The sequence below is a fragment of the Balaenoptera physalus genome, assembly GCF_965194825.1.
Source record: "Balaenoptera physalus genome assembly, chromosome: 3".
Taxonomy (NCBI): Eukaryota; Metazoa; Chordata; class Mammalia; order Artiodactyla; family Balaenopteridae; genus Balaenoptera; species Balaenoptera physalus.
The window spans coordinates 176681000-176821398 of record NC_138890.1 but is presented as its reverse complement, the minus strand read 5'-3'; the positions used below and the strand labels follow the sequence as shown (position 1 = coordinate 176821398).

The 140399-nt window shown below is 56.6% G+C and overlaps 2 protein-coding genes and 1 long non-coding RNA gene across 10 annotated transcripts; 1 reads left to right on the top strand and 2 right to left on the bottom strand.

Moving 5' to 3' along the window:
• Positions 1-18723: 18723 nt before the first annotated feature.
• On the bottom strand, positions 18724-55613 carry SLC6A3 (solute carrier family 6 member 3). The gene is made up of 14 exons (XM_082456359.1): positions 54741-55613; positions 53333-53464; positions 47376-47601; positions 43018-43156; positions 41109-41243; positions 37369-37472; positions 35796-35920; positions 32061-32173; positions 30775-30903; positions 30036-30135; positions 27531-27631; positions 26203-26370; positions 25362-25433; positions 18724-20044 (listed from the first exon to the last, which is right to left on the bottom strand). The coding sequence occupies exons 1-14, from the start codon at positions 55024-55026 to the stop codon at positions 20021-20023; spliced, it is 1854 nt and encodes a 617-aa protein (XP_082312485.1). The 5' UTR covers positions 55027-55613; the 3' UTR covers positions 18724-20020.
• Positions 55614-70568: 14955 nt separating this feature from the next.
• LPCAT1 (lysophosphatidylcholine acyltransferase 1) lies at positions 70569-111722 on the bottom strand. 8 transcript variants are annotated; one of them, XM_082456362.1, is made up of 15 exons: positions 111436-111718; positions 94413-94555; positions 88393-88607; positions 86004-86116; positions 84628-84688; positions 84276-84334; positions 82657-82691; positions 81636-81690; positions 79817-79899; positions 77355-77480; positions 76606-76759; positions 76193-76291; positions 73858-73999; positions 72512-72699; positions 70572-70776 (listed from the first exon to the last, which is right to left on the bottom strand). In XM_082456362.1, the coding sequence occupies exons 1-14, from the start codon at positions 111568-111570 to the stop codon at positions 72515-72517; spliced, it is 1605 nt and encodes a 534-aa protein (XP_082312488.1). In that variant the 5' UTR covers positions 111571-111718; the 3' UTR covers positions 70572-70776; positions 72512-72514. The 8 variants fall into 8 exon arrangements, 7 of the variants coding, with proteins under 7 accessions (XP_082312486.1, XP_082312489.1, XP_082312492.1 ...); XM_082456360.1 differs by lacking the exon at positions 73858-73999 and having other exon boundaries at positions 70569-70776; positions 111436-111722; XM_082456363.1 differs by lacking the exons at positions 73858-73999; positions 111436-111718 and adding an exon at positions 95116-95209 and having other exon boundaries at positions 70569-70776.
• Positions 111723-130779: 19057 nt separating this feature from the next.
• LOC309657772 lies at positions 130780-138476 on the top strand. Its single transcript, XR_014261889.1, has 3 exons — positions 130780-133860; positions 134197-137331; positions 137973-138476. It is a non-coding gene; the product is annotated as an uncharacterized lncRNA (long non-coding RNA).
• The last annotated feature ends 1923 nt before the right edge of the window (positions 138477-140399 follow it).

Sequence of the window (140399 nt, the reverse complement as noted above, 5' to 3'; positions counted from 1 at the left end):
ACAGCTGGTGCTCTGCGCTGTTTCCTCATGGGGTGGGGTCACCTGGAGAAAGAGGGAAAGCTGCTGCTGCGCCCAGGGCTGCAGAGAGCCCCCCCCCCGCCCCGCCCAAGGGCCTTTCTTTACTTCATTCATGGTAATTCCCAAGTCGAGCGGACTCCCGGTATGACCCCAAGTTTTTATCTTATTTTTTGGCCCCAAGAACTACTCACCACGTCCCCGAGGATGAATAACTGTGGAAAGCCCTGGATGGAGGCCACAGACCCAGGTTCCTGGGATAAGGGAGGGGGCTGCCATCAGGGGGAGAAACCTCCTCTGTACCCCCTCACTTCCAGGTACGCCATCAAGTCCATTGTTATTTTTGCTTTAAACAGTCAACTGTATTTTAAGTAAATTTAAAATGAGCAAAGATACAGTTTGTTTCTGTACATACACCTGTGCTCTTGGCTCTTGTGTACGTGTCCTGGCTTCTAGCTGGTGTTTATTCCTTTAGCCTCAGTAGCTTCCATTAGCATTTCTTGTTCTGCCAATCCGCTGATGGTAAATTCTCTCAACTATTGCTTGTATGAGACTCTTTTTAATTTGCCTTCACTTTTTTGAAAGATTTTCACTAAGTGTATAACTCTAGGTTGATGGGCATTTTTTCTTCCAGCATGTTAAAGAATATTGTTTTATTATCTTCCAGTTTGCATTGTTTCTGATGAGAAGTTAGCGGTTATAGCTATATTATCCTTGTTTCACTTTATGTAGGCTATTTTCTCTGGCTGCTTTTAGAATTTTTATATAATGTCACTGGTTTTCGGCAGTTTGCTGTAGTGGTTTCCCTTGTTTGTCCTGTGTGAAGCCTGTTGAACTTATTCAATTTGTGAGTTTCATCAAACTTTAAAATGTTGCAGCCAGGATTTCTTCAAATACTTTTAGTCTGCCTCTTCTTTGGGGTATGTATGTTGACGTGTATATTAGACAGCTTGCTCTCCCGATGTCAGTGAGGCTGTTTACTTTTTCAGCTTTTATCTCCTCTTCTTGCTTAGGTTTGAGTACTTTCTAAAGCTATTTATTCAAGCTCCCTGGTATATTTTTGCAGTTTCCAAACTGCTATTAAGCTTATCCTGTGAATTTTTCATTTTAGATGTTATATTTTTCATCTCTAGACGTTCCACTGAGTTTAAAAAAAATTTATTTTATTTATTTATTTATTTTTGGCTGCGTTGGGTCTTTGTTGCTGTGTGCGGGTTTTCTCTAGTTGCAGTGAGCAGGCTTCTCACTGCAGTGGCTTGTCTTGCTGTGGAGCATGGGCTCTAGGAGTGCGGGCTTCAGTAGTTGTGGCACACAGGCTTCAGTAGTTGTGGCTCGCGAGCTCTAGAGCACAGGCTCAGTAGTTGTGGTGCACGGGCTTAGTTGCTCCGTGGCATGTGGGATCTTCCTGGACCAGGGATCGAACCCATGTCCCCTGCATTGGCAGGCAGAGTCTCAACCACTGCGCCACCAGGGAAGCCCCTCCGTTGAGTTTTTTATTCTTTTTTTTCCCTGCATCTGGAGTAAATGCCCTATAGTAAATAGTGGTATTCCTTGTATCTCTTTACAGCCACACACGTTTCTGTTTTGTGGATGTACCACAGTTTATTCAATGGTCTCCATGTTGATCGACAACTGGGTTGTTTCCAGCCTTTAGTTATTAAAACTAGGGCTGTAACGCATACCCTTGAATATACAGTTTCTCATAGTGTTTGACGGTGTGTCTGAGATAGGTTCTAAGAGGTGGAGGCGTAGATTCAGATGGTAAGTGCAGGTGTTCTCACCAGGTGCAGCCACGTTCCTTCCCCGGCCGGCACACTGCTCAGATTCTCACCGCCAGTGTGAGTGTGCCTGCCTTTCTGGTGCTCTGCCTTCAGGGTCCAGCGTCAAACAGTCCGACAGGTGAGCTGCTGTTACGTGGTGGGCGTCTTCGTGGGCGTCCCTCTGTAGACGAGAGACGCCTGGCTGTGCTGGAGCAGAGCTGTCGCCGTCCTGAGCCCCCTTCTGTGCTGAACTTGGGGTGTTTCCTGAGCCCACTCATCTTGGCGCGTCGGAGGTGACTCGGCAGGGTTTCTTTATCAGTAAAAATAAAACCCTGTGAAGACAAACTGTGAGAACTGCAGTGGAGGTGCTGCTACGTGGAAACAGCAGGAACAGCTCGGAGGCGCCGAATGGGGTGCGCGCCGGCCTCTGGGCCGCTCTCCCCTGGGGCGGGTTGGCTTGTATTCCTAGGTGTGGTCACAGCTAGCGGAGTGAAGTTGGCCGTGACCAGTCAGTCCTGGACACTGGACCCAGCTTTCAGGTGAGACGTGTAACTCCTCCTAGAGTTACCTTTGGTGAAATCGGGATAATCGCCTACTGGCGGAGAGTTGAGGAGAGCGGATGTTGGAAACCCACGGCCCAGAGCCCAGCACAAAGGAGCAGCCGGGTCCAACTAGGTTGTCCTGGCCGCCGGACTATCGTTTGTTGGACGTCTGCCCTGTGAGGCATTGGCCGGCCTGGAGGGAGGGTCCGAAGGGTCTGGCTCTGGGCCCGTGTGGGTTTGCCGTGGCGGCTTCAGCATCTGACATCCCTTGTCTGAGTTCTGGAGGTTGGGGGCCCAAGATCACGGTGTCTTTGAGGGCCATCTCCTCACTGTGCCCTCATATCTGTCCCTGTCTGTGTCCTAATCTCTTCTTCTTACAATGACAGCGCTCGAATTGGATTAGCACCCTCCCAGGTGACCCCTTTCAGCTTGATTACCTCTTTAAAGACCTTATGTCTGAATTCAGTGACATTCTGGGGTCCTGGGGGTTAGAGTGTCAACATGTAAGTTTGGAGGGAAACAGTTCATCCCATGCAGCCCCTCCTCCAATTCCATTGCGAATCCTCCCGGAATGTCACCAAAATCTGCTGTTCTGAGGCTTAGAGGGGATGGCGGGGAGGCGCGTGAGGTCATGGGAGGGGAGGGGTGCAGACAAGCGGGTGCAGCAGCTCTCACCCCCACAGGAATTGGACGCCCTCTGCTTCTCTGACAGCTGGATTGGCCCTGGCTCCAGGGGACGGTCCCCACCCCGGGGGGCAGCATGCGCCATCCTTGCCCGAGCTGGGGGCTGGTATGGGTCGTGTCCTGAGGGGCTTGGGAGGTAGACCCGTAGATCCCTCTGCCCCCAGCGAGGTGCTGTACCCTCATCGACGGACCAACTTTCCAGGAGGAAAATCATTGTGATGACAGGTTTCAGCCTTAGAGCACTCAGCCCTGTTATTATCTCACAAAAAGCCGGGCTAGCCTTCCTGCAGCGCCTCTAATATGACTCCGTGTCAGTATTGGAAACGTGTTTTTGAACAAATAATAGATTCTCTTCTCTGAAACATGCAGGGAGCCAAACGGCTTTTGAAGGCCAAAAACCTTCAGGAGATAGCGCTTCATGGCAGGAAGAGGCCAGTTTGACGTGGCCATGTCTGGAGCTCTGTCCTGCTTCCCTTGTGCTCTGATGCTTCTGTCTGAGCTCCAGCCCTGGGCCCTGATTGTTGCTATAACTACCCCCTGGACCGAGAGCAAAATTGACAGCCCTGGATAGTCCACGTGCAGACCCCACTGCGAGGGAGCGGATCCCTCCCAGGAGACGGCACAGAGGCTCTGCACACCTGCCGCAGGTGCAGGTGACACCCACCACCAGGTGCACACGGGGAGCCGGGGCTGAGTCCAGAGAGGCTGCCCCAACGCAGGGCGAGGGCCAGGCGGGAGCGAGGGAGCCTTTCAGCAGGGGGAGCGGGGTGGGCACAGAGAGGCCGGGCCCCGCGCTCAAGACCTGGACGGCTGGGGCCGGGCTCCCGGGGGCGGGTGGCGTCCGCACGGTGTCCCCGCCCGGCCCCTCCCGCTGACCCGTCTCGGGCCGGGCCTTGCTCACACTGAGCTCGTTAGAGCTGTGAGCAGGGCTTTCTTCCAGGCCGGACTGGTCAGCTCAGCGTTCACATCTCATTGCAGGGGGAGCGCAGCCCTCGCTCAGTGACCTTTGGGTTCCAAATGTCTCCAGTGACGTCAGCTGCTCAGGCAAACTCCGTGCGGTTCACCGTGGCAGGGGGTTGGGCAGAAACGTTAACTGCGAGCCCTCCGTACGGCGTCCAGAACTCGGAGAACAGGAGACAATCTGCTCGTGAAATAACCACATTTCTCTCCGAACAGAGTGCGTCTGTGTGATGCTGTCCCCGGGAGAGGCACCCCCGTCACACCTCCCCCCGAGCTGGTGCACAGCCATGTGACCTCAGGTGGGCCCTGGGCCTCCAGAATCGCCCGTTCTGTCTGGGGCACGTGGGTGAGGAGGGATCCCGCGACTCAGGGAGCCTTCCTTGCTGTCTGCAGCCATACATCTCCTGATGGGCTTCCGAGGCCACTCTCTTCAGCTGCTCACAGCTGGACACGTCCCCAGGGAGCTCCAGGTCATGCTCCTCTGGCCACCAGGTCGTCTTGTTCCAAACGGTTAGCTTTCTCTTCCTTCACATCTTTTCTCAACGTCTCTCTTTCCAGCCTGAGTTAAGATCTGAGGTTTTCCAGTTCTTCACTGGTGGCCTCCAGTTTTCACGTCTCTGTTAATTTGATCTCGAGTTTTGCTTCCCTTTAAGCTGACTCAAGGCCCCTCCTTCTCGTGTGAAGCTAAGTGTCTCAGAATTTGCTGTCTTTTCTCCAGAAGAGCAGAAGCTCCATTGGCCAGTCCCTTGTCCCCACTTGAATTAACTAAAAGTCTGACCGGGACCGTACACACCACCATCTCCATGGTGCAGCTTCTCCGGGACCCGCATGGTGCGGGCACTGAGGCTGTCAGCCGCCGTCCACGGCCGGCCTGTGCAGCGGAGGGTTTGCCCTGCCCAGGTGGGGTCTGGCCCTTTGCCCCCAACTCCGAGGCCCTGGGATGTCTGGCCTGATGAGAGCATCCTTGCTTCCCTGACCACGTGACTCAGGTCAGCCCTGCCATGTGGTCACACCAAGTGGAACCCTGGACTCAAGGGCTCAGGCCGGGCTCCCTGGCCGTCGGCACCCCGGGCCTGTTGCCACCGTCCGGGACTCCTCGGAGGGAGGGTGCCTGGGCTCCCCTGGGCCCTGCCTCTGTGTCTTCCCCCTGCACACCCCTCCCCCCCGGCTGGTTGTAATCTGGACGCTTTGGCTGTCATAAGTCACGAGTCGGTTTTGCTGAGCTGAGTCCTAGTGCGTCACTGAACCTCAGGGCGGTCTTGGGATCCTCGCACTGCACAGCCAACAGCTGCAGAACATCACCCGGAACTGCCGGTGCCTGGACACGGAGCAGACCTGGCGCGGGGCCGGTGGGGGGGGACTTGCAGCAAGACGGTGCCTCCTGCCTCCCTCCCCCCTCCCCCTCCCCCCCCCGGGATGATGTCATATGACCTGGGGGCAGGGTGGGCTGCCGGGAGCCAAGACTGTCACAGATGTGGTGCCCTGGACGTCGAATGCCCCGCAGCTCAGGGTTCACCTGCGGAGAGAGGTGCTGCGAAGGACGGGGGGATGGCCTCAGGGGTCACTGGGGAGGCCCTACAGTCCCTTGGAGGGGGGCACAGCCCTGGCCATGGCTGCATCCTCCCGGGCCCCTGGCGACGGTGGGTGTGCTGTCACCCCAGGCTGCCACGCGGTCCCCGACGTGCACACCCGAAGGAGGAGGAGACCAGCACTGGCGAGTCCCAGGGCTGGGGGAGCGGAGCAGGAGGGGCGGGCGGTCAGTGGGGCAACTGCAGGTGCCACTTCGGGGCTGGCGGGGTGCCCCCATAGAGGGAGACGCAGAGGCCAAAGCTCCGGGGATCCACCGAGCAGGGCTGCAGAGCACAGGGCGCTGAGGCCTCTGCAGAGCAGGACCGCGCATCTGCAGCAGATGGAGAGGGCAGGGCGCCCCCCCAGGACCCCATTCGCACCAGGCATGGGGGCTCGGGGGCCCGCGGTCTGAGGTGGCAATAGGAGCGGGCAGATGGGAGCTCCTTACGGGTTCAGGAGGTGGGTGACATCGGGGGCACAAATGCCGCCAGGCTTGGGCACGTTTGGAGCCTTGAGTGCAGTGTGGCTGGGCTGTCAGGTGAGGGAGGGCCGGCTGCATGGAAGGAGGGGCTCAGGCCCAGAATGCGGGGTCTGCATTGGGGAAAGGGGGGCGTGACACCAGCCCGACCAATGGCTGGGGTGGCAGTGATGGGATGAATGACCCCAGAGGTCTGGAAGGACAGCCAGAGAGAGGAGGCAACGTGGGGCGAGGTGGGTGGAAGGTGACGGCTCCAGGGACAGGAGTCGAGAGCAAGCAGTCAGGACGTGGAGGGTCCTGAGGCCGAGGGAGGAGAGCAGAGGGAAGAGAAGGACACGGGGGGTCGGCGGAGAAGGCCGGCCGCTCAGCGCCGTGAGGAGACCACCACCCTGGGGTGCAACGCGGCCAGGACCCCCAGTCACCCCACAGGGGATCGGGGGGGAGTCAGGGAGGGGGGGGCGGGAGGCACCTGGGGGGCGGAGGCTGGCAGGGTAGGGGCTGGGATTATCTACCCAGGGGAAGGCAAGGTCCGTTCATCGCCCTTCAGGGTGGAAGTCCGACTTGCTCAGCCGTCCTGGTCGTCATCTCGGTGAGGAGAGGCCTGAGGAAGACAGACCCTGGGCAAGAATTAACACGCCCAGCCAGCTCTTTCCGCCTCTGTCCAGCGTCAAAGCTGGTGTTGGATGGGCAAGTTGGTGACGACCACGGCCTCTGACGGGGGCCGAGAGCTGAAGGAGGCAGCTGGGCCTCGCGCACAGGCAGCTTCTGGATGGTGGTGCCGCGTGGCCATGGGTCCAGGCGGCCAGTTACGTAGATTCCCCCACTGCCTTTGTCATTTTCCTCCCTCTGTCTTCACCTGTGACCCGGTGCCCCCTGCCGGGAGGGACCAGGCCCAAGGGCTGCTCTGGACACTGTGGGCCTTTGGCTGGTCGCCCCGTGCCTGGGCGTTAGGATGCCCTGGCCCTGTGTGAGAAGTTTGCAAGGTCTTGCCGGACGCCCGGTGGAAAGCTTGAGCCCAGATTCTGATTATTTACATATAAACACATAATTTTTGCATGATTTTAACAAGTCTGATCTTTTTAGGAATTTGCAATAAGGTGGTCGGGGTGGATGGTGCTCGGCTCTGTGGAGAACAAGCAGGTAGTGGCCGTCACTCTGGACAACAGGGCACTCGTGTCACCTGCCTTTCCCGCGGCTGCAGCCCCACAGCACCACGATGGGGACGCTGGTTTCAATACCTTGCCTTCCAGGGGAGGCATCTGTGCGTCTAGGTACCAAAGTACCTGTTTGCATGTGCAAACTTAGTCACCCTCTGCTCCTTTATGACAGGCCGTTACATTGATTTTTTCCAAAATGATACGTGACAAGTAGGTAACACTGACCTAACTTTCATTTCCGCAGAGCAAGAGGGGACGGGAAAATGTTTGTTATAAAAGGCAGGCACCGAGGTCGGCAAGATTGGGACCCATGGACACCCAGTGAACATCCTCTACGACAGCCGAGGGAAGGGTGAGCACGGAACGTGTGCCACCTGAGGGGCGACAGCAGCCCGAGAATGCCCTGGAGGCAACTCTTGGCTCCTTCTCGTGCCCAGGTGGATGGAGGTGAGGGTTTTCGTCATTAATTCTTGAAAATTCTTCTATTGGTCTGAATATTTGGAATTTCAGTTTTTGGACAGCAGACCAGTGGAATAGAAGGGATAGAATCAGATGCACATAGACACTTGGCCTATGGTAAAGGTGGGAGAAGATGGACTTTTGAAAATAATATTTTTTGGACAACTGGGCAGCCATTAGAAAAGGATAAAACTGAATCCTTAGCTCATACTCTACACCAGAGTAACCCCCAAACGACCAGAGATATAAATATAAAAAAATGAAACGTTAAGTTCTAGAGGAAAACACGGGGGAGAAAAGCCCTTCTAGTTACAGTTCACAATTCAGAAGAACAAATAAAAGATCAGTAAGTGCAACCAATTAAAATGAAATGTACCCAGTCAAAATCCCAGCAAGTTACTGTAAGTGAATATCAAGAAATTGATTCTCAAATTTACATGGAGAGGAGGTAAAAGACCCAGAACAGTCAAGGCAACATTGAAGGAGAAGGACCAAGTTGGAGGACGGACACCACCCGACTCCAGGACTTACTGTGAAGCTACAGTAACCGAGACAGTGCGGTGTCGGGGACAGAATAGACACATAGATCAACAGACAGAACAGAGCCCAGAAACAGACCCTATAAATGTGGTCACTGATCTTTGACAAAGGAGCAAAGACAATGCAACGGAGTGGAGACAGTCTGACAAATGGTGCTGGAACAACTGACGTCCACACGCAAGATGAATCGAGACCTCACACCCTTCACAAAAACCAACTCAAAATGGATCAGGGACCTAAAATGAAACTGCAAAACTATGAAACTCCCAGAGGATAAGATGGGAGAAACCTAGATGACCTCAGGTTTGGAGATGAGTTTTTAGACCCAACACCAAAAGTATGATCTATGAAAGAAAGAATTGATAAGTTGGGGTTCCTTCAAATTAATGAAGTGTCTGTGAAAGCTAAGAGAACGAAGAAAGTCACAGATGGGGAGGAAATATTTGCAAAACACGCATCTGATAAAGGACTTATTATCCAACATATACAAAGAACCCTTTACACTCAGTAATAACGAAACCAGCAACCCCATTTTAAAAATTGGAAAAGATCTGAATATACACTTTGCCAAAGAGGATACACAGATGGCCGATTCACATATGAAAAGCTGCTTCACATCCTATGTGCAAGTTAAAGCAACAATGAGACACCATCATGTACCTATTAGGATGGCAGACATCCAGAACACTGACAGCACCAAAGGCTGACAAGGGTGTGGAGCAATAGGAACTCTCATTCACTGCTGGTGGGAACGCAACATGGTACGGACACTTTGGAAGACAGTTGGGCAGCTTTTTACAAACTTAAAGCTACTCTTACCATACGATCCAGCAATCATACTTTGTGCTATTTACCCAAAGGAGGTGAAAACTGATGTCCACACAAAAATGTGCAAATGGATGTTTATAGCAGCTTTATTCATAACTGCCAAAACTTGGAAACCACCAAGGTGTCCTTTAGTAGGTTACGGGATAAATAAACTGTGGTACATCAGACACTGAAAAGAAGTGAGCTCTCAAGCTGTGAAGAGACACTGGGGAACCTTAAATACATATTATCAAGTGAAGGAAGCCAATCTGAAAAGGCTACAGACTGTGTGATTCCAAATGTATGATATTCTGGAAAAGATAAAACTATAGATACAGTAAAAGAATCAGTGGTCTCCAGGGGTTGTGGGGAGGGATGAACAGACAGCACAGAGGACTTCTAGGCCGGTGGATACTCTGTATGACACTATAATGATGGAAGCACTGATGTAGCCGTCGGGGGTGAGGATGGCCAGCCTCGGGTGAATCGGCTTCGTCTTCTCACTTGAGGGCGTGGAGTTCCCACACACGGAATAATATCATGACGTTAGAAAGAAAGAAACAGGCAACCGCTGGGAATTCCCTGGCGGTCCAGTGGTTAGGACTGCGTGCTTCCACTGCAGGACTGCAGGGGACACGGGTTCGATCCCTGGCCAGGGAGCTAAGATCCCGCATGCCGCGCGCTGTGGCCCAAAAAAAAAAGAAAAGAAAAGAAACAGGCGACGGGAACAAGCGCCTGGGGCTGTCCAGCGAGCTCGCAAACTGCAGGGCCTAAAACGACAGGGGTTTACTGTCTCTTGTCTGGGAGCAGGTGCCAGACGGCGGTTCCCGCCGAGGCCCGGGGAGAACCTGCCCCGCTCTGGCAGCTCGGGGCCGGGTCCCTGGGCGGGGCCACCCTCCTGTTCCCGCGGCTCCCCTCTGCGTGCCCGCCCTCTTCTTACGGGACGCCTGTGCTGGACTGGGCCCGCGCCACCCGGTACAGCCTCGTCCTGACCACCCACGTCTGCGGAGACCCTACGTCAAATAAGGGCCTGTTCTGGGTCTGGGTGGACGTGAACTTGGGGAGGCGCCATTCCACGCAGGCACAGCCGTAGGTCAAAGCGGCGGTGACGTAACCACGCAAATCGAAGGATTTTTCCAAACCGCCTTCGAGCACAGCACTCACACTGTATGTCAGTGAGGTATACGCCAAGGACAAAGGAACATCGTTTACTTTAGGGTCACATCCTAACTGTTTGTTTGGAAATGACTTTGGACTCATAAAAAAGGGACCAAAACCGCACAGGGCGTTCCGGCGTGTCCTGCAGCTGCACCCCCGGAGCCAACGACCCCATCGCCACCACGCCCTGCTCACGGCGGGGAAGGGAACACTGACCCAGCTCCGTGAGCACTGTTGACACCGGTGCAGCATGGCCTCATCTGAACGTGTTTTCCTGAGCAGGACCTGCTGCAGGACACGCACGGCGTTTAGTCGCCATGTCTCCTGGGTCCCCTCCAAGGGCACAGCGCCTCATTCTTGGCACGTTTGGGGAACACTGGCCCTGGCTAGGCCTCTCAGCTGGGGCTCGTCTGCTGCTGCCTCGCGGCCACGCTGAGGACGCGCCCCTGGGCAGGAACCCACGGGGGTGGCACTGGGCCCTTCTGGGGGCCTCTTGTCCGCGTGTGCACGGCAGGTGGTCTGCTCCACTGTGAACTTGCTTCTTCTCCGTTCACTGTCTCATGGGGAGACTATCTCACTTCTCATCATAATTTTCCCACCAATTTTTACATCCCTTGATGCTTCTGGCCTAAATCAGCGATCACTGTGGTTTTTGCTGGGGGGCCGTTCTGAGTCCATTGGTCCTTCTGCGTTTATGAACCATAATTCGGCTTCTCCTCCTTACCTGGGCATTTGTTTTCCTAGCTGGTGTGATGGACTGCACATCTGTGCGCCCCAAATCCGTATGTTGAAGCCCCAACCCCCAGTGGGAAGTACGGGGAGGTGGGCCTTGGAGGTGCTTAGGTTCAGACGAGCGCATGCAGGTGGGGCCCATGGTGGGACTGGTGACTCTGTCCACTGCGTGAGGACCCTGCCAGCCCGGTGGCCTGGGGCCTCCAGCCTCCGGGGCCGTGAGAAATCCGCCTGTTGTTTAAACACCCGTCTGTGCTGTTTGTCGGGGCAGCCTGGGCTGAGGCAGGAGTCTGTAACCCGTCACTGTCATTATTGTTATTCTTTGGTCACCTTGTCCCAGGTTTGGCCTTCGGGAGCCCTTCGGGGTGGCTCTGTCCTTCCCATGGGCCCCCCTTTGTGTCCTCCCTTTGTGGCCCCAAAGGACACTCCAGGCTCGCTGGCGCCTTCTGGGCCTGAGCTCTGGAATCAGCGGTTTCTCCAGGGCGCCCTGATGCCTCTGGCGGGAGAAGGATCTTCGGAACCGCGGTCTGGGCTCAGAGCGGGCTCCATGCCCACCTGGGCGCTGCGGCCTCTGAGACCAGAGCTCAGAACATGCTTCCACACACACCTGTGCCCAGGTCTCCGCCCACCTGCCTGGCCGTGCGTGTCCACACCCGCGTCTGTGTTACAGTCCTGAGCGTGTGCAGACTGCCACGTGGGGCGGCAGCCCCTCTCCCCGCTTCCCCTGCTGACCCGCGGCTCCTTCCTCCAGCCCAGACTCGCGTTATCCAGGGCCTCGCGCTTGGAGGGGCTTGGCTCACGGCTCTGCTGTTGCCGTCCTGAAATTCTGAACGAGTTTTGAACGAGGGCCCCGCGTTCTCATTTTGAACAGAACTTGCCAATTGTGCAGCCGTTCTGATTACCTACGCGTTTGCCTGCTTGCCCAATTCTAGAATAAATACAGAGCAATTTCAGGATGGCTCACTCATCTCTGTGCAAAACAAACGCCCTAACTAGGGCACAGTTCTACGTCTTACACTTCTCAGTCAAAACACCGTCTTCCAGTGACCCGGGCTGGGCTGGGGTCAGGTGTCCGTCTGTCCACCCACACAGGCTGGGCTGACACACCCTAGGTCCAGTGGACGGTTGGCCAGCCCAGTGGGGAGGGGCTGAGGGAGGAGGGGCACGCAGGGCTGGAGAGGGAGGGGCGTGGGGACACTCAGGCCTGGGCCAGGGGAGTGCTGGCCCCCGTCTGGCTGGACGGGAGCAGGAGCTGGGCACCAGGCCGGTGGCCGGGCCTGGCATGTGTTTGTGCTTTATCTGCACCTGGTCACCCAGGTCATTCAGGTTTAATTAAACTAACATCACGAGTGAGGCAACGGCTTAGCGTCACTCCCATGAGGACCAGAGGGAGGATGGCGGGGGTAGTGCCCAACGGCAGAGCAGCCCCTCCTGTGCGGGACGAGCGGTCAGCAGCCTGGCCAGCGGTCAGAAGTGGCCATCTGGACGGCCAGCCCTGGTGGGCAGCTCTGCAGAGGTACTCGTGGTCCGCTGTGGCTGCTGAACCTGGCTGGCGCCGTGGGTGGGGTCTGTAGAAGCTTCGTGGTCCCCCGTCCTAGTTAGCGCATCCTGTGCAAACTCACATTTCGGGACGCAGCTACTTCGTGGAGCACGTGGACATGCGACTGGTCCTCCAGCTTCCAGGGGGGCACGGGGCGCGGAGGGGAGCCCCTCGCAGGGTGGCAGAAAGGGAGGTGCAGAGCACGGTCCAGATGCGGCCTCAGGTGAGCCCTGGCTGGACTGGGTGAGAGGGCAGCGCCTTGGGTGCTGCCAGCACCCGCTTCTCGGCTCCCCACCTCCCGGGCCCAGATTGCTGTGATACCTGGAGGGCTGGCCACGCCTCCGTCGCCTTCAGCGACCCCTGCTTCCCCCAGATTTCACCGTCCAGTGACTGTTGAGTCACTTGGGGAAGAGATCCAGGCACCTTGCAGCCCTAGCCCGGCACCACGATGGTGTGTGTGGGTGAGTGCACACACACACCCCACACGCGTGCACATGCTCACATGAGCACACATCTACACACATGTGCACACTCATGCGTGCAGTGGCATGAGCACACCTACATCACGCCCTTGACCACGTGACGTGCTTTCTCGACCACGACACCAGTGACGTTGGTGGGAATCCTCTTTTCCCTGGGCCATCCTGCGCTTTCCAGGATGGGCAGCGGGTGGGACTTGGGGTCCCGTGCAGCATCAGATGGGGACCGCCAGCACAGGGCACGCACAGCTGGCATCCGTCGGCACGTGAGGTTTTGGGATCCGGCACCCAGGGTCTGTCCTGCGGCCGTCGCTCAGGAAGAGGATGGCGGTGTGGCTCCAGAACCCTGGCTCTGCCCACTGTGAAAGGCACTGGGGCCGTCTCGGCACCCGGGTGCCTCCTCCGTCCTAGGATGGACATCGAGGTGTGGATCAATCGTGTCCATCTGGCTCCTGGTGGGCACTCGCGGCGTCAGACAGGAAGCAGTCTACTCCTCAGCCCAGCGCACGCGCAACCTGCGTATAAGTAGCTGAACAAAAAGTCTCCGGAAATAATTCTTACCCTTGTAACGTACAGCACACGTGGCGTTTCTAATTTATTCAAAGAAAGAGTTGCTACCTTGTGTTGGATCCTCCAGACGCTGACGGTTACGACCTGCAGGCCGGGAAGCACGGCCCTCGGCCCTCCCGCCCCTGTCTGTGTGTTTCTGGTGGGGCTCACAGTGCGGCAGGGAGAGGCTGTGCCGGCCACACGCGCCCCACGGCAGCCCCCGCGCGGGGCCTCGGCGCTCTCCTCTCCCGCGTCCCCGTGAGCTCATCGAATCATTGCAGCTGCCACTGAAGCATCTCTTCTGCATCCCGCCTGCTGTGCTGGGACCCTGGGGCTCTGGGGCCTCTTTGCGCAACAGCATAAGTGCATTTGCCATGTTTATTAGGCTGAGAGTCTCCCCGGTGAGCTGTGGACCCCAGGACATGGCCAGGCCTGTCTGGGGCCCCGTTGTCTCTGCAGCACCTCCCAGGTGCCTGGCACCAGTAGGATGTCATGTGTGTTCACTGGACAGAAAGATGAGGGAGGAGCGGTGTGAGTGTCCCGGGGCTGCCATAACCCCTGTTCAGCGGCCGGAAGTCTGAGGTCAAGGTGTCAGTGGGGCTGGTTTCTTCTAAGGCCGAGGGAGAATCTGGTCCAGGCCCCCTTCAGCTTCTCTGCTCTGCTGGCGTCCTTGGCGCCCTGGACCTGTAGAAGCATCACCCCGTCTCTGCCCCATCTTCACATGGCGTCTCCCGTGAATGTGTCTATCTCCGAATGTCCTGTTTCTTCAAGGACACCAGTCCTACTGGATCAGGGCCTGGCCTCCTGCAGTGCGACCTCATCTTAACCAAATCTACTCACAAAGACCCCATTTCTAACAAGGTCACACTCCCAGGTAATGGACAAGAAGTGGGGAGAGTCCTGGAAATCCCGGGGGCCAGCGTCCAGGCTGCGGGCCCCAGCTCTCCCTCGGGGCCTCCATCGTTCTTCAGCCCCAACTCAATGCGTCCACACTGAGTGCTGAGTCCTGCTGGCCAGGGGCTCACACGCACGCAGGACCCAGCTGGCTCCCAAACCCGAATGCAGGAAGGGCGGTGGGCCATCGAGGGGCCCCTCGAACGCTCCGCCCTCCTGCCCCAGCCCTGCGGGACTCGGAGCCCTGCCAGCCTCCCCTGAGCTATGGGGGCCTCACGCCCTGGCCTGCTCAGCCACTGGTCTGCCAGTCTGTCCACTGCTGCCGTGACGGGAGGCTGGGGGCCGGGCAGGAGAGGGTCTCGGGCCGCGGCCTGTCTGAGGCCCGACGGGGAAGGACTGTGTCTAAGCCCCCAGGTTGCCCTCGTGGCCGCGGGCCCGGACTCGGTTTTGCTGGCTGCTGGCCGGAGGCTACTCCCGCTGCCCCTGTGACCTGGGCCATCTGCGTCCTCATCACGGAGGAGACTCCAGTAAAACGGGTGCAGCCTCCGCGGTTTGTCCCTTCATTTCTGCTACGTCCTGTCAGTTAGATGGGAGCTGCAGGCTGGGCGGAGGGGGCAGGGCACCCGAGGGCGTGAGCTCTGGGAGGCGGGGCAGCCAGACCCCTCGGAGCAGAGGAGGCCTGCGGCATGGGGCAGGGGAGAGGCCACGGGGCAAGGGTCACGCGTCCCCATTCCGGCTCGTTTCCTCCAATGGCGACTGGAGACAGGGTCGACGGCGGGGCCTGGGGCACCTGTGGTTGAGACGGGAGGTGTCCCCGGAGGACGAACACCTCTGTGGGGTGGAGGTGGGGGCTTTGGTGGGGCAGCCTGGGTGCGTGAGCCACACCCTCCCGGGGCGGGGATAGCAGAGAAGATGCCCCAGCCAGGCCAGTGCACACGTGCTTTGGGGTCTGGTCGACGTGAGTAGGACGGAGAAGCCGCTCAGGGACCCAGGGGGCCGGACGGTGGTCGCTGGGACCCTCGGAGACTCACAGGGCATTTGCAGGCGGGGGCTGGGGGGGGCATTCCCACTGCTCCTTCCCCACCTGCCCCGTTTGCTCCTGGTCCCGGGCGACAGGCCTGTGTGGGGGGCCTTGGGACTCGCCCGAGGCGCTGGCGTAAGAGTCGGTTTCTGCCCTCGTGTCCCTGGAGTCTCCCAGCCCTGTCTGTCATGTGGAATCTCATTTTGCGCCGTGTTAATTTCAAAGCATTTTTTGTTTTTTTGGTAAAAGTCTGTTGTTTTGCTAAAACAGGGAAGCGTTTCCTGATATGAGCCCAAACGCAGGGATGTGTTTTTCCATCAGAGCACGAGGAGGTCTCAGACTTTCTCCCAGCCGAAGAGCCTCAGCACAGGGGGCAGGTATGTAAAACCCGACTTCCAGACCAGGACCCAGAGACCCCGCAGGGCAGCGCAGGGCTGGAGGCCGCGGCCAGGCCCTCCCATCTCACCCAGGGTCACGCCCATCAGTCAGGCGTCAGGCGTCATCCCCAGAGGTGGAGCCCAGGGTCACCCTCTGGGCGGCTTCTCATCCACTGCCTTCGGGGCTGGATCTCTAAGCTTTCAAGGTGATCATTTCTGGTGTAATAGAACATTTTAGAATTTACATTTAGTTTCTCTGTGTGAACAAGGCTTTAAAGATATCAGAGCATTTAATAGCTGATGGGTCGTAACACCATCTTTGAATACATTTATTGAAAAACCGCTCCAAATATTAGCCTTTGATCCCGGTGGGAAGGAGCTGGCCGACTGCTGCGGGAGCTGCTGCGTAAATACAGACACCAGGCGGGTTTTAACCCAGAGAAACGTCCTGCCCCACAGAATCCTTCGTCTACACAACAAATGACTTGAAGCAAAGAAGAACTTAGTTCCTGGAATAAGTAGAATTATTCAAATTCTAAGTAAATATCTTCAGCACGGAGTCAATCCTGACTTGATTTTTAAGTTTTGTTAGGTAAATGGAAGCCACCCCGCCAGCCTGCGCAGAGGGACGCAGTGGGGCCCCAGGGGGCTGGGGACTAGGCCATTCTGGAGGTACCGGGCAGACTGGGGTGGTCACTGCCCTACCCAGGGCGGGGCCCCCAGGCCTTTGACCCTGACCCGCAAGGGCCTGTCTCCCCCCACCCTGTTGTCTCTCTCTGTCTCTGACTTTCTGACTCTGTCTCTCTCTCTGTCGCCCTCTCACGCAGGTAAGATGCATACCTGAAACACATGTTTCACAAAGCAGACCTTGCCCTTCTTAGGTGCACTGACTCTGATATTTTCTATTTTGTTAAATTGAAAAAAACTCAAGCCAGACCCACTAAATTGGCATAGTCCAACGTTTCCCATTCTGCGTAGTGGCACCAAAAATTGTCTGCCGTGGCCCAGTGCAGGGGCGGCCGGGATCACCTGGGGCACCATTACCTAAGGCCAGCGGCTGGGGAGGTGGACTGTCGTCTTTGGTTTTGTTTTCCTAGCTCTGGGTGGGCCTTCTGTGCTCAGTGGGGGGTTGGTTTGCAGACCCCCGATCTGCTAGGAGGCTCTGTCAGTGGCGTTGGGGCCCTGGGGGTTCTTGGGGTGGAGGAGGGGAGCAGGAAGGTCCCCCGAGGTCAGGGTGTGGCAGCATCTTCCACAGGGGACCACGGAACACAGGACTTGCTAATTAAGTGTCTCAAAAAAAGTGACCTTTTCCTGCCGTCAGTGACCAGGAGGCAGGTAAAGATGCTGGTCAGGTGCATCTACAGAGATTAAGGGAGAAGTTGTGGAGCAAAACCAAAGAGAGCCAACTGCGGAGGAATCCGTTTACCCTTTAAATCACCTATTTCACTGTTGCCAAACCTTTATTAAAATGCTTCTCTCAAAGGAAGAATCACACGGCTTTTCTGGGCTTTAACACCCAGATTTTGTGTCTAAAGGTCACTGGGTGAAGAGTGTCAATCTGATGGCAAAGTGCAGTGTGGACAGAGGGACCGAGGCCTCCCATCAACAGAATTAGGGCATAGGCAGCCTCTTCCTACCCAGGGAGCTGGTTTCTGCACCAGGTTAGTGTGGAAAGAAAACACTTCTTCAGGTGTTTCAAAATTGACACGTTTCACTTGTATTAAAGAGCCTGACCTCCCCTTGGAGAACAGACGCCAAACACAGCATTCAGATGGCTAGTCCCACTGGGGTGTGTGAGACTGGACCAGAATGATAGACTTTTAGATGTAATACAGGACCTTCCACCATCTGTGTTTCCACCCATCCACCTACCTGTCCATCCACCCAAGTACACACCATCTACCCATCCATCCATCTATCCATCCATTCATCCATCCATCCATCCATCCATCCATCCATCCATCCATCCATCTACCCATCCATCCCCTCATCCATCCACTCACCCGTCCATCCATCCACCATTCCTCCACTTATACTTCATCATCCATCTATCAATCTAACCACTTGCCCATCAGCCCTCCATCCATCCATTCATCCATCCCTCCATCATCTGTCCATTCATTGTCTACACACCCATCCATCCATTTTCTACTCCTCTTCCCTCCCTCCTTTCTCCATTTCCTCCTTCTATCCAACCATTAATCCACCCGTCCACCAACCACCCATCTATCCATCCACCTACCCATCCACCTAAATACCCATCCATTAACTCATTCATCTGTAAATATAAATTGAGTGCCACTGTCTACTGTGTACCAGGTCTATTTAAGACAATGGCAGAAGCGAATGAGACCAGCTCAGCCCCTGCTCCCAGGGGAGCTCCTGCGCAAACTGGGGAGACAGCACTCTCCATTCCATGGGACACCTGCTGGGGAGGCCTGGGGAGACTGGGGTTTCAAGGAGCACTGAGCAGGGGCAGAGCCCAGAAGCGGGGGTCAGAGAAGACTTCCAGAGGTGGCGTCCAAGCATAATGATAAACCACAGAGCTCTCCTCTGGGCTGTGGCCAGAGCTGACTGGTGTCTAGAAGGACCCCTTTGGCCAGAGTGGACAAGAGATCCTTAGGGACAAAAGGCAGAGAGCCACTCAGGACTCTGGCGTTGTCTCCCCAGAAGAGGCTCTTGGGCTGGGCAGTAGCAGTGGTCAGACCACATGGCTGGAGTCTGGACACCTGGGAGACTGCAGGGGAACTGACCAGGAAGGTGAGGGCTTGAGAGAGAGGTGGGACAGATGGGGGCAGGAGGGGACGAGGGGCAGGAGGGGATGGCGCACAGCCAGCGGGGGCCCTGGGGTGGGTCTGGGTTAAGCCCACTGGACCTGGGAGGCCCAGGAGCTGTGCTTGCCCTTGGCCAGGGAGAGGTGAGTGAAGGCAGGTTCTCAAGGGAGGGGGAGGTGGCGGCCCGAGGCAGCCTGCTGCACAAAACGACATCGAGCAGGAACACGGCTACTCAGCCACAGCCATTTTCCCATGGGTTTCTTTTATTGTTGGTGGCGACCACACAAGAGGCCACTGTGAGACAGATGGACGTGGACAACGTGGGTTTTCTACACGAGTGCTCAACATTCCTGGGAAGGGCGGGGTGGGCCCGATTCCTCTCGAGCTCCGGTCCACAAGCTGGTTTCCCCTGAGCTGCCGGTTCCACAGGCCTGGGCCGAGGTCCATTTGCAGGGATGGCCAAGAAGCCTCCGTGGGCCTGTCTGGCAGTGCCTCTCCTGAGGCCCAGCAGCACGTCCTTGGACTGCGGCCGTGCTCCCTCCAGGACGGCAGTGCTGGGAGCATTTCTCAGCTGAGAGTCCAACATCCTTGCCAAGGACCACAGGAACGTCAGCAAACAGATTTCAGAAACCAGCCCTGCATCCTGAGAACTGGCTTTGATTCCCGTGTCAGTACGATTCTAAAAGCCGTTCCCTAAGGAAACAAGTGCCGTTCCTGACATGACACGTGCCTCAGAGAAAGTTCCGGCGGGGTCTCCTTCCCAAGACTGTGGGGCTCCAGGCTGCCACTTCGGGGGCTCTGCAAGGCCGGGGACACCACGGGGGATGCACCCCTGCTCGTGGCGAGCTCACTTTCTCTGTGGCTGGGGGTCCACGTCGGGCAGCAGTGGTGGCAGCCCACATGGATTTTATGGAGTTTTCTTGTAGCTACAAGGAAATAAACAGCACCCCCATCTCACACCCGGGTCCTGGCCCTCCGTGGGCTCTGAGCAGACCTGTGTGACGTGGGGACACGTGGTCCCACTTCGTCACCTTTTGTATGGCTTCCGCCATTTCACCTCTGCACAATTAGGCAAAATATGACACTTGGCTTTTTTAATACGAGTAAAACAAAGGATCCAAGAAGCTATTGTGAGCGCTGGGATTCTCAGCAGAGAATCCGTAATCTATAATTATCGTATTTCTCCTCCACACATAGATGACAGCAAGCTGTGGGCTCCAGGGGGCCCTGGGGTGGGCACGGGGAGAAGGGAGCAGCTCTAACGCACAGAACACGACTCAGACGCTTCTACCTGTGGGACGGGCACAGACTAGGTAAGTTACACAGCGACACGGCGGACAGAGGGTCATCTCCCTGTGGCACAGAGGGTGTGACCAGTCAGAGGGAAGGACTTGAGCGTGTCCAGCGAAGCAGAAGGTACGGAGTGGGAGCAGCCCTCCTTTCTCTCAAAACTCAGATTTTCCTTCTTCGTTGCCTCTGTCCTGCCGTGGATGGCGCCCTGCGGGCCTCCTGCCTCTGCTCCCCTCTACACCACGAGCCAGTGGCGGAGCTGGAAAGAAAACAGGGCTTATTCAGATGTGAAGTGAGGAGCTCCTTGGATAAAAGCAGCTCCTGGGCCGGCGGCCCGGCTTGTAGCTGGGAGATCCCTGAGCAGAGCGGGTGGCTGGGGGACCAGCACTGCTCCTGGGGCACCACTGACCTGACGCCCTTTTTAACTTTATGGAGACAAGCCATCACTTCACAAAGAGATGTCGGTGGGCACAGTGGCCTCAAGGGGCCAGAGCGTGGACCAGCAGCCTCTGCCATCCCTGGCCAGTGTGACATCAGCTGCTGGACAGACACCTGATGCCAGCATGCCTGGGCTGGTCCAGAGCGCTCGCCTACTGGCTCGCATGTGACCTGCGATGCCCCTGGCCCCCTGTGGCCTCTCTCCTGGGGCCTCTGATCCTGACCCAGTGGAACCCTGCACCCCGTGGTGCTGTCTGCTTTGTATGACCTGCGGGTGTGGGATGAGGCCTCGTTCACCGCTCGGGGAAGGGTGAGATGGACAGGGGCCCTATTTAGTTGTCCACAAATGTCATCGCCTGTTATTACCCAGCTGTTAGTTCAGCCTGTTTTTGAGCACAAGCCATTCGACGGCACTAAATGGCAAAGAACCGTGTTTTGTAAACATTTCCAGACAAAGATGGGCAGGGCTTGTTTCTGACACAGCCGCACCGGGGGTAGGAAGATGCTGCCTCTGGTCCCACCGCAGGGCCCCCCGTCACCATCCGGAGAACCTGCTCAGGACACACCCACACAGCAGCCAGAGGGCAGCCAGAGGGCAGGGCTGGACCAGGGACGCCCTGGGGGCCGGAGCAGTGGCTCCGTGGTGACTTCAGATCAGTGCCGAGGCCAGGGGGCCACACCTGGGACCCCAGCTGAGACCCGCCCCCGGGGGTGAAGTGGCCCTCTGTCCTGGCCACAGATGAGCCGAAGGCGACCTTCTCAGAGGAAGGTGTGCTTACGGGGCACCTCAGAGCCCCCACAGGTGGAGATCAAGCCGGAAGCTGCACGCAGGGAAGCAGAGGCAGCAACCACCCCGAGCAGGTCGGCAAGAACCAGAAACTCAGCTCAGATGCCCACGGACCAGAGCGGTCGTGGTCCTCAGGTTACCGGGCAGCTGTGTAAGAAATGGTTTAAAAAGTGATAGATGCCACTTACAGTTCTGCACAATTCACAAGGCCAAGTGCTGCTTCCAGAGAGTGAACAGTGTAACTGTCAGTGAAGGGGGCACAGGAAGGGGGTACGTGATGGAGACGCTTTTCCATAACTGCACACGTGACACTTCCACGTGCAGCGTCAAAGTGAACGGCCACAGCTGCAGACAAAGATATTTCTGGTCCAGGGAATTCCCTGGCGGTCCAGTGGTTAGGACTCTGCACTTTCACCGCCCGGTCGGGGAACTAAGAACCTGCAAGATGCGCAGCTCAGCCAAAAAGAAAAAAAAGATATTTCTGGTCCAGATGGAGTAATGGGGACTGAATATATTCTACCATCTGACACAGCTTAAAATGAACAAAATATATATAATAATGGGTTTTCAGACACAGGAGGCCAGACGACAAAGGACGGATTCCCCGAGGGAGACAAGCAGGGGGATCTGTCCAACTGCCCCATTGCGGCCTCGAGGGGCTTTCTAGGCTTCAGCAGGGGAGGGGACGCCCAGGTGGGGCAGCGAACCCCTGGCCTGATGAGGTGGGGTGAGCGCTGGGGAGCCCAAGGTGGCTGGAGTTCACAGGATGGAGCTGCAGAGGGGCGAGTGCGGCACTGAGAGCCCTGGGCACGTGCACGGGGACCCGAGGGTTCAGCTGAGCATTCAGGGCACTCGAGGCCGGAGACACCCTCCCGGCAGGATTCGGGAAACGTCTCTGAAACTCACAGGACGGGAGCTGTGCCCGCCCTGCAGCCAGGCTGGAGCATCTCCTGGATCTTGGGGTGCCGGGTAGAGTGTCACCCAGGTCTTACACCAGCATTGGAAACCGTCCCACACTAAATGCCGCCCTGGTCCCACCTAACAAGTCTTAAAAACCAAGTCCCCCAAAGATCAAACTGTCTCCAAGTAACTTAATGACGACCCAGAACAAAGCTCAAGAATATGTAAAGGAACACAAATATATCCAGCCTCTAACAAGGTAAAACTCACAATATCCGGAATCCAATTAAAAATGACCAGATGTGTGAAGCAGCAGAAAACTTCAACCCCTTATGAGAAAAGTCAACTGACACTGACCCAGAACAGACACAGATGTTGACACTGGCAGATGAGAGACTTACGCAGTGATTATAACTGCAGTCCATATGTCCAAAAAGGTAAGTAGAGGCATGAAGGACATAAAAAGACCCAGCGTGAACTTCTAGAGATGAAAACTACAATGTGTGAAATGACAGGTGAGCTGGACGGGATTATTAGCAGATTAGACTTTGCAGAGGAAAGAAATTAGTGGACTAAACAAAAGCAACAGAAAGCACGCAAAATAAAACACACAGAGGGAAGAGAATTAACATGGCCTAAAATATGTGTAACTGGAGCCCGTGAAGGGGGTGGGGCAGAAAAAAATGGAAGAAATGATAGCCCAAAATTTCCAAATACACTGAAAATGATAAACCCACAGTTCCAAGAGGCTCAGTGGACTGTGGGTGTGAGAAGCATGAAGTACGGTGCTGTAACCCAGCACAGTGGAGAAATGAACCCAAAGACTCAGTCAGCGTGATGCCCTTTCAATACATCTAAAAACAACTGAAACCAAACAGTCTACTTTTCAGGAATATAGCCGTGCCTACAGATGCAACAAAACTGTGCAGCAGAAAATGCATGGGAAATATTCAGCTAGATTGAGATGGTGTTGACTTCAGGGGCAGGAGGGTGGCAGGCACGGAGGTAGATGTGAGTTATTGTCAAGGTGGAGTTTTGTACGGTTGTTCACAAGGGTTTATTTTGTTATGTGGTTAAATAAATGAAAAACAGTCATGGGTGGACTAATGTACAATGGTGCACCCGGACACAAAACCTAAAAAGACACCTGAAAGAGTATGAGACCTGGAGGAGGCAGGGAAGCCTCATATGGCAGAGCCCAGGATGGAAGCAGAGAGGCAAGGGGCAAGATTTCAGTAGGGCTGCAAAATTCCCAGAACTCACAAAAAACATGAATTTACAGACCCTGGGCACACAAGAGATGCCGGGAGGAATAAGTAAATAAAACTACTTAGAATAGCTTTGCAATAATATAAATAAAAGAAATCTATGCCCAGACACATCACAGGGAAACTGCAGCACCAAATGCAAAGGAAGCTGGAACGGGTCCAGGGACCCCGCCCCATGGGGCCACATGTCTCAGCAGGACCGCAGGGCTGCAGGTGGAGAACCAACATCTTCAAAATGCTGAAAGACCATAACTTGATCGAGAGCCACGTGCCTGCGGAAACTCTGTCATAAATAAGGGCAAAGTAAAGACATTCACAGACACACAACAGTGAGGAAGTTTATTAAGACATCCCCTTAAAGGAATGTCTGAAGGATGCTTCTTCAAAAGGCAAAAAAATGGTCCTCAAAGGAAAGATGTATATGCCAAAAAGTAGAGTAAACAAATAAACACTGGACATGCACATTTGTCCAGGGAAGTTTCTGGACAAAATAACAACAAATAAAAATAGTGACTAATTTGTGGGTTAAAAATGACATAAATGGAATATTGGACAATAATAGCTTGTTAATCTGTAGGAGGAAAATTTAAGTCCTTGTGATATTCAGGATGGGGGTTCAGATAATGTTTAACTTTATACTTAAAGTGAAATATGCATGGCACAATTTCAAAAACAACTATAAAATGAATAGAATAAAGTATATAAATTCCAAACAGAGAGGAAAGAGTAGAACAAGAAAAAAAAAGACGAAAAAATCAATCATAAAAGGCAATAATAAGGTGGAAAAATAAACATTAAAAAATGGAACAGAGTTAAAAAATAGCAGAATCAAGTCCAACTGTACCAATAATCACAGCAAATATAAATGGATTAATCTGCCCAGTTGTCAGACTAAAGCATTCCAGTGTATTCGAGGTTTGCAAAAGCCACCTAAATGTTAAGATGACTGCAAAGTTGGAAGTTAAAAGATCACAAAAGACATTTCAGATAAACTCAAAAGAAACCTAGTGCAGCTGTAGTCACCTCAGACAAGAAGGACTTTAAGAGCAAAAACACAGCAAGGGAGCAAGGATCAGCCAAGTAGATGTGATCATTCTGAACCCATACCTGTCCCAGAAAACAGGCTCAGAATAGACAAAACAAAACCCAGTAGAACTACAAGGGAAAATTGGACAAATACGCTTTCAAGGTCAGAGATCCCATAAATATCTACTGATTACTGATGGTTAAACAGAGCTAAAATGGGCAAAATTGCAAAAGATTTGAACAACGCAGTTACAAGCCCAATCTAATGGACAGAAGGAGAATTGCATATCAACAATTGGAGAATACATCTCATCTAAAGATACACGTAGCATTTATAAAATTTGATTAGGTACTTGGCCATAAAGGAGTATCAGTACACTCCAAAGAATGAGTAAAAAGGTGCCTGAACACAATGCAATTAATTTAGAAATCAATAACAAAAAGATAAATGAAACATCCCCATATATTTGGGAATTTAAAGGCAGACTTCTAAGCATTCATGGGTGGAAGAAGTCACAATGACAATTAAAATATTCTTAGAACTAAATAATACACAAAATGCTATGTTAAAAGTTGTGACATATAGCTGATTCACTTTGTTATACAGCAGAAACGAACACAACCTTGTAAAGCAATTATACTCCAATAAAGATGTTAACAAAAATTTCTAATTATAAGAAAAAAAAAAGTTGTGGAACACAGCCAACAGGGTATTTTGAGAGAAATTCTTAGCCTTGAATGCTTATGTTAGAAAAGAAGAAAGGTTGAAAATTAATGATCCACGGTCCAAATTAAGAAGTTAGTAAATGTATGACAGAGTAGACCAATGAAAGTAGAAGGGAGGAATAATGACAGAGCTGAAATGAACGAGACAGAAAGCAAAGCACAAACAGAGCATCCTGCACCAAGTCGCGACCCTTCAAACTGCATAAGGGGAAGTTCTCTGTCCCAATAGGCCCCCACCCCACCCCTGCCTAAAATCATGCCCCTTACACAGCTTCTGAGTCAGAGTGTCCACGTCCTGGAAGGACTTGGCTGGGCAGCATTCACAGCTGACGCTGGCGTCCTGACCAAGCACCTCGCCCTGGCGTTGGAGCAGGGAGCGCCCACCCAGGTCACCTCCGCCCCCGGCCGGCAGTGGGGAGAGTGGCACTCACTGTGAACTGGCGCACCTCCCCTCTGTCCACCCGCTCGTGCTCCTTCTCGGGCGTGATGGCGTAGGCCAGTTTCTAGAAGAGAAGGAGCAACTGTGGGCGCCGGCCCGGCCTCAGCGGGGTGAACGGGCCCTGGTCAACTGCTGTCGATGTGGGAGCTGATGGCTTGGGTCTCCTTAGACCCTGGAGCAAAGTTCAGCCCAACTCGAAGTAGCCGCTACTGGAGGAGGTTCGTCTCCACGTCAAGCTCGCGGTGGGCCCTGAGCAAAGGTGTCCTCCGTCTCTTCCAGGAATCCCGGCACCAAGATATGAGGTGGAGGGACCCCTGTGCCCAGCTCACCCACCCTCTCCTTCATAGGTGACGCAGGAGCATGCCCGACCGACTGCGAGGCCCAGAGCCACCCCCAGCCCACATGAGGGTGCCTGCCTGGGGATCCCCCTGGCCCTGCTTGGCCCCAGGTGGAGAGGGCGGGTCCCCTGCTACCACCCCACCCTCAGACCACTGCCCTTCCACCTGCACTGCACGCTGTAGAGCATGTGTGCACACACACAGAGACACAGGCAAGTACGCACGTGTATGTGCCCACGTGAGGACACACACACATCAAGACAGGCACACACAGGCATACACACACACACACACACACACACACGCACAGGCACAGCCCCCCACACCAGCCCACGTGTCTCTGGCATGGTCACCGGCCCCTCCAGCCCCTCCTGCTGGGCAGAGATGAGCAGGCGGGAGCAGGCCTGGGACAGGGACACCCGCCTGACCTTGCTGGTGGCCTCACAATCGGGGGGCGGGGAAGGGCAGGTGAGGGAGACCCGTCCAAATACACACCTCCCTCGAGGAGCCGGGCAGGCTGCAGAACTTGTAGGCAGCGTAGATGGGCACCACGGACATGGAGGACGCAGCGATGGCCCAGCCCAGCGCGTTGGCCCACTCGGGGAAGATGTAGGCGCCGTAGTGCGGGGGCCTGAAGGTTGCAATGCTGACCACGACCACGAACTGGAACCGAGGGATGGGGGTCAGGGGCGGCCGGGGGCAGGGCTACCGAGCCGGTGGCTCCAGGGGAGGGTCCCCCGCGCAACGGGACTAGGCCGTGAACCTGGGCAGCGGGCATCTGTGTGCACTCTGCAGACTGGCGCTGCTGCAGGACGGGGCAGGGGTGCCCGGGGGGCGCACATCCCTCCAATTCTTAAGTCTGATGGGCGGGGATTCGCTCACTGTCCCTTGTAAACCTCACAGGTTGCCACACGGGGAGAAGCAGGACACCTGGCTGGTCTGGAGGTCACATGTCCCAGGCTGCTGGGTCGCTGGGGGTGACCAGAAGCCGCTGCAGGTTTGGAGCAGCCCAGGGAGCTGGGGGCTTGAACTGGGAACCTCACCCCCACTCCGCCTCCTCTCTCACTGGCCCTCGGGGTGGAGGGGGTGCTGCCCGAGGCCCCTGCCCAGTCGTGGACACCCTGGGGGCCGCTGGGCTGGCTGGGCAGGAGGAGGGCCGAGGTCACGAGGTGCTCGCCGGCCTGGGCTCTGCACTCAGAGCTGGACAGCCGCTGAACGGCGGCCCGGGGCCACCAGACAGGGCAGGCAGTTCCAGCTTCGTGAGCCATCGGGGCTCGGTCACAGCCACCCAGCTCTGAGGCTGTGGTGCGGATGCGTGGATGAACCAGCACGGCCGTGCTCCAACGCAACAGGCGGTGGGTGGCCCTGGCCACAGGCCCGAGCTTGCAGACCCCTGGCCGGGACGACAAGCAGCTACTGGGGAGCCCTGGGGGCCGCGCTGTCACAGAACCGGAGCGGCTCCCGTCCGGCCTCGCGTCTGAGCACCTGTCTTCCCAGGTTCTAACCCTTCTCTCGGGCCTCCAGGCAGAGGTCAGCTGACGCCCTCCAAGCACAGGGGCCGAGCGGGACGCACACGGGCCTTAATCGGGTGGGAGCCCTGCCTCCCGTGAGTGGTTTCTCAGTGGCTCCAGTCGGGGTGGGATCTTCAGGAGACCAGAGGATTTGGGGGGCCAGCCTGCTCTCCTGCCTGAGTCCGGTGACCTGCTGACTCCCGCCCGTGGAGACTCTGGTCCCCGGGCAGCACCGAGCCCCTCCCCCAGCATCAGGCGTGCGTGGCCCCTGCTGGACCCGGTGGCAGGGGAGTGGGGAAGGAGGGGCCTCACCAGGAGGAAGCAGGGGCTGATGAACTTCCAGCACAGCCGCCAGTAGAGGCTGGGCCGCTGCCCGGTCATCTGTTTGATGTCGTCGCTGAACTGCCACACGCCTGCAGGAAGGTGGCCAAGCAGGCGGTCAGCACGGCACCTGCCCGAGATGCAGGCCCCGCCGGGCCCTCACCAACCCCGGGCCACCCCCAGCAGACCTGGAGCTCGGGCTGCACGCTGGTGCCCAGGCCGCCCCACCCAGCCGCCCAGGGGTCTTGCTGACCCGGGCCCGGTGCATGTCCCCGTGGTGACACTGGGATCACCGATGACCTCAAGGGGGCCCGTGGGGCCTCCGCCCTCCTCCCATCTCAGGTCCTCCTCCCCGTGGCCCACGGCCATCCCTGCTTCCCCTCTGTAATCACTTTTTTTTCATTTACAAAAATCATGGTAAAATATATATAACATAAAACTTACCATTTTAACCATTTTTAGTGCACAGCTCAGTGGCATTAAGGACATTCACATTGTTTGCAAGTACCACCACCATCATCTCCAGAACTTTCTCATCCTCCCCAGCTGAGATTCTGTCCCCATTAAATGCTCACTCCCCATCCCCTCACCCAGCCCATGCCACCCCCCCATCCTACTTTCTGTCTATGTGAACCTGACTCTTCCAGGGACCTCATGGGAATCCTACAGGATCTGTCCTTCTGTGACTGGCATAATGCCCTCAAGGTCCATCCATGTTGTAGCACGTGTCAGAACATCCTTTTTAAGGCTGAATGACATTCCGTTTATGTAAACAGTCATTCTTTTGTAAGGAAAGCTACTCTAGAAGCTCCATGTGCCGCAGCTTTCTCCAGATCTTACAGTGATTTCTCTTGCCCTGAGCCTGGCCTGGCCTCTGGTCACGTGACAGCAGCTGGTTGGCCGAGTCTTGTGTCACATGTGGGGACACAGCAGAGCCACACCTCCATGCAGAATCCCCTCTTCACACTCCAACCCCATCGTCAGATCCCGGACTCGGACCCTGGAGAAGTGGGGTGGAGGAGGCTGAACCCAAAGGCCAGCAAAGACGGGCGTGCCCACCAGGCCCCTCAGCCCCTCAAGCAGGTCCAGGGCAGGCCAGCCCCTCCTGCGCCCGGCCATCCTCTCTGAGACCACAGGGACCTGGGGGCACTGAGAGGTGGGCGCATTCTGGGTGTGAATTGCCGTCTGGAGAAACAGCGTGACCTCTGTCTTCAGAGGCTTTGGGGAGCACATTGTCACTTCAGGGCCAACCTCCCTCCCGTCTCCGCCAGCCCCACGTTCATGGCTGTGGGATACATTTGAAGCACTTTCTCTCTTTCTCTGAGGTTTTATTTTGGGGTGGGGAGATTATAATTTAAAGCTATAGGCAAGTATTGATTCCAGGTGCCAATGAAAGCACAGAGAGCTTGATATTTCCCTTTTCTGTAGAAAAGTAAGTATAATTGGAAGAGTGTTCTTGGAACATGAACTAGTTGCCAGGTTAAGCGTCTCAAAGTTAGAGTGCTTTTCGGGTTATAAGTCCAGGGCCGAGGCAGAGACCATGACCCCTCATGTGACGCCAGGGCTGCTGCGAAACTGTGGTTCTTGAGCAGCACAGGCCTTTGGCTTCGGGCTGAAGCACATGCACATGCAGAGAAGTGTGCCCGTTATCTCGAGCTTTCACTGCAAACTCCCCCAGAGACACCTGGCCAGGAGAGCTGAGTGGCACCACGGCCCCAGGCCAAAGGGAAGAAACGGAGAGAAAGCAAGGTGGGCCCGGGCAGCAGGCTGGAAAGGGCACAGCTTCTGCAGCTGTCAAACCTACAGCAGCACATCCCGGGAAACATGGGGGACACCCCAGGAGGGGCCGGGGCGCACGGCTGCAGGCTGGGCCGCGCCTCTTCCAGGGGCTGCCTGCTGACCAGCAGGTCCCTGACCTCGAGGGGCTCCCAGTCCTAAGGCGTGAATGAGCGCAGGACCGGGGTGGGGGGTGGTCTGGGGTCCGGGTGGTGCTGTCCGTGCAGGGTCAGGAGTTCTGGCCTGACGCTGAGCGGCGGCTCTCTGAACACCACCATCACCCCCCGTCAGCTGAGGGCCTTAGTGGCACGTCCCCAGAGAGAAGCCCACTCAGCCTGTTCCCCTGCCGCCTCGGTGCTGGTCGACCGTGCTCAGCAAATGCGGAGACCTCGCCTCCAGCACCAGCCAGTGTCCCAGCGTCCTCGCAAATCCTTCCTCCTCAAGAACCAGCAGCACGATTACGTGGCCACACCGGGCGCTCTGACCGCAGTGAGGATCTCGGGCTGCCGTCCAGGCTGTCTTCACTGATCCGTTGCACAGCGGGCTGCCAGGCCTCCTCTGGGATGTGTGGTGACCACAGTGCAGGGCAGCTTTGCCAAAAAGCAAGCAGCACAGCGACAAAGCCCAAGGACGCCGGCCCGGCCGGTCGCAATGACGGCACAGCGGCTGGGTCTTTGCGGTTGGAGCACACCAGCCCCCCAAGGAAAGCTCCGTCCTTACCGTAGAACCAGGCCACCCCGATGACCTCCATGAACACCCCGAAGAGGATGGACGTGCCGGCCGCAAAGTGGTCCAGCAGCGTGAAGACGTAGATGCCACCCTAGGGGCGAGGGGAGCGCCTGCTGAACTCGGGGTGCCCGGTGTGGCACGCCTCGCCCACGGACGCGCTCGTTCCAAAGCATAAACCTGGCCTGCAGTTTCAGCTGACAGACAACTTCTATTTTACTCCCTAGAGAGTGTTATTTGAATCACTAAAATTCAGTCCACAAGCAGCTACTTAGGGACCCACCTATTACCAAAAAGAAAAACTCCTCTCCTCCCCAACAATTAGGGATGAAAGCAAGCAAATGTCAAAGTTGGCAGGGCCTCTGTGAGGGGGAGGACCTGGGTCCTGCACCCCCCCGACAGGCCTCCCCCGACCTTCCTGCCCCACAAATCCAAGGGCTCTTCCCAGGGAGCTGTCCAGGTTCTGAAACACTCCAGACCAAGCGCTCAGGCACCCAGGGACCGCGTGAGACCATGGCGACTCTGAGTGGCCGTGGCTCCCCGCATGTGTTCAAGGCCACCCCGAGTGTGACCACAGCCACCCGCGTATTACAGGTCATGGGTTGTTTGGAGGGGTGCAGCCCTTGGAAATGCTGTGGTTCTGTCTGGTCTGACAGCACTAACCATTGCTGCCCAACACCAAACGCTAATGAGACATCGTCGGGCGGGCGAGCGCAGGTACGCAGGTACGTACGTTGGTGACGCAGAAGAGGGAGAGAAGGAAGGTTGCCAGGACGATGAGGAGGGTGAAGAGCTCCCGGTGCCTGTGCAGCAGCTGGAACTCATCGATGAGCCCGGTGATCACCGACTCCATCCCGCCCATCTGCAGCCGACACAGGGCAGAGGAGCGCTGGGGGCGGGGCCGGCGCTCTGCACCCCGCCTAGGCCGCTATACGGGTAACTCAGCGGACGCGCGCAGAGCCAGGAGCTGCGCGGTGTCCGGGGTGCGGAATGCACCCTCGGCAAGGGCTGCTCTGGCGACACGGCCACTGGAGAGCGAGGACCTGGGGTGGATGCCCTGCCCTCCGGTGAGGAGTTGCCAGAGCGGGGTGGAGTGCTACGTGGCCCACGTAATACCGTCCCCTGCATTGCCACAAAGGCTCAGCTCTGCTGGGCTTTTCTAAGCAAGTGTCTGTCCCACAAGCACAGCTTCGTTTTGCTCCCAGGGAGGACCTGGCCTGGCCACTGGCCACGTCCTCACTGATTAAGCCCTCCTGACTCTCAGCACTGTCTTGTGGGGTGTCGCCCACGAAGCCCGGCCAGCTGGGGAGCCTCTCTGCCCTGCTCTGCTGGGACCACCTCGTCCAGGAAGTGCTGTTTATGGGAGTCACTGCCAAGGGCTGTGCCCACCCAGTGGGCAGGTGACAAGGCTGATGGCGAGGCGGAGGTGGAGGGCTACAGGGCGTGGCCAGCAGTCACGTGGTGGGGATCCGTGGTCCTCTGCACTTTCCAGGAAGCTCGGATGAACACGGGGCCTGAGGTCTCGGCTGTCGGTCCCCAGCAGGCCACGTGCAGGAAGAGCCTGAGGGAGTCCGCCTGCCGAGCCAGCGCCCGCGCGCACGCAGGGCCGCCACAGGATGCTCAGAGGGCCAGGTCGGAGCCTCGGCTTCCCACCCCGCAGGGGCACCCTTCCTCCTGGCGGCTGAGGGGCAGGGAGAGTGTGAGTCAGGCTGCCTGGGCCCTGTGTGTCCCGTCACCCCGTTGCCTCGTTTTCCTGCACTGCCCTGCTGCCCCCGGCCCTGAGCCTGTGTGTTTAGGACTCGCAGGGGGCTTGCTGTGCCCCCCCCCCAGGGAAAGAAGAGGGGAGAGTTGGTCCGAAGCCTCCTTGCCAGTTACTGTGGGACCCTGCCTCCCACGCAGGGGCTCTGTGCAGGCACCGGGGTTTGGGAGACCCGCAAGGGCATCCGGGCCCGGCCCGGCCCTGTGAGGGCTGGCTGTCACTGGTGGGCCCACGGCACGCGGAGCGCCGAGGTCACTCACGGCGCTGTCGATTCCCAGGGTGAGCAGCATGACGAAGAAAACCACGGCCCAGACGGAGGATAGCGGGAGCGTGGCAAGCGCCTCGGGGTAGATGATGAAGATCAGCCCCGGCCCTGAAAGCAGACCCCGCCGTTGCTTCCCGTCACCCCCAGCCCTGCCCCCACCCGGAGACCACAGGAGGGCACGAAACCCTGCCCATTGCCTTCTTTCCGCTCTCCTTGGAAAGTCCTCCCTCCTGGAATTCAGGGCCCAGGGCTCTGGAGAATGGAAACCGGATCCATGGGAGGGAGGGACTCTGTTGTGTCCCCTCCAGCCCCCAGTCGTCTCCCGGGGCTGCGCGGGCCCTGGGAGAGGAGGGGGCACAGCCAACGGGAAGAGGGCGGGAGCGGCTTCCCGGGGTCCTACCCTTCATCCCTCCAAACACTCGGGGCGCCTCCTGGTTGGTTTTTCGTGCCTGTCGTGGACACATGCGCACACCCTCAGGCATGCTGTGGTTCATGTAGCCCACACTGTAGATATTTTTCTGCACCGACATATTACTCTAAGTATCGTCTTTAAAAACCACGTGCTGTTACAGAGATACCACAGTTTAGGGAGTGCTTCTCCATACGCTCCTGGCAAGGCAGTGTGTTTCTGCTCACGCACGAGCCTCCTGTGACCCTTTGACGCACTCCTGGGAGTGGGACTGCTGGGTCAGGATGGGCACATGTGGGAACCACACCTGCTCTCTTACCCCCGGCAGGTTGGATCTGGGTGGAGGTGGGGATGGAGCGGCTCAGGACTCAACCAAGACTCAGGCACTTTGGCTGCAAATGATCCCAAAGTAAAAAAAGATGCCCACAGGAAACTGCTAGTTGATCATTTTCATGGTTAACTTAAAAAGACGTGCCATGTAGCTCACTGGCACGGTCTCCCGAGTACTTGATCACAGAGGTGTGACATAACTTCTCCGGTTCCCTTGTCCTCAGCGGGGCCTGTGTCGGGTGCCAGCTGTTAGGAACAGGGCACTTACTGATCCTTCTAGAGAATCAAACAAAGGCCAGAGCCAGGGTCCATCTCCCAAGGTCTCTTAGGAGCCCTGGTGTCAGGCCTGTGCTCTGCGACTCCCAACCCCACGGAAGGAGCAGGGTTTCCGGTGTGGAACGAAGGGGTGGCTCGTTTGAAAAGCTCTAAAGTCTAAATGCCACAAACCCAGGAAGATAACCATCTGCTCGGCTGAACGTAAGGCCAATATCCTCACCTTTCATTTCTGTTCCTGGGTTAACATTTCACCCTGTTTTCTTGAGAATTAGAGCTATAAATGACATTTACTTTGCTTGTCACGGAAATGCATAGAATACATTCAGCTTACTTTCAGGGGTTAATGGAGGTTCTTGCAAACTATTGCTATTTATCATAATAAAGGGCAAAAGAGCGGTGAAAATGCATAAATGCAACAGTGAGTAAATTTCACTGCTCTGTATTTATTTGCATTATGTTCCCTTTCTCCTGCCTATATTGGATTTTTTTTTTTTTTCCTACAGGAAAGAGTATGGATTTGGAAACACTTGCTGAGATTTCATCCCAGCCCCCAGCTTTCCCACCGCAGTCTTGGAGGGGTCTGCCTGCCCCGTCTCCAAACCTCTGTTTCCTGCTTTCAAAGTGCAGCTCCAAATGGGACCTAATGAAACTTCAAAGCTTTTGCACAGCAAAGGAAACCATAAACAAGACGAAAAGACAACCCTCAGAATGGGAGAAAATATTTGCAAATGAAGCAACGGACAAAGGATTAATCTCCAAAATGTATAAACAGCTCACGCAGCTCAATATTAAAAAAACAAACAATCCAATCCAAAAATGGGCAGAAGACCTAAATAGACATTTCTCCAAAGAAGACATACAGATGGCCAAGAAGCACATGAAAAGCTGCTCAATATCACTAATTATTAGAGAAATGCAAATCAAAACTACAATGAGGTATCACCTCACACCAGTTAGAACGGGCGTCATCGGAAAATCTACAAACAACGAATGCTGGAGAGGGTGTGGAGAAAAGGGAACCCTCTTGCACTGTTGGTGGGAATGTAAATTGATACAGCCACTATGGAGAACAGTATGGAGGTTCCTTAAAAAACTAAAAATAGAATTACCATATGATCCAGCAATCCCACTACTCGGCATATACCCAGAGAAAACCATAATTCAAAAAGACACATGCACCCCAATGTTCATTTCAGCACTATTTACAATAGCCAGGTCATGGAAGCAACCTAAATGCCCATCGACAGACAAATGGATAAAGAAGATGTGGTACATATATACAATGGAATATTACTCAGCCATAAAAAGGAATGAAATTGGGTCATTTGTAGAGATGTGGACAGATCTAGAGACCGTCATACAGAGTGAAGTAAGTCAGAAAGAGAAAAACAAATATCGTATGTTAACACATATATGTGGAATCTAGAAAAATGGTACAGATGAACCGGTTTGCAGGGCAGAAATTCAGACACAGATGTAGGGAACAAACGTATGGACACCAAGGGGGGAAAGCGGAGGGGGGTGGTGGTGGTGGTGGGATGAATTGGGCGATTGGGATTGACATGTATACACTGATGTGCATAAAATTGATGACTAATAAGAACCTGTTGTATAAAAATAAAATAAAATAAAATTCAAAATTTCAAAAAAAAAAAAAGTGCGGCTCCCAACACTCAACTTCTCAAGAACCGGATGGGCTGACGGGGCCGACCCGCTGAGAGCTCAGGGCGCAGGTGGGGTTGGCCCTCTGTTCCCCTCAGCCCCTCCCTGAAGGCCACCCTCCCGCTCAAGAGTGAGAAGACCCAGGAGGAGATCAGTCCCCCAGCCCCGGGGAGAAGAGGGGCTCCCCAGGGGAAGGGAGGGGACCAGCCCTGAGCGGACCGGTCCCGGGGGAGGGTCCTCCTGGCTCACGCACAGAGCGATCCTGCAGGCCGGTGAGGGTGGCAGCGTCGCGGGAGGCCTCGGGGTCCTGGACTGACCTAGCTTCAGGCTGCCTAAGCTGTGACTTTCTGCCCAGCACCCCGGGGGCTCTCTCCTGCGGCGCCCAGCTCGGTCCCTGCGTCACCTGGGCCCATGCCCTCTCCCGCCCACTCCCCCTCAGCTAACTTCCTAGTTTGCAGACACTCCGTGTCCGTGTCGGCGTGGGGAGCAGGTTGGGAACATGGGTCTCTCTTGTCACCGTGTCCAGAGACTTCAGGGGACTCTCGGCTATTATCCAAATCCCATCTACACGTGCCACGGCCACGGGGTATTTGGAGGAAAAGCTTTGGAACAGATTAACTGCTATGTCCAAACCAGCCCAGCTTCCTTCTGGCTGACCACACCGAGGTCCGTGCCACTTGGAACAACTCGGAGCCCTGAACTTCACGTCCCTGGCCAGGTGTAAACAACGGCGGGGGCCGCCCAGGGAGGGGAACCAGACCCTCGTCCTGCAGCCGAGTGGCCTCTGCAAGGAGCACAGGGACAAGGGGCAAACATGCGGCAGCCTCTGCGTGCAGCACGGTGGTCCGAGGGGGCAGGAGCGGGGGGCGCGGGGAGGCGGTGGGTGCGCTGCACCCAGGATCCTGTTCTCAGGCACATCAGCAGCTCTTGGGAAGGGCTCTGGAGGCCTGTGCATTTCCCTCTAGGTTTGCAGGGAAGACACTCGTCAAGAACTGGGCAGCCTGAACCTCGGGAGTGGGTGGGGGGGGGACCTGCCGGCCCCGGGGCACTCACCGTCCTTGGCCACGTCCCCGATGGGCACACTGTGCTTCTGGGCCATGTACCCCAGGAAGGAGAAGACCACGAAGCCGGAGGAGAAGCTCGTCAGCGAGTTGACGGAGGTGGTGATGATCGCGTCTCTGCAGGAACAAGACGCGCTGTCTCAGCACCCGGCCTGGAGCCGCTGCAATTTTCAGTCATTATTCGTAATTTACTGCGTCTGGGGCAGGCAGCTCCGGGGGCGCTTCCCCAGTCGAGCAGGCCTGCCCCTCCTGCAGCCCCAGAGGCTGTCCAGAGCTGCCCTGAAGGAGGGAGGCTGGCACCCGGTGATGGTGACAGGACCTCCCACCTGGACCTCCCACTGAGCGGCTTTGGGCTCTGGCCAGACATTGGCCCTACGGTCCGTCCATGTTTGCCTGGGGACCAAGGGACTCTTGGGACTCCTGACTCAGTGCTGAAGGCGAGACAGTCCCACCAGCAAAGCTGGGGCTCCAGGTGGGCAGCACAGACGACCACAAGGGTCCCTACCCCTGCTCGACAGGGGCTGCCAGGCGGGGCTTTGAGATGTCTCCCGGGGAGCTTGCTAAGAAGAAGGTTCTGACGGGGCGGCTCTGGTGGGCCCCAGATGCTGTGTTTCCCATTCACTCCTGGGGGTCCAGTGCTGCCGGGCTGTGGACCCCACTGTGACGGCTGAGAATTCAGAGAGCAGGGGAGGAGGGGGTGCGGGGTCAGCCCTCCTGGTGCCCGAGTGGAAGGACGTTTGCAGCGTGCTCGGACCCAGGTGGGCACAGGGTGGGCGCTGGCAGGCGCTGTCTGGCCCTGCCATCCAGACTCCACCTTTGTGTGGCCCTCTGGGTAGCAGTCAGTCTGGCCATTTTGCTGTGCACACCGCCTTTGCATTTTTATCCTCATGATATGAAAGAGAATAAATACAGGCTCATGAAGGTCAAAGAAAGCAGTCCTGGATGAAATTCTTTCTCCGTTTTCAGAAGGACTTCAGGGCCAGCAAGTGGCTGCGGGTCGCTCAGGTCATCCGGGCTGGGCGGCCCCAGCTGAGATGCCGCCACAGCTCTGGGTACACAGTGCGGCCACTTTCCTGCTTGTCCTGCTTGCCGGGTCCCCGGCGGCCTCTGCACAGAGTCTGGGAAGCCCCTGGGGCCCAGGATCCCTAGGTGCAGGCCGGGTGGGGACACACGCAGGCCCTTCCTCGTGGGGCACGTGGGGGAGGAGACCGGCCCTGAGTGCTGGGAGGATGAGTCCGGCTGGGTGGGGCAGGGATGGAGGAGGGGGGCAGAGGAAGGGGCCTGGGCGGGGGGTGGGGGTGGGGTCCGGGAGGCCTCCTCCCAGGGAGGTGATCAGCATCTTCACCGCTTCAATGCTCCCTTAAAGCCACAGTCAACATTGTGCCTAGAGCTTCCCTGTTTAATTTCCACTTTAAAAGCCATTTGGCTTAGAGCTGCAAGCACAGCTCGCTCACTCTCCCCTCCCTTCATCCAGGGACACACTATTTCCTAAAGTCAGCGATGCCCCCCATCAGCTGTGTCCCCACCTGACCCTGCAGACCCTCTTGCGGGAGCCCAGGGCTCACCTGTAGCAGTTGTTGGTGAACTCGCTGTAACTGGAGAAGGCGATGAGTACCCCAAGCCCCACTCCCAGCGAGAAGCATATCTGGATGGCGGCGTCTATCCAGACCTGCGCGGGGCAGGGAGACAGACAGGGCGGCGGTGAGAGGTCCCTGCGGGGGCCCGGCCAGCCCAAGGACAGGGAGCGGTCCTGGGGTGGTCCCACAGACGGCCGCACCCTCGATGCCAGGGGCTCCAAGGAACAGGGTCGAACTTAAACTCGACATCATTGTCAACAAGCAAATGCCGTCTCAGGGAATAAACCTTTCCCGTGTTGCTGGCCTGAGAGAGCCTGATACACAGGGGGCTGCATCTTGTTGCAGGACCTGCGGTTTCCCATCACGCCAACTGGTGAGGGTTGGTCTGGCCCGTGACCCTGGTAACAGCAGTGATTTATGAAAACGCCGTGTGACCTGCGTGCCTCGATCAGACACGTGCCCGCCAACGCCCGCTTTCTGTCCTTCCCACGGAAGCACATGGTGAGTGCAGGGTGAGCACGCGGCGGGACATGCAGAAAGGCCTGTGGAGCCGACCGTGGCTCTGACACGGTGCGCTTGCTGGGGGTGGCGCAGGTGACATCCGGACGCTGACACACATGACAAGGGAAGGCCTGCAGTCGATACTGGACCAAGGAGGTATTTTAAAAGTCAGACACGACCCTCTTGGGTCAGGGTGATGTGGAGACCACCTGGTGATGGTGATGTGGGCCCCCTTGGCCCTGCACAGCCTGGGGCAGGGATGAGGAGGAGAGTGGAAACCCACCCTGGGGGACTGGCCAGACCTGCTGGGCCGGCGGGTCCTGGGGGCTGTCCCCAGAGCCCGTGGTGCAGGCCTGTGGGCCGGGGTCCTCAGGCAGTGACTCCAGAGCTCCCCAGCTGGGGACAGCTCAAGACCTAGAGTGGCCGGGTGGGCAGGGGGCCAAGGGGCCCCCTCGTGCTGGTCATCAGCCAGCCCGTCTGGGCAGGTAGCTGCAGACAGGAGCCGGTGTCGCCGGGGGACTCCTATCTCCTCTCAACCCCAGGTCCTCACAGTGGTCAGTGGCCACCCCAGAGCCTTTGCACGTGCAGCTCACCCATCAGGATACGCCTCCCGGCCATCTGTCCAGGCCTTTGCTTACTGCCGCTCCTAGGACCCAGCTCCAGACCCAGGCCATGGTTCACCCTGGGACCCGCCTGGGCAGCCTCTCAGAACTGACCTGGACTTGCCCTTCCTTTACTTCCCGGCCTCCTCTCTCCTGCTGGAATGGAGCCCTCCCGGACAGCACTCTGTCTGTCCCAGCCCAGACCCCGCCTGCCCGATGGAGCAGCTCCACGAGAGCTGCAGATGAACGACTGAGAGTCTGGACGGCCTGAAAGGGCTGGGCCTCTGGATGCCACTGAGGACAGAGACGCCGACCCCAAAGGCGGTCCCCTTCGTCCCCATGGGGATCTAGAAGTGGCCCCCAGGAGGCAGGGCAGCCTCCACGTCAGAGCAGCGCAGGGTCCCCGGCGCCACGGGCACAAGAAGGGACGGAGCCGACAGTTACTTCCGCCCCATCCGCTTGCTGGGCAGGCCCCTCAGTGGAACCTCCGCTCCCACCCGGCCTGGACCAGTGAGGACCTGGCCAGGCCTCTCCCTGCGGCCCCTCTGGACTGAGCCACCATGGCTGAACCCCCAGGGCGTGGTCAGGGACGAGCCTGGGATGGTGCTGGGGCCCTGTGCCCCGATCTGGGCCAGCCCCCAACCACAGCCCCTCGGGGCCTGTGGGACCTGGCCCCCCACTGCCAAGCCCCAGGGGAAGGGTGCCAGGGCCGCTCGGTCTCTGAGGGAGGCTGCCCTGAGCCTGGGAGAGGGCGTACAGGCAGCACCTGGGCCCGGAGCAGCCGTGGGAGGACAGCTCAGGACGGCCGCCAAGCTGGTGAGGCCCAGGCCCTGCCCTGTCCTGAAGGACGTGGTGCAAAGTCAGCCAGAAGAACCCCGCGGAGGGACCGGGAATGGCCCCACCCTCCGAGCTGGGACTGCATAGACCTGCCCTTCGGGGACCGCAGTCTCCCAGGAGCCCAGCGCTTGTGAGCCTGCTCTGTCCTGGTCTCTGCTCCTTCCCTCCCTAGCTCACGGGACTGTTAGAGGCAGGGACACTCAGGTGAGGTCCAGTCCTGTTGTGTCTCCGTTGCGCACCACCTACGCCTGTCCATCTGTCATCCATCCGTCATCTACCGCCTGTCTAGGATCTATCATCCGTCCACCTGAAATCTACTATCTGTCTCATCCCTCTGCCATTGTACCTCACTTGTGACAACCACCGGTTCCTACTGTTCTCTGCTTTCTTCGCACCCCTGGCACCTGTTTCGCGCACTCTCATGCTGCCTGCCCTTCCTGCCTGACGCCCCACTTCTCTTTGACTTCCAGATCACGCCCACCTGGCCTTGGACGCCCAAGGCCACCTCCTCCTGCCAGCACCCCCCAGCTGCCGCGGGCTTTCCCGAGGACAGATGCCCTGCTGACTTCTCCGCTCCCCGGGCTTGGCTCCGCAGCTGTGGGGCCCCGGACCCGCTGCTGGATGGTCTCTCCCTTTAGCCGTCCGTGGAGACCCGTGTGCTGCCCTCACAGCCTCGGTCCTCGGGTGGGCTGCCCAGCTGGTGCCCGGCACTGCTCGCGGCCGCCCTTGCCTGTGCGCTTATGGGGCCGAGACTGTGGCGCTTTCCTCTCGCTGCTTCTCAGCGCCCGACCTCCGCCCTGCCAGCTCCCCCCATTCCCAGGGCTCCTGGGGTCGGAGCCGCGTCTGCCTCTCCTTCTCGCCCTTCCTCCCCACTGCGGCCCCGGGGGTACCTCCTCCAGCCCGATGAGCCCCACAGCCGACTCTCTCACGACCTGGCAGCGTCAGGCCCCGGCCCCACACCTCAGCCGAGACCGCCCTCCCCCTCCTGCTGCCCCCGGTAACTCAGCCTCCCTGGGGCCCCTCCCTCTGCCCCAGTCTAGTCCACCTGATTTTCCAGTGACCCCCGCCTCCCGCCCATGGCCACCCTGCTACTGGGCCTGTGTCCCTGCCATGCTGCTGCCTCTCTCTCTCTCCAACCCCCGCCGCCCCGCCATTGCCGGCCGAGCCTCTTCTCTTCACGAGGTTGTCTTCTCATATTTCAACCCAGAATTACTTCTTCCTTTGCTGAAGAAACCTGCAGCCTGACTGTGGACTAAGTTTTGGCCACGATGCGGTCACGTCACGCCTTTGTGCCGGGGGCGCCGGGGTGTTTGACCCTCAAGGTCTGGCTCCCCGAGGGGGGCCCTGGTTCACGCAGCCTCAGCCCAGCTCCGAGGATGCATCCGGGGCCAGAGCTTGCGGCTGCGATCCAGCTGAGCGGCAACGCCCTCGGGCACAGACCGGGCGGCCCACAGGTGCTCATCCGAGGAAGCGGGAGCGTTCCTCCAGGGAGAGCGTGGCCCACAGCGAAGAGGTCGAGGGGCAGCCGACTCCCGCTCTCTCCCTGCAGAAACCTAGGCGACCTGTTCCCCTAATGGCCTTACTCTGGTCCATTCAGCTTCTCGCTGTGCCCACACGGCCCCTTCCCACCTGGACAGGGAACTCTGCTGGGTGGGCCCAGCACACAGCGGGCTGAGTGAGAATTGCTGGCCGGCTGCAGCCTTTGGGGTCTCCTGCCTGGGATGTAGAGCCCCACGAGCCACCTGGCAGGCCGCACGGACTGGGGCCGCGAGCGGAGGGCGTGCTCACCGAGGCCTCGCAGAGCCGATGGAAGTCCACGCTCAGGTACGCTCTGATGCCGTCCACGGCCCCGGGGAGCGTGACGCCTCGCAGAAGCAGCGCCAAGAGGACCACGTACGGCAAGGTGGCCGTGACCCACACGACCTGGGGAGAGCACAGCGTCACTGGGCCGCACCGGCCACCGGCTGGCGTGGCCGGGCACAGGGTCACCCTCATGGCTTGTGCTCAGAGAGGGGGACCTCGGATTGGGAAGCCCGGCCGCCCAAACGGTCACAGGACACCAGCTCAACAAGTGCCTCCTGGAGCGAGACTGTCCAGTGCCTTCTATCCTGTACGTTGTCTTTCCCAGGGATTAAAACAGGACGAACACTTTGGCAAGGAAGGAGCACTGCCTCTCTGCATTTGGGCCGTGGCAGTAGGCAGCAGTGGCTGAATCTCTGATGAGGGAGATGTGAGCGATTTGCACTGATGGTGCAAATGGGCACCTGGATCACTTGTGAAAGACGGACGCTGGGCCGCGGGGGAAGTGGAGGAGAGCACCTGTGGCCGTCGGAAGACACTCAGGTGCTGGAAGGTCCCTGCAGGCGTTAGCCCACGTGACGGGGACATTCTGGTCGCCGTTGCTTTGGGCGCCCAGATAATGACCAGAATATTTTCATCAGCAAAAATACGCTGTTGCGCTTGTCTTCATGCTGAAAGCACTCTCCTGACATCATTCTTCAACCACAGCCACCTGTCCCAACCCACCACGGCCCACCTGCCCACTCCCCACCCCACCACGGCCACCAGCCCACTCCCCACCCCACCACGGCCCACCTGCCCACTCCCCAACCCACCACGGCCACCAGTCTACTCCCCACCCCACCACGGCCCACCTGCCCACTCCCCAACCCACCACGGCCACCAGTCTACTCCCCAACCCACCACGGCCCACCTGCCCACTCCCCACCCCACCACGGCCCACCTGCCCACTCCCCAACCCACCACGGCCCACCAGCCCACACCCCAACCCACCACGGCCACCAGCCCACACCCCACCCCACCACGGCCACCAGCCCACTTCCCAACCCACCACGGCCCACCTGCCCACTCCCCAACCCACCACGGCCACCAGTCTACTCCCCAACCCACCACGGCCCACCAGCCCACACCCCACCCCACCACGGCCACCAGCCCACTCCCCACCCCACCACGGCCCACCTGCCCACTCCCCAACCCACCACGGCCACCAGTCTACTCCCCAACCCACCACGGCCCACCTGCCCACTCCCCAACCCACCACGGCCCACCTGCCCACTCCCCAACCCACCACGGCCACCAGCCCACACCCCACCCCACCACGGCCACCAGCCCACTTCCCAACCCACCATGGCCCACCAGCCCACTCCCCAACCCACCACGGCCCACCTGCCCACTCCCCAACCCACCACGGCCACCAGTCTACTCCCCAACCCACCACGGCCCACCTGCCCACTCCCCAACCCACCACGGCCCACCAGCCCACACCCCACCCCACCACGGCCACCAGCCCACTCCCCACCCCACCACGGCCCACCTGCCCACTCCCCAACCCACCACGGCCACCAGTCTACTCCCCAACCCACCACGGCCCACCTGCCCACTCCCCAACCCACCACGGCCACCAGCCCACACCCCACCCCACCACGGCCACCAGCCCACTTCCCAACCCACCATGGCCCACCAGCCCACTCCCCAACCCACCACGGCCCACCTGTCTACTCCCCACCCCACCATGGCCCACCAGCCCACTCCCCAACCCACCAGGGCCCACCTGTCTACTCCCCACCCTACCATGGCCCACTATCCCACTCCCCAACCCACCACGGCCCACCAGCCCACTCCCCACCCCACCATGGCCACCTGTCCACTCCCCAGCTGGCGAGCCTCGCTGCCTCACCTTCCCGGAAGTCTTCACTCCCTTCCACAGGCTGAAGTAGAGCAGGGCAATGACCAGCACCAGGCAGGCCGTGAGCTGCCAGCGGGGGGCGCCCAGGTCGCCAATGCCCTGGCTCTCGTGGAGGTGCAGCACGCCGCGCCTGGAGAGGAAGGAGATGGGGGTCCTGGGGGGCTGCCTCCCTGCCCAGAACTGGACCAGGGGGCTGCGCTTGTGCAGAGACCTGCCCTCCCCCACTCGGCATGGCAGCAGGGACCTGGCCTGATGGGCCTGGAGACCCCCACCCCTCGCCCCCCACCCCAGAAAGGCCAGGACCCCAGCCTAGGTGGAGATGCAGGGCCCACCCTCCAGGTGAGCAGAGCAGGTGGGCCACCGCACGCCGGGAGCCCACAGAAGCCCAGCCCTGGCCCAGGGCCACACTGTCAGAAGAAGGTAGACTGTGATAACTTAAAGACGTAGATTGCAAACCCTGTAATAGCCACTAAAAATTAAGACAAAGAGCTAGATGGACTTCCCTGGTGGTCCAGTGGTTAAGATTCCACGCTTCCAATGCAGGGGCCACGGGTTTGATCCCTGGTCGGGGAGCTAAGATCCCACATGCCGTGTGGTGTGGGTAAGAAAACAAAACAAAACAAGAAAAAAAGAGCTAGAGCTTATTAGCAAATGGAGTAGATAAAGTGGAAGCCAAAATAATTAATTAATTCCAAAGAAAATAAACAGAGGAAACAAGAAACAACCAGAGGGACAAGCAAGATGAAAGACTAAACCCCAACCATACTGATAATTATTGATTGGAAACACTCTAATTAAAAGACAGAGATTGTCATTGTGAATAAAAAAGTAAGAACCAACTCTGTGCTGTCTACATGAAACCCACTTCAAATATGATACATATAGGTTTAAAACATAAGGATGGAGAAGATATCCCATGTAAACACTATTCATAGGAAAGTTGGCATGATCATATTAATATCAGACAAAGCTGACATCAGAATGAGGAATAGGGACTTCTCTGGTGGTGCAGTGGTTAAGAATCCGCCTGCCAATGCAGAGACATGGGTTTGAGCCCTGCTCTGGGAAGATCCCACATGCTGCGGAGCAACTAAGCCCGTGTGCCACAACTACTGAGCCCGCGTGCCACGATTACTGAAGCCCGTGTGCCTAGAGCCTGTGCTCCGCAACAAGAGAAGCCACCACAATGAGAAGCCCACACGTCGCAACAAAGAGTAGCCCCCACTCACCGCAACTAGAGAAAGCCCGCGCGCAGCAACAAAGACCCGACGTAGCCAAAAAAAAGAAAAAGAAAAAAAGAATGAAGAATAGTACCAAGAGGGACATTTCATAATGGAAAAGGGCTCAATTAAAAGATTTGATATTCATAAACATGTGTGCACTTTAGAACAGAGCCTTAAAATACATGAATGAAGCAAAAACTGATAGAACTGTGAAGAGAAATAGGCAAATCCACAATTATAATTGAGATTTCAACACCCCTTTCACAGTAACTGATAGAACAAATAGACAGTAAGGATGTAGAAAACTTAAACAGCACTAGGAGCTAACAGGACCTAGCCAACACGTCTACCCAATGACGGCAGGATACACGTTCTTTTTAAGTGCATGTGGAATACTTACCAGGATAAACTATATATTGGGCAATATGACAAATCTCAGTATCTTTAGGAATAATGAGGTTTTAAAATATATTATCTCACCAAATTTGAATTAAATTAGAAATCAATAACAGAAATATATCTAGAAAACCTCCAAATATTTTAAAATCAAACAACAAACTTCTAAAAATCTCCTGTGAATCAAAGGAGAAATCACAAGGCAGATCAGGGAATACTTTAATACACAACATATTAAACGTGCAGGAGGCAGCTAAAGCAGTCTTTTAGAGGCAAGTTTGTAGGTTTAAATATATAGCTTTCTAATTTATATTAGAAAGTAGGTGAAGGTGGTTTTAATAAGTGTTTACGGAGTTGAGGGAAATTTAAAACTAGTTGGAGTTACAGGGGCCAATTTTGGGGTTTCCAAAGCCCACATGCACTTTGTAGCACTTACAGCTTTACTACTTCAATGACTATAGTTATCCTGGCCTTTATGGAATTTCATGGTGGGATGTGAGCTCCCTAATTACATGTGCCTTCAAGAACATGTAATGCTTTCCACAAAGATCCGCTTTATAAAGTGGGTTTACATTCCAGAAAACCCTTGCAGACCTGACAGTCAGTGGGGCCTGTCTTAGGGAAACCCAGTCACCACCGTTAGTGAAATCACCTGGTGTGTCATCAGTGCAGTTTAATAACTCATCGTGTCGTTAATGATCGACGACTTCGTCGTAAACCTTCAAAGGCCCCGCCTTTGTCCCAGGGTCACCTCCAACTACGGTTGGACATCTGCTCTTGCTAACAGCCCTTTATGTGGAGGGTTCAGGCAGCTTTCCAGCTCAATCTTTCTCTTCCAGACTTGGAATTTCCAAACACACTTCACTAGTCAGCTCTTTTTTTTTTTTTTTAATTCATCTATCACATATGTTTCCTTCTAGCATTCTTAATAATAAATCATTGACTAATCAGTTTTTTCCCTCTATTTTTCTCATCTGAAAAATCACTTAGATAAATCAACTCTTTCCACACCTCCCAAACAAAAGGTAAGTATCCCCAAATGGTCTCACCTGACACATTTGATACCTCTTAAAGCTTTCTAAACGTTCTAAATTACACCAAAATCCATCTTAAAATTGTAAAAGACACACTAGCTTGAAAACTTAGCCATCATTTTGTTGGTGAAATGATAACTTAAACCCAGCTCTAGCGAGAGCTGTCTCCGCACGTCTGTCAGTGGTGGGACGGGTGGGATGATCCCAGGCGCTCGCCCACAGCCATGTCTGTGTCTCCCCTTTCTGCTTTCTGGTGCAGGGGTCCCCACCCCTCCCTCTCTCTTTTCTGGTCCCCCGTCTCCCATCACACGCTAAACCTGAGACCTGGGCCACTGGTGAGAGTACTTGCAGCCTGGGCTTTGACCTGTCCATGAGATGCTCTTAAGTTTGGGAAATGCAGTAATGAACCGGCCGGCAGCAAGCTCCTAAGAATGCACAAGCAACTTTGATGAATGCTCTGCTCTTCTTTACTTGGACGAATCTATCATTTCTTGCTTGCTTGTCACTCTGAGTCCTGCCCACACACTCAGGTGACAGGGTCTGGGTTTCCATTTCTCACGGGTACGTCCGTATCGGTGTCTATCAGGCAGATCTAATGGGACCCATCCCAGGTGGACTCTCGTCTCCAGCCCGTCCTCTGAAACCCGCTCGCCCCCTCCTGAGAGCTCCTGGAGACCCAGGCCCTCACCCCCCAGCTTTGGACTCTCCCTCCTCTGGGCAGGCGGGTTCTCAGTGGCCCCTCTCTTCCCCCTTCACAGAACCTCCCTCCCTGCCCTCCCCAGACTCCTTCACTCTCTAACCCCAAACCGCCAAAAAGAGTATCTTCCAAAAAATAAAACAAGTCCCATCACACACAACCCTCGTCCCCACCCTAACCATGTTCTTCCTAATAATGCCTGAGAAAGGCACCCCATCCCTCCAGCGGTCCCCCCAGGCCCCTCAAACCCCGCCTCACTCCATTCCTGCCCATTGCTGCCACTTTCTGAAGCAGCCAATCCTGGAGATACGTTCCCCACGTGTGGCGGGGATCCTAGAGCAAAGGACTTAGACCCTGAGTATCTGAAACACGCAACTTCAGATGCTGAATGTCCGCAGGTTCCATGAACATCCCTTGCCCTCTGGCGGTGTCACTCCTACACCCACACGACAGATTCTCCCAGGGCCCGAAGGCTCAGTTTCTCTCCTGCACACCGGGTGTCTCACCCAGCTCCACAGGCCCCAGGAGTGGGACAGTGCCTTCCCTCAGGGAAGACCTCGGGCAACTGTCTGATGGTCCCGCCTCCGGCTGGAGGTCGGACGCAAGCGGAGGGAGAAGGGGAAGGTGACTGAGAAAGGGGAGCCCGGCCCCCTCTGGAGGAGGTGCTGCAGCCCCCGGAGCCCAGCCCCACACGCCTCCTCCCTGCGGCATCTGCAGGGTCACAGGCCATCCCCCCCAACAGACCCCAAAGGGCCGCAGGGAGCAGGCGGGGCAGCCCATCCAGTTTCCCTTCCCTGCGAGGTCTCCCTGCAGGAGCCGTGCTGAGCTGCTAGAGGTGGGGCCAGAAACAAGCCCACAAGAGCCCAGAGGAACGGGACGCGGCACAGGCCAGGGAGGGGTCCTCTCCACATCCTTGGGAGGCAGCAGGGGCGGGTGGCTGGCCCGGCTTCCCCCGCCCCACCCCCAGGGGTGTCATCAGACCCCGAGGCCCCCACTTACTCAAAGTACTCGGCGGCAGGGGTGGTCCTGAAGGTGTCATTGGGGTCAGGGCTGGAGGCGGGGGCGCGGGCGTCGGAGCAGCGGGGGCTGTTCCAGGTGTGGTTGCAGTGGGTCCAGGGCAGCTCCGTGGTGAAGGAGGAGAAGAGGTAGTGCAGCGCCCAGGCGATGATGACGTTGTAGAAGAAGCCGATGTAGAGTGAGATGAGGATGACCGTGTAGCCCACGCCTGGCGGGGAGAGCACGGCCCCATCAGCAGCTCACCCTTGCCCCTCCCCTCATGGGTCGCAGCTCCACCTGGGCTGTCCTGAAACCAGGCAGCGCCTTTAGACACGCCAGAGGACGAGGGAAAGGGTGGGTCCCAGACTTCGCGCCATGGGCAGAGAAGGGGCTGCCCACTTCCAAAACCATCCATGGCCCTTGACGTCTACCCAGACAGGTAGGGCTATCCAGCGACGCCCTGGTACAGCCAGGTCACCCGCAGACATACACGGTAACTAAGGGCCATCCATGGCTGTCCACCGTCACTCACAGCCAGTCAGGGTCATCCAGCCTCACTTAAGGTCATCTAGGGCCACTCTGGGTCACCCAGGGCAACTCAACCCAGGGCTATCCAGGGCCACCGGCCAAACAAAACCATCAGAATCATCCGCAGGCACCCAGGACCACCCAGGGCCATCTAGGAACAACACCAAGTCGACAAAGGCCACCCCAAACCACTCAGGGTCACCTAAGGCCATCCAGGGCCACCCATGCCAATAGGGCTATGAAGGCCATCCAGGGTCACCCAGGGATGCCCAGTGCCTCCCAGAGCCATGCAGGGCCACCAATAGTCACTAAAGGATAACTAGGGTCTTTCACGCTCTTCCACAGCCACCCAGGCTCATCCAGGACCATCCAGGGCCTCCAAGACAGTCCATGCCTCCCTGGGCTACCTAGAGCTATCCAGGACCATTCATGGCCACCCACAGCTAACCGTGCCCCTCTAGGCCACTCAGGGCAAACACAGTCAGCTGGGTCTACCCAACATCACCCAGGACCATGCACGACCATCCAGGGTCTCCAAGGGTCACCTATGACCACACAGGGCCCCCCAGGGCTCGTCAGAGTGCCCTCTCCAGGATCACAAGCCCTGGAATTTGTGACAGTCCCTGAGGGGCTCCTGGCTCCTGAAGCAGAACAGAGTGGTGAGCAGTCTTTGGAGACGCATCTTCCTGGCTGTGGTGGACGGGTGGTCTGGCCGTGAGACCTCCTCCCTGTTCAGTGCCGGACAAGCAGTGCCGGGTCCCATTACCGTGGGTCACTGTGTCAGGCTCCACGCAGAGCTCTCTTGTTTCAGCGTTCTTTCCCGGCTTTGTTGCTATGACTAGTTTGGGCTATAACGATAACTTCACTGTCTTAGAACCTGGTGGGCGCCCTGCCCTGTCTTGCCTGCCTGTGGCCGGGGAGGAGCTCGTCTTCAAGCCGACTTTTTCGGGGAGTGGCTTGGCTCGTCTTTTATGGGTCTAGCCCTTAGGAGAAGCTATTTTCCTGCTCAGGACACTTCACTAAAATTCTCTTCCTACCCTGAAAGCAAAAAGAGAGGGACTACAATTTATTTATGTGTAGATATTAAACAGATCCAGTATCAGGAGTGATCTATTTAAAAGCAAACAACCCCTGGTACGTGGTCCCTCTTGGAAAACGTGCTCAGCAGCAGCAATGACAAAACCCAAACTGCTCCTTCAGAAGGCCTTCTCCCGCGTGGACTCGTCCATGTGAAATGAGTCTTGACTGCACTTCTGCTCCCTGAGCTCCTTCGGAGAGGCTGGCTCCCCGTGAACTCGCCCCGGCAGCCACGTTGGCGGAAGCCACGCTGCTTCCACTGCGTCACGGAAGGTGTTCCTTGGTGGTGAGCCGGCCGTGGGCGCCTGCCCGGAAATCGTTGGAGGGTGACAACGCCACACACCAACTCCTCCACTTGAAGTTTGGGGAACTCAACGGAGCCTTTGATCAAACACTAAAGCAGATCCAATCCGGTGTCAGAGAGAGAGCTGCCTTCACCTCTGGTTCTTCTGAACCCACCGCCGTGTGGATAGCCCTCCGCTGGGCAGGCCAGGTTTCTCGCTGTCACAGCAGAGGGACAAGGGTGCCCCGGGCTGATGGGGCTCCCAGGGCACGCGGGCTTTGCCCCATCAGCCGCAGCACACCAGCCCCAGAGGGTCCCCCATCCAAGGGCGCTGCTGTCCAGCTGCCCCAAAGGCCTGCGCGAAGGAACGATTTCCTAGGAATGTGGCTGTGAGCGCCAGCCGTTCTTTCGGTGCCTCTGAGTTCTGTCCTCCAGGACCACAGAGCCCCAGGAAGCCCTGGTCCTGGGCCGCCCAAGGGCAGCCCCTCACCGACCCTGCCTTCAGGTTCTTCCTCTGTGTCACTTAAGACCCAGCCACACGAAATCCACTGCCCTGTTTGCTCTGAGAATGCTCTTGTTCAGTGAATGTTCAGGGTTCATACGTCATCATATACTCTAAATAAAGCTCCACCTGATACGTTTCTTCTATTATTCTGTGCCATGGGAAACGTCCCTCCCAAGGAGGTGGCAGGCTCGGTCCCCTCTAATACTTGCAGTGAAAATATGAATGAGAACTTGATGAGTTCCTCTTTTGTCCAACTACCAGGAAGCTCAAGACCAAGTGTGAATTTCAGTCACAGCTCTTAAAGTCAATTTTCTTAAATTTCAGTTTGTTCAGTATTTTTATATTAACTTTGCATGCATTTTGTTTTATTTTAAGCCACTTACTTACAATTCTTTTTTAGATAGAGGAAGAGTTTGGTAAACCACACTAAAATATTATTGACCACAAAATATAATAAATTATTTTATAGTCGATGAAATAGGTGTTTTCCATGCCGTACACACAGTGGAGGTTATCTTAGGCAATTAACCAGACGACCTGAAACGGAGCATCCTCGGGCCTCAAGAGGGACAACAGCCCCTTTCTCCACCACTAAAGCCAGTCACTCCAGAGCGTTCCCCAGAGCTGGCTTCAGCAGGAAGAGGGTGTCGGGGACAAATAGTAATTCCAGGACGCCAGCTGGAGGACACGCCCTGATGGAGCAGCCTCCCATTCTTTGCAAGACCCATTGGCAGGTCTTTGAAGAAAACAGGAGAGAATTCCTCCGCTGTCGGTCTGAGTGCCTTTCGTATCTACTTGGTGTGTGTGTGCGTGTGTGTGTGTGTGTGTGTGTGTGTGTGTGTATGAGAGAGAGGGGGCAGGGGGAGGGGAGGGACAGGGAGGGAATGAGAGTGAGAGGGAGGGGGAGAGGGGAGACAGAGACAGAGGAAGGAGAGGGAGGGAGGGCGGGAGAGCTTGGAGAGACCCCCTCCCAGGCCCTGTGGTCGCACTGGTTGCCCTTGGCATCACCGGCAGCCGCTGGAGGGACAGTGCCGGGGACTGAGGACGTGGCACGGCCCTCTGAGGGCCCTCGTCCTGACCGTGGGCGCCACTGCCTGGCCTTTTCGGGTTGATCTCAGTGCAGTCAGGCCCATGGAAGGACTCCCAGGTCCAGGGAAGGGAAGGACGGGGAAGAGGGCTCCCCAGAGAGCCGGGTTCCCTTCCGCAGGGCCCAGATGCGCCAATCGCCCATTGGAGGACCTGTGGCCCCATGATGACCGTTTGGGGCATTTTAACTGACGTCTTCATCTATCATGTGTTCCCCCTATTTAATGACACGTGAAAGTACGTGCAATTTTATGAGTTAAACTTTTTTTCAAGACAAGGAAGGAAAGGAAGGCACGTGTGTCAGGGTATCCAGAACAGCACGGGTTGCCTCCCCTAACTCCAGGAGCGATGCTGACCTCCTGTCCAGGGGGCATCCTAGGGAGAAACTTGACCTGAAGGAGCAGGGGATCACCTGCTAGCGACTGCAGCTTTGTTAGTATCAAACTATGCAAGGCGTCTCTTCTTCACACATAGAAGTTCTTGCGTTGATTCATTGATCTGCAACAAACAGCCCTGTGTTGATAACACAAAGATTCCAAGGCTCGACGGCTGACTTTCTGTGATGTGCGATTTCCCCAAATCCCCAGTTACCAGATGGGGTGACCAGGCTCCGGCTGAGCTTCCGCCCGCGGGAGCTGCAGGGTGCTTCTCCGTGTGGCCTCACTGGCCCCGCACAGCCCTCCAGGAGGATGAGTTTCCAGACCTGGGAGGCAGGAGCGTGGATGGGCCGTGACGTGGGGTACAGCTCGGAGCCAGCTGGCGTCTGCCCGGGTCTCCAGGCTCTGAGGCCAGGCCCTGCTGACTGCTCCGCAGCCGCACGCGTAACTTCCCCGTGGAGGGGCTGACACTCTCACTGTGCGAGTCGGATTTTCTGCAGTAGCCAAATTCTTCAGGCTTAACTAGTCCTTCGAGACCCTTGGAGACCACTTATGGACGTTCTACAAACTGCAGTATAGAAATTCACTTTGGCAGTTTTGTTGGAGAAAATTCTTCTTGTGGCAGGACACACAGCTGGAAATTTGTTTCTGTCTGCGGGCCCGCAGCCCTGGGGTCAGCGTCCTTTTTCTCGGGAAAGAGGCCGATTTACTCTGATTCAGCTCTGGACTCCCTGGTGGGAGGTGTGGGCTGGGGTCATGTCACATCGCAAACTGACAACTTGCTCCAGAAGTAAACGTGTCGCACAGCCGGCGTCCTTCCCTGGCGCCCCCAGGACAGTCACTTGAGGGCGGCCCGCCTCACGTCCGACCCGGCACCTTCGCGCTGTGTAACTACCGACTGCTGCGCAGCCCATCGCGGGAGATGCTGGCTGCCCGGCAGGCCCGGAGCTCAGGATGAACTCATGCGTCCTGAAGTGTCAGGGGGGACTCGCCGCCCCTGACGGTATCGGCCCTGCCTGCAAAGACACCAGCCGTGCCCTCGACCTGCCCGGCTCTGAAGAGGCGCCCGCAGTCTCAGCTTCCTGCGCTTCTGCCCTCGGGAACCCCGAGCGCACCAGAGGCCGTTCCAGTGACTTATTTAAGTGCTGACTTCTGTGAGCAAATCCTGCTAAGGGGACGCCCAGCACGGGCACCTGAACCCAGAGCTGCCGCCTCGCCCTGCAGAGGCGTGTGGGGTGAGCTGGGCCAGGGGTTCCCTGCAGCTCCACTGCTGAGTGAGCTGTGCATCATCTAGCCTAGGAGAAAGCTGCTCACGCCTTCGGGTTCACCCAGCAGGCCGTGAGAAAGGAAGAACTCCACCACAGATGGTAGATAGATCGTGTTATGGGTTGGATGGTGGCCTCCAAAATTCATTTGTTGAAGTTTTCCCCCCAGTATTTCAGAATGTGGCCTTATTTGGAGGCAGGGTCTTTACAGAGGTGATCAAGTCAGGGTGGGCCCTAGTTCAGTGTGACTGATGTCCCTGTAAAAAGGGAAGTTTGGATGGAGAGACACACATGCAGGGAGGATGTGAAGACCCAGGGAGAAGACAGCCACCCACAACCCAAGGAGCGAGGCCTGGAGCAGGCCCCCTCCCAGCCCTCAGAAGGAATCAACCTCACCAGCACCTTGAGTTTGGACTTCAGAACTTTGAGACAACAAACGTCTATTATTTAAGCCACTCAGTTTGTGGCACTTTGTAAGGCAGCCCTAGCAAACTAATACAGATGGATAGATAGATGAATGACAGACAGATTATAGATGACAGATGACAGATCTAGAGATAGGAGTATTTTTTATCTTTGCTACTATTTTAGCACTTTGACAAAACAACACTACTCATCAATTGCAGGCTGGCCTCACCTGGGAACGAGACACACTCTCCAATCCTTAGTCATTACAGACCTTTAAAGTAGGACCAAAATTAAAAGGATGTGTCCACATGCCTAGACACCTAGCAAAGCAGGACTGAATGCACACAGCTGGGGTTGACTTGCTTCAAAATTGCTCCAGCCTTGCCCTGGTCCACACCACGCCAGGTGCAAGGGGGCGTCCCCGCCGTTACCTTTCAGGATAGGGCAGATCTTCCAGACGCCGGCAGCCCCCTCCCTGTTGAACTGCCCGAGGGCCAGCTCCATGTAGAAAAGCGGCATTCCGGCAATGACCATGAAGAACAGGTAGGGGACCAGGAAGGCACCTGGGGGATACAATAGCATGTTCAGCCTGGGGCCGAGGATGGGCTGGCCTGTTGTCATTGGAGCGAGGGCTCAGCCGTCCCAGCCGACCACGTGTGTCTTGGGCACGAACACTGTCATCCGTGTCCTGTCCCTGTTTCTCCCTGAAGCTCCCTGCAGGCAGGGGTGGTGAGCTTCCTGCCTCCATGCCTGGCCCCCGCTGTCATCCGTGCCCCAACGCATCCCTGCAAGACTCCCGGTCAGCTCCCTCCCCAAGTTACGGGTCAGCCCTGAGAGCAGAGCACATGACGCACCGCCCACGTCGTGGCTCTGCTCCTGGGCTCTGTCCCTTCCCCACCTGCGCGGCAGGGCCTGCCCTGGGTCCCTCCCCCCTCCTCTGTGGAGACGTCTGCGCTCTTGAGCTGTGAATCCTCGGGATGTGACCCTGCCTGGCCCCTGGCATTTGGAGCCTGCCTCCATCGGGGCTGCAGCCTCGCTCAGGGCACGAAGTTCAAGCCCCCGCGGGCTCAGCATCCTTAAGCCCTCTCGCTCCGCCTCAGATAAGGGGGCTTTGTCTCGGCTCTCTTCCAGGGAGGGGCGGGGGAGACAGGGAGACCCCAGCGTGATGCCTGTCTTGGGGCAACTTCTGTACCTGCTTAGGCCTCAAGCGGGGTGCCGAAATGCCGACCCACTCACAGGCACCCTGGCAGGCCCTCCCCAAGGAAGTCTCCCGAAGCCCCAAGTGTGTGGCATGGAATGACCCCCGACAGGGGGTGGCAGTGTCGGGGGACTCACAGGAGACAGGCACCAACCTAACTGCTTCTCAGCTTGAATTTTTGTGCTGACCCTGGCCCATTTCTTAGTTTTCTGCCTCAAGCCCACACATGGAAGTTCTGGGACTGGCTGTGCAGGGGGAGGGAGACGGGCACACTCCCAGGGCATCTTTGGTGCCGGCAACTGCAAGGGCCTCTGCGTGCTTTGTAAACACTGTTAAATCAGCCAAAGATCCCATTCTCTGGGCCTTGGAGAGTTTTCTTTTCCAAAGTGAAAGTCACCTTTGGAAGCAGAAAGCAGAGCCATGGTGCCTCTGACCGCTCCCTCGGGGATCCCGCTTTCCTGGCCTCAGCGTCCTCGGCTGGAAAGGACAGTCAGGGAAGGAGACCACTCGGAGCTCTACGTCTACAGTTCCAGGACACTCATCTGGGGAAACTGCGCCCCACTCATGCCGCATTCCTCCAGATGCCCGCCTTGTGGCCCTGGCTGGCGGGAGGGCGCAGCTGGTGGGGGGGATGCACTCACCCCCGCCGTTTTTGTAGCACAGGTAAGGGAACCGCCAGACGTTGGCCAGGTCCACAGCGAAGCCAATCACTGATAGGAGGAAGTCGGCCTTCTTGCTCCAGGTCTCCCGCTCCTGGGCCTCCGCGGGGCTCCGTGGGGCGCTGAGGAGGGTGGAGTTCGTGAGCTGCACCCCATTTTGCTCCTTGACCAGGACGAGTTCCACCGCCTTCGGGCTCGTGGCATTGGCCTCCTTCGTTGAGGCCACCACGGAAGACATCAGTGCCACGGAGCACCTGCTCTTACTCATGGCCTCCGGGACTCAGTGCTTCCTCCCTCTCGGTCTACAGCCAGCAGGAAAGAGAAACACACAGGAATGCACTGATGTAGCAGCCAGATCACCATGCCCCCCGGTGGCGTGAGCACAGATCGGAGGCGTTTCCAGCCATTTCTTTGGGGCAGAACAAATGCACTCCAAGCACCCAAGAGGACACAACCAGGGTTGGGGACAGTAGGAGATAAGCTACCCTCCTCGCGGGGCTGGGAGACAGGCCGTGGAGACCTCAGGACAGACTCTGCTCCACGCCCCTTCCCCCGCACCCCTCTCCATTCCCGTCAAAGTGCAACGCTGTGTCCTCTCTAATTTAGTAATAATGCAAGATGCTACCTCCGCACTCCCCACATCGCCAGGGAGTAATTTGACAATCTTCAAAACGTTTTCAATAGTAAGTCTTCACAACAGTGCACATACATTCTTTATACTCAGAGACAAAAGTCAAAAGCAAAATTCTAAAACCAGAGTCAGCCACGGGAATTCAAAGTTTCAAAGTAACGATTACAAGAGTTTCCTTCAAGGAATGGCTGCACAACCACCTGTGGCCACACCTGGAAGGGCTGGGCAGGGACAAGAGCTTCCGGTCAGGTAAACCCTTCCAGTCAGGATTTACCTGGGGGTTTACAGGACTAGCTCCTGCACGTAGCACCTTTACCAGGGAAATCATCTCCAGGTTACCTTCATGAAACTCTGGTTAATATAATCAAGGAGAACAGAAGAAATTACACACAGTGTGTAACACAGAAATTACACGGCCGAGAGCAAGGTGGGCCCTTGAGGCCCAGGGCAGCTTCAAATATGACTTCTTCTGGCATTTGGATGTTTCAACTGCAGACGCTTGCATGTATACACGTACACACACACACACACACACACACACACACATACTCTGAAGCAGAAGGTAGCAGGATGGCAGCGGTAAAGGGGTTATTTTCCTCTGCAACCAAGTTTGAACAGAAACCCACAACATGTCATTGTATGCACCATGTCTCTGTGACAAACACAACAGCACATTCCTGAGATGAATGAAAAGGGACAGAAGGGACTTGGGGGTGGGGAGGAGCAGGAGGGACCGGCCTGCAGTGGGGTCCAGCGGAGAGGGCTGGGCTTGTGCAGGCGCCAGATCCCAGCCGGTTTGCTCTGACAGCGGCCCTCGCAGGCGCATCGGGGACCACCTGCCAGCGAGACCCCGGCTCTGCACTTGGGGTGAGCTCACCCCACCCCTGAAGCCCCGGCCTCAGAGGCCAGGGCTGCCTTGTGGTGCTTAGAAAGTGTGATTCTGCACCCAGGACAGAAACAGAGCTGCAGTCCGACCCTACAGCCTGGACGCTCAGCACCCCACAGCCCTGCACCCCTGCCCCATCTTACAGGTCAAAGACTAAGCCCTGTGAGAAGAAGTGATGGCTGAGAAAATCACCCCTACTGGCTCTGGGGGCCGCTTGCCCAGGTGCCCCCAACCCCGGGCAGGTCTGGTTCAGCAGGGAGGGGTCTACCACAAACAGCCGCGGGGCCCAGGGGTCAGCGCCTCAGGGACGCCGGGGACAGCCGGCCCCTGCCCCGTCTCTCCGAGCCTGGGGCAGGATGGGGCCAGGGGCCACGGGGGCGCACATCAGCCCCGTGCCCGCTCCGGGGCTCGCACCTCTCGGCCACCTCACCTTAAGATCGCCAATGGCACTGTCGCGGCGCTGTGCACCCCAACTGTTGGCGACTTTTGGAGACACCGCAGCCTGCGGGACACGGCGCCCCCCCGACGGTGCTCGCCCCGGCCGGGTGCCCCTCGGCCGCAGCCTTCGGGGTCAGAGGCGGGAGCGGAGCGCCCGGAGGATGTGCAGGGGCACCTGTGCGGGGAGCGGGCCACGGGATGGCCCGGCCTCACCTGCGCGCCCCAGCCTCGGCTCTGCTGGGGTCCTGACACCGAGCGTCCGCGGAAGATGCCGCTCCGGTCCCGCTGCGCTCCGGGCTCTTATCTTGTCGCCGGGACCCGCCCCGCCGGCCACCGGGGGCGCTCACCCGCCCTGGCTCCGCCTCCGTGCCGCCCCGGGTGGGCGGAGGACGAGCCCGGACGCGCCCCCGAGCCCCGCCCCGCGGGACCCGACCGCCGGCGCCAGTCAGCTGCCAGCAGCGCGCTCTGCCCAAGGCCTCGCGCGCCCCGGAACCTGGGGCGAGTGGGAGCAGGGTCACCTCTGGGTCCCAGGCCTCGCAGGACCGAGACGGGCGGTTTTCCGTCTCCCTCCCACTCTAGCTTGCGCCCCCCGGGGGCTGCCCCTTGCATCTGCCTGGGGCGGGGGCTCCCCTGGCCCACCCGCCGCTACGCCCGGGAGGAGCAGTCGCTGCGGGGAGGGAGCTGGGCGGCGGGCGCGCGGGGCACAGCGCGGGATCCCGCGGGGCCGAGCCGGGTCTCGCCTCCCGCCCCCTCTCCTGCCCACTCTCCCTCTTCCCGCCGCTGCCGCAGGGGCCGCCTTCCCGATGCTGCACCGACCCCTCTCCCCAGACGTCGGTTCCATCCGCTCCTCCCGCCGCGGCCGCCCCTCCCGAGGTCTGGCGCCCTGGGGCATCTCCTCCACCAGCCCGTCCCACTCGAGTTGGGCCGGCCTGGGGGCAGGGATCCTGCGTCTGGCGTTTGGGGTCCTGTGGGCGTCCCTAGCCGGGCCGCGGAGACCCTTGCCACTGCCCTGACGGGCAGGCTCAGACCCCGCCCAGGTCTCTGCCTTCTCTCCTCGCCCCGGCCGCGAGGTACCCGATCCTCGCCCGGATCCGGGCTGCAGAGACGCGGGTCCTTCTGTGGCCCGAGAGCCGACCCCTCGCAGGACCCAGTGTCCGCGCGCGTCAGGCAAGGAGCTAAGCGTCGCCGCGCTTTGCCCACGTGGAGCGCGAATCGGCTGGAACCAAGGGGCTCGAATCACACTCGCATCGGAACACGATTTCCAGGGACAGCCGGGAAAGCCACAGCTGTCGCTACTGGCTCAGAACGGACTGATTCGGAATCATTGTTGAGATGACCCCCCGCAAGGCTGCACATTCATGATGCGGAGGAACGGAGTCCCCAGGCCACCAAGCAGGCTCAGGACGCACAGGTGCAGGACAGCATCGAGGTAGGTGGCACCCTGGCTCTGCACGTGGCGGAGGCCCTGGTGACCCAAGCCTGGGCCGAAACCTTCCCCTTCCCGCTCCGTGTAAGCCTTGACTTTCCTGCCCTGCGGTCGCTGCAGAGGGGCGCCCACACCAGCTGCTCTCCGCTCCGTCTGGGCCGTATGTCCCTCCTCGGCGGTGCCACAGAAGCAGTGCCCCTCTACCAGGGGCCCGCAGAGCACCCTGGCTGCCCAGTCCCGCTGCCCCCATGGCTCCTCCCGGGGACCGCGCCTCACTGCCCCTCCAGCAGCCTCCCCACCAGGGGCTGGTGCCCGGGACAGGGCTGGCACCTGGTACCAGGGAAGGAACTGGCAGGAGCTGCTCTTCCAGGTAGGACTGGGGTCCATGGCAGAACCCACGACTCAGGGTCCCGGCTTCCGCTGGCTATGCTAACAAAAACGCCACAGGCGGGGCAGCTTACGAACGTGGAAAGATTGGCTGGAAGTCAAGTCCTCGCACGGCAGAAGCACCCAGAAGTGCTCTGGAGCCACCTTTATAAGAGCACTGGTGCCACTCATGAGGGCTCAGCCCCTGTGACCTGACCACCTCCCAGAGGCCCAACTCCTAGGACCATCGCACGGGGGTTAGGGTTTCAACATGAATTTTGGGGACGCAATTCGTTCCGTACACCCGGGGAGGGGACAGGGATCTCCGAAGGTGGTGATGTGCCACCTTGAATATGTGACCAGTGGCCGTCACAGCAGGTGGGCTCTCCCCACAGGTGCTCCGCAATGTGAGTTTCAAGAAAGAGGAGTGGTCCTGGGTTTGGGCCTAACGGACAGGGTCACAGGAACACAGAGCAGAGCCAGTGAGCTCAGATGTGTATGTTAAAAGCACACATACTAGATGGAAACACCCGGGAAGCAGAGCAAACCCTGCCGGGGCCGGGGAGGTGGGAGCAGCTGTGGCCCAAGCCCAACAGCACGGGGCAGCCGCCTCTGTGCACGACAGACACGGACAGGAGTGGCCTGTCACGGTGTCGGCGAACCTGCACCGAGAAGAGTCCTGCGTGCGTCCGGGAGCGCTCCCCCCTCCCCGCCCCACCCGACCCTCTCTTCCAACAGTGACTCGGGATGGAGACCCCGGGCGCTCGGGAGCAGGATGACGTGGGAGCCGGGCCTGCAGCCTGGCCGCAGAAGACACAGCAGGCAGCTGCCCATCTCCTGCGCACCTCTATCGTCCCCGGCAGGGTCCTCCCTGTCGGCACCTGTGCGGGTGGAACCTGTGCGGTTAGAGCTGACTAAACGGCCGGCCTTCGCATGCTTGGAACTTTGCCCAGAGTTTATTACTGGCGTGGCTGCGGTTGGCTCAGAGCCCTGGATGGACGAAGCATCTCAGAGTATCGTCCTGCCGACCCGCAGGGCGGTCGCTCACTGTCTGCTGTGGCCCAGTTGCAGCCGCAGAGCCCGTGGGGGGGGGCCCAGGGGAGAGCCTGCGGCTCTGGCTGCCAGCTGCTGCCCACAGAGCGGCTCCGCCCCACTGGTTGACACCCGCCAACCGAGGAAGTCGCCCTGCGTCCTGTCTCGAGCAGCCTGCTTCACCCTGACTTGGGAGGCAGCGTGAGTGCTCCCCTGCCAGGTGCCCCATCCACGGGAGGGCAAAGGCCATGCGCTGATGTCAAGGCCTTCGAGATTCCCGAGAGGCTGGAGCCCTGGTGGATAAACGCGGAATTCTATCCGAGCTTCCGAGAGCCGCCTGCAGGTGAGGGCGGGGTAGTGGGGCCGGGTGAGCACAGCAGTTCAACAGCAGGGGAGGTGCTTTTGCTTCCCCAGATCCACGTCTGCCAGGAGGTGCCTGGCTGGAGGGACGCCACCCCAAAGCTCTGTTCGGAAGAGCTGGAGAGCTCGGGCGTCACCACACTGGCGATGGGCTCGGTCCCCGGCTAGATTTTAAGAGTGATGATTGCCATAACTGATGGGGTGGCTTAAACAACAGAATAGCGTCCTCGCTCTGTTCTGGAGCCAGGAGTCTGAGATCAAGGCGTCGGCAGGGCCGCCTCCTTTCGAGGACTGAGGGGGACCCTGTTCGAGGCCCCCTTCCAGCTTCTGGGGGTTTGCTGGCATCCTTGGCGTCGTTGGCTTGTAGAAGCCTCACCCCATCTCTGCCTTCACGCTCACATGGCGTCCTCTGTGTGTGTGTGTGTCTGTGTCGTGTTGGATCAGGGCCGGCCCTAATGCACCATTTTAGCTTGATTACCTCCACAAAGACCTCAGCTCCGATTAAGGCCACATTCTGCGGTCCTGGAGCTTAGAATTTCAGCATCTGAATTTGGGGGCACAGTTCGACCCACAACAAAGAAGAACCTTAACAGGCCCGTTCTCGAGGGGAGCAGCTTAGAACACGTCAGAGCCTCCCGACACGTGGTCCCAGCAGCTTAGCCTAGTTTAACCTGGACGTGCAAAGTCTTGGAGGGGGAAGAGTGGGGTGCAGGAGAGCTGGCTTCAGGGGTCCTGCTGCTTTCAGGGAAGAAGGGACTCTTGGGGGCGGTGCCAACAGAGGGTGGGAGAGGATGCCCTGCCCAGGGCACTGGCAGGGCACGTGGGGCCCAGTTCCGGCCTCGCTCCCTCTGGCTTTGCTTTAGACGTAAGGGGACGAGCAGAACCATGGTGCTTGGACCCTCACTGGGCGCTGGGCTCGGAGCCCATGGGAGCACCTCTGCTACAGCTCCCTCACCCTTTCTGACCCTATGCTGCAGGCGTCGACACCCGACCAGGATGCCAGGGCTCCGGGTGGCCGCACAAGGCCTCACCCCAAGTTCACGGGTCACACGACGTTCATGAGGTGTCCCAGCCTCCGTTCTCCCCTCTGATTGCTGACCACCCTCACACAGTGTGAGAAGGACCGAAATAACCATCGCTTCCGGCGGTGACCCTCAGGGCAGCGCCGGGCTCTGTGCTCAGCAGCCTCCTGCCCTCAGAGGGTCCTGGCCACCCTGGCCCGGCTGCTCCTCACCGAGGGACAAAGGGCGGCGAGCAGACGGAAAGAAAAGCCGCCAGCAGCCTGGGAGCGCCCCCGGGCACGCCATGCTGCTGTGGCCATCTGTTCGGATAGATGCTTGGACCCTGCACCCCAAGCTCCCCGCATGCCGAGGCTGGAGCCCAGGACTGCGCTTCCCAAAGGGCTTCCGTCAGGCCGGCTCAGGGTCTGCGGTGGGAAGCCTGGCCAAGGCCACAGGGGCAGCTGCAGAGACCCAGCAGGAGGCCAGTGGGCTGGCCTGCTTCCCAAATTATTCATAGGGTTCATTTCGAGGGGAGCCCAGAGCGAGTGGCACTGGCGAGAGGGGGCTGTGGCCTACTGCAGTTCCCAGGTCACCCGTGTAAACCTGGCCCGCACCCAGAGCAAGGATTCTGGGTCTCACCCTCAGAGACTCTGAGTCAGCAGGTCTGAGGCGGGACCTGGGGAGCTGCATTCCTAACAACTTCTCGGGGGATGCCACTGCTGCTGGTTCTGGGGCCACACTCTGAGAAACACTGACCTGGCCAGACCCATGGGGCGTGGAGGATTCTGGAAGATAGAGATGCAGCATGGAGCCCCTGGCAGCCCCTGCAGGGACTCAGTGCAAACACTTGGAGTTTTGGAGAATAACCAAACAGTCTTCTGAAAATCCTTATGCTCCGTTTGAATTAGAATACCGCTGAGCCGTAGCAGAAACTCATGGAAATTCAGTTAGCATATGAGCTGAGCTGCCCGTCATAAATTAACCAGCCAACCCGTAAGGTTTGGTACAGACAGCAATTTGCTCTCATCAAGTGGAGGCAATATACACGCTTTCAGGCTCGGGCGGGTGCTGCAGACACAGCTAAGCTGCAGGAACAGGTGCCCCCCTTGTGGCATCGCTATCACCCCCTTAACCCGTACCTGGGCTTCACGGGCGTTTCGTATGACCATCTGACTGCGGAAACATGGGTCCCACAGGGTACCGATCCCACCGGGGAGTGGAAGCCTGCAGCATTGCAGCCACGCTCGGAAGACACAGGGAAATCTTCCCGGTGGGCAGATACCTGAGCAGTGCACAGGGCTGTTCCTAGCCAAGAAGAGGACAGCCAGAGATATGGGTCTCAGTGATTCTTACACGTTGGCTAGTGTTTGGCTGTGTGAGAAGAGAGTTCAAAGAAAATCGGGAAGTTGATGACAAGACCTTTATCTGCAGATGACATAATCACCTATGGAGACAATCTTAATGAATCTACAAAACAAAAGCTAGAATTAACAAGTGAATTTAGAAGGTCATAGGATGCACAAAAATCAATTGTATTTCTATATACCAGCAGGAAACAACTATAAAATAAAATTTAAAATAACTTCATTTACAATAGTATCCCAAACAAAATGCTTAGGCATAAAATGCGTGCGTGCAAGACATGAATGTTGAAATCTAGACTACACTGCTGAAGAACTAAAAGGGCTGAAGGAAGTGGAGTGGTAAGACCATGTCCATGATCTAAAGGCTCAGTATCATTAAGGTGTTAATTTCTTCCCAAACTGACTATAGGTTCGACCCAGTTCCAACCAAAATTCTAACTGGCTCTTCTGAACAGCTCAACCAGTTGGTTCTAAAATGCACACGGACCCAGAGTAGCCAAAACAATGCCAAAAAAGAACGAGATTGGAGGACAAAGGAAACTTTGTAATCCCATCATCTGCGCAAAACTTAACTGTATTTTCTGTCATTATTTTGCCATTTGTGTCCTTGCTCTACAGACAGCTTTATTGGGGTTTCATTGACATACCATAAACTGCGCGGGTCTCAAATGCACAATTTGGGAGGCCGTTTATGTGGCCACGGGACACGAGCACCGTGAGGATAATGTTCATCACAGACAATCCTCACGCTCCTGTGTATCCATCTTTATCCACCCCACCCAGGCAACCGCTCGTCCGACAGCTATAGATTCCTTTTTTCTTCCTAGGATTTTATATAAATGGAACCTACAGTAAGGACTGTTTTTTGGTCTCTTCCTCCCACTCAGCATATTTGAGCTGAATCTGTGGTGTTACACGAATCAGTGAATTCCTTTTCATTGCTGAGTAGTATTCCATCGTATAGATAGAGCATAATCTATTCATCCATTCACCTATTGATGGACGTTTGACTCTTACAAATAAAACCCCTGTGAACACTTGTGCACAAGTCTCTGTGTGGACATGTGCTTTCATCTCTCTTGAGTTAAGTGCTTAGTTGTGGAATGGCTGGGTCATTTGGTTGATGTGTGTTTAACTGTTTTTAAAAACTGTCAAGATGTTTTGCAAAGTGGTGATACTGTTTGACATTTCCATGAACAGTGCAAGAGTTTCCGTTGCTCCACGTCCTTGTCAACACTTAGAATGGCCGGGCTTTTAAATTGTAGCCATTCTAATAAGTGTGCAGTAGTATCTCATTACTGTTTAAATTGGCATTTCTCTAATGACTGAAGTGTTTTAGCAGTCCTTCATGTGTGTGGTTGCCATCAGTATCACTTCTTGTCAAGTGGATTTCAAATCTTCTGCACATTTGGGTTTTTGTTTGTTATATTATATTGTTATATTATTATTGAGTTTTGAGAGTTCTTTACATATTCTGGATACAAGTCCTTTATCAGGTGCTTTGTCAATATCTTTCCCAATCTTGGATTGCTTTTTCATTCTCTTAATAGAGTCTTTTGAAGAACAGAAGTTATTAATTTTGATGAAGCCCAACTTATCAAATTTTTAAATGAATCCTGCTTTTAGTGCCATATCTGAGAAATTTTTACTTAACCCAAGATCACAAAAATTTTCTCCTGTTTTCCTCTAAGAGTTTTAAAATTTTAGGTTCTACCCTTATGTATAAGATCCATTTTAAATTACCATGGTGTAAGGTATAGATCAGTTTCGTACCCTTGTCCTATGGGTCATTGGGAGAGAAGTGTTGAAACCTTGAGGCACAGCCATGTGGACTGGTTTTATAGTCCTTGTGGTTCTGCCGTCTTTGCATGGTTCACGTGGAAGCTCTCTTGTCAGGCACACATCTTAGGGTTGCCATGTCCCCCTGGGAGCTGAATCCTTACTGTGAAATGACTTTTCTTACACCCGCTGACCACTTGGGCTCTGAGATCAACGTTCACCTTACCTTCTTTTGATGGAGTTGGCACTGTCCTTTTCCTTTTGGCCCATTGGTGGCTGGGTAAAGTGTGCTTCTTGCAGGCATCTTGGGTTGGTTCTTGCTTTTACATCCAATCTGACGATTTCTGCTGATTGATGGGGGTGTTTGACCATTTACATTTAATGTAGTGCTGATACAGTTGGGTTAAATCTACCATCTGCTACACTGTGCCCTCTGTCCCCCTTTACCACTGCTCCTGCTCTCCTTCAGACTGAGGAGTTTTCAAGTCCCATGTTCTGCTTCCCCTGTTGGACTCTTAGCCGTATCTCTTTGCTGTGTCATTTTGGTGTCACCTTCAAGTGGCATCACACTGCTGTACATGTCATTAGGACGGACCTGGGGCCACTTCTAGTCACCCCTCCCGGCCTCTGTGCCATTGTCACCTATGTGTTATGAACCCCAGAATGCATCATCAGTTTTACTTTAGACACTGAATCATCCTTTACAGAGATTTAAATGACGAGAAACAAGTGTTTCTATTTACCCACGTGATTACAGCTTCTGAGCCTCCTCAGGCCTCTGTGTGGATCCAGATTTCAGAATGAAATCACTTTCCTTCTGCTGTAAGGACTTACTTTCACACACTGTGTAGTGAGGTCTGCAAGCCAGTGACAAATTGTTTTTAGCTTTTGTGTCTAAAAACATTTTTATTTGTCTGTTGTGAAAGACATTTTTGCCAAGTGAAGAATTCTGGGTTGACCGTGTTCTTTTTCTTTGCGTATTTTATGGACGTTGCTTCCCTGGCTTCTGTTGTTCTGATGAGGAATGTGCTCTGTGCACGTGGTTGTTGCTCTGTGTCTTTTTCCTCCGGTGGCTGACCTTCTCTTTATCATCTATTTTAAACATTCGATTACGATGCTCCTGGTGTGTTTCCTCCATGGCGCTTGTGCTTGGAATTCATTGAGCTCCTTGGACCCAGGGGTTTATAGTCTGTACTGAATTTGGGAAAGTATTTCTTCAAATATTTTTGTTTGCCCTTGGGACTCCAGTGGTATGTATATCAGGCGACTTGAAGTCTCACACTCACTGGTGCTCGGTTCAATTTTTGTCTTTTTTCTCTATTTTGTTTTGACTAGTTCGTACTGCTACTCTTCAAGTTCACTTGCCGTCTCCTCTGTGATGTCAAAGCCACCCTTAATCCCAACCAGGGTATCTTGCGTCACAAACATCGTAGTTCTTATCTGTAGAATTTAGATTTGTGTCTTTTAATAGACACCTGTCATGTCTTAACTACACATGGTTAGTCTTGCTTCCAGCTAGCTTTTGAACACGGAATCCAGTGATTTTGCATAATGATTGTCAATGCCTTCATCTTCTAATTCCGTCACCTGAGTCACTTCTGGGTCTGTTTTCGTTGATTATAGGTCATCTTTCCTGCCTTTTTGCATCTAGGTGACCTCTGATGGGATGCAAGTCATTGTGAGTTTGACCCTTTGGATGCTGGGTAGTTGTATATTCCTCTGAATATTCTCGAACTTTGGGCTGCAGGTAAGCTACTTACAAAGAGTTTGGTCATTCTTTCAGGTCTTGCTTTTAAGCTTTGTGTGGCAAGACCAGAGTCGAGTTTTGCCGAGGGGGTTACGACTTCTTCACGACTCAGGCAAAACCCATGTGAGTGTCCACCTGGGCACCCCTTCCAGGATGGCAGCCTCTGCCCCTCCATCTTGACTAGAAGCAAAATTAGTCAGATTGGACTCATTAACGTTTATTAAGTTTAAAAGAACTAATCAGAGCCCGAGCAGCTCTTGACAGTCCTGTGGTAGACCCCTGCCAGACTCTCGTGTGGTTGGGGGGCCATGGAGGTCGGTTCTGCCCTTGGAGTATGGGCGGCTTCCTTTGGATGAGAGAACATACACTGCACGATTTAAATATTTTGAGATTTACTCTCGAGCCAAGCATAGAGTCTATTTTGTCAGCTGCTTCATGTGCATTTTTAATGGCAATTGAGTCAATTTGGTAAACGGGGTTTTTCAAATTTTCTACAAAATTGTGTTTCCTTCCCTGGTGGTTCTATAGACTACTGAGAGAATTGTGTGAAAATCTCCAACTATGTTTGCTGATTTATTTATTTCCTCTTTTCATTCTGTCTATGTTTGCTTAGTATATTTCAAGGTATGTCACTGGGGATGTACACCTTTAGGATGACTGTGTCCTCGGGTGAACTGAACCCTGTATGGCTCTGCAATGTTTGTCTTTGGCACCGTAATCCTCCTCGTCTTAAAGGTCACTTAGTGTGATATTATTAATCCTGCTACATCAGCCGTCTTGTGGTTATGTTTGCACGTTACATATATTTCCATTTTTTGTTATTTTTAAACTTTCAATATGTGTTTAAACAGCATATAGTTAGGGTTTTTTGTTTGATTTTTAATTTGGTCTAGCAACTGTCATTTAGGAGTTTTTAGTCTATATTTAATGTAATTACTAGTACGGTTGGATTTAAGTTTACCACTTGCTGTTTGTTTTCTATTTGTATTATCTGCCCTTTGTTCTTTATTTTTTTCTTCTTACTTTCCTGCTTAGTTTGGGTGAAATTATTATTTTAAACTCTCCCATTTTATTTCCACTATAGGCTTATTAACTAATAATACCTCTATGTTTTTGTTTTCTCTGAAGGCTTGCAATACGTTTTTAAGTTTTCACGGTCTCTCTTTAAATAACACTAATTCTTTCTGCAGAGTCAGGTTTCCACATGCATGTCACTCTTCCCTTTGTTCCATGAGAATATTTTCTTTTTCTCTGGCTGCTTTTAAGATTACCTCTTTACCAGTGGCTTCCAGAATTTTTTGTAAAGTGCCTTGCTGTATTTTTGTTATATTTCTTCTGCTTGTGGCGAGTTGAGCTTCTTGGATATCTGAGCTGTTAGATTTGAGAAAACTCTGGCCGTTACTCTGTCCAATAGTCTTTTCTGTCCCAACCTCCCCTTCCCTGGGCCTCCCGTCACCTGTGATAGGACCCTTGGTGTTGCTTTCGGTCGGCTTTCTTCCCAGTCTGTGCTCCATTGGGGCCACACGTTGCTACAAGACGGGCTCATGGTGTTTTCTCTGTGGTGTGTATCTCGGGTGCCCCTGCCCAGGGGGGATGCGGGTGGTGGCTACGGGCCTCTCTTCCCAGCCGACCCAGTGAGTACAGCACGCCAGGGGCTGGAGGGGCTGGGCGAAGCGCGGATCCCCACGCGGAGCCGAGCGACCAGGAGCAGCCCCGGCTGGTGTGGCCGGGCCGGACCCCGCCTCGTCAGACACGGGCCCAGGACTTAGCTCCCAGCACGGCCCCTTCTCTGGGCGTCAGCTTGCTCGCACCGGAGCCCCGTCCTCGAGGGGAAACGCTCGCCCTCATCCTGATACACTTGTGCCGGGGGTGGACTTCCTTCCCGCCCCTGCGGCTCTGGCAGCAGGTCTGCGGCCTTCACTGGCGGCCGACTCCCCGCCGCCCACCTCGTGTTACATCAAGAAGGGGTTTATCTTACCGCAAGGGAAGCCTGGCGGCTCTGAGCAAGCCCCCACCAGAAGCCGCCGGCCTGACGGGGGGAGAAACGACTCCTGACGCTTCAGTGACCGGGGTCCGTCCTGATGGGGTGCCCCCGGGCACGCAGGGTGTGCTTTGAGCTGGTCACGGCACAACGCACGTCCACGACACGGGGGGCCGTGGGAATGCTCTTCTCACCCTCGCGCCCAGTGACCGCAGGGTGTGGCCTGCGTGATTCTGCGCCTGCAGGATGCCCTAGCCTGTGGCACTCGGGCGCCACGTGCTGCGCTCCGGCCGGGGAGGCGTGAGCAGGGCTCGGGATTTATTTCCACGCAGAAGCCTCGGGCTCTTCCCTTCCCTGTGCGTCCGCCTGGCGGGAGCCGGGAGAGAGGCTGCGCTGGCAGACAGGATGCGTGGGGACAGGCGGGCGGAGCCGCCCCGGGACGGGTGAGCGAGGGGTAACCTGTCGCCGCCCTGAATCTTGGCCCGAGAGCCAGCCACATGCTTCTGTTCTCTTCTCCGCAGCTCGGGGCTTGCCCACTTCTCCGTTCCGCTGGATGAGACACTCCTACTCGGGGCACCGTGGAGCCTCTGCGCGAAAGTTCGGATGGTCACCAGCTGTGGGGCTCCTCCTGCCAGCGACGAGACAGGACCGGGGGTGTCACGGGTGCTAACGCCGGCAGGGGAAGGGACCCGGGGCTCCTCCTGCCAGCGACGAGACAGGACCGGGGGTGTCACGGGTGCTGACGCCGGCAGGGGAAGGGGCCCGGGGCTCCTCTGGCTGCTTCTCGGCACTTTCAGGACAAATCCTGTGAGTAGCAGAGGCAGGACCACAGGCTCCGGATACTTTGGAGTGAAAATTTGAGTCTTCTCACTGGGCAAAGACCCAACAGTCCAAGGTGCGGTGGGGAACACAGGACGGGGGAGGGGGGACGGGACGGGGGACGGGACAGGGGACAGGGGGTGGGGGACGGGGGAGGGGGGATGGGGGAGGGAGGAGGGAGGACAGGGGACGGGGGACGGGGGACGGGGGAGGGGGGATGGCAGAGGGAGGAAGGAAGTCGTAAATATTGGCCTCAGCCACACAACCGGCCCCGGAAGTGAGGACAGCAGCGCCCTTGCAGCTGCCTTCCTGCCTGGTGTGTGTGTGTGTGTGTGTGCGTGTGAGTGTGTGTGTGCCCTCAGTTTACACAGGGAACGGCAGTGGTGAGGAGCGGGCACTTTGGGAGCTAGGGAAGACTTGGTTTTCCGTGTGGCAGAGCATCGAGGGGTGTCTGCCAGCACCAGAAGAATGAACATCACCGGGGTGGACGCGGGGGTTCCCTGGATCTTACTTTCTGGGAGGACGTGGAGCCTCTGTGTTTGCAGAAGTGACCATGACATCCCGTGCGTCACTCCCTCGCAGGAAGGAGTGAGGCTGGGCGCTGCGTGGCTGGAGGGATGGGCTGTCGGGCCACTGGCCACCTGCTGCTCTCGGCGGCACCCCCGCGTGCGGAGCTCTGCCCCAGGAGGGGGCCGGGGGCTGCCACTGTCCCACAGGCTGGAAGGCTTCGGGTTGGATCAGCAAATGGGGGCAGGGGGCTGGGCAGAGGTGAACCTTCTGCTTCTGTAGGAGTCGCCACCAGGAACACCTTGAGCGCCCACCGCTCCTTAACACCTGTCCCCTCTGGGGCGCTGGGAACCCCCAGAAGCCACGGGAGGTCCCAGGGCAGTGTGCCCTCCCCTCCCGCCCCCTCCACCAGCTCCCAGAGGCTGCTTGTCCCCTTCCTTCGACTGGGAAGCTGCGTCCAGCTTTGAATGTGAAATGTCCAGACCCTGGCTTGCTTTGGCCCTTTTTTTTTTTTTTTTTTTTTTTTTTTTAAAATTAATTTATTTATTTTTGGCTGTGTTGGGTCTTTGTTTATGTGAGAGGGCTTTCTCTAGTTGCGGCAAGCGGGAGCCACTCTTCATCGCGGTGCGTGGGCCTCTCACTGTCACGGCCTCTCTTGTTGCGGAGCACAGGCTCCAGACGCGCAGGCTCAGTTGTTGTGGCTCACGGGCCTAGTTGCTTCGCGGCATGTGGGATCTTCCCAGACCAGGGCTCGAACCCGTGTGCCCTGCATTAGCAGGCAGATTCTCAACCACTGCGCCACCAGGGAAGCCCTGGCCCTTTTTTTAACTTACAGACTTGAGCAAATTTTAACCAATTTCAAAGGCAACACCCATTTGTTATCTTAGGAAGGGCCAATGCCTACCCCTGTTGGTGCATGAATGTCATTCTGGTGCATTTCCTCCGCTGCCGCCCCGATGGGGTCAGACCACGGGCTCCCTCTCCGGCTTCCCTGACTTACGACACGAACACGATGCTGTGTCACTCCATCCGGAAGCCGCTGGCTACACAACCTCAATTTTCTCCTATACAGTTTTTGGGACTGCAGTACATCAGATCTTTCTTTCACTTCTATTTCTAAATCCTTCACTGATTTAATAGGACGAATTCAAGATTCCTGTCTCTCTCTGCTCGACAAAGCGTACGTAGAAGGTGCGTGTTTCGCAGAGAAATTATAGAAACCAGCTCAGCAGGTCGGCAAACAGCCTACAAGGCTGAGCTCTGTGAGACGTCAGCCGCTGTCTGCATGCCAGCGAAACCTCCGACCCTCCCTTTGCCATCCAGAAAGCTTTTTCTACAGAAGTTCAATTACGATGCTTCCCCAACGTCCTGGAAAAGCACTAAGAAATTCCAGCGGGACTGGTTCTCCTGTCACACCCTGCGTCACGTCTGCTGTTGTCTTTCTGATGAAAAAAACCGCACATAACAAATACGTCCTCAAGTACGTAAGACTTTGCGTTTTATTCGTTCCATTGAAAACCCCAAAACCCCAAGTTCGTTTGGAGGCACCCGTCCCACCCTCCTCGCGCCGGGCAGGGCCTGTGCAGGCGGCGGGCGCCTCTGTGGCTCCTGGGCCCACACAAGGGGACTCAGTCCCGAGCTCTGTACATTCACAGTTCTGGATGACTGCGACCCTAAGTCGCTGCGAAAGAGAAAACAAGATCAGGAGGAACAAACATCCATTCAGTGTCTGTTTATCAGAGACTTTTTCCTGAAAACGCACAGTGGCATTTCATTCAAAAACCCTTCATCCACAGACGCGGGGCCCAGACCCTTCCTCAGAACATCTCAGCTTGTTCACCTCCTTCATTGCCAGGTGTGGGTTTTTCTCTTTTAAAAATGAAACTCCACGCATCCCACGATCATGAAATCAGTCCTGTTTGCTACCAAGGCCGTGTGGGAAGCTCTGTGCCTGACGGGCGAGCGCCCTGGAATGATGTCAGTCACCCCGCACCCTGCGCGGGGCAGGAGGGGCTTCGGAATGAACGGAAGTTAAGGGTGTTTCCTTTTCTGACGTCTAACTGTAGACACGCGCATCTCCAAGCCTCAGGAAGTTAGTAAACATTTTCCCTGTACTTCTGGCTCTGGTGGTCACTTCCTATGGAGATGCCCCCAAGAGAAAATCCAATCATCTTAGAAACTCAAAAACAATTTCCCAAACAGACCCAGAGGCTTTGCTTCAGGGAACAAACTCAGTGTGTGGTTGTCATTGTGCTTTGAGGACAGGTTTCTAGTCATGTCACAAGGAGATGGATCAAGGTGGTTTCATGAGAGTGAAGGCAGCACCTGGAACCCCTCCCCGAGCCCAGTGGCGCTGCCCCCCCGCCGACGCCCCCGGACACAGAGAGGGACTGGAGCCCCCCAGGCCTCCCGGGCGCCCCAAATGCCTGTCGCCGCTGCTCCCCAACCCCTCCTTCCCCGAGGCTCATCCGGCTCCAGATGCCCGGAGAACCCTGGTGCGAAGGGGGGGGACAGTCAGCGCACGCGGGGCCTTCCAGAGCGGCACCGTCCCCTGGGGCCCCCGGCCCAGGAGACAGGAACTCCCCCCCCTATTTCCACTCGGCCCACCTCATCTCCCCAACATTCAATGCTCTGATCGGAGCTGACACTTTGGTGAAGTAGATCACGTCACATGGAAACACAAACCCCAAGCTGGTATAAAAAGAGGGGGTTTGTAAAGGACTGAGGAGGCAAAAAAGTGGTTCCGGGCCGGGTGCCCCAATGGAGAGGAGCTCCCTGGTCGAGAGAGGCCGGAGGGAGAGTTAGCTCAAAGCCCCAGACAGCCTCGGGGTCTGTCAGGAAAAGGGCCTATAAATAAACATCCCCTGACCCTCAAAGGAAGATGAAGTAGAAAAGCAATTCTCTTTTCGTAAAAAAATGCTGAGTGTTTCCCGAAGTATCTAAATGAAGTTTATAAAATACTCATGAGCTCCTGCAAATATAGAAACGTTGAAAAATCAGATGGCGGTTCTGCCCACCGATTCCACCGAGGTCGGCAGAGACTTTGTGCCGGAATCGAAACGCGGGTGACACGTCCCGCTTTCAGGTGCGTGTGGCAGCCGCCGGCCTGCGCGGCCTGGAACGGACCAGCAGGGACGGTGGGAGAGGATGGAAACAAAACGGGAGGCTCGAGGTGAAAAGAGAGCAACGCCCGGGCCGGCCCCCGAGTGCCGCCTGGAAGGGAGCCCCGGGAGACACCCCCACGAGCCCACCACGCCGGTCAGGGCGCGCGCGGCCACGGCCTCGGGCCCGCGCTGCTCTAGGACTCGGGCCCGAGGGCGGGAAAGGGACAGCACGTGTGGGAGCGTGGAGCCCGCATGCTGTCACGGCAAACGGGGCAGCGGCTGGGGAGCGGCCTCGTCTCTCCAGAACCTTACGTCCTAGTCCAGCTTCTTACGAAAAGCCTCCGTCCCAGCGGCCGAGTCTTCGGGGCTGAAGTCGGCGCAGAAGCCGTTGGGGGTGGGAGCCGGGGGCGTCTGTGTGCAGCTCTGGGAGCGCGTCTGCTTGGGGTACAGGTACTCCTCCGCGAAGTCGGGGTACGCTTCGGCAAACCTCTCGAAGTCGGCTGGAAAGACAAAGGCACCTCGGTTACCGGCCTGCGGGGGCAAAGGTCTAGAGTCCGGGGACTCTCCCTGGCGCCCCGCTCACACCCTGGGGGCGTCGCGGCATCTGCGTGGACCCCCGGGAGGCCGCGCGGCACCGCACCTCCGTTTTCTCTGCGCCCCAGTCCCCGTGAAGACCAGGGCAGCTCTCACGTCCTCTCAGCGGCTCCTGCTTTCGGTGCTCAGCATCCGGCAGCGGCCCGGTGCCCCCGAGGCAGCAGCCTCGACGGACACAGCTAGGCCCTGGGGACACCAGGCGCGCAGAGAGCCACCCCGAGCCATCGTGGGGCCTGCGCGGCTGTGTGTCTCCCGGTGGCCCCGGGTCCCGGCGCCGGGGTGGGGAGCGCCCTCGGGCCGGCGCTGGGGCACCCTGGGGGCTCGGCGATGCTGAGAGGCCTGGGCCCAGGGCACCGCAAGCCCCAGCGGCTGCAGGGAGACGCCGTGCTCCCGCTGGGAGCGGAGCCGCCTCCACGGGAGTCCGTGGTCGGTCAGGGCTCAGCAGTAGCACCCGCTCACCGGGAGGCACGGCCCCCTTCCGCGCAGACACGCGCGCACACCCAGACCAGCGCGCCGCGGCTCCTGCCTGACATTTGGATGCGATTTAAAAACCCATCCAAACACAACGCGCACAATGACCTTTCCTGAGCAAACGTCTCCTCTTCCTTTAGGGAGATTACAGGCCCAGCCTCAGATGCGCACGCGGGCCGGCGCGCTGCGCGGCCGCCTTCTGGGGCCCCTGCTGCTCCCACCGCCCCGGCCTCGGTCCCCAGGCGGGTTCCGGTCCCAGCTCCTGAGGAGCTCGGCTGTCCCGCTTTGTGTGGCAACAGGTGATGCAGCCAAAACCCTGGGAGAGGAGATGCCCCAGGAGTCGGTCCTGACGGGCCGGGCACGGAGTCCCGCCCCGCACCGGGGACCCTGATCTCAGCCCGGCCGCAGCCCTGGGGATGGCGCCTACTTTACAGCTGGGCTGGGAACGTGCTTCTGTTAATGGCCTGCAGAAGCGAGACGGGAAGCTCCCACCGCAGCCCTGCCAGGTTTCAGGAGAGCCTGGCGAGAGTGCAGGGGGCAGCGCCTCCCCCACCTCGCACTAGGGGCGTCCTCCCCAGCGCCCAGCCACCCACCGAACGTGATCCTGCCCTTCTCCTCTTGGTCGATCGCCCGGAAGAGGTCGGTCACGGTCAGCTCAGCCACTCCCAAGGCGGTCTTGAGGATGCTGGACAGGGCGTGCTCGTCTATGCTGCCATCCTCCTGCGACCCGTACATCTGCAAGGCAGGGGCAGGCGTCACCCCGTGGCCCCGCCAGCCCCGACTGTCCAGGGCAGCTGCTTCTCCTCCTTGGCGTTCCCAGCTCTCCGGCCGGCCCAGATACCACAGGCTCAGAATGGCGGGAACTCAGCTGCACGTCCGAGCCCTCGGGAGCACTGAGCACCTCGGGCAGGGTGGCAGCCAGGAGCCTTCAGTTCCCTGCTCTTGTGTTTTAAATCCACCAGGAAAGGGTGGTATATACACTGCAACGTGAGGACCTGGCGTTCAGCCTTTGGCTGCGAGGTGCCCACTTCACGGATGCCCACCTGAATGGACACACTGCGGCTGTGAGTCGCGGTGACCGGTGAAACCGCCAGGAAAGGAGCCAGGCCGCCCCGCTGCCCGTGAGGTCCCCCTTCCAGAAGGGCCTGGGTGACCCACATAACTGACCACCTCAGTGACCCTGCTTCTCCTTTCCCGTGCCCTAATTCCCACTCTTACACTTTAAATTCGCCAAGAAAGAGTGAACCCCCAAAACCCTAGGCCCCTACCCTCAACCCCGACAAAGGCAGAGCCGCAGATCCACACTCTCTCCCCGTGACCTGTGACCTCGCTGCACCCAGGGCGCGCCGTGTGCCCTCCAGGACCTGTGAGTAATAGATCTGTCTTTTCAAAGTTCCCTGATGGTTGTCGCCGAGGGCGTACTGCAGTCACACTGAGAACCCCAGGGGCCGGTCCAGCCGCAACCCTGGCTACTGACGGGCTGAGACCAGCACACGACCGCATTCCATCCTGCGCCGTAAGCTCCTGACGTCCTCCTCCTCCTGCCCCAGTTTTGGAGGAGTGGCCCCTGCCTCCCCCCAGCCTGACCAGGGGCTGCAGGAGAGCTGGGGGCCGTCACCCCCGCGCTGTCTGCGGGCTCTCCTCCCCACGCTGGGGGCCCCCTGACCAACCTGCTCCCCAACCCCCCAGACTTTTTGGAGCGTTCACTCTGCCCTCCTGCCTAGAGGTGGGCTTCCCGCGGTGGGATGTCCACATGAGCAGGACACACCGGCACCACCATGGGGATGCCCGGGCACGGGGCTGTCTGCCTTCCCAGGGGGCCCGTGAGGGGTGGGCACTGCAGGGGAGGTCGTCGTGGAGAAGTGCCGGGACCCACAAGGCGGCACAAGCGGTGCCATCCTCCCCGCAGCCCTTGCACCTGCCCTCAGGTGGGGGCCTTGTGAGCGCTGCTAGAAGGTGGTCATGCTCATGCTCAACTGTTTCACTGAGAAACAAGCTGGTCACCTCCCTGCCAGCCACTGTCGTGGCAGCAGAGTCCACGGGAGACGTCAGAGAAGCTGCTGCAGGGCCACCAGATGGGGCGTGGCCAAGGCAGCACCGGCACAGGGGCGATGAGCCCAAGGGCAACCCTGGGAGGTGCCCGCCAAGGCCGGAGGAGGGGACAGCCTTTCTGAGACAGGGCGCTACCGAGGACCACTGCCGCCACCTGATTAACCCCCTTGGCCTGACCCGCAGAAGCCGCCCTGCACCGTGGGGGACTCTCCCAGTGTGCCAGGGAGAGGGTCTGCTGGGGTCAGAAGGGAGAGAAGGGGTTCTCCCGGCAGTGAGTGGCAGCGGCTTCCTGAGCTATATGTCATGTTTTCGTGAGTCTGGCTAATGTGGGTTGCACCTGGGAGACACAGACAGAATGTCTCTAGGTGGCAAAGCGTGCCCAGCTCCATCCTAGGGGACTGACCAGGTGAGGCCATGCTTGAGGACAGCCAGGTGGATCTGCGGGGGGGCCGGCAGCCCATCATGGGCCTTCCCCAGTCTCCCAGGCTCACTGCACCCATGGTGAACAGCCTGGCTCTGGGCTACGCCGGGGCAGGCGGCTCCTTAGTCCCGAAGCCCTGCTTTCCTCTGGTCAACAGGCTGATGGGGAGGCCGTGTTGGGAGATAGGACCCACTGGTCCTGCTCAGGCATCCAGGACTCAGGAAGACCCTTCTCCACACTCTCCTTATGAGTCAGGACTCTGATTCCAGGGAGAAGTCAAGTAGAGGAGGTTTGCGGCCTTTTTACAAACGATGGCTAGTACAGGCTACGTGAGTAGAGCAGGCAAACAGTAGGTTTACCAAAGTCAGAAGGGACTATAAAAAGTATCACAGGCCTCACGTGACCCAGGTCTCACTGACCCCGCAGATTAAAAGTCACGTAAACGCCACGCTTACCTTGAACGCCAGCTGGATGGTGTCCAGGGTCTGGGACGGCCGGCAGACGACGGACAAGGCGACCACGTACTCCCGCATGTCCATCTCCCCGCCGCCTCTCTGGGAAGAGACGCTTTGAGGAGACAGCCCTGCCCCCTCCCGAGCATGGGTGTGACGTCACAGGCCTTTTGGCAACCCGCTTAAAAAAACCCCAAACTACAGGCGTGTTTATCAGCAAACGCTGATTTAAAGCCAAATTTCTGTGTGCATTTGACAGCATCTTTTGGGGAGAAAATACCCCAAAAGAGTGGGTGGCTGGGAGGATGGGCAACAAGGGCTGGTCTCCCCTTCTCTGCTTCCAAAATTGTCTGAAGAACATTTCTATCACAAGGGAAACAGCTGCCCCCAACCCCCCCCCCCCGCCAAGGCCTTACCTCATCAAACAGGGCAAACAGGTCCTCCAGCGCCTCGGACTCAGGGACCTCCAGCTGCGCCGCGAACTTGGGCAGAGTCAAGCTCCCGCCCTGCTTCATCCTGGCGCTTTCTGCATGTCTGTCCAGATCGCGTTCGAGTTTTTCTGGTTTTAGCCTAAACAAAAAATGAGGGGAACATTTTTTTTCAATAAAATTACAAAATGCTGAAAATGGCAGATTTACTGTTATGTATTAAGACCCAACAAAACATTAAAGCGATTCATAGACCAGGCAGCAGTCAGTCCTCGAGAAAAGAGGCTCTTCCAGGAGTTTGAAGGCACGAGTGTGCCCTGTGTGAGCGTCCGCACAAGCACTGACACCCCTGTGGGTGTAGAGGCCCCCCCTTGGGTAGGTCCTCAGGGGATGGCGGACGGCGGGCAGGGGGGCGTCCATAAAGAGACAGCCAGGGCCGACCATTCAGGGTTTAAGACACTTACTTCTGTGTGGAATGAAGCTGGTATTTGAAAAAGAGAAAAAAAAAAAAACCCCAAACCTCAGGAAAAGCACCATTAATTAACTCGATTGCCCGCCACCCGTGACCTCCAGCTCGGTCACCAAGTGCCCAGGCGGAGACTCTGTGGCGTCCTGGTGGGTGTCCGGGCTGGCACAGAGCCTCTCCCCTCTGTGAACCATCTCACTGCGGTGTCACAGGCGCCCACCGGAGCACTGCCTCCAACTAGGCGCTCAAGAGAAAGGACCAGAGAACTCACCCCAGGCCCCTCACCAGCCTGGCAAACTCTAGAAGGCAGGTGTCCGCGGGGAGACGAAGCTGGCCTTCCGCCAGGGCCAGCTGGCAGTCCTCAAACGTGTAGTCAGTTACGGAGACGCCCAGGGCCCTGTGAGAGAGGAGGGCACCGCCATCAGCCTCCCCCTCCGGCCCCTCGGGGCAGCAGAGCCAGTGCTCTGGACGCTGAGGTGGGCGGAAGGGTGATGCTTAAAGGCCACGTTCAGGGAGTCCCCTGGTGGCCTAGTGGTTAGGATTTGGCGCTTTCACTGAAGCGGCCCGGGTTCCATCCCTGGTCGGGGAACAACCCTACATGCCTCGAGGTGTGGCCAAAATAGAAAAAAAAAACAAATAAACAAAATAAAGACCATATTCAGCACTAAACATAAAGGCTGAATAGCTGACCCCAAACCTCAATTACTTGGAACCCGGGGCTGCCCCAGCTTCGGGGTTAGCCTGGCATCACTGTGGTTTCCGCCCACTAGGGAACTAGCGCGCATCTAGCGCCCTCAAGAGGACGACGCTGCCCGCAGCGGTGGTCAGTTCAGCTCAAGTCATCTTTGCGGGCAGCAGGGGCCGCTGCTCTGTGCTGGCACCGCCCTGAAGTCAGGGAGAGTCACAACCCAGTCATTCCACAGAGCGGCGTCAGATTTCAAGAAAAACAGCCTCCTCCTGACTATTACGGAAAGCGCATTCACAGTAGGAAATCTACCACATATAGAAAACTGCCCCCCCAACCCCGCCTCCGTAACTGAAAGGGCGTTTACTCATTTCGATGGGACAGTCGGCCCTCCAGATCCGCAGTTCCACATCCAAGGACACAGAGGGCAGCTGCACTAGACTGTCTCACATAAGGGACTCGAGCATCCTTGGATTTTGGTCTCCGAAGGTCCTGGAACCAGTCCCTGGCGGGTACTGGGGCACAGCTATAGTTCCTTGTTGCCATGGCAATGCTGTGTGCAGTCAGGTAATAAGGAAACAGTGACTTTGAAGGCTTCTTTCCGAGGCTGCTAAATTCCGCTTAAGAGCACTTAGGCCTGGTCGCGTGGGGACAGACGCCAGAACTGCCCCAGGAGCTCCCGGGCTATCCACAGGAAGGGGGATGAGGCTGGCCCAGGGGCCGCCTGCAAAGCTTGTCGGGACCTTGGCCCTTCCCAGGTGCAGCCCCGGTGTGACTAAAGACCAGGGAGGTGACTGACGGCCCACCTCCGTGGTTCTGGCTGTGAGGCAAGGGGAGACTCGATGGGTTTCTGCCCTTTTCCACTGAACATGACGCGTCTCTGTTAACACAGATCATACGACGCCATACAAGTTTCTTTAGGATACATATTTAAAATATTTAATAGTTAATTTGTCTGAACATGAACTAAAAAAAAAAGAAAATTACACCTAACCTGTCAGGCCTGCGACTCTGTGGATATTATTTTCTTATCTAGAGGTTGAGCAAGGGTGTCACTCACTGCCCTGACTTCCCAAAAGTTGGGAGTCGAGCATCTCCTGCATCCCGGCAGCTCTGTGTGAGCATGTGGGATTCGGAGAAGGGGGGCCTGAGGGGAGCGGGCGCGTTTTGCTGGACTCCGCTCCCAGCGCCTAACACTCTGAGGGCGCCTGGGCAGACTGAACGCCTGGCTGAGGTTAAACGCGTGATTTTGCTCAGTGTGTCTCACAGAATGCACTAAAGCGGGGACGACGCATCCGCAGTGAGGAGATGGACTTTCCCTTAGCGCGTAAGTCGCACCAGGGCAGCTGTGTGCACCTCCCCACAGGTGACACCGTCCAAGCACCCCTCCAGGCACTGCCGTGGCCGAACGCAGAGGCAGCCCCTGCCCAGGTGAGGCTGGGACCGAGAGGAGGGGTGAAGGCACCTGGGGCCTGGGCTGAGGCTGCCAGGGCCTGAAACAAGCGGGGACTGCAGGGAAATAGCAGGTGAGAATATTCCTAGCTACACACACACTGTTGTACGAGCAGCGCAAGATTAAGTGCAGAAATACCACACTTAGCTCGGCGGGACGGAGTAAGAACCTTAGTAACGCCGTCTGGGTAGACGGCAAGTGTCGAGGACGCGCCGACCCAGGCCAGCGCTCTCGCCCGCGGCCCCGCTGCCTGTCTCCAAGGGACGCGCACGGACGCAGCCCCCCTGGGGACGGCTGGCTAATGGGGACGTTTGCAATGTGCAGAATTAAGTGGCAATGAACCATCTTCCAAATGTTGAACAAGCAGAAATGTCCTCCAACAGAATCAGGAGACAAAGCACGCAGCCAAGCACAGTCTGGCCGATGCTCAGCCTAGGCTGGTTCCAGCCGTCGCCCCGGTGCCGCTGACTGGTTTTACAGCAAGGCCACGACACTGGCAGACGGGGACACTGAGTAATGAACGCTCAGGGAGGCCAAGGGCACTGGGGCTTCCCGCAGACCCCGCCACCCCGCCGCGGAAGGGGCACTCACTCACTCTGCCATCACGTGCCGCACGTTGCTGGCGTACAGAGTGGGGTCCTTCTTCTCCTCCTCTGAGGGGGTGTACACGGGAAGGAACTGCACACACAGAGACGTCGGTTACCTGCGTGAGCACAGGACACTGCCCTCGCCCCACCACCACCACGATGATGACCTCCTCCCGGGCAAATCAAGACCTGTCCCTCCGCTGCAATCGTCTTTGGAGTCGTCACTGCTGCCCATGCACGCACGCGCGTGCACAGACACACACGTGTGTCAACTCACAACCCACCTCTCCTCACCGGGAGCACCACTCCGCCACCACGGAAGCCAGCGAGTCGCGCTTACGACTTCACACAGGGGCTTAGTCTTTAGAACCAAAAGAATCGCACGTGTGCTTCCACTTCTAAAGTCTCAGTTTTGTGTTGTGGGTAACACGACAAATTATTTCCACGTGAAAGACTATTATTAGCTTTTTGACAACTACTGCATTTGGAGAATATAATAAACTGTGCCAGGAACGTGTGTCTCTGCGTGTTTTAAATAAGTACGTCTCACACCCCCCTGTGCCAACCCCCCACTGTAGAAAAGGAAAAAGACCATCACTGAGCCCTTTTCTTCAGTATGGATATTCAAGAATACAGGAACATCCCCAAATCCTATCAATTCTCATCATATAATTCTAGTCGTTCACTTACTGCTACCTTTTTAAAAACTTTGTAAGTTGCAACAGTTCCTCATATTAGCACTGGCATCTTGTAGGAGTGACACAAAGAAAGAGTTTAGAGTGATTTCACAAAGCCACACAGTTTCTTTCCGACTCTTAAAAAATTAGAAACCAGTCTGAAATAGAGCATCTTCCTTGGAGTCTCACCCCGCTGCTGCCTCCCGGCCACCAGCGAACGAGCCACATAAAATATCCTGGGTTGCAGGCCAGCCACCCTTGGACTCGGGCCATGGCCCTTTCAGCCCAGTCCTTTATAATTAAGTGGCTTATGTTCCACTGAAGTGAAAAACCTGGCTGAAAGCCGGGCTCATTTGTAAATTCAGTATTACTCTGCAGTATTTATCAGAAGGTAGCAAATGAAATGCTTTAAGTTGTGTAAGACTCAGCTCTCATTTTCAGGTGTAGGAGTAGCAAGTTAATTCCCCTTTTAAGAAAATAAACTCTATTCCTCATCCACTCAATTAAATTTACAGGCTGCATGAATGTGACCATATTTATTTGAGTAGAGAGGACAGGTATTGTGACTTTGGAAATGGGCTGAATACTGGGAGGCAGTCTACCTGGTCTGGCCAAGTATTACACAGGATAACAGTATGATAAGTTCAGCAGTACGATATCAGCAGTGTTAGTACTGGGTAAAAATATAAGCCAAAAGAATCATTAATTGCAGGTATGCCAATTGTATATGCCCTTAAGCTATGCTAACCATAATAAAAGAACGATGGGCTTAGCTTCCTGTTGATTTATAAAATCCTATCTGAATAGATAAAAAGTCATGCAAGAGACACAAAGTTGATGCAAAACCCCTGGGAAGGACCTTTAAGGAGCCATGAGAAATGGAAAAAGTTCAAAGCAAGACAGATGACATATAACTTTGTATCTGTACAGATACCAACATGACATTATATAATATATCTACAGAGACCCCTATATATCATTGTATCCATATAACATTATATGTACAGAGACATCAAAATAACATTGTGTAGCACTGTATCTATAGAGACCACAATATAACATTATAACAATACAGACAATATAACATTGTATAACATCACATCTGTATAAACTCCCATACAACATTGTGTAACACTGTATCTATACAAACCTCAATTTCCACTTGATTGTGAAACTGACACAACGTGAGCCACAGGATTTTCAACCTTAAAAATGAATGGATTTACAGCACTGGTTAAAAGATTCTCAATTCCTTTTAGTTAAACTACTTCTAGTTCTGGAGCAAAGTCTCCAGACCCCGCTCCCCTGCAGAGGGCACCACCGAGCAGGCAATTCTCCTTCAGGAGGGGATGCTGAGTCCTTCCTCAGCCTAAATCTGAACCTTAAACACACCACCAGTGACAAGGCTACTTTGATTAAACAGAAGTCTCCACTGAGCTTATTAAACACACGCACACCCGCCTGGCTGTGCCCTGGAAGCTGCTGTGCCCTGTCTGTCCTCCCGCTCAGGAAGTCTCGTCTACCTGACCCCGTCCCCTCCTGGCTGTCCCAGGCCCTACATCATGCCACCCCCATGCCCAGCCTCAGCTCTCCGTCCACCCCCGACTTCCACCTCATCACTGCCAGCCCCAAGCCCAGGCCACCGGGACCCCGAAGGATCCCCTTCCCAGACATTGCCCGGCTTCCGCCCACTCCGCCCTCCAGCCTCAGCAATGCCACCCCCGCCACTCGGACGCGCCAGGGGCCTCGGAGGGCTCTGCATGGCCTCACCACCCAGCCCTCCGCCTCCGAACGCCAGCCCACGCGCCGGCGCCTGGACCCCCGTACGCCCCCAGCAGCCGCGCGGGAGGAGGCCGCATGCTCCCCTCTCCTCTCCGGGGCCGACCATGTGCAGCTGATCGCTGAGCTGACAGACACAGGCGGGAAGAGAGGTTCTCGGTTACCTTCCCGCCAGGGCCTAGGGCACTTAACTTCAGTCCTGGAATCCAGGAGCGTGAAGAAGGCCAGCCTCGTGCAGCTAGCCTCCCTGGGCCGAACCGAACTGCTGTCCAGCAGCAGTGGCCCTGCGCTCCGTTTCTGCCTTTGCTAAAGTCAGCAGCACGGCGGGCACTGGAGCGGGCCTGCTTTCCCGGGAGGACAGGACAAACAAGACAGGGCGGGGTCTGACTTACGCTCCGGGGCCTTGCCACGTCCAGGTGATGGTGTCCTGGGGGCAGGAAAGGAGCATGAGTCAGGAAGGAAGCCCCGTGTGTGCCGCGCCCCTCCTCCCCGCCCACGGGCATGCCGGCCTCGCCCCGGCCCTCGCCCTGGCCACCTGGGACCCCAGAGGCGCTGTCTTCCCTACCACCCACGTCCCCTCTGGGGCAGGGGAGAAGGGGGAGCCCACCACCGCAGGTCCCCCCAGACTCGCTCACCTCTCCTCCCACGGCCCCGGGGTCACCCATCCCAGCGTCCGCCCAAGACCCCGTCCTGCCCCCCTTCTGCCTCCTCCTTCTCCGGGCGCCCAGGGCAACTTCAGTCCACGCCCAGACCTGCTCTGTGCTCTGCAGGCCCTGCCCTGCCCATCACCACCACCTCGCCAGGTGATGCTGTTGGCAGCCTCGTTCCAGCTCCACACCCACCTGAGCCCCCAGGGTCCTCGCCTGGACTCTCGGTCAGAGACGCGCCCCCGACGGTCAGCCCCGGGCGGGGGCAGGGAGCGTGGAACAAAGCCACAGGGCCACATCTCCCCCACCCCGTGCCTGCCCGGGGTCCCACGGGGACATTTCAGACGCTGTCCATCCTCAGCCGCCTAGGTGAGGACCGTGGGTGACACACGTCCTGCTTCTACCCTGACACCGGTCACCCACCAGGGCTTCCTTCTCTCGCAGGCCTGACACCCACCCGCACCCTCATGGCTCCTGGAAACCCACCTGCCACGGGGCGTCCCACACGCAGTCCCCAGCCCAGCCCCCTCCATGCGGGTCTGTGCTCAAACCTTAGGCAGCCAAAGAGCACGTGGCATAGACCATGAGCGCAGGGCAGAGGTCACAGCTCCCCGGCAACCGAGCTGAACGCTCCCAGAAGAACCCAGTGCCGTGCTTCAAATAAGCCGATGGAGCAAACTTAAAAGGGGAAAATCTAGAGTTCTACACACTGGTGATGGATTCTCATTCTCAGAAACTGGCTAGCAAACGCACCTCTTCAGAGCTGTAAGAACCGCTGTGTCTGCCATCCCGTGTGGCTGCCGCTTCTGACTGGCACTCTCACGTTGGGCCCGTCCACACCCACGGGCACAGGGTCAGTGCACTGACCTTGGACCCCAGGGCGCTGGCCCGGAAGAGGGCGGGCAGAAAGCCCCTGGGGCCCACAGGTGTCACATGGGGGTTACAGACGGGGCGGCCCCATAGGAGTGCCCACAGGCACCAGAACCTCGCCCAGGCCCCCCACCCTGCGGGCTGAGCTGGGGTCCGTCAAGACCACCCTTCTGCACCTGGCAGAGGGACCATGGAGGCACTTAACCCCTTTCCCTCCTGCTCGCCAGCCTTTGGGACTTAAATATTCTCAGTTTTAAAATGTCCCAGAGTGCGAACTGGGAGGCAAGAGCCACTGAGGACACGGGGGTCTCGCACCTACACGGCAGGCTCGAGGAAGGGCCAGGGCTTTGTGATCCACGAAAGCGGGGCTTCATGAGCTAGTGCTGGGGAATGTTCCAGAATGCCAGGGTAGATGGAGACAACGTCCTGAGATACCGGGCGATTCCCAGGCCCAGGAAATTCACTGGACATTCGTGCCAGGAAAAGACACTCACCAGTTTGTTTGGGTAGCGCAGAACCACCGGCTGGACAGGGACGCCTGGGATGAACGCACCTGCAGAGGGAGAAAGGGACGCCTCTTATCTCCGTGGCAGCAAGTCCCCCGCCCACACTGCCCGTGTGGGGCTCAGAACAAAGTGGGCTTCTCTGCCAGGCCTTCCCGGTCAGCAGTCATTCAGTGCTGGGCAGCTTTCCTCAACATCTGTGCCAGCCGTGGACACTCAGAGAAAACCCCAGGGTCACAGGAAACGGGCACAAGAGCATCTCCGGGCCGAGGCACTTTGGGGGGAGTGAGGGTCTCCCTCGCCTTCTCAAGGCGAAAAAGAAATAATTAAGAAAACTACTTACCAGGCTTGAAGGTAATTAGGCAGGTCCTGTTGGTACAAGTGCCTTCTGGGAAAATCATTATCTTGAAATGGGAAAAAAAAATCAGCATCAAAGGGACAGTTCAGAGTTCACAGGGGCCAATTTCACAACCTATTTCCTCTAGTCCTGATGTGACTTAGGTACTTTAATTATATTCAGTTGAAAAAGTTAAGATGCATATGGAAGCCTTCATTAATTTCCCTTCTAACTGCTGGTTTGACTAAAACCTGGAAGCAACGCCGGTACACAAACAGCATGTGCCTTCTTGGGCGGCGGCGGGATATGTGAACAGGTGGCCGTAGTGCCCGCCTGCAGCTGCTGTGTAGACGAGACCCCACTGCCTGGAGACACAGCCACGAGCACAAAGCAGGACGGAGGCACCGGGATGGAGAGCCCGTGGCTGAGTACAGGGCCTGGTGGGGGGGGCGGGGAGGGGAGAGGCTGGGGCCGGGCCGGCGACGCAAACACCCACAGCATCAGCCGCCTCACCAGGGCCTCCAATCACTCCAATTCCTACTGACTTCCAGCAACATAACGTAAGCTAACTTTCCCCTGCGTGGTGGAAAATACAGCCCGTGAGGTTGCCTTCAATCCTGGGCCCTTGAAGAAAGATCATCTCCAAGGGGCACTGAGTCAGCATGGGACCGAGCCCAGCACGCCTGAGGGTCAGGCAGGTGAGCTGAATGGCGGAGGGGGTCAACCTATTCTTGTGCGGGCGGCAGCTGGAGACCCTGGAAGCACAGCCCCCAGGGGGCTGCCTGTCCTCGGGCATGGGTGCCACAAGCAAGGCCTTCAGTGTCTTCTGAGCAGCCAGAACCCAGAGAGTCCTGTGGGATTTCTAGTTTCTCAAGGTCGGCTCAAGTGAAAAGAAAAACTATACATATACAGCATAGGTCAAACGCACCCACAGCTAACACTGGCCGAGGCCCCTGCCCCCCGGCCCGGGGCAGCCTTCCCGATGCCCCGAGGGAACCAGACATATGCCAGACAAGCCCGGAACTTTTAGAAGCAATGGGGTACACCTTGCAGCCTAACGCGGTATTCAGACATGAGACCATGCTGACCCCAGGGCCAGGGCAGCCGGCTCTTTCCGACACAGAACTTAAAAGATGATTCGGGAACTTGAGATGCAAGTGAGAATTGTTTTCCCCTATTTCTTTTATTTTTAAAACGCCAGAACCCAAAATACCTGATATTTGGCACATTCTTGGATTTGCACTCATCGAAAATAAAACGAAACACAAGGAACCCAGCCTCCAGGGAAAGCAAGCTCTGGCCCTCGTGTTTCTCTTTCCCCTCCAATCCCTAAGGCCGCCTCTCTTGGAATAACTGCTGAGAACGCAAGCAGCACTGCGCACCTGCGGCCACTTCCCGCTGGACTGCGCCCGCCTCCTGATCACTTCCACCGTCTTCCTGCGGGAATCCTGGTCCATCCGCGACACGAACACCGGCCGGATGTACTTTATCAGAGCTGAAAGAGAGGGGGGCGGTGCTCGTGTTGGGGTGGCTGCCCAGGGCACCCGGTGAGAGGTGAGCCCCCCAGAGGTGCCCCGAGGGCTGAGCCGCGGGGCAGGCAGCGGGGACCACGAGGGATGGGGGGGGCACTGAAGCCTCAGCGGACTTAGAGGATGGCCAGAAGCCCTGCAGCCTGCGGGGCCATCAGTAACAGCTCCGAGCGTCCACACATGACAAATCAGGAGAAAGAGACAGATGGGGCTGACCCCATGGGGAGTGGAGAGCCTTTGGTCACCCGTGTCACCGGTGGGGGGCTGGGGGGGGCAGTGGGGAGGCCCCAGAGCCAGAAGGGCCTGGGGCACGTGGCTCGGACCGCACCAGCCTCGCTGTGGGCTGAACTGTGTCCCTCAGAGAGACAGGCTGACGTCCTAGCCCAGGTGCCTGTGACTGACTTCGTTTGGAAACAGGGTCTCTGCAGATGCAGTCAAGTTCAGAGGAGGTCACACTTCGCCGGGTGGGCCCTGATCAGTGACTAGTGTCCCCGTAAGGAGGAGAGAGGGAGAGATCGCCACGTGATGACAGAGGCAAGGACGGGGTGACGTGGCCATGGCCGGGGGAGGCCCAGGAGAGCCGGGACCACTGGACACTGGAGGGCGGCCTGGGATGGACTCTCCCTTGGGACCAACCTGCCGACACCTTGATTTTGGACTTCTGGCCCCCGGAACAGTGAGAGAATATACATTTCTGTAGTTTTGAGCTGTGTGGTCTGTGGTGCTTTGTCACGGCTGCCCCAGGACACTCACACAGACCCCATTCCAGCACCACACACACGGCCCCCCAGCAAGTGTGTGAGGTCAGGGCTCCCTGACCGAGGCTGATGGCGACACCCAGCACGCTGGTCCTCTCGAACGAGGATGTAAAGGTGGGAAGATACTTCTTAGAAAACTTTGAACTGATGGCCTGCAGAGGCCGTGGCAGTCGGTCACCCTCCTGGGTCGGTGAGGCCACGTCCCCACCTGCTCTGCCCCAGGGCCACACCTCACTGGGCCCAAGATGAGCTCTGAGCTTCTGTTCTGAGCATTTCTGTTACTTGTAAAGAGTAATGTTTCATGACTTTTATTTCTTGGAGGTCTTCCAAAAAGCAAAGAAAAAGCATTTTAAAAAAGAATAAAATTCTATCTAGCTGGCTCCATGGCACGCATAAAATCTAAGTGGATCTCAGTGATAGTTTTTCCCGTGTCTTGAAACATTTTGCTGCTTCACCAAATTGGAACTATTTTATCCTTCCTCACCAATTACTCCTGATGCTGCTAAAAAATGACCATGAGAAGGAAAGGGAGGTTTGGTGGAATCACCCAGAAGGACAGTGCGCAGAGACACAGGTGAGCCCAGTAAGCGTCTTGCCCGAGCACGGCGCCGCTTCCCAGAGGGCGAGGGGGAAGGAGGCCCGCTCACCTGGCAGGGGGGTGGGTTTTACCGGTCAGAGCTACTCTGTCTACACGGCAAAGAGAAGAAAGTGGATGAGATGGCTTTTCCCAATTCCTGGACGGACCCGAGGCCCAAGGCGGGGAACCCGGAGGGCTCTCTGGACTCAGGACGGCAGGGGTCCCCGACTTCGCGTGTCTGTGGGGACCCCACCCGAGTCCCACCTGAGAACTGCACGTTTCTGAGGACGGAAGGGAAATGCAGTCTGTGTCCCGCGAGCCCCGAGCCCGGACCACAAGGGCCTGATGCCTGCTTCGCTGAAAGGCCGCGGGCGGCTCTGTGGTCGAGACATTTGAAGCGGTCGGTAAATGCACGGGAGAGGCAGGAAGGAGCCTCCCCTGGAGCCTCCGGAGGGAGCGGGGCCCTGGGGCACCTTGATGGCAGGCTTCTGGCCCCAGAGCTGGGAGAGGATGAATTCCGGTGATTTTAAGCCCTCAGCTTTGGTGACAGGTTACGAGGTCTCAGGACGCTCAAACACCTGGGTTTATGGTACAGAAACTAACCCAATGGGACAGGTTACTGAGTTGTCCCCAAATTCTAGAGCTTCTGTGTGACGAGGGTAACACATTCTTGTTAGAACTTCCAGGAGCACTTCAACACCTTATAGCCAAGGGCACTTGCGTGTTAATCAAAAATGAAAATCACAACAATATCACAGAAGAAATCACAACAAAGAAAACAGGGATGCAAGGCCCGGTGCCTATTTCCTGTGGTATGAGCTGTGTGGATGTGGCTGTGCTGTCACCGTGACCTGGACTGGCCAGCACTGGGGGTTTCACTCCCAGCAGGATGGGGGGGCTCACTCACTTCCCCATATCGGGATGTCTCTGCTCTCCGCCTTCATCACGATGGAGGACATCGTCATGGTGACGGGGATGGCATCGAAGTAGGAGGAGTGTGGCGCCAGGGTGAGGATGGCGGCCTCGGTGGGCAGCGCCTGCCGCCCCTTCACGGCCACGCGGTGGAAGCCGCCGGCAAACCACATGGTGCGCATGATGGCCTTGAGCAGGACGTCCACGACCCTGCAACAGAAGCGCAGCCGTCAGACCCAGGCCCGGCGGGGGACGCAGCCCCACTGTCCGCACCCCATCAGGGGCTATGCCGATCCCTGGAGACCTGCCGCCACTGTCACTGGAACATCCGAAGAGGGAAGGGCAAGAGGCTGTGCTTTCCTCCCTGCGACTGTGTACGTGAGCAGCAGAACGTCTGTCTCGCCCATTCACTCAAGAAAACGGAAGCCGCCTCAGCCACGTTACAAGGACAGCAGAATGGGAGGAGCGAGGCCCACAGGACAAAACTAGAGACACAGACACGTCGGGTGATCTGTCAGCATTCTAAGGATATAAGTTTTCAATGAAAAGAAATCATCGGCACCTAAAACGCACACTGAAAGGTGGAGAGGCAGCAGAGCTGAGGTTGGGAGCAGAGACGTGCCGGGTAAACCTCTCCCTCGCCTCCCACAGGTGGCCTCAGGCTCCGGGATGCAGCTGTTACCTTCCGGAAACCAGCCTTTTCTGGATGAAATAAGATGGACAATAAATTTGGAAAAGAAAGTAAAAATCAGGCTAGATGAACTGAATTTGCTTCATATTTATTCTTTTTTAAACATATGAGAACGTAAGCATCTAAATCTGCACATTCCCTTCCATAGGAAGCTCTGATACGACAAACCAGATCGCTGTTCGTGTCACCGAAACCACGGTGAGCGATGGCCCGGTGCCAAGTGACTACAGACCACGCACCTGAGCCCCTGGGCGAAGGGCCATCTTCAGAAGGACCCGTGTTTCGCTGTGCTGCTGTGCTACGTGGGCGATCAAATTGGGTAAAAATCACTGCACAGAAGCACAAGAGCCTAAGTCCTTATTGGATTGATTTCCCAAGGGGCTTAACAACCCTCTCAAAAGAATTCCCAAGATGAGCCCCGACAGATCTGAGCAGGTCTCTGAAGCTGCACCGCGCCTGCAAGGAGCCGCCTGGAAACGACCTCCTCTGACCACGGGCAGGTCCTGCACAGTCACCCACGCGACGCGGGGGCCACGCTGGGCGCTGCGTCTAGAGCTAGGTGACTACAAAGCACGCACTTCCAGTCGCTTGTTCTACTGCACATTTTTTAACGCACTTCTCTGCATGCATGTTATTTTTCACGATAAAGTCATTTACAAAAATAAAAGCCCATGGATGTCGATTGATGCACAAGGATAAAGAAACGAGACTGCGGGGGAGGCTGCAGTGGGAGCGCAGCCGGTCCCAGGAAGGCAGGTCCAGGAGGAGAGCTGGTGAAAAGGGGGGTCAAATCTCAGCCCCTCCATCGGAGACACACCCACCACCTCTCGGGTCCAAAGGTCAAACAGTGACAGCGATGTACTGGGACAGGAAAAACCAAATCTGATAATTCTCTAAGGTCTTGGAGGAATTCTGTCCCCAAGCTGCCTGTGGGGAAGAGATGCCTGTGGGTGTGGGTACCGGCCTCAGAGAAGAGCCCCGGCCACTGCCCAGTGCAGGGCCAGCACCGCGGTCCCCAAGGCAAGGGCACCAGTGACACCAGAGATGCCAGAGCTTCTCCAGGGGAAGGGAATCGGGAGACAGATCTACATGCCCAAGGGCAGGGACCTGCACCCCGACTCCATCTGTCGTTCATCACACAGGTGGACACCTCAGACTTGGACGTGCGGGCAGAACCAGCTACATGATGGATAAGAGTATGACCCCGAGGAGACCCGCAGGGCAGGCATCAGAAGAGACGTGTAAAAACCCACATGCGTCAGGACATCACAGTGCCAGAAGAGCAGGGTGCTCTGAAAAGGTCCAGAGGACAAGAAAAAGAAAATATTCTTGGAAATCAAAAGTCTCATGCAGAAATACCAGTTCCCTAAAAAGGCTCAAAAACGTGGAGAAGGGGACCTCCCAGAACATGCAGGAAAAAGAAAAGGACGGAACTATAAGATATAAAGAAAACAGTTTCTCAGAGTTGAAGAAAGACGCAGATCTTCAGCACCATCTCAAGGTGCTGAGCAGAATGAATTTTATGAGGAAAACTCATATTATTTCTTTCGAGAATTTTTCAAATTTCCAACGACAAAGAGAAGACTGTAAAACCTCCCAGAGAGGAACAAACGGGTGTCTAGCATCAAAGCTGAAGGTGTCAGCTGCGCATCTCCAAAGCTCTGGGGACACATGACGTGAAACCTGCAATTCTATACCCAGTCAAACTACCCACCAACACAGAGGAGAGAATAAAGACATTTCCAGACACAAGATGTGAATGAGTTCCTCCTGCACATCTTCCTTCTGAGAACCCAATACTCCAGAAAATCTTGGAACAAAAAACAAAGACAAAGAAAACAGGCCCAGGAAATGCAGATCATGCCTGAGAGTATAGCAGAAGAGAAACACGTGCCACGCAGGGGTCAGGGCCCCGGGCCCTCTGGGAGGAGAATGAATCCCAGGCAGCGGCCGCAGGACTTTGGGGGTGGAGAATTTTGAGGCTACACTCAGGGCTCATTATTCTCTTGGTTAACAGGCAAAATAAAATCGGAAATTCTGTAAAATGGAAAAAACAATACAAGAAGTAAAGTTCAGACTTTACTTCACAAAGCAGGCAGATGTGCAGGTGACTTTGAGAAACTGAGTGAGAGAGAAGCACATGGTGATGTTGACCACGCTGGGGACCACCCCTTCACTCACCCTGGGGCCCCGCGTGTGCAGATGTGCGGGCTGCCCGGTGCCCCTCGGGGTTGGGGTCCGACCCCGACAGGCCCAGAGCTCATGGCTCCTTCCCCAGGGTGACAGAGGCAACGTCAGAAAAGCCACACACACGTGTGGAGGGCGTCTGCATGGGGCTGGGAGGAGGGACTGCAGGCCTGCCCTCGGCCACCCACTCTTCCCCACCACTTTGCTGTAACCGCCAACTCGCGTTACTCCAACAAAAGTGAGAAACGCCACCAGCATACACGTGGCGACTCAGAGTCGTCATGGAGATGACCCAAGGATGGACGTTCCCACACGGGGCACTCAGGAAAGGGCATCCTCTGCGATGGACCGACTCATGTCCCCCCACATTCCTATGCTGAAGCCCTGACCCCCAACATGACTGTATCTGGAGCTAAGGTCCAGTGAGGTCCTGGGGTGGGACTCTGACCCAGGGGACTGGTGTCCTTACAGGAGAGGAAGAGGTCTCGCCTGCGAGGACGCGGCATCTGCAGGTGGACGGAGGTCCCGCCACGAGCCACGGCTGCCGACCTTGACCTCCCACTTCAGCCTCTAAAACCGTGAGAAACGAATCCTGCTGTCTGAGCCCCGCCGTGGTACCCGGTTGTGACGGCTGAGCTGACCCTCCTGAACCCTGAGTCGGCCAAGGGCCAGCGCCTGCAGGACTGGCCAGCAGTGTCTCCTGCCCTGCCTGGTTGGGTCCTGTAAGAAGATAAATACTATAGTTTTTACACCACTCTGTGTTTCAAAACACAGAGTCTTATGCGAAATTGTGTCGTTCCTCCCTTCATTGAAAACCCAAGATTTTATTTTAGGAAGGTCTGACTGACACTAACTTACATTCAGCAAAAATCCTCCCTGATCAAACGAAAATCTGCTCAAAACCACACAGCTGTGCCTGGCGTGAACCAACCCACCACCCCGGCTGATGACGTGATGTCCTCTATTCCGAGTCCTGTTATCTCAAACTTGTTTCCTCCTAACTCCCCGCGTCCCAAACTCAGGATCTCCTGCCACTGTTTCCTTTGAGGAGCTCGGGGCCGGGTGTTTGTTCTTGTTTCCACGGAGCCCAGGGCTGTGCACCGGGTTCCCGAGAAACACTGCTGTGTGGAGACCCCGAGGGCTGCAGGGGGTGGGAATTCAATGTGGGCGGCGTGTGCAGCTGGGGCACATGCCAGTACACATATAAACACACACATATGAGCACACACACTTATGCACACACTCACACGTACACAAACACACACGCACATACATACACACATATACACGCAGACACGCACATATACACATACACTCAGAATGATGCTCAGTCTCTGTACCTGAGAACCCAGCGCTCCCGTGAACCTTAACCCCACATCTCCCCACGAGGGGCACATCAGGTGTGCACGTCACACACACACACACACACACACACACACACACGTACACACGCACACGCACACGGTGCGTCTGTGAAGCGAGCGGGCTGTTGGAACTAAAGTTTGCTGTGGCCCATTTATCACCCGATGAGACCAAGTACATTACTGCAGACAAGAAAAGCTACAGGGAGTCAAAACAGGGAAATGGAAACAGCCCAGAGTCACCTGTTTTGAAAAGACAGACGCCGAGGTTGTGCGAGGTTTCCTCCTTCGTGGGAGAGGACAGCGGGGAGGGCGGGGAGCCCAGAACAGAGCAGGGGGAACAGGGAATTAAGACACTTTTGATCAAATCATTCGTAATTTGTAAAAAACTACAAAATCTCTGCTTTCTAGCTATGGGTTCTCAACCTAGTGAAAACTGAAATTCTGATTCCTATTTGGTCTGGATTTATTTTGCTTGATTATATATTTGATACCAAATTCATATTTTACAGTTAAAACATTAAAAAAAACCCCCAAAACCTCAAGGTAAAGCATGATTTCCAAAGAGATTAGAAAACCCAGCTCTCTATTCACTCATTCACTCTTTCATTCAGTCATTCACTGACCCATTCATTCATTCATTTGGGAGAGACTTTCCTGTCCCTCAGGCCAGGCTCCGCGCTGGGGACACACCCACGGAGACAGCCACGTCTACCTTCTGGCTTCTAGCGAGGGGGAGAGACCATGGCTCACTTGAAACTGGGGATGGTCTGAGGATGTGAAATATTACCACGAGGAGGGCGAGGGGTCCCCGGGCACCACGCTCATGAACGGCTCAGAAAACCCTTGAACCTTAACTGGCCGTCTGTGCCCTGCATGTAACTGCTGTTCTGACCACGGCACGTGGGCAGCGGGGAACCAAGGTCCAGGATGGGTGCCAGTTTCCACAGCCTCTCCGGGCATCAACGTTCCAGCAGCTCAGACACTGGGAGAGAAACGAGGGGCCTGAGCTGGTCCATAAACCTTGCGGGCCGGGCAGCAGGTAGTTTAGGCTTTGCGGGCCTGTGGCCTTGGCCACGACGACCCCTGCCCTCCAGGACGGCAGCCCTGTGGGCCTGTGGCCTTGGCCACGACGACCCCTGCCCTCCAGGACGGCAGCCCTGGACGGTGTACAAATGAACGGGCAGGGCTGCGTCCCAGTAAAACCTCATTCACAAAAACAGGCTGCAGCCGGGTTTGGCCTGTGGGCCCTTTTGCCGACCACCGCCCCTGCGCGAAACTAAGAACACTTCGGTTGTGAATAAACCGTCCAAGCACCCTTAGGATTGATCGGAGATGCAGACACAGGTGGTCAGCAGCTTGGCTTTACGACAGGAACGGTATCTTCTAACGCACCGAAAATACTCACCAAAACCCTCCCGATAGCTCAACGTTTCCCTTCACTAGAAACGGCATATAGTGTGAGCTAAGGAACAGCTTTAGGTGTTTAAATACACAAGACAATGCTGTGATTTCACGTCCTTTTGTGAGGCCCCTGTTGGATCTTCACTGAAGACGGATTCACACGTCCCCCTACACGAGGCAGAGACCACACCAGCGGCAGCAGGCTGACGCGGCCTCGGGGGCGGGGACGGGGAAGCACGGGACCCCGGTGCTCAGGACACAACACAGCGGCCACGCGGCTCGCGGAGCCCTGGCAGGGGCCTCAGGGCAGGATGCTGGCAGGGGGAGCGGGCCCTGCGACACCCCCCGGGGCCCCCACAGACGTGCACTCACCTCCGCCACAAGGCCAGGGGTTGCTCTGGTTCCTGCTCAGCGGATCCCAGCGAGGCCACAAGCGCCAGGGGCCAGGCGAGCAGCATCATGACGGCGGCAACCAGCAGCCGGACGGGGAAGAGCGTCAGCGTCATGACGGCGACCTGGGGGGACAGGGCACGGTCACTCGGGGGACTGTCCTCTGGGCTCCTCGCGCCGGGCCCGCCCTGCCCCAGGCACCAGCCGCCCGCGGACGCTGCGGCCCCGTCCCTCCCCAGTCCCTCCCACAGCCACCGGGGGGACGCCTGGGGGTCGGGTTGCTCTCCTGGCCGCCGGCGCTCCGCCCACTCCCGGCACCCCCAGCAGGCAGCCCCGCCCCCGAGCCCCCCTCCTCAGCGCCCCCAGCAGCCCCTGCACACAAGGATGCTTTCACGGGGCCACGGGCACAGAGCTGGCAGGGCTGGGCTCAGACCACAAGGAAGCTGGGGACTCGGGGACTCTCCACCCCCAGGAAGTCCCTGACGGGATGCGGGCCCAGCCGGGAGGGAGGGGGCATCCAAAGCCACGGCTCTGCTCCGGTGGACGCGGGGAAGGCAGGCTAGGGCCCCATGGGGAGGGGAGGCCCTGCAGGCGAGGGGGGACACACGGGTTCAGTAGTGGCCGAGTCAGGGAGGGGCCCCGGTGGCCGGGCAGCTGTGACTGAGGTACCAGCACTTCTACATACAAAGTGATGGTCTGCTTCCACACTGCGGGTGGGGGACGTTCAGGAACAGCGTGTTTTGTGATGAACCTGATCTCAGGCGGTCGATTAGAAAATAGGGGAGCGGAGGGATGACAAGACAAAACTCACGGAGCCTTACGACCAACAGATGCAGTTTTTGATTATTTGCAAGAAAATATACTTGAAATACGTAGGTTGGGTGCACAGGAGACAGAAAAGACGGGACGAGACCCAGGTCCGTGGTACCGTGTCCAAGCTGCTCACCACCACCACCCGCCGCCCCCGCCTCTGCCACCTGCAGGCCTGCATGCCAGCCACTCCCTGATTCTCTGGGGTCTCCATCAGGGCCAGCGCTGCCCGACAGGAATACGACACAGGTCACGTGTGCCATTTTATGTTTTCTAGCAGCCGTGTTTAAAAACACAAAGGTGATGAAATCAATTCAACATGCAGCTTATCTAACCCAACACGCCTAAAACACCATCATTTCCGCACGTACGTCACACAAGGCAGTTCACACTGTCCTCGTCACGCCCAGGGAATCCAGTGTGTTCTGTGCTCACAGCACAGCTCATTCACGCGCGCCACACTCTAGGTGCCCCACAGCCACGTGTGGCCTGTGCTGCCTGCGGCCAGTGTGGGTCCAGATCTCCGTGTGCTCTGAGATGGTGACTTTGAGCGGCCTCTCCCCCCCGCCTTCAGGGCTGGGGTCCCCAGGCTGAACCTCTGGCTTCAGCACAAGGTGGGACAGGGCCGATGACCCCGGATCTGTTGTGGCCGCCGCTGGTGACAACGCTTCCTGTTAAACGGTGGTGGGGGGGGTCTGCTCCAGGGGGTCAGACGGCGCAGGAACGTGCTGGTGGGAACATGCCTCCTGCACCGGCTTTCCTAAGCGTCTCGTTTCGGGGTCAGCGTGAACGGGGTGAATGTCACCACACATCTTCCCTGCGGGATGATTACGTGCTCATCTGTCACCCTATCCACGTGACCCACGGCGGCCACAGCTTCTCCGGTGTCGCAACCTCGGTTCCAGAGCTGGGAAGCCACCTCACTTAAGGCCTCGCCAGGTTTGTTTGCCAACACACGTCTGGAAGGCGAGCCTGGTCACGTCCCCCACACCGCCGTCCTCGGGCACCGCTGTCCTCGGGTCCTGCGGTCACCACGCCAGACGCAGCCCACCTCGCTGGAGGAATTCCTACGGAGCTTTCCGATGGCTGTTCCAATGCTTTTCATTGTTTATCTAGATTTCCTATTTTCTGGAGTTATTTCAGTGTTTCTGTCAGGGAGGAAATCTCTGGGCGTCCTCAGCAGGCTTCTCCTCCCACCCGATTCCCCATCGCGCATTTTCAGGATAATCGTGCGAAGCCGCTGCCCTGAAGTTACATCAACCCTGCCCTGATCTACGGCGTCGTTGTTCATATCGTTTGTGCTTCTGAGACTCATCAGCCTGTGCCGATAGACAGTCCTCCCCTTCACTAATCTTTTTACAGAACCACTTGTGCATTTGTTCCTTATCCCTGCTGTGACCTATTCGGTCACATTAATTTTGTATCTTACAGGGGCCTCTCTCTTCTACTCTGAGTGTACGCTAACGTTCTTTCTAACTTCTTGAGGGAACAGCCTGGAGCATATTTTCAGGAATACCTTATTTCCCCCAAACTCACACGGAGAACGCAGCTTTCTCAAAGTACTTTAATCCAATTCCACAAGTTTTAAGATGCAGCCTTTCCTTCATTTCAAAACGTATCCTTTTCCATCCTTGCTGTTTTAACTTTGCTGCAGAGGGAGGGCGGAGACGCCCCGCCTCCTCGCTGGTGGGCCCTGCCTCTCGGGCTGCCTGTCACCTTGACGGCCCGGGGCTCCGGCTCCGGGGGCTGTGCTGGGAGCCCCGCGTACCCGTTCATCCTATGACCCGTGGCCGCTGCCCCTCCAGGTGGCAGGGCAGCTGAGTCACTGGAGAGTTTGCGGTGCGTCCCCATAAATGGACCCTAAAGCCGGTGCCTGTGCCATAGACAGCATGGACGGGCGGCAGAGCGCCGGATAGGAGCTCCGGGGCCGGCACGCTCAGAGCGCGCACGGATCGCGGACACACCCCGACTGTGCAGCCACACGCCACGGCCAGCACGGCTGCGACTGCACGCAACGGAAGAGAACAGCAGACCTCAGGGTTCCAGAAAGAGCTCCTGCTTTCCCCAGGCTTCTGAGGCCCCGGGGAGGCAGCACCCCAGCCTGTCTGGACCAACTGGGGTGATGACGAGGCCTGAAGGGGTGACCCTGGAGTCGCGGCAAGTGCCACCGTTCCAACTGCTGGCTGATGAGCGGACGGCGCCCGCAAGCCAGCTCACCGGCCACTCCCCGTGGACAGGACACGTGACCACATTTGCCTCTCGGAGGACGCATCTCTGTGCCCGCTCTGTGTGCGGCGGGGAGACGGCCCTGGTGTCTGAGTTTTGCAGCCAGCGGGGAAAGGACGTGGGCGTGACCACACAGCCACGACCCTCGGCAAACAGGCAGGCCTCCCACAGACGAGATGGGCAGGTGCCGACGGAACGTGGCCTGAGCCATGGACCCGCCCAGGCTCTGCCGGGGCCGGGGTCGGGGGGTGGGGCGGGCAGGAAGCACGCGGGGGGCATGAAAATTGCTTGGAGGAGGCGGGTCCCTTCGGGAGGCCACGGTGGGCAGGGGGGACCGGTTTCCTGAGATGCTGCCCCCAGCTTCGGCCCTGGGCCATCATCAGGGGCCCGTCACCCTCAAAAGTGCCAGGTCAACTGTATGGTCACCCTTCTCGAGGGCCACACGAGGGCCTGTAACACAACCCTTGAGGGTGACGTGCAGTGAGTGCCCAGCTGAGCTACTTCGATTAAGCCGTTAGAAGTTGTCTATGAGAAACTGTCCCATGAAAAAGGGGTTTAACGGGCACAGACGCAGACATGCGTGTCCTCTGCACATCCGTGTCGCCGGGCAGCCAGCTTAACCCGGATCTGAAGGTGCGCTGCCCACTCTCGCCCCGCACACTTCACCACGAGCCCCTAGCAGAGTGGGTCCAGGCGGTGATCCATCCAGGCCCAGGGCACCGTTTCCCGCCCGAAGGACCCAGGGCCCCAAGCAGATGGAGGACTGGAACACAGACAGAGAGAGCCCACGCGTGATGGGAACCTCACACCGCACGCCTCACGGGCACACGCTCACGTCCACGCACACGCACACCCTCACCCCCACACATCTATTTATACGTGCCACATACGCGCCCCAGCCTCTCTGGTTGCCTTTGGACGACCCTATGAAACCATCTCCCGATCGTGACACTGGCCTAGGGGCAACGTCAAGCTTCGTGCTGCCTGTCCCGTGAGACTGTCCCTCGGGACAGCCAAGGGGTGGAGGGGGCGTGTCCATGGAGGCGTCCACGAAGGGCTCGCACAGGCGTCCAGAACCCACCATCCAGGCACGTGTGCGTGACAGAGGGTCCTGCCCGGACGCAGACCAGCAGGTGTGCCGGGCTGGGGGTGGGGGGGCCACACAACAGCCCGACAGGAATGGGATCTCTCTAGTTCTGGATCAAGCCACCAGCTTCCAGAAGACACGGACGACCAGCACACAGGAGACACAGATGCACAAAATATACCGTAGGAAAAAAATCAAGACGACAAGCTGGAAGGGGACCCTCTGATCAGAGTGTGTGCCCGGGGGTGGGGGGCGGGGGGGGGTGTGGGCTGGCGCAGTTGTAGCCAAGAACCCGCCCCCACCCCGGAGCCTCCGGTGCCTTCGGGGTGACAATGGCCTGCACAGCGGCTGCCAGCCGTCTTTGTCCTTGAGATGCAGATACCCATGGGATTGTTACTGGTGAAATGAGGAAGTCTGGGCTCTGCTTCCAAATCACTGGTGGGAGAAGAGGGGGTGTCAGTGGGCCCAGAGGGGCTGTAAGGGGGGGGATTGCTGAGGTGGGGAGAGGGGGCAGCTTGTTACGTTTTCTCTGCTTTGGTGTTAGGGGCTGAACTGTGTCCCCCAAATTCATGTATTGGAGTCCTAACCCCCAGCACCTCAAAATGTGACTGTCTTTGGAGGTCCGGTCTTTAAAGAAGTGATTAAGGTACATGAGGTCACTAAGGTGGGCCCTAATCCCATGTGACCGGGGTCCTCATAAGAAGAGGAGATCAGGACACAGACATGCATAGAGGGAGGACCACATGAGGACACAGAGAAGACGGCCGTCTACACGTCAGGGAGAGAGGCCTCAGGAGGAACCAGCCCTGTGACACCGGATCTCAGCTTCCAGCCTTGAGAACTGGGAGGAATAAATTCCTCTTGTTTAAGCCGGCCCCTCGGTGGCGCTTTGTTACGGCCCCCTAAGCAAAAACATTTGCTGTATTTTTGACACTTCCTGTGATAAGAACTGTGAAAGTGACAATTCTCGTTTTGGATGTAAAACAGTCTCCAGTTCACACTGAATTCATCGGATCCACGGGTCCAGAACTCTCCAGGTGCAGCACCCGAGGTTCCAATGCCCGGCTCAGACCAGCCCGGCAATCACTCCTCCTCCCTGCCAAGGCCACCCAGGCCGTTGGCATCACCCACGTGCAAGTTGGTCCAAGTGCCTTATGTTTCACAACCAACGAGGAAACACAATGCGTTACTTAAGAGACAAGATCTCTAGAGAGACACAGGCCCTCGCCCAGGGAGGACAGGCCCCAGGGCGCTGCAATGCCTGTGCCCTCGAGCACACGCCTGCTGAGGGACCCCAGTCAGCCGTGCGAGACCCTGACGTGACACATGCGGCCAGGACGGCACTAGGGAATCGGTGCCAGCAGCTTGGAGAACATAGCGACTGCGTTACTGGCAGAGCAGACGTTCCAGATGCTGGGTGCCAGCACATCAGGACCGTCAGCACGTTGACCGGCAGGCACAGGAAGACTCTCCCGACGGCGCCTTCCAATGCCAGTGCTTTCATCACGGGAAGAAGTCCCACCATTCCAAAGGAACCGCATTCACCAGGAGGCTGGAGGGAAATTCACTCCCTCCTATGATGAAAGAAAATGTAATAAGCAAGCACACACAGGGCCAGCTGGCCACACAAACCCAGCGCTGAGCCCACATCCTCGGCTATTACCCCTTTTCTTAGAAAGTTCCTGAAAATCATGCTAATAGAAATAGAAGGAGGGATTTCCCTGGTGGCGCAGTGGTTAAGAATCCGCCTGCCAATGCAGTGGACACGGGTTTGAGCCCTGGTCCGGGAAGATCCCACATGCCGCGGAGCAACTAAGCCCGTGCACCACAACTACTGAGCCCATGTGCCACAACTACTGAAGCCCGCACGCCTAGAGCCCACGCTCTGCAACAAGAGAAGCCACTGCAATGAGAAGCCCACGCACCACAACGAAGAGTATCCCCCGCTCGCCGCAACTAGAGAAAGCCTGCACGCAGCAACGAAGACCCAACACAGCCAAAAATATATAAATAAAATAAATTAAAAAAAAAAACCTTAGCAGGACTTAAAAAAAAAAAAGGAATAGACTTTGCCCTCGCGCGCTGGCTGCTCGATCTACCGCAGTCACCACAAACCATCCTCGGGCAGTGGGTAAGATCCGTGAACTGATAGAACAGGTGTGGACCACCAGACGCGTTGGCCCCTGACGTCACGCGGCCAAGAGCTCTGCACCACTGCCCACAAGGACACTGAGTGCAGAGCCCAGGGCCCGCTGGTTCTGCCGGGGTCCACGTGCTCCTGAGGTTCTGGGAGTAACCACAGCTCAGAGCTGCTCCCCAGGCCGTGAGAACGGTGCTGGAGCCTCTGTGCTGCAGGTGGAACGTGGGGTCAGGGGTGGGGAGCTGTGCGTGGGCACCTGGCCAGCTGGCAGGCCCAGGCCCAGCTCCCTGGGGGCTGCTCACATGGGCGCGCTGCTGGTAGCAGCGGAGTGGGATGCCACCCAGGGCGCCACCGGGGGACAGGTGCGCTGCAGGTCACCTGTGTGACAGACGCCAGGGGCCAGCCAGGGGAGGAGCAATGAATTACACGGGACACAGAGGACACATCCCAGGGCGACAGTCGGTAAGAAAAATAAGAAACAAGACGGGACCGACCTGTGCAAGCCAATTAGATGACTTCACAACCTGGAATGAAGTGTTTTCAAGGATGGCGGACCTCGGTGAGCACACAGAAAGTAGGCCAATCACTCACGGTGGTGGGGTTGAGGGGCAGGTGAAGCCTGGCTTAACGGGGGTGCTACACGCACTGCCAGCACAGGGGCCGGGGGCGCACGGAGCCAGCGTCCAGGGTGCCCAGATCCAAGGTGTGAAGGACAAAAGGCGTCCTGCCCTGTGGGTCTCCCCAAACCCACGAGGATGGGACCCCAGGACACAGGCGCGGGGCTGACTGGTGGCCGCAGGAAGTGCCAGAGGCCAGGAGACCCCACACGGCTCCCAGCCAGGAAACCCGGCACGGGTGCAGGGAGCCACGGGGACGGCTCACCAGCTCACAGGATACAAGGGAGCAGCTCCAGGAACACGACCGTCAACTCCCCCCAGATCAGTTCACCCTCCCAAACAGCGTGGGCACCCCGTGCAGGATGCAGGCAGGCAGGGCCTGGCCACCCGCCCAGCACACAGGCCGCCAGGGGGGGCGTCAGCGATGATCTTTCCAGGGAAGGCAGGGTGCGGGCCACCCCCCAGAGAGAGAACGCACCCACAGTGCATGGGCTCAGACGGGCGGGGACACTGAGGCCCGGCCAGGAGGCGGGGCGGCTTCCCAAGGTCAGCCGCCGGTGGGAGCAAAGCCAGGTTTCGAGGAGCAGCCTGGACGAGAAGGGGCGGCCCTGGCGGCGGAGGGGGCGGGAGGAGCCCAGGCCTGGGACCCCCTCGCTCCCGTGAGTACCCTCACGTTCTCGGACCCTGGCCTGATGGGGACGAGGCCCCTACACTGACGTCCCAGCTGCCCAGGGCTCCAGAGGCATCAACGGGAAAACTGGCAACAGCCCCCAAACCGACACCCAAGCTGCTCCCGGACACACACCTGGGAGTCACACTCGCCACCTCTCTTTCTTACCCACTCCTACTGGCTCCGCCTCCAAAACAGATTGGGGTTCAGAGTTCTGCATGGCTGCAGAGTCACCCTTCGACCCCAGGTTCCCCCACGGGCGCTGCTGGACACACTGGCCTCCTTCTTCCACCTCACCTGTACCTCCCTCCCCGGGGGTCCTTCCCCAAGCTGCAGGGCCGGCTCCAGAACCCTCTCACCCCTCGGCCACAGATGAGGCCCAGAGGGCGAGGAGTGAGGGAGTCAGACAGGCGCCCCGGCCCTGACCCGGAGGAGCCTCCCGAGACAGGCCAGCTGCAGTCCCGATGGGGCACAGAGCCCACCTCTGGAGACAAGCACAGCTGGGGCAGAAGGGGAGGGAGCGGTGCGTTCTGGGGCCGGTCTTGTGCTCTCCTGGGAGCCTGGTCCTGGTCACCTCCAAGCTGCTCCACGTGGAGCAAGTTAGAGACGAGACTCGCAAATTCTGCAGAAAGATCTCCAAGGCACGTGGGAGAAACACAGGAAAGCCTCACCCAGGAAATCAATCTTGTTTTTGCTGTTACTTACATGTATTAAAACAAACAAACAAACTATAAAGCCAGGTGTTCTTGAGAATCCCGCTTTCGAGTAGACAGAAGATGCTAAAACTGCCAAGGTGACACCTGATGCCCTGGGCAAGCCTCGCTCGGGCAGGAAGCAGGCAGAGCCTCGAGGGAACACTCCACGTGCTGGACGCAGCGGCGAGAGAGAAAAAGACACATCTAACTTTATTTTTCTTAGAAAAAGCACAGTTATTGCCACAGAGTCCTACAAGCTGGCACAGTGAAGCCACAGGCCCTTGGAGGTCACAGCTGGTCCAGGACCAGCTCTGGACCCGATGCTTGAGATGCAAAGCCAGCAAATCAACCTGGAAACGCATCCCCTCTGCTTGCCCCCATCAGCAAAACACCTTTATTAAATATAAAATGCCTTCCGGTCCAAATCATAGGCTGCCTTCAAATAGGAAATAAACAGTCCTTTTCACAACTAATTCGAATAGTTAAAATACTTGAAAGCAAAAGCGAAACAGAAAAAGCTGGCATTCTGTGCCGTGGCTGTTCACTGGACCTTGTCACACCCACAGCTGCTCTCCAGAAAAGGCTTCTCTTTACCCTCAGACAGAACACGGAGTGTGGCCAGAGATCCGAGGGGTCAACAGCGAGGGGGGATGGCTAGTGGGGGCACAGGTCCTGTCCTGTGCTTATTGAGCACTTTATATTTATTGGGTACCTGGGCTTCTTTTGGGGATTTGCCCATCTACATAAAACCCGTGCCCAGATTCACACTGGACTCATTTGTCTTTTTCTTGCTAAGGTGACTGTCTTCTTGACCTCAGGCCTCCACTGCCTCACCTCTGAGGCTCTCCATCTACCTGTGTGTCTCTTAGGATAATCTGTGCCTCCACTTGGGAAATCTCTCCTTCCAGAGCCCATGCTTACTGTGTATAGAAGCTATTTCTTCTTAGCTCTCCCACTCAAATCTAAAATTAAATATAGCTTTTCTAAAGAGCTATTTTTTTCTTTCAAACTCTCAAGCAGGCCCAACTTCCCCACCATCCCGGTGATCTCTATTCAAGAGCTTTCAACTCAAATTTTAGCGCGTGTTGCCTCATCTGGAGCCTTCTGCAAAATGAGTGTCTTTCGGTAATTCACGAAGTTTACAAATCTGTCCCACAGTCCAATGCAGAGCAATTTTCCTAGATGACCATATTCACCATTTTCAACCACAGCTGACAGGGTGGTCTTGTGAGGCCGCAGTGAACACCTGTGCAGCTCTTTGAGAGATCAGAGCCACTTGGTCGGAGGGAACCCTAAGCGTGACGCCCTGCAGCCCAGGCGGCAAGGAGAACCACACACTGGCCCTTCCTCCTCCCAGCCAGGGTCCGAGGGCTCCAGGGGGGCAGGTCGAAGCCTTCGCATCAGCTGATCCTGCCCGGCTCGGCCCGCGTCTGGCCGTGGCACTCACACTGGCCTTTCACAGGGCCGGGGCATGCCGGTCCCTGGTGCCCAGACACCGCGGGCAGCCGGGGGTGGTGGGGCCCATGGTCCGCAGGCAAAGGAGGTGGGAAGGCAGCCCCAGGGTCAGCAGTCAGCAAGGAGGGGCAGTTCGGGGGCCTCGGGGGCAGTGCAGCAGAGATCGCAGCACTGGGGGCCTGAAGGAGGCCGGGCAGGGCACTCAGGCCCGGCTGGAGGCCTCGGTACATTCCAGCAGACGGCAGAGGAGCCCGCCCGGGAGGCCAGGGGAGTGGACGCTTGGGACACCGGGAGCCGCCTGCCCCGTGGACTCCGGGTCTCCAGGGCAGTTGGGAAAGGCCCCTAGAATGATAACTGGTGGGATTTGAGCACAGACGGAGGGAAGTGCAGGGGGAGCAGGGGGGGAGCTTCCCGCGGGTGCGAGGGGAGGTTGGGCCTGGAGGAGCGGGCGGGCCAGTGCGCGGGCAGGGCGGACACGTGGGGGGCGCCCACAGCCGGTGCCCCGCCCCTGCTCCTGGCCGCCGGCGCCCGCCGGGCTGGCCTCTGGGTCTTGCCTGCACCCTCCCTGGCCCTCCGCATTCCTCCTCCGACTCACTCAAGTCTTGTACGAAATCTCATCTCCTCCGGGTTTTCAGGACCCCTCTGCTGGAGACCAGAGCTCTGTCCCAGGGTCCCTGAGATTGTGACCTGCAGCCTCCGGCTGTGAAATTCACAGGCTGGAGCCCTTCTGTGGGAAGGACGGATGGGCAGAGGCAGAAAGGCTGGAAGGTGTAAGCCTTCTGGGCTGGACATTCCACCAGCACGAGGCTCAGATCGCAAAGCAGGTGCTGGTTCAGGAACTCAGCGCCACCGGACCTCCTTCCCCAGGCATCTCCCCCGTGGGGCTAGGACACCCGGTAATTCTGTGTCTGCAGAAAGGGAGCTTCCAAGGCACCGGGCTCCCCACTTGCAGAAGCGGATCCAGGAGGCTGCAAGTCCCACACAAAGGTGCCGAGGATCAGGCACCGGGGTGCAGGGCCCACCCCACCAGCGCTACCAGCAGCCTGGTCCTCGAGAATGTCTCCCCGAGGGGCTGAGAAACACGGGAGGGGGGAGCCGGGCGGCAGCTGAGGCGGGGCATCTCTGTGTCCACAGACAACAACACACTGGGCCGGAGGGTGCCACCCGAGTGAGTGCCAGGGTCCAGAGGTAACGTCCGCCGACTGGCTGGCTCACCACAGGTGGCTATGAAGCCCTGGCTGTGTCGCAGGACACGGCGGTCCCTGCCCTCGGGGCTCTCGCGCCGGCTCCTGACTGCACCACTTCTCCTGTTTTCACTGTCTGAAGCTGGGAGCATCCTACCACGCCTGGCGGGTGGCCAACAGGGGCAGGACACACGGGCAGGGGGGCCTGGGGCGGTCCCCAAGGCAGGGATGGAGGATGCTGGAGAACCCCGATGACAAAGGACCCCCCCCCCGCACAGAACGGGCCTGAGAGGCTCAGACCCAGCCCCTCGCTGCCCCCTGCCCACTCAGCTCAGAGCCGCCCAGACGTCAGACCCACTCTGGCTTGTGGCTCAAGGAGATCCCTTATCTCCAGGGCCCTTACTGCAGGGTTTGAAGAAGAGAATCTCGAAATTCCAGACCTGCAGCATTTCCCCGCTGCTTCCACCTGTTCAGCAAATACCTGCAGGAAGCGGCAGGGCCCTGGCCAGAGCGCCCTCGTCCCTCTGCTGTGGGAGCCCCCCTGGCAGCCTCGGGCTCTCTGGGGCTCCCAGCTGCAGGCAGCCCCCAAGCTGGGCACCTCCTACTCACCCCCCCCTCAGGTACCAAGAGCACCCCCAGGACGTCCCGGCTCAACCCCAGCGCAACGGCTGGAGGCCCCTCACCAACATTCTGCCTCCAGGCCCGCGGCTGTGGGGAGCCCCAGGGAACACCCTGGCGCCACCCCCAACTGCAAGGGGTTCCCCCCAACCACATCCTGCCTCTAATCCCAGCTTTGGGACGTCCCCTCTAGCTGCAAGGCGACCCACGGGTACATTCTGTACCTCCCCCAGCAGCAGGCAGCCCCCCAGAACACCCCAGCTCTGCCCGCCCCCCACCGCCGGTTGCAGGTAGCCCCTGGCCCGCCAGTTACGTCGTGGGCTGGGCTGGGCCCGGCACTGGGCCCTGCGGCTGCTCAGGGGAACAGGAGTGGAGAGGAGCCTGGGCAGCTCGTCCCCCAGCCAGGCAGTCACTCCTGAGCACCCTGGGGAAGCGGGGAGGTGACCGGTCTGAGGTTCCTGAGGACCAGGTACAGGTGCGGCAGTGATGGAAGGAGAGGGCGGGGCCAGGGCAGGCAGCCGGGAGACCACTGCACTGGGGGGGAGACTGGAAGCAGAAGTGGCCCCGGCTACTCTGGGGGGAGGGAGGAGGGGCTCCGCATCCCACACCAACCCCTCCGTGCCGGGTGGTCGCAGGCCAGCAACCAGCAGAAGGAAGGGAGCCAGGGCGGGGGACAGGGGTCCAGCTGGAGAGACCCAGTGAGGGGGTGCAGATCGTGAGTCACACGCACAAAAGCGTCCACTGGCTCCTGCCTCCTGGTGAGAGAGACCTGCTGCTAGCGAAGGGAGGTTCTGTCGCTCGCTCTGTACGTGGGACAGCTGTTACCCCTCCAGGGCTAGCGAACAGACCCGGTAGAAAAGACCCCCGCCTTGGGGCGGGCGTTCAGTGCCGGGTCCAGCCCATCGGCATCCCCGCTGCCTTGGGCACTGAGGTCGCTCTGTGCTCCCGGGCTCCTCGGGTGGCAAGGAGCAGCAGGGCCCGTCGGGTGGCCCGTCCTCCCCTGCCGGACCTCAGGACCCCGAGCACGACCCCGCAAGGTGAGGTCCAGCTCCGTGTTCCCATCCTAGGGGACTGAAAGGTTAAAAGCGTGAAAGATGTAGTTTAAAAAGCTCTTAAGTGGCAACTAACTTTTTAGGGAAAATAACTCACTCCTCTGGGCCTAACATGGAAACACGAGTCAGGGGTACACAGGCCGCAGTCCCAGGCGCCTCGGCTCGGCCCCCATCCAGGACCCCCGCGGAGCGCCACCGAGGACGCTGTGCCCAAGGGGGGCCCGGAGGCCGGCAGCCGTGTGCGCGGTGATGAAGGGCATTCAGCCACGGTTACACCCCGGCCCACAAGGCTGGAACGTGGTCAAAACACCAAGGAACGTGCGAATGAGCAAATTACTGCAAACCTTGCACTGACGGCCGAGCGGTGACTTGGGCTTTAGGACAAACCCGCTACCGCATTTCCACAGGGTATTTCCAAACACATGCTTTCCTCTGGGCTCATTTCAGAATAACTCACAGCAAGACTAAAGGTTTACGGGACACGGAAACACCAACCCTAACTTGCAGCGAACCCGCGAGAACGGGGCTCGGGCCCCGCCCGCTGGGCCTGGTGGCCCTTGTCCTGGTGGCCCTTGTCCTGGCTGTGTGGGCGACAGCCCGGGGGCAGGTGGGCAGGGCCCGGCTTCGTGACAGGGGCTCCTGGAGGCCGTGCTGAGACTCGCTGGGTACAGGAGCCCACAGGGCACCTCCTCAGACGGTCCCCGGGCCTGCGGGCACGGGGCGGGCCGGGCCCACTCTCAGGGACAAAAACCTGCTTTTTGAAAATGAGAAATAAGACTGTGCTTTGCTCAGCACTAAGAAATTAAAGCGAGTGTAAGAGAAAGCTGTGTGTATGTGCGTGTGTGTGTGTGTCTCACTTCAGGAGAGAAGAGCGCAAGAAATGAAAAGTGGAATCCTGCACCCTTGAATCCCCCGTCTCAGGCCTCAACGTTAACCACAACTAAGTTTCACACGCGCATCCTTCCAGAAAATTAGAATCAGATTACAGGAGGCTCCCGGTGAGCTGGAAGAGAAAGCGGCGGCTCAGACATCTGCTCTGGGCCAGCCCGTGCTGCCCGGAGTCCGGGGACAGCACAGGACCCGGGCCTCGGCCTCCTCAGCTGGACATGAGGACGCGGCCCCCCACCCTCCACCCGCCTGCCTTCCGGGGCTGCGCTCCCGGGTCCTCAGCAGCCCTCAGAAGGGGACTCTGGGGCCGCGGCCTCCCAGGTGCCCAGGGACACAGCCCGCCGCTGCTGCCACAGGACGCGTGCTCTCCCGGAAGGCCTCCATCTCCCGTTCCCAGTTTCTATAATCGCCAGCCCCTCGAGAACACGGGCGTCAGGCCGGGCCACCTCCCCATTCACCCGTCCCCCTGCGACCGCCCGCCACCAGGCACAGCGCTGGGGCCGTGGCAGGGGTCGGATGAAGACTTGCTCCCCGTGGAGTCTCCCGCGCGGAGCACCCAGACGGGAGGCTGGTGAGGGCGCGCAGGTGGGCCTGCTGTGTGCGCACGTGGGGCCGGGGCACTGGGGCCACGGCGCCTGTGAACAGCAGCCTTCCCTTGAGCGGCCGGGGAGCGTGCAGGGCGCGGGCTCCCTGCCCCGGAGCGGCTGCCCCAACTCGGCATCCAGACAGAGCCCCAGACGCGGGCATTTGGGTCAGAACTGGGAGAGAAAGATCGCCCACTTCTGGGTAATTAGACTCCACGCAGGCTGCCGAGCAGGTCCGTGCCTGGAGTCGCCCCTCCTGTGATCCTCTCTGAGGACTGGACCGGGGCGAGGGGTGCACGCAGGGTCTCTCCCTCCGAGGGCTCAGTTCCAAGGTGTTTGGGAAACCAGGCTGCTCTCCAGGAAGTACACTCTCGGTGACACTGGTTCAGGGGGTTCAGAAATGGGGAAGCACCAGAGCTGGAGGGGATGTGCTCACACCCGCGGCTTCCAGAGGGAAGTACCCAAACACCCGGTGACGTCGAACCACCGCCTGACTCCAAATCACAGGGTGATGATATGATATTCCACTATTCATAGTTTTTCAGATCTTAACATGTTGTTTTCTGTCCAAAGAGATGCTTAAGCTCCTCACTAAAGCTGCAGTTAAATGACAGATGGGCCAACTGGTCATTAATCCCCAGACACGCGGGAGCCCCTCCCCTACAGCAAATGCCAGCAGGTAAATATAGGCACACTTACTGTTCTATCTCAACTAAGAATTTAGGTGAGCTTCTGAGCGGCCCCCGGGTGTCTCGGACATTGCAGGATCCATTTATGTATTGATTTCGGGAGGCGGGCTTTCTTTGCTTGGATAGGCCAGTCCACTCTGCTCAAACTTTACCATAACAAAGTATGGTAAAGGGGGAAAGCTTTGCAGAACATTGTTGGTAAAAAGCAAAATGCTTCTGCAGACCGGGACTTGGAAATTGGAGAGTACAGACTACACCTGGGGCCTCAGACCCCTGGGCAGAAACAGGACTTTGTTACAAATACCCCAAGATTATTCTGACCCAGCCTCTGAAACACTGCAACAAGGTACAAACAAAGTATCCCTCCCTTGGAGGCAGGTGAAAACATGCCACCCACCTGTTCTTTTTTTTTTCCTCACACACCTATTCTTTTTCTGAACTCATCCAGATGCTGAGGCGACAACAGCCCACAGCTGGGACCCTCCAATTCCCAACCCTGTGACCCTGTGACCACCTGAGGGGGGCCAGGGTTTCAGACTCTGCTCTGACATCTGTCCCTTCGCTTGTTCATTCCCTCAACAGCCAGCTGGCTCTCCGTGTGGCCCCTCCATCCCCTGGGCCAGTGAGCACAGTCCCGGGCAGGACAGACCTGACCCCCCCGCCCCGTGCGCCCGCAGTAACGGGGGCTGCCAGAGTGACAGGGACACAGAGGAGGCCCTCCAGGGCGCAGGGGGCTTCCTGCTGGCGGAGGTATTTCACCCCAGACCTGAGGGAGGAGCAGAGGGGCCGGGAGACAGTGACAGCTCTGCAGCAGCGGGAGCCAAGGGTGACAGGCCTGGGGGGCACTGGAAACCCCCCGAAGGACTCCGGGCTCCATCCCAGGGAGCCCCCTCCCGAGGGTTCTAAGCAGCGGGAGGGAGACCCTGGAAGCAGGGGGCGGGGGTGTGGTAGCGACTGGGGGCTCACTCAGGAGCTCAGAGGAAGCCACCTGAGCCCCACCTGGAGGAGACAAGGGGGCGTGTGAGCCAGTGAGGACGAGGAGGGAGGCACCAGGGGACCACCAGGCGGGCGGGGTGGGACAGCCCTGTCCCTCCGTGTCGCCAGGGGGGCTGCCGCTCTCCGTTCCCCCCACCACCCTCAGTCTTCTGCCCGTTTCTGCTCCCACTGACAATCTCTGGACCCACCAAGGGGGCGGTTAGAGAAAAGGCAGGCGTCTGGGGAAATGACAGTTTTAGACTGACTTCAAGAACTTTTCACTTTAATATTATTTCAGATGAGTTACTTTACACATTTAAAAAACTCCGATCTTCCCACAAAAAGTGTTGTCCCCGTTCGAGGTGTACTCCCCACTGGCTAGACAACCCCTGGAGACCCGAAACTTCCCTGCTTCTATGCATAGTTTTGGAGTCAAAGAAAGGCCCTCCTGTGAGCAATCCTACAGCAAGGCGGACACAGCTCACGGTCGGCTCAGAGATCCCACCAGGTCAGAGAAGTAGCCCTCCAGGTCGGGAGCCACGTGAAGGCAGGGGACAAGTGTAGGGGCCGCCCTGCTTCCTTGCTTCCTGCAGCCGCCGTCCCTCAGCCAGGACCAGACCACCCCACAGATAAAACGTGCCAGAAGCAGGCCGCCTGCGCGCTGTACCCCAGGCTGGACCAGGCTGGACGCGACCGGTTCTGGCCGCAGACTAACCGCCAAGGGAGTCCCCCAGAAACAACGTGGAAACCCGCAGACACAGAACCCTCCTGCCGGCAGCTCCAGGGGAGCCCACAGTCCGCACCCCACTGACGCCGGCACTGACTCAAGTGACCAAAGAGGTCCCCACACACGAAGCGCATCAAGTGACGAAGTCACATCCAGGGGGAGCCGCTCCGGTACCGCGCGGGGCCTGCACGCGGCGGCAGTGGACGCCAGGACCAGGAGAGAGCGCGGCGCCGACCGACCGGGGTGCGGGTACGAGATCGGGGTGCAGGGGCCAGGGCAAAGGGCGGCGGGGTCCAGGGATCAGGGAAAGGAGGATGGACCCGGGAGCGGGGACCTGGGGAAAGAGGATGCGGAGCCAGGTTCAGGGCACTGGCGGTGGGAACCAGGGTGACAGGAACCGGGGATGGGGTGAGGACGGCGGGGGATGCAGGCTGCGGGTCGCAGTGAAGTGTGGCGATCGCGGGCCCCGGGGCGCCGCGGGGCTGGGCCGCGCCCAAGGTCCCCTTCCCGGCCCCCTCCGGCCGCGCATCCCCGACCCTCGGCGCGGCCCCGGGCCCGAGGCGGGCTGGGCACACGACGGACACCCACCTGGGCCTTCTGCAGGGCGCTGAGACGCAGCTCGTGCACGAAAGGGTTCCGCCCCGGGGGCGCCAGCCGCCGCGCGTCGCCGGCCCCCGCGCTGGAGGCGGGGGCGGCTCGGGGATCGCGTCCCCGCAGCCTCATGGCCGCGCCGCCCGCGGCGAGGGGAGCGGGGCGCCGGGCCGGGCGAGGAGCGGGTCGCGGAGCTGGACGCAGAGCTGGGCGCGGGGCGCCGGGCGCGGGCAGAGGATGCGCGGCGTCTGGAGCGGGCCAGGCGCGCGGCCGCGCAGGCGCGGGAGGGGAGGCTGCATGACGTGGGCGGGGCGGGGCGGGCGGGGGGCGCCGGCGGGGTGGGCGGGGCGGGGCGGGGAGGGGCGTGCTTGTTCGCCCCGCCCCCCGCGGGTCCGGAGAGACCGCCCCAGCGCGCGCAGGCAGCCCAGGGCTCCGCGCGCTGCTACCGGGTGTGCCGGCCGGAGCCGTTGGGCGCGGGTCCCGAGGGGCGCCGAGGCCCTGGCGGAGAGCCTCTCGCGGTGGCCTGACCACAGGGACTCACGAGCCGGGCCTGGTCCCGGAGAAGGGGCGATCGAGTCCCCAGCGCGGCGCGGCCCGCCACGTTCCCCCCTTACGCCGCTCAGGGCGCCGACCCGGGGCGCGGCCTGTGGAGCGGAAGGAGTGCAGCGACGTGGAGATGGGGCGGGCACGCGCTACCCCGGGCTGTGGGTGCAGAGCCCCAGAGCAGTCCCCGCGGGGAGGCAGCCCCAGCTGCCCAAATCCCGAGGGACACTATTGAGCAGCGCCTGGCCAGGAGCACGTGTGAGAGGTTCCGCTGGGTCCCCGTCCCAGACCCAGCTCCCTTGGCTTTTCTCCCTCCTCACCTGTCCTCCTCAGAAGGGCTACGCTGCGCTGCTCCTTGGTCCTGCCAGCCCTGGCTGTGGGCTGCACCAGGAGCCCCTGAGAGCAGGCCTCATCCCAGACGCACGGGGTCCACTCAGACCACAGGGTCCAGGGACCCAGTGGTTTGAGAAGGGGGTGATGAATCTTTCTCATTCCCTAAGGACTCTAGTTCTTGGAATTACTCTTTTGGGTGAAGGGGGTACACGGGGGATCCCTAATTTGTGGCACAGTACTAACTAGGGCAAATGCAAAATAACTCCCTGTTCCAAGTCTATAAATTTCAAAAAGTCACCGCAAACCTTTCGTGTCAAGAACAGCTACATTTCTGCACGTCTCTCCTTGTGGCCCCGACAGGCAGGTGAAGAAGCGCAGGACCAGGCAGTGGTGGTGGGTGAGGAAGGACGCCCGAAACCTTGGGAAGGAGCCCCAGCTCTTCCCGCATTGCTCTGCGGCTGCCCGGCTGACCTTCTCCAAAGCCCTGGGCTCCTGGGGCATCTGTGTTCTCCTGGGCAGCACGTCAGGGGGTGATCTGCCCTCTGATAACCCAGCCAATACCCTCACGGATCACGTGGTGAGGCCTTGCCATGCTGAGGGCCCTTCTGTGTTTAGATGGAGAGAGAGAGACGTTGGGGGAAGGAGGGCCAAAAGGGAGGCCGGTGGTCCCCCCTGAAGTCTCCGGCATCCTGCATGCATTGTTAATACAGAAGGGAAAGTGCAGGGCTGGGTCCAAACTTCTTCAAAGCCTCAGGCTCGACCTGGGCAAGTGACCACTCCTCAGAACCTCGGTTGTCACATCTGTAAAAGGCAACTCGAGCAGTGCCTGCCTTGTCCACCATGCTGTGACCACACGAAAGCCCCGGGGGTCATGATGGACCTTACTTCTGGTGGACACCGGTGGGCTCCATTTCCTTTGCCTCTGAGGCCATTGGCCCTCTGCTGACCTCCTGGACATTCGGTGGGCAGTTGCTCTGACGGCTGGGAGAGCTGGTGGGATGGTGCGGGGGGCTGGGCAGTGTGAGGGGAAGCGGGTGAGGGAGGGATGCTCCACTCATTGACAACAAGCAGAAGCCTGGTGGACCCCGAGAGGCCGAGGAGGGCGGAAGGCAGCCAGGAGAGCGGGGCCAGGGAGAGAGGGGTGATTCTCTGGAGTCACCCCCCCCCCCCAGGAGGACCGACCAGGATAGAACTGGGATGGCCACTCAGTAGCAGTAGCCAGCGGTGGAGACCAGCCTGCAGTGGGCCGTGGGGAAAGCTGGGTGATGGAGGAGCAGGAGGGAAGCGGAGGCCTGGGGAGGGGAGGGGTTCGGATCCAGGACTGTCTCTTTGGGGAAGGGCTGGGGGCAGGAGGCAAAAAGCCAGCCCTACAGGGAAGGTTGAAACCCCCATTGTGGCCCCATCTCAGTCCTGAAGGATCCCGGATCAGGGGAAGGGACAGGACGGGCTGGGACGGGCTGGGGAGCCCTCTCTGCTACAGCTGGAAAGGAGGGCAGCTACCCGCTGGGGATGAGGGTCCTCCGTGTGGGGGGAAGTCGCGGGGGGGAAGTCAGTTTTGGGGACTGAGAACGCCGGGTAGGGGCTGGGGGGAGGGTGCTGCGGGCTCGGAAGAGGGGCTGGGAAGCTTGTTGGCTCGCACTGGTCATTCGCACCTAGGCTTCAATTTTCATAGTGTAATGGAATATTCCGGAAGTCCCAGAGGGCTCTGGAAGCTTGGTCGGGAGAAGCTGGTCTTGGGCAAGCAGTTATAAGCAGTTTCTTTTGCTAGAGGAGAAAGAAAGCTTTCAATCATTTTGGACCTTTGTTTCTCGGTTTTGGAAAAACCACAAGGTGGGTCCTTTAACCACTAAATCCCGTCGCCTGGAATCTCCAGGAACCCTCGGACCCTGGACACTGGGACCCAGGAGCTGCTGGCTGTGCTCTGGGGACACAGCTGTGTCCCTGCACCTCCCCGCTCTTGCTGTGCTCGGTTTGGGGAAGGTGGATGTAGCGAGAACCACTTCCCGCGCTCCAGATGCACGGAGCGCAGGTGGTACCTGCCTCTTCCTGGGTGGTGAGGTAGTTTTGGTTTGTTTAGTTTTTGAATTTTAGAGTTAATTACAGGAGAGGAAGAGATATTCTTTCATTTTCTTCTAATATTTATTTTTAGTTCTGCCTTTCATGGTTGTTTCTAACCCATGTACAGATTTTTCTTCTTACACAGTGACCCGATATTTTCAACACCATTGATCAATCTGTGTCTCCCACTTGTAGTCTCTCTTTGGGCATGAAGAGAAGTGTTTATAAAGCTATTTCTGGGTGCTCTATTTTATTCCATTGGTTTGTGTGCTCCTGTGCTGGTACCACACTGTTCTAACCTCTATACCTTTGGATTAATGTGCCTTAGTCACCAGTAGGATGAATTCTGGTTGGCGCTTCAAGAATTGTCTTAATCAGACTTCCCCAGTAGCGCAGTGGTTAAGAATCCACCTGCCAATGCAGGGGACACGGGTTCGAGCCCTGTTCCGGGAAGATCCCACATGCCGCGGAGCAACTAAGCCTGTGCGCCGCAACTACTGAGCCTGCACTCTAGAGCCCGCGAACCACAACTACTGAAGCCCATGTGCCATAATTACTGAAGCCCGCGTGCCTAGAGCCCGTGCTCTGCAACAAGAGAAGCCACCGCAATGAGAAGCCCATGCACCACAACAAAGAGTAGCCCCTGCTCTCCACAACTAGAGAAAGCCCACGTGCAGCAAGGAAGACCTGATGCAGCCAAAAATAAAATAAATTTAAAAAAAAAGAATTGTCTTAATGATTCATAGAACTTAATTTTTCCTTCCAAATTATAGAATCAGTTTGTGCAGTTACTCAAAATTCCCACTGGCAGTTTTGTTTTGAATTGCATGACGTGTATAGATTACTTTGGTAAGAGGAATTTGTTTTAATTTGCGGTAAGACACACAGTTCCAGGAAGACGGTCACAGAGGAAGAAGTTTTGCTCACAGTACCCTAGAGACAGGAGTGGTGACAAGCCGCTGGGGGCCCCTGGGAAGCACCAGGTTAGTCAGGAGGCAGAGGGCAAGGACAAAGTGTGGGCAGGACCCTTCCCTGTGGTCTCCACCGGTGGGAATGGGCTGGACAGAGCAAACAGGCTTAGAATTGGCTAGTGTGAATAACTTCAGTGGGTTCCAGAGTGTCAGGACTGTTCCTGATTGTGCCAGTGGCCGTGAGTCTGAGAGCCCCATAGGGGAGAGGGTTGGACGTGGGCTCTGGATTGGCCGGTTTGCATTTGAAGGGTGAGCTCCCAGGGAATTAGCCCCAAGGGTGGTCCCTCAGAGTCAGCAAGACTCCAAGATGTCAAAGTATCAGAAAACATAAAAAATAAAAAACACGATGAATACAGAAGATACAGATACTTTGCAATTTTAAGCATCATTTTTCACCAATATGATTATCTTTCCATTTATTTTGGTCTTCTTTTAATTTGCTAGCATTTAAATTTTTTCTACATAAAGATTCCACATTTTATTAGATTAATTCCTGGATAAGTTGTGATTTTACAGTTGTAAAATAAACGAATCCTGTTTTTTATTACTTTTTCTTATTGTTCCTGACTCACGTGGAGGAACAGTACTGGCCGTGTTGCTCTTCAAGACTGTGTGAAGTTAGACAGGGGAGGAGAGGCCCTGTAAGAGGTTCCTGTCCCAGGTGGATGGGCCCCCGGGTGGACGCAGCCCCAGGTGGACATGGCTGAATGAGGGACCCCAGCATGTGCAAAGAACAAACCTCCCAGGAAAGCCACAGAATCATGAGAAAAAATGAATCATGCGCTTTTCGGTCCCTGAGTGTTGGCATGGTTTGTAAGTATCAACAGCATTTTTCAAAACGGATGGTTCAAATTTTGATGAAGACCGATTTATATGTTTCTTTGATGGATCATGCTTTTGATATCCTGCTTTAGAAGTATTTACCTACACCAAGGTCATTAAGATTTTCTTATTTCAGAAGTGTTAATAGTTTTAGCTTTAGGGACTTCCCTGGTGGTGCAGTGGTTAAGAATCCGCCTGCCAATGCAGGGGACACGGGTTTGAGCCCTGGTCCAGGAAGATCCCACATGCAATGGAGCAACTAAGCCCGTGCGCCACAACTACTGAGCCTATGTGCCACAACTACTGAAGCCCGCGCACCTAGAGCCCATGCTCCGCAACAAGAGAAGCCACCGCAATGAGAAGCCTGCGCACTACAACGAAGAGTAGCCCCCGGTCACCACAACTAGAGAAAGCCCGCGTGCAGCAACGAAGACCCAATGTAGCCAAATAAATAAATTAATTAATTTTAAAAAGTGTTATGGTTTTAGCTTTAACCTTGTAGGTCTAGATTCCATTGCAAATTAATGTTTGTGAAGCCCTGTGGTGAGGGTGGAGACAGAGGCTTATATTGTTTTTTCTCTGGATATCCAGCACCATCATTGACGAGAACATCCTTGCCCCATTGACTTACCTTGGCAACTTTGTGACATGAGTATGGGGTCCATTTCTGGACCCCGTGTAGTGTTTTATTTATCTGTACATCGACCCCTGTGCTAACATCACACTGCCTTGATTACTGAAGCTTTGTGTTAAACCTTGAAATTAGATAATGTAAGTCCTCCAGCTTTGTTCCTCTTCCAGATCCTTTCACTTCCCATAGAAATTTTAGAATCAATTTGTTAATATCTCAAAAATATCTGCTGGGATTTTTAATGAGATTGTGTGGAATCTACTGATTAATTTGGAAAAATCAACATCATAGTAATGTTATCTATCCCTGAGCATGGTATATATCTCATTGATTTAGGTTTTCTTTAATTTTTCCCAGCAATGGTTCATGATTTTGCTTATCACTTATAGGTCTTACCTATGTTTTTCTAATTCTGCCCCTAATTGTTTTGTGTTTTGATGCTGTTAAGTGGGACTGTTTTTTTTTTTTTTTTCTCTTGACTGTGCTGCTCAGCTTGTGGGAGCTTAGTTCCCCGACCAGGGACTGAACCTGGGCCCCAGCAGTGAAAGCGCAGAGTCCCAACCACTGGACAGCCAGGGAATTGGAATTCCCAAATGGGACTGATGGGACTGTTTTTATTTATTTATTTATTTATTTATTTATTTATTTATTTATTTATTTATTTATTTATGGTTGTGTTGGGTCTTTGTTGCTGCTTTGTTGGGCTTCTCATTGCGGTGACTTCTCTTGTTGTGGAGCATGGGCTCTAGGCACGCGGGCTTCAGTAATTGTGGCACATGGACTCAGTAGTTGTGGCTCGGGAGCTCTAGAGTGCAGGCTCAGTAGTTGTGGCACACGGGCTTAGTTGCTCCGCGGCATGTGGGATCTTCCCGGACCAGGGCTTGAACCCGTGTCCCCTGAATTGGCAGGCGGATTCTTAACCACTGCACCACCAGGGAAGCCCCATGGTTGTTTTTTAATCTATTATTTTTTAAGTGAATCCTGCTTTTTAGTGTTATATCTAAAAATATTCTTGCTTAAGCCAAGGTCATAAATACTTTCTCCTGTTTTCTTCAAGAAGTTTTATAATTTCATATTTTACATTTAGGTATATAACCCATTGTGAACAAATTTTTTATTTGATGTGAAATATATATATATATAAGACTTTTTAATATTTTGCCCATGGCATACATGGTTCCAGACCATTTACTGTAAAGACCATCCTTTTACCACGGAATTGCCTTTGTATCTTTGTCAGGAGTTAACTGACCACATATATGTGCTTCTATTTCTGGACTGTCTATTCTGCCCATTGATCTATTTATCCATTTTGATGCCAATTCTACACCATGTTGATTACTAGAGCCTTATAATGTGTCTTGACATCAGTCAGCATTGGTCCTCAAACTTATAGTTTTTCTTTTTGCAAGTTGTTCCAGCTACTCTAGGTCCTTTCCATTTCCATGTGAATCTTAGAATCAGTTTGTGAATTTACACAGGAAATTCCTTCTGCCATTTTGGTTAGGATTATGTTGCTTTTATACATCAGTTTTGGGAGAAATAGCATCTTAACAATATTGAGTCTTTTGATCCATGAACATGGTTTATCTCTCAGTTTATTTAGGTTTGCTTTAATTTCTCTCAGCAACGTTTTGTAGTTTTCAGTGTATAATCTTGTACATCTTTTGTCAGATTTATCAGTAAGTATTTAAATTTTTGGTGCTACTGTACACAATACTTTAAAAAATGCCCCTTTTTATTTTTTTCTTTAATTGAAGTATAGTTGATTTACAATATTGTGTTAGTTTCAGGTGTACAGCAAAGTGATTCACTTATGTGTGTATATATAATATATATTTTCAGATTATTTTTCATTATATCAATAGATTATTACAAGATATTGAATATAGTTCCCTGTGCTATATAGTAAATCCTTGTTTAAAAATGTCCATTTTTGATTGTTCACTGCTAGTATATAGGGATACAATTTATTTCTAATACAGATTTTATGTCGTGAACTAGATTCACTTGCAAGTTCTAGTATCTGTATTTTCTCGATAGAAAGTCACGTTCTCTGCAAATAAAGACAGTTTTACTCCTTCCCTTTCCAATTTGGATGTCTTTTCTTTCTTTCTTACTGATTGGAGTCTTGAGTATACTTTTGAATAGAAGTGGTGACAGTGGACACCCCTGTCTTTTCCCACTTAGGCATGATATATTATCCTTCGTTTACGTTGTTGGATTCTATTTGCAAACATTTTAAAAGAAAATTTGCCTCTGTATTCATGAAGGCTATTGCATCCTTTCCTATAACATCCGTGTCTGGATTTGGAATCAGAGTGATGTTAGCCTTTAGAAGCAGTTGTTCAGTTCTCTTGAAATTTCTGGAGGAGTGTGTGTGGAGTTGGCACTATCTCTTCTTTAAATATTTGGTAGAATTTCCCATGAAGCCATCTGGGTGTGCAGTTTTCTTTCTGGGCGTGTTTTTAACTGAAATTCAGTTTCTTTAATAGCTATAGGGCAGTGTCTGTGGGTCTCCAATCGCCCTCTTCTTTCTCTTAGGAGGACACCAGTCATTGGGTGGAAGGCCTGCTCTAAATCCAGGAGGGTCTCATCTGGAGGTCTTACTTTAATCACATCGGCAAAGACACTGTTTCCAAATAAGGTCACGCTCTTTCCACAGGTACCAGAGGTCGGGACTTAAACACATCTTTTTTGGGGGGCATGATCCAGCCCACTATGGCCAGCTAATCTTGGGCAATCTTGGCAAAATCCGTGAATAGATGTTAAAGATAAAATACAACCTCTGTCCCCTCCATCACCCCATAGAGGTCAGGACTCAGGGCTCCCTTTCCCGTGGGCTGGGGGTTATCACCTCGGTGGAAGCAGCTCAGCCAAAACACCCATGTCCAGAAGCAACCTGGCGGCATCTGCAAAGGATGGCTCAGGAAATCACAAGCTGCACCGGCCCTGGAGCAAGTTCTTCTGTGGGCCTGGTGGCCCCACCTGCACTGGGGCCTCGTCTCACTGCACACCCGCCACTCTCCTTGTTACATTTCCTTGCTGATCCCTTTGGGAAAGTTTTCCGCACACATTTGGCCATAAAATACCCAAGCATCCAGTTCACTGAGAATTCTCTTGCTCCGGGCACCCGCTGCCCGTCCAGTCCTCGGAGGGTTTGGGGTCGGGAGGGGTCCTGGCTGCAGTGTCCCCATGAGCCGTGGGGACGGGGCTGCAGGGCCTGTGTCCTTCCCCCGGGTCCCTCCCCAGTGCAGGGGACAGGTGTCGACGTGGGCAGAAGGGGACTGTGTGTGTGAACGCGTTTCTAAGGCCGTGAAGTATCCCCCGTCGTGCTTTCTTATTCAACCCAACACTGATGCAATTTGGAGGAAAAAAAAGAAAGAAAATATTACCTATTTGGGGACTTCAACCTATCAAAATATAATGTGGATGAACGTCAGCCAGTTGAGCATTATTACGCAGGGTTTGTCTAGTACACAGTGAAGAGCGTCATTTTCTCTGTACTCAATTTAGATTCAAGGTGCACAATCCAGCACAGAAGCACAAAGAAAATATTGCTTTTGCATGCTCAGGAATTTACGTTACGTGGTCCCTTAAAGAAAACCTGGCTGTGTCGGTGTCTCCTAGATTCTGGGTGGAGCTCACTCCCGCGTCTCCGCAAGCATGGGCTAACCCACCAGCACACACAGGTGAGGGCTGGCCTCTCGTTGGAGGATTTCAGAGCCCTTCCTCCTCCTCAGACCTGGCAGAGGCGAGGATGCGCCCGCGGAAGTCTCGTTGCCGGCGTCCAGCTCCACCCAGGGCCGTGGCTGGAGCAGGGCTGCCCGGGAGCTGGTGGCCTGAGCAGCGTCCCTGTCTCGCCTGTGTTGGTTTGGTGCCCTCAGCACGGGCTGCTCTCTGGCACCGGGGAGGGCCCAGAACCCTCTGGAGGTGGCAGGACAGCAGAGGGGCCCAAGGTGCCCGTCCTCTCCGAGGGCTGGAGCGGCCACACCCCCGGCCGCCCTGAGCCCGCTGCCACCCCGGGCTCCTCACCTTCCCACGGCCGGTCCTGGGGCCCACACTGCTGGGTCCCGGTCCGTCGGCATCTGGACACTCCAGGGCACCTCACCGCTGACCACTCCCCTCCTCAACCTTACTGTCGGGCCCCCAGACACCCCTGGAGTCTCTGTCCACCCTCCCTTGGCTGGCGGCTCCCCTGACCTCATCCGCCCCCGTCAGCACCTTCCCCAGCCTCCCCCTTCTCTCCCGACCTCTCTTTCCCTCCCTCCCCTCCTCCTTCCCCTCACACTTGGGCCAAGTAGGGCCATTTTATAGATAGAAAAGTGGAGGCGCAGAGACTGAGGTCAAGATCCAAGCCAGGACCAGCGAAGGCCGCGGCCGTGTTTCCAGGCGTCGTTCTTTCAGCTCACGTGTCAGGATGGACTTGCCCTGCGGTCATCCGTCTCTGCAGGTGGCCTTCCAGAGAGAGGTCCTATTTTTATAACACTTGGTTTCCAGACGAAACCATTTTCTTCAAAGATATAGACATTGGACATCAAGTAAGGATCTAATACTTGACATTTTTCTATATTTTATGTGCAATGTTTGACTGTCATTTAATATTCAGGTAAGCACTTACAACCCACGTGGGGTAACACTGGTGATCTGAAGCCACTTACACAGAGATGCAGGTGGAAGGGGACCCCGGGGTTTAAAGTCTCGTCATCCCACGGCCCCTCCCTTAACAGGGTTCCCTTAGCAGTGTTCCATTTTCTGTGGCATTAAGAAAACGATCCTCGGAGTGGAACATGAGCTGAGATGATGCTCTTCCATGGGCCTCTGTGCAAACTAAACAGATTTTGGAACTCAGAGGCACAGCTTCTTCACACGTTGGGTTTGCAGAACAAATGTTTGCATGTAATTTTGCTTCCCAAAATGTCAAAAGAAAGCACAAATATGAAAATATATTCTCAAAGGAGTGATCTTTTATGAAAAAAGTTGCTTACAGTAATTGTTTCCAGTTGGCATTGAGAAATACTGTGTCAAATTATTTTTACAAAGTTGCAAACAGCGACCTCAGTTTTCGGAAGAAGGGCATATTCCTGAAGGAGGAGGTTCACTGTGAGGAGGGGGTAGAGGCCAGGCCACCCCCATCCTCACCTCCTTCGTGATGGAATACGCACGTTTCACAGGGAAGCACGGCCACCCAGGATAAAGACTGCATTTCCTAACCTACCTGCCAGTTAGTTGTGGTCATAGGACTAAGTTCCAGCAGCAGATGGGACAAAAGCACAAGATTTGTGGAACTTCTGGGAAGTGCCCTTAAGCAGAGGGTGCCTTTCTGCTGTCTGGAAGGGGAATGTAATGGCTGGAGCTACAGCATCCATCTTGAGCCATGAAACAACTTTGGGAGTGGAAGGCATCCTAGCAGACCAATCAGAGAGAAGGAACCCAAGTCCCGGACCATGTGGAGGACGCTCCCAGCCCTGGGTGGCTACTGCTGGCCTTCATGGTTGTGAGAAGTAAGCTTCTATCTTTAAGTTGTTATTGTTTTGGATTTTTCTGTTACTTGCAAGTAAACTTAATCCTAATGAATATATAGGCCACTAGGGATGCTTGGACTGAAAAAAGCCCAAGCAAAAACAAAACAAACAAGACAAAACAAACAAAAAACCCCACAAAACCTAAGCAAAGCTCAAGGAGATATGTTTTTGATCTTTTTGTGTCGACAAAATAGACTTAGGTATGGATCTCTGTGCACTGAAATAGATTTAGGAAGCCCCTTTAAGCCCCTCTGAATACGCCTATCTCCCGCTTCCTCTTCAACCCCTTGTTGTTTCTCATCCCAATTTCTACAGGACCTTTTGGCCTGGCCCCCCTCCACCCGTTCCCACACCACTTCACTCCCCAAAGCCCACCCTGCTCTCCTGTCGGGAGGGCCTCCTGCCCTTGGTGGTCTGACATCTCCTGAACCTTTTTATTCGCCTCAAAGCTCTAGAACGTCATAGGGATTCAGGAGATGTTTCTCAATGGTGCCACCTTCGCTCTAAGCTCCTGAGACATTTTGGTTGTATAACGTTATTGTTTGAAAAAGAGAGAGAGAGAGAATAGACTCATTTGGAGAAGCAAAAAGTTTCTTCTAGATGGGTGTAGTGGCTTAAATCTTCATATTCATGATTGACTAACCCTTAGTACATCCTAAGCTCTGGCCGGGAGGTTGGGGCAAGGATGTGGGTTTGCCCCGAGCTGGGGGATAACACCTGCAAAGGTGGGCCCAGTAGGTGCCTGGGGGAAAAGAGGGGCTGGAAAGGCCCAGAAGCTTGAGGAAGGGAGCAGTAACTCCTACTGGAAGGTCATGGAGGTCTCCAAGGAAGAGAGGGCATTTGGGAAAGTCTGGAAAGAGGTCCAGGAGGAAAGTAGTGAGTGAGGAGGTGAAAACCTCAGCCACTTCGGGCCCCGTGGTGTCTGCAGCATGTGGTGCCAGGTGGGCGGGGGGGGGGTGGCTTGCCCCCTCCCTCCCTGAGGTCCTCTCTTGGGGACACGAGGGCTGGGCACTGGGTCTCCAGCAAGACCCTTTACACAGGCGGGTGGTGCCCCATCCCTCACTCACGCCTTGAAGTGAGCAGGCATGGCAGGTGTGGATGGGTTGGGCCTTGGAGCCATGGGCACCCCGGGGTGTGCTGCTCCCAGCCTGTACCTGCAAGCACACCTGCACCTGTTCACACACACCTGTACACATCCCTGCCTGCACACCTGTCCTCTTCCTGTCCCCCCCGTGCACTGGCGCCCCGGCTGCGGCAGCCCCGGGGCTCACTTTGTACAAGTGGTTCTTGCTTCAGCAAACGGGGCGTCCTCCCAAGCAGGGGCACTTGGTTTCCGAGAACAGAGGCTGCAGAGAATCACGTGATCTGGCTCCTCGACCTCGCGGTGTCGGTCATGACAGGAGCCCTGTGCCTATTTCCAGCACTTAAATTGATAAGGCCGGGAACTTGTATTGGAGCATAGGGCTTTTACAAGCCACTTGATTTTAGAGACTCAATAAGGAGGGTGTATCTCTTAAGACAAGGGGTGGAAAGTAGCTCCTGGGTTTGAGGAAGGGCGTCTGAGTCAGGACTTTGCGCTCAGAACTGGGCGTGCAGCCCTCGGTTCCCGGAAAGCGTGTTTAGTCTGAGTTGAACAGCATATATTTCACTTCATCGTGTGTTTTTAGAATGACCCCCATTTTTCTGGTCTCGCCACGTGGCATGTGGGATCTTAGTTCCCCGACCAGGGATGGAACCTGTGCCCCCAGCAGTGGAAGCACAGAGTCCTAACCACTGGACCACCAGGGAAGTCCCAAATGACCCCCAGTTAGAACAGGCATTGAAAACCCAAAATGAACCCAATTCTTCTGCAGTTGTATTCTTCAAGCTGTAAAGGAAATACTTTCATACTGTTCAGCTGTGCCAATCCCCGTGATAGGGCAAACTTGTCTGATATGAGCGGGGTTGTTTTCTGACCATGGTCTCAGCAATTCTCCTTTCCTCCGGGCTCAGAATTAAAGGGTTATCCTGGAAACCCCCTTGTAACCAATGGTGATCTCACCGTTGGGACAAGTTGACCCAAGTCCCGAGTCTTTTTTAGTCATGGGAGTTACATTCTGTGACACAGCAAGACAGCAGAGTGGGGTCAGGAGCGTGGGTTCTGCCGTGACCTTGGGAGGGACTGCCTCTGTCTGCCTCACTTTCCTTCCTCATCTGCAAAATAAGGATGGGGCTGAACCTGTCTGCAGGGTTTTTGTGAAGCCCCGAGTGAGCGCAGGTGAGGTGGCTGGAGGGGCCTGGAAGGGCGCGGAAGGGCGCGGAAGGGCGCGGAAGGGCGCGGAAGGGCGCGGAAGGGCGCGGAAGGGCGTGGAAGGGCGTGGAAGGGCGCGGAAGGGTGCCTGGCATGGCATGTGCTCTGAAGCCCCCATCGTGCTCATCAGCGCTCGTCCGCCAGAGTCCGTGCTCTTTGCACAGAGAAGCGGGAATTTGGGGTGGACAGGAGCACATCCCTGGGTTCTCGGTAGAGTTTGTTTTGACGTGGCCGGGAAAACACAACGCGTCAACTGCTTCATGAAGGTTAGGGAATCAGTCCCAGTTCTCTGAGAGTTGGGTCCTGGACGGCAAACGGGGTTTTGTGGAAAGTTGGATGTGATTTTTGCTACTGACTGGATTACTGGGGGAAAGCACTGCCAACTTCGTGTGTTTAGTAGAGAGTCCCGATTCTTACAGGAGAGGTGGCGTGTTTCGACGTGGGCATCTCCCCACCTTCTCTTTGAACAAAGGACCTCCTCCACATTCACATGCGGCTACATGGGTCCTACTCTGACCATGTGCCCTGTGTTCTTCATTTTCACAGTTTGGGTTTGTTCCTGTGTAACACACACGCATTTCTCTGGACACACATCCCCAGCACGTGTGCACAGTGACATGACTTAGACATATGAACATGCTTGCTGACCAAGGGCACTGGAACAGAGGCTGCCCCCCAGGGGCTGCCCGAGAGGTGGGGTTTGGGGTGGCCTTTGCCATGAGGGGAACCTTGGACAAGTTAAGGGGGTCAGTGAGACGGCGTGTCTCAAGGGTCACTGCAAACAGTATCTTCATGTCCAACCTTAGCAAAAGCTGGGCTCGCAGGGAGTTCTTAATGAATGGTCACTGTCAGTATCGGCATGAAAAGCGTGAGCCGCTCCCTCCCCTAAACGTGAAGTTCTGCTGTTCCTCGCTCACCGTGCCAACCGCATGGACTTGCTTCTTCTTCCGTGAGGTGGGACGTCGTGGCCTGCGTTTGGTTCACGTGCTGCTCAGTGATCGTGACCGTGGATCTGCATCCACACCACAGCCTCTCAGGAACAAATTGCGCCGATGCTCTGTTGTCTTCTTATAATATTATTCATATTATTATTATTATTTTAAATTGCAGGTTGTTTCCTGTCTCTAAATGTGATGTGGACTTTTATTTTTATTTATTTACTTATTTTTTTTAAAGGTCCTTTTTTTAAAAAATTTTTATTTATTTATTCATTTATTTATTTATGGCTATGTTGGGTCTTCGTTTCTGTGCGAGGGCTTTCTCCAGTTGCGGCAAGCGGGGGCCACTCTTCATCGTGGTGCGCGGGCCTCTCACTATCGCGGCCTCTCTTGTTGCGGAGCACAGGCTCCAGACGCGCAGGCTCAGTAGTTGTGGTTCACGGGCCCAGTTGCTCCGCGGCATGTGGGATCCTCCCAGACCAGGGCTCGAACCTGTGTCCCCTGCATTGGCAGGCAGATTCTCAACCACTGCACCATCAGGGAAGCCCCGTGGACTTTTATTTTAAACTGTTAACTCATACGTTTGACTCTCACAGGCATGCTGTGCTTTTGTGAGACGTTGAAGTTGACAGGGGCTGAAGGCGGCCACTTCTAAGCCTGGATTCTAATTCCACCCCTTTCTCACTGGAGTCCATGGGACTGGCTTCGTCCAGATCTTGTTTCCTCTTTAATGGTTGTCAGGAGGGTTAGGGAAGTAATCACTAAGTAAATGGTCCAGCCTCGTGCCTGTCCTGTCCCCAGGGGAGTGAGCTGGGGGAGGGGCTGGGGGGGGACGGTGGATGGGGTCCGGAGCCCCCAGTACGACCAGAAGGACCCACCTCCCGCATATGAAACCAACCGAGACAAACGGACATTGAATCACACGTGGGTGGGCAGTAAGGTCTTCTGTCTTCCCTTTCTAAAAAGAAATCCGGGGAAAGGCTGCATACAGCAGCACAGTATATTTGAGGTGAACTCATGCAGTGTTCACAATGTGGCTTATTGTTCTAAACCGTCATTATGATTCATGAAGTGACTTCAACCAAATGGTTTAGGGCCACTTCCTCGTTCCTGGCATCCAGCGCCTCTTCGGAGGTGGGGGCGGGCATCGCGGGTGCACAGCACAACATACGTCCCATGTGGCTAAGCAACCACGAAGAATTCCTGTAGGATCCCAACAGGTGTGATGGTGACAAGACCCACTCTATGAAGCGAACACGGGTAAAAACACAGGAACGCCGTGCAGCCCTTGTGTCTGCTCCCCCAGGTATTACTGCAGCCACGGTTGTACTTCACAGGCATGAAGTGTGAAAATGCAGTTCCTTGCAGCTCCCACACTGGGCAATGGGATGGGTCTCCCCACACCCAAAAAGGGTGTCCAGGGACTTCCCTGGCGGTCCAGTGGTTAAGATTCCAGGCTTCCACTGCAGGGGGAGCGGGTTTGATCCCTGGTTGGGGAACTAGATCCCGCCTGCCGTGTGGCCAAAAAAAAAAAAAAAAAATTCCTTGAACTGAATAAAAGTGAAAATACAACATATCAACTTAAAAAACCAAAACAAAACAAGCAAACCAAAAGTAGGCCCAGTGAATTTGAATTCCAATGATGTGAAGCAGGTATTTGCTGGGCCTGCTGTCTAAAGCAATTAAGTCTTCAGGGTTAGGGCTTGGAGAGAAGAGGACAGACCCGCCCCGAGGGCTTCGGAGGTGGAGTCCCTTGTCAGGTGACGCCTGTGACGGGATCCTTGGGGACACAGGTACGTTACACAGCCACTCCTCTAGTTTATCCAAAGTCCAAATGTAAAGACACACTGTGAGAATGTGAACTAGTCAAACATTTTTCGAAAGGTCCTTCCAGAAATGATTTCTTTCCTTGGAATTGTATTCTACCTTGAGATATAAAGCTCTCAGTAAAATCTGCAGGCAGAACAGACTTGCAGATTTACCCTTGTAACATCCTTGCCATTTCCCTCTTCTTTTTCTGTCAATCCCTCAAGCTGTATGTAACAAGTTTCTTAGGCTCCAACTTAAATCTTTCTATCTTAATCCTTAAAACAAAATTTTTTTTTTAGCCCAGTAATAAAGAAAGTTTCTAGTAATAGGAGGGAGATTCAGTAGAAAATAAAATCTGTGGACATGTTACCATTTGGTGTTGCAAGCTCTTCTTTGGTTGACTGTGGACCACCCCACGGTGTCTTTGGGACCCACACGTTTATGTTCGAATCTCAGTTGTCTGAGTAACCAACCGTGGTATTTGTCACTGTTGGGGACACTAAGGTTTACTTTGGCAGCGGTTCCTTTCAGATCCTCAAAGCCAATTTGTTTCCTCTCCACCAAGCGTGGAAGGGATGCCCAGATGTCTGGCACGGCTCCAGGACACAGAGGGAACGAGGCAGAGTGGACGGCGGTGTCCACGGAGGAGACGCAGCCCCGGAGGGGAAGAAGGAGGGGGAGGCTGAGGGGCAGCAGGGTCACCCCCCAGCACTGGACCAGGAGGGCACTCCCCTGGGGGCTGGGTTGGAGGGGATCGAGGTGAGAGGAAGGAAGTGACAGCACTCGTGGGGGCCCCGAGGTCCTCCATGAGCAGAGGGGAGTGAGACACAGAGCACGGTGAGGGGACAGCAAGGGGGCCCAGGTGACAACTATGACAATTGCAGCGCCGGAGCCCAGTGCCTCTGCTCTAACTGTCCACGCAGTGAGAAAGTGCCAAAGTCGGAGAAGCAAACCCTCTTCCTTCCTCTTTCTGCCAGGAAGCCGCGGGGCCAGGCCCGAGGAGACTGACCCCTGCCAGGTGTCCGCCCCACTGCCACAGCACCCCCGGGAGGTGCTTCTACCCACTGGCCATAGCGTGGTGTCCGTCCTCACCCACAACCCCCTGGCCCAGTCACCCTCAAGCATCAGGGCCCCTCTTTCCTGACCCTTCCAGAGCGTTCTCTGGGATGTGGGGGGAGGCCTAGGGGGTGCCCCCTCCCCTGGGTGAGGTCCTGGCTTCCACATGACCTCCCCACCCCCCAGGGCCCATGGCCCACGTGGACCTCTGCGACCCTCAAGGAGAAAGAGCCAAGCAGGGCACCCCTGCTGCCCCTGGGGCACCCAGGACCTGGCCGAGCCCCGGAGGCTGAGGCAGGGTAAGAAGTTGGCACAGCTGAGGTCCAAGTGTTGCAGGTAAGAGAGTGAGGCGTGAGAGGATGGTCACCTCCCGGGTCACATCTGAGTCCCTGGGACGGACGCCGAGTGTGGACTCTTGGCTTCGCACAGGAAGGAATTCAAGAGCGAGCCGTAGTAAAGAGAAAGAAGGTTTATTCAGGGAGAAACACACTCTGAAGGTGAGAGAGGCAAGGAAGCAAAAGAGCCAGGGTACGGGGCTGTCAGCTTTTATAGGGCCAGGTAATTTCATAGGCTCGTGGGTAGGAGGTTTGGAGGGGTGGGAGGTTTCTGGGAATTGGGCCTCGCCCGCGTTTGGCCTTTCATGCTCACCCTCAGAGCTCTCCTGGCACCTGTGGGTGAGTCAGGTAGCTGATGTGTTACAATGAGCGTGTACTGAGGCTCGAGGTCTGGGGGAGGTCTGCTTGTCAGCCATCTTGGACCTAGTTGTTCCAACCAGCTTCTGTCGTGTCCTCGGGCTACGTCGTGCTTTTAAAGGCTGTGCCCCGCCCCCTTCCTGCCTCAAAAGGGCAGCCCTTCCGCAGGACAAAGCGGAAGGAGACTTCCCTAAACTGTCAGTAAGTGTGGCCTGGCTGGCTGGGCTCTGGACTCCCTGTGTCCAAGGTGTGGACCAGCTGGGGAGTGGAGAGGGTGCGGCCCCAGGGTGGGCACTCCTCCACATCTGACCTTGTCCTGCAGCTTTAAAATGTTTGTGATATGTGCCCATTTCTGTTCTCATTCTAAACAGGTGTCCGGTGTCATCCTAATCTATTATTGTAATTTGACACTTTTTTCCTTAAAAAAAGCACCTGCAGTTGTGTAAGCTCCAGACCCCGTGAGGCACGGAACGGTCACTTTCTTCCCCAGTCCTGAGTGCCGTCATGTGAAGGGCACCCCAGTGGCCTGCCTCGGCCACCGCTCTGGGGACGGCTCCCCGGTGGCTCTGTTACCGATGGAACTCGCCGCTCAGGAGAAAGCGTGTTAAGATCGGCGACGCCTTGGGCGGCTGGAGTGACACCGTCAGGACCAGCCTGGCTGTGGACTAGGGGGCTGACCCGGCCGGGGCCTCCTGTCCGCACCCTGAGCTGGTCCTGAGCCATCCCCCGACCCTGTGCCTCTGTCCAGGGCGTGTCCTGAGCCGGGGGCCTCCCTGCAGGCCAACCCTCCCGCTACCCACCGGACACGTGGCCGAGGCCTGTGCCAAGGAGACGTGCCGTCTGCAAACCCGGGGGAGCCGCGGCCGCGCTGTGGCCCTGCTGGCTGCACATGAAGAAGGTGCCGGGGGCATCCCGGGCCCCCCGCCCCGCGGCCCGCACCCCCTGGGACCACAGGGCTGGGCTGTTCTCGGAGCCACCCCTCCTGCCGCCCGACCCCGGGACGGGGACCCCTGAAAGCTGCTCTCCGCACAGGACAGAGCAGCTGCCTGCCTCCCTCCAGGATGAGCCCTTTAAAGCTGGGGCGGTGGCTGTCACCGCCCTCCCGGGGCCCCTCTCACCAGCTCGTCTGGTTCCATCTCTGCCCCAGAAGGTCTGAAACCTGCACGGAAGGAGCGTCATCTCCTGCCCCAGACACCCTCGTCAACGGCGCCCGGGAGCTGGTTTCTGCCACCAGGTGCTCTCAGCAGCTTTTCTTTGGGGGAAGCTCCTTGAGATGCGGCCGCATCCGGTGCGCATGCGGGCCGCCCCGCGTGGCTGGGGTGATGGCCCCACGCGTCACCTCACAGGTCAGAGGGGACAAATCTCGGCCCTCAGGAAAGCTGGAGAGCCGTCCTGGCCCTCCTGCTCCGGCTCCTTGTCACTGACGCGTGTCCCCGAGGGTCAGCCCCCCGAGGACAGGGAGGCTTGTTAATTTCTTCACTGACTGTTCCAGCGTCTTGCCGGCCCTTATGAGAGGCTCGATAAGGTCTGTTGAATAAATGGTTTAGAAGACAAATGAGTCCGGGGTGAAGAAAGAGCCTGTGATGGTAGCACAGCATTGAGAATGCACTAAATGCCACTGAACCACACACTTGAAAATGGTTAAAATGGTATTTACCACATTAAAAAAAAAAAACAACCCACAAATGAATGAGTGGCTAATTGTGCAAAGTGTAACCTTAAAGTTAAAAAAATTGGAGATTATCTTTGTGACTTTTGGATAGGGAAGGATTTCCTAATGAGTCCACAAAAAGCACAAGTCAGAGAGACACCAACACGTTTCGATAACATTGTGAAAGTCTCACTGTAAACCAGCTGAAAATAAAAGCCACAACTCAGCCAAAAAATAGTTACGATGAGCATCATGGGAAAAGGACCAGCATCGTCTGAGAATGTAAAGAAATTCTACATGGCTCTAAGAAAGCAAAATGACCCCAAATGGGGAAAGCTTACGCACAGGCAACGCCCAAGAGAGGAAGCCCGCAGGGCAGGAAGAGACGAGAAGGTGCTTCAGCTTGCAGACACAGCAGAGATGCACCCAAGGAGATGCGGCATGAGAGGGGCTGGCGAGGCGGTGCTGGGGACCGGCCAGGACCCGGGGTGCGAGGCGAGCGCGGCCGCCCGGGAACCAGTGCGCAAACGCCCAGTGAGTGAAGATGCACACGCCCTGTGACCCAGGAACGACAGCCCTAGGGATACACCCCAGAGAAGCCCCACAGCTGAGAAGACCCTTTATTGTGGAATTGTGAGAACTGGAGTGTCCATCCAGGGGGCAGGTGGTAAGAGAAGTCAGCAGAGTCACGTGTGGAGCCCTGAGCAGTCAACTAGTAACCGAGAAGGAGATGCAGCCCCGGGTGCTGGTGGTGGGTAACAAGGCAGAGCCAGAGAACCACAGTGAATGGGGATTGTTCTTCCTTTTTAGAAGCATGGAAACAATCACAACCTAAGACCAAAGAAGAGAGGCACAGAGTTCCAGGGGGTGTCCTAAGGCAGCACTTTGGGTGGGGACTCAGTCTCCTTCTAAGACATGACCAGATTTTGACAAGTAGATATGGAAGGTTATGAGACATCTCCTGAAAGTTGAAGCAACGGTAAATGACCCCAACAGTAAATGGACAAAGGCAGATGGTGAGGGGAGCAGCATGAGGCTGGGGTCCGTCGGAGTCTCACTGTGGCAACTGCTGTCCTGCACAGGAAAGCAGACGGGGCTGGACCCAGGAGGGGGTGTGACACTTGAGACACCCACGGGCGTTTATGTAACTAGGAATGTACGTTTTAGGTCTTGAGCTTTCTTCTTTTGATCATGAAACTATGGCTTTTTATATTCAATACTTTTAATTTTAATCTCCACGCTTGAATTTTATTTTACGTTGGAGGGTAAGATCCTGACAGTAGGTTGTTTGACGGCTCATAGCATTTACATGACTCGTTTTAGATGCAGCTCCGCCCACAAGCTCTTTCACTTTAAGAATAAAATTGAAGAGAACTCGCATCTCATCTGTCCTGCCGCGCTTCTGGTGGCGTCAGCATCTCTGTGGTCCACGCTTTTTCACAGGGTTTATAATGTCAGCAAAAGGATTATTTCAGGCTGACACTTGGCACAGATGGTTCTCAGCCAAATGTGATTTTGAAGGGGAGGATTTGATCTCAATTATTCCATTCAGCTTTGTTGAAGGAGAGTAAGAAAAAAGAATTTACTCAGCTTCTGGTTCTGTAGTATTTTTATTTTCGGTGGAACTGCAGTGACCCTGGCAGGCGGTGAGCGTTCAGCGTGGACCGACATTTTGGCGACTTCGGAAAAAGAAACCTCGTTCACACAATCCAGGGCTTTGGGAACGGCCGCCCCGCTTTCCCGCCGTGGCTGTGCTGTGCTGTTGACCCAACACAGATCCCTCTGTCCCCCGCTGGACGGCGGCCAGGCGGCCGAGGTCTGTGGAGCAGGACCACTCGGTGCGTGAGGCCAGCTCAGCCCTGGAAGCCACAGGGCGACAACAAGCCTCTGTTCCCTCGCGACAGGCTTTGCACAGAGAGGGTCCCGGCCTCGGCTCGGCCACGGGGACGGACTTGCAGAGGGACCTGGAGGGAAAGCCCGTGGGGGGGGACAGAGGGTACCCGATTCTGGTTCAGTGGGGGAACCGGAGGAAGGGGACTCCGTCCCGTGAATTTCTTCAGCACCTCCGAGTTCACGGGACCCTCACGACCACCTTTCCTCTCCTTCCTGAGGCGCTCGGTCCCGTGTTTGGTTTTCGGGGAGGGGGCATTGGCTCACGTCAGCCCCACAAACTCAGGATCAGGAACTTGGTTTGGGGGAGACCTCCATTCCTGCAGATTTTGTGGAATTGTTGTATTCAGTTCTCAATCCTTTTTTTTTTTTTTTGGCTTTGAAACCTGAGCTGTTTGGACGTTGCCTGGAAGGAAGTTGGGGAGGATTCCCTGACCCCAAGGGGAAAGCAGGTCTAGGGATGCCTGGACCTCAGCCAGCACAGCCAAAGGGGCCGCTCTGGCCACCTGCTTCTCGCCCCACCCAGAAGGGAGGGGCCTGCCCACACCCTACCCTGCACAGCTGAGACTGGCAGCAGGTGATTAGCCACAGGCACATGACTGACGGCCTGGGGGGCCCATCCGGGGTGGGGGGGGGCGGCAGAGGAAGCTTTGTAGTTCCCAGGGGACAGGCGGGCTTGTTTGGATAATTCACAGCCTGGCAGGCGCCTGAGGCGGACGCATCGGGCTGGGAGTTGGGTGGGCTGCAGCTGGTTCTCGGATGGGGGTCTTGCTCTTTCAGGCCTTGGAACCTTAGAACGTGGTGGGGCGGGGGGCGTGCCCGCCACCGTGTGATCCTTCTGGGCTGTCTTGTCGTCCAGTCGACACAGCACGGTTCCCAGGAGGGGATGGTGCTGCATCTCGGGGGTGGAGCCTGCTGGGCCCCATTTCCAGAAATCAGCGGGGCAGAAAGAGAAGAGGGCAAGTTTCCTGCTTCTCCTCTGGGCACAGTCCTCAGAGTGACGCCGGCCCAGGCCCTGTGGGGCGGGACTTGCAGCTGGCGGTCCGCCAGGGGGCAGGCGGGGCTGAGGGCTTGTCCCTCCAGACAGACCTGCTGCAGACCGGGTGGGCTCCCCGCAAGGGGTCTTCCACACGCCTAACCCCATTCCTCCCCTGTCTCCAACCAAAGCTTCAGGGAAGTCGCTTTTACACTGTCCTGCCCCTCTGAGGCCTAGGTAGGCACAGGACCGCTCTGCGTGGTTTTCAGGTGTTTTCACCTGAGCACACCTGTCCGCTGGTGTGTCCTGGAGGTGGGTGGGTGTGTTTTGAACTTAGCCAGGTGGGGTTGGGAGGAGAACGGGAGACTGTGGAGGCGGGTGGCTGATGCAGGGCCCACGTGCCAAACAGAGGCTCTGCAGAGCCAGTCCCGGAATGCGGGCGCGGGGCGGGTGGGGTCACCGCGGGTCCCTGGTCAGGGCTGGGGAATCGGCCCTTGGTGTCCTCGTCTGCAGAGTGATGGGATTGGTCCCCCCACCCTGACGTCTTTGCAAATCCTAACTGTGTTTTCCAAGGCTAAACACCTTCATCCAAGGCTCACCCTGAAGGCGACACCCTGGGTCCTGGTGAGAACACCCCGTGGAGCTCAGGCCCCCTTGGCCGCCAATTAACCCGACGGCTGCTCCTTTCTGACTATGCTGCACGGCGCCCACAGTGGGTTTTCTGCAGGACGGTCCAGTGTGTGAGGCTTCCAGTTATAGAACAGGGTAATCTGGAAGCTGTCTTTTCTGTCACAACAAGGATTATACAACCTCGCAGTGACGATTCCTTAGTTTTAGAGTTTCTTTTTTAAACTGAGTGCTGCTTTTCTGTGTCTAACCACGTCTGGACTGTCAGACCCTCAGCACTGCACATGGGAAGCATGCCTTTTGAACGGTCTGTGATGGCTTTGATTACACACAGAGGGACAGGAGGGGCGGCCTCTCGGGACCCAGCAGCATTGCTCCTTAGCTCACCAGGGAACCGGCTGCAGTGGACGGCCGTCTGCAGCTGGGCTGGGCGGGAGGGGCAGGGGTGTGTCCCGACGCGGTGGGAGCGCTGCTGGGAGGGTCACTGCGGGGCCGCAGTCGGCCGGCTCCCCTCCGGCCCCGACTTCGGCAGAACCAGGTCCATCTCTGAATCCAGCCGCTCAGGGTGTTCCGTGCTGTGTTAATATTTACTGAGCCACGGAATCTTAGGCTCCTTCCCGAAAACGGCTCTCAGGGGTTTCCCTGCATAAGGATGTGTCAGGATGGGCCCTCCCTCTGCCAACAGTGGCAGCTTTGGGTTCCCACAAAATTTCACCTGCTCCCAGGGTGAATTTCCGGCCCTTCTTGTCACTCTTCTTGAAGATGCCGCTTTGTGACTCTGCTAGTGGAGAACACAGGGCGGGCCTGGGCTTTTCGGGTGTCAGGTGGGAGGCTGCGTGGAGGGTCTGTGTGTGCCAGGATGGCCAGCGCCACAGAGGACGGAGCAGCGAATCCACCTGTGGTTTTTGATGCTGTGCAAACTGGCCGCCTTGCCTGCCTTTTTAGCAATGGAATGAAGTCACCCGAGGGTCGCGTCCCTGCAAGGACACGGTCAGGTCCGGATGACTGAGGACCGTGGGGAGTTCACGTGTAGGGTGGGGCCTGGGCTGCAGGGTACCCCAAGCTGAGGGAAGGGGGTCATTTTACTTCCAAACCCTGACGCAGGCGTGGCGTTGCACCCTTCTCACAGTCCCAGGACGTCTTCAACAGACGAAGCTCTGGCTTTCAACCTGCCCCCCTCTTGCCCCCTCCCCGCAGCTCAGGGCCGCCCCCTGGGACATGGCAGCATGTTCCCAACGCAGCCAAGCTCAGGTTCTGACCTGGGGCGGGGGTCACATGCAGGTGTGACCTGCTCAGGGAAGGCTGCCCGGAGGAAGAGACCGCCGCGGGAGGCTGGGGGGTCGAGGCTCCCGCAGGACTCAGGGCAGCACCTGGCAGGCAGGGGTTCGGGGCCCCGTCATCCCGTCCACAGCCAGGACCCTCACAGGTCACATCTCACAGGGGTGTGGGTGCAGCGCAGGGACAGGCACCCAGGGGCAGAGTGTGAGCGAGGTGTCACCAGAACGCGGCCCCGCCCTGCTCTTCTTGCATTCGCTGTGGCCGTGTCCCCTTACGTCAGGATGAGTGGTCATGGCAGGGACAGCATGCCGCAAAGCCCAACAGCTCTGGGGCCAGCCCTTCACAGGCCTCGGTGGGCCTCCCGGGGGACCACTAGGGACAAGCAGGGTCCTGGCTGGCAGCAGGCGGCTGACCCCCACCAAAGACGGACGGAAGGGACCTTGAACAGCAGGCCCTGCGTCCAGGTGAGGGCAGGTGCAGGTGGGGGCCGGGCAGCATGACTGGGGCACGGGGGAAAGCCCTCACGTGCAGCAGCTTTGCGGCGCCCAGACCGCCAAAGCTGAGGCTTCTGTGCCCGCCGTCCTCACCGGGCCCTCCGCAGAGGGGTCTCGGTCTCCTGGGACCCTCCCAAGGCGTCTGTGCCCCTTGGAGTGGAGAGGCAGTGAGATGCTCCCTGCGGGGTGTTGGGGTCATTTCTGGACAAAGTCCCCAGAATCGGTGCTTTTGCAGCTCCTTTCCTGGAGGGAGCTCATTGTCACCACAGGCTCCCTCAGGGCACCCGAAGCCGCTCAGGGGACGCTGCCCCGGCCCCTGCCACGTGTCGCTGTGACCTTTCAGCTCGGGAGGGTCTGCGGGGCTGAAGGGGAGGGGCCGTCCCTCCCCTCCCCCCTCCCCCGCCAGAATGTCTGCGCTGCAAACAGGAACTTTGCCTTCTCGGGTCAGCTGACTTCTGGAATCGGCAGCACCGGGCCACGCAGCGCTGACCGAGGCCAGGATGTGGGCGCGTCCGGTGTGCGGGGGCGGCTGGGGCGTGGTCCGGAGGCCGCCTCGTGGCCTTGAGACACCGTGCCCCCAGCTCCAGTACTGCCCTTGGGGTGGGGACGTCGCCCCTTCAGCTGCGGGACCTGTTCTGCTGGGAGGGCAGGGCCCCAGGTGAGCCCGCCCAGGCTGGCTGTCCTGCCTGGTTGGAGAATCACATGTAAGACCCCGGGCCTTGCGCTGGGGCTGCACTGAGTAGGGCTTTCGATGAACTGGGCGGACCCTGCGCGGCAGAGTGTGGGGGCCCTGCCGGGGACGCTGAGCAGGCGGCGGGGGCCCTGAGGTTGTTCCCAGACCTGTCTGTGACGGACGCTGCCCCCCCCCCCACCACCGGGAAAGCTTCTGAAGGTTTACGCCCCTCCCTCCAGTAGCACCGTCATTTCTCTGTAACCATGATTATCAACCCTCGAACGCAGAAGATAGTCCGGACCGCGGATCTTTCCGTCTGCTGGCTCTTCGACTTCTGGCTTCCTCGACTCGACCACCGGTTCCTGGCCATCGAGCACGTGAAAAGCCAGTGTCCAGCGCTTTCTTCCCTGGAGCTCAGGCCGGCAGCTCTGCCCCTAGTCCTGGCACTCTGGCCAGATGCTGTCTTTGTCTGGTCTTTTTCCCTCCTCCTTCAGATGCTGGGCTTGATCTGCAGGTCCGGGCTTGGCGTCCGGGACACACAGGTCCACAAGGACCACCTGCATCCCCAGCCAGAGCACGCACAGCTCCTGCGGTACCCCCAGGGCCTGGCGACCTCCCCGGCATTGCCGCATTGAGGTGGGTCTGCCCCCATGGAAACCAGCACGCTCGCCAAGTGGCAGACACCTCCGTCCAGGAGCCCTTCCTGATTTCCCCCACTCCTGGAAGCCTCTGGGGCGGGGGAGCTGCCATCTCTCCACCCTCCCTGCCCAGCGCCCTCCCTCCTGGAGAGGCAGACCCTCTGGGAGTGGGTCTAAGCATTTTAGTTCCTTGTCCAGGGCCACAGCCAGGTCACAAGGGCACAAGGAACGTCATCACACCCACGCTGTCCACAGGGGGCTGATTCACTCTTGTTCCCAACACCTGGGGTGCTGGTCTGAGGACCCCACCGTTCTCTGCCTTTGAGCTTTTTAGAAAGCCCGTGCTGTCTGGGGGTGGACGTCCCTCTGGCCACCTCTACTCAAGTGCAGCAGGGAAGGGGGGCACCCAGAGCAGACCCAGTCCCTCCGGCTGCATCCGAGCCAGCTGTCTCTCTGAGTCACCGGCCTAGGGGTGACCCACCATCCCCTAAGCTCAGGTCGGCAGCTTCAGTCCCAGCAGAAGACAAATGTGAAATACTGTACGTCAAGATTTGGAGAAGTAATTTCTGAGACAAGATTGAGTTTTTAAAGATTATAGTTTGGAAAACTCTGGTGCATCTAGTGTTTTCACCATTTCAGATTGCAGCGTTTTATTCTACCTGTGAAATACCATTGGTGCTCCACTTTCATGGTTATTTTAACCAGGACCTTCATCTATGTGAAATACAATTCATATTTTATGGCAAGACTGGAAGAATTTAAACATAAAACATTTACTCTGCCCTTTGACCTCCCCTGTCCCCCAACTGTGCATCGTGTGTCTGCATTAGGGATGACCACACCTCCCCATCGGCAGACATACCTGCCCGTCCACGAAGAGCAACATTCTCCCAGCAGCAACAAGACAAATCCTTAAAGATAACACTCCTTCTTGATCTTATAAAGGGCCACAGTGACGCTTAGCTCTAGACTGTGTAAACTGTCAATAATACATCATTTAACGCACAGCCCTTTGTCTCAAAAAACTTAAATAACTGTGCCTGGGCTTCTAACGGGTGGAACAATTTTTGGAGCTTTCTGAGAGGCTGTTCTTGGGTTATAAGCCTCAGTTTGGCTCGAATAAAATTTTTCATTTCTTTCTTAGGTCGACTGATTAATTTTTTTTGTCGCCATCTATAACATAATAATAACAACCATAGTGATGGTAACAACAAACAGTGTTGGAGTTTGCAAAGTGTTGTATAAATTACCTTGGCGACCCGGCAGGGGCGGATGGGGGGTTATCAGCTGTTTCACAGGTGAGGGCGCTTGACTCACGGGAGAGAAAACCTCCCAATGGCTTGGAGCTGGGGCTTAAGTGGGCATCGCATTGTGCTCAGGGGTGGCTGTGGCCTGGTCCATCTCCTGGTCTCTTTGTCTGTTTCAGAAATATTCCTTAAGCCAACTTTCCCCATAAGGTGAATTACAGAATCAAAACAGTGCTTGGAATATCTAAGCCTTTGAAGAAATTCCTAAAAGGGGATAGAAAGTGGAAAGTTTTATCTGAATTCCCCTAAAACATGTAGATGTTAGAGATAAGACTTTAAGACAATCTCTAGCAAATTAAGGTTAAAAGTTCTGTGAAAGAATAAAGATTCTCCAGGAAACAGTCATGCCTGGAATATACCTCACAAGGTCTGGCAGTTGCCATCTTTTTTTTTTTTTGGCCTCACGGCAAGTGGGATGTTAGTTGCTCGACCAGGGACTGAACCGTGCCCCCTGCAGTGGAAGCGCAGAGTCCTAACCACTGCACCGCCAGGGAATTACCAAAAGATTTTTTTTTAGTCGCCATCCTTAAGGAAAAAGGGGGTCTCCTCAGCAGGTGGGATTCCCATGCCGCTTCAGGTGCTCCCAGCAGAGCCCTGTTTGGGCCTCTCTGGCTTTCGCTGTAGTGACAGTGCGATTCTGAAGGTGGGTTGCAGGCATGGCTTTCCCCAGCACCCACAGGCTGCTGTGACCCATCTCTGCTGCTCCCTTGGATGAGGCAGGGCAGTGTGTGGACTCGTGGCTGTCTCACCGCCCGTCCTTGGGTGGCCCTTCGGCCGAAAGGCGACACACTGTGTGCCAAGCCCCACGTCCCCTCGTCTCTCGCTGGCAGGGCCACGGAGGCCGGAGTGAGATTTCACCCTCCAAAGGCCCCTTGGGGTTCACGGCCAGGTAGTAACTATTTACGGAATACCCACGGGACGCCAGGCGCTGGGCTGGTTCCGATAGGTGTGCTACTGGCTGTGTCACTGCAGCCCTCGGAAGAGGGTGTCTGCTCCAGGGCCTGCCTGGTGGGCCCGCTGCTGACCTCTTGTCCCCCTCCTGGCTGCCTTTGTGCTAAGCGATGCTCACCCCCCCCACCCCGAGAGGCGTATACTGGACATCGGGGGAGCCCCAGGCGCAGGACGGTCCCGGAGGAGAGAGGAATAAAGGCCAGGCAACCACACCGGCCCTCACCACCCCGGTTCTGTGCTCTCGGATACACTTGCTCATTGAAGTCCGTCTGGGGCTCCAGATCCACGCTCGTGGACGAGCCAGCCCCGGCCCGAGAGGCGACACTGCTTCCTGTGTCAGCTCCGCTGTGACACGTGGCTTTCTCGAGGTCTAGGAAAAGTTGTCATTTTTGCATTTTTGTGCTTTTTTTTTTTTTTTGATGATTTTGCTGCTTAAAATGCCCTCAAGCCCAGTCCGGAAGGACTGTGCTTCGGGAGAAAGGGTCTGGGAGAGAAGCTTTGTCAGGGGCGGAGTTTCGTGCTCATGGCTGAAGGTCCGTGTCAATGCAGCAACGGTAGATATCCGGTAAGGTGTCCCTCAGCAGAAACACACACGAGACAGGGTTAGCTATTGACCCATTGAGGGAAATGTGACCTGAGGCCCACGGGAGCCCAGCCCTGCGTCCCCAGGAGCAAAGACTCAGGACTCGCCAACTCAGTGTTTGGGTGTCTCTGTAGAACAGTTACCGCATATGGAGAACCAGCTGTACTCTATTGGAAGGAAAGAATGATTTTTTAAAAAGAAACAATGTTTCCTTCAACTGTAAAC

What these genes read in the sequence shown, in the direction of transcription:
- SLC6A3 (XM_082456359.1), bottom strand. Translation starts at nt 55,026, where the DNA reads ATGAGTAAGAGCAGGTGCTCCGTGGCACTGATGTCTTCCGTGGTGGCC. An exon ending in TTCACCAACAACTGCTACAG is followed by an intron (nt 35,921 to 37,368) that starts GTGAGCCCTGGG and finishes TTGTTCCTGCAG; the next exon opens with AGACGCGATCATCACCACCT. An exon ending in CGGGGTGGCCTGGTTCTACG is followed by an intron (nt 27,632 to 30,035) that starts GTAAGGACGGAG and finishes ACCTTCCTGCAG; the next exon opens with GCGTGTGGCAGTTCAGCGAC.
- LPCAT1 (XM_082456360.1), bottom strand. Translation starts at nt 111,570, where the DNA reads ATGAGGCTGCGGGGACGCGATCCCCGAGCCGCCCCCGCCTCCAGCGCG. An exon ending in GCGCCCTGCAGAAGGCCCAG is followed by an intron (nt 94,556 to 111,435) that starts GTGGGTGTCCGT and finishes CTGTCCCCCCAG; the next exon opens with GTCGCCGTCATGACGCTGAC. An exon ending in CCTAATTACCTTCAAGCCTG is followed by an intron (nt 84,335 to 84,627) that starts GTAAGTAGTTTT and finishes CTCCCTCTGCAG; the next exon opens with GTGCGTTCATCCCAGGCGTC.